The sequence below is a fragment of the Ixodes scapularis genome, unplaced genomic scaffold, assembly GCF_016920785.2.
Source record: "Ixodes scapularis isolate PalLabHiFi unplaced genomic scaffold, ASM1692078v2 PGA_scaffold13__105_contigs__length_92229423, whole genome shotgun sequence".
In the NCBI taxonomy this organism is placed as follows: Eukaryota; Metazoa; Arthropoda; class Arachnida; order Ixodida; family Ixodidae; genus Ixodes; species Ixodes scapularis.
This window is the reverse complement of record NW_024609839.1, coordinates 22,936,629-23,080,807: the sequence shown is the minus strand read 5'-3', so window position 1 is coordinate 23,080,807 and position 144,179 is coordinate 22,936,629. Positions and strand designations below refer to the sequence as shown.

Below are 144,179 nucleotides of genomic sequence, written 5' to 3'. Positions count from 1 at the left end.
AACAATTATTCTAGTTCAAAATTGTCATGAACACACCTAACGTAATTTAAAAGTAGAACGAAAACGGGACGAGGTTCGCTTACCGTTTCAGGGAGACCTTCGGATCATAGGCCTAAAGAACTCGGAAGTCGCCGGCGGTCCGGCGATCGGACGAGGCGAGCCGGCCCCGCTGACCCAGGCCGACCACACCTGGTTGAACTATGAGAGGCGCCGTTGAGTTTAGAACCAGAGACGCAGTAGAAACGGACCGCAAAACATCTGTCCCGTAACCGTAAACGAGCCAACGACCCCCCCACACCGCTCTATCTTCGCCATTGTTCGTCATCTCCGCCAAGGTATATGTATTGATCTCCGGGACGACCGGAAGTGGAAATCGAGAAGTTAGAAAAGGCGCGGCAGCGGAAGCCACTGGGAAAAAGCTTTACGTTTCGGTTTCGCTTTTCTCCAACGCAGGGTACGGTCGCTACGGTTTCGGGCTGGTGGGTTTGTCGGGTTTGTGGCTGGTTGCGACGACGCGAGGGGCCACGAAAAGACGCCAGGTTGGCCGAGTACGAGTCTCGGCCCGCGATACGAGCAACGGGCCGTTTGCCGCTGTCGACCGGCGATGCGGTATCCGCGGCTTGGTGTCACGATCGGTTTGTTGCCGTGCACGTTGACTCAAAGCTCGAAGTTATGCAGTTCCGTTCCGGCACCAGCCGCACCGCGTTTTCCGGTGCATCGCATGTGGAGGCCTTTCGACGCATTCGGTGAAAGTAAAGATCGTGTCCGCTGTCTTCGGTGCTGTGGAAGAAGTTGCGAGACGGAAGAACTATCAAAACCAAGGCGTTTAGGACTCCAGGCTGGGCCGCCGGTTCACTCTGAACGAGAGGCGACGTGTGTGCGCACGCTTTGAGGAAGCCTCCGCGTTTCGCCGCGCCAGACGTCGCCGATCGCGACCGGACCAACCGGACCCCGAGTCCGAGAGGCTCTTGCGCAGCCAGGAACGGCACCGAGGTAGGAGCTGCTCGTTCTGCGCTACCATGCAGTGCTCTACAGTGCTCGGAGCTCTCGGTGTCGTTCGTGCTTGCACCGAAGCCTTTGTGACCCCTTCGGACGCGCAAGTCGTACTTCGCAATGGTTTGGACGGAGCCGCCCTCACCGAGCAGCTCTGCTATATTCCGCTTACTTATGATCGCAATAAAAGCTTGCGTTTGTTCTCAGGAAAAAAATTGCGGGACCGCTCTCTGCGCCGCCTACGAGGTTGGCCGCCGCCATGTTCTCAGCTATTCACTCGCTCCCGCAGCGAGCGCCTTGCGATTATCCTCCCCGTTCCAAAATGCGATGCGCTTTGCGCATTATGCCGTTTACATGACCGCATATTGTATGCGGCAACTGGATTCAATGCGACTAAGTCGCATTCATATAAACGCGGCTTATGTTCTTTTTCGACATGCATTGTGTATGTAACGATACCGGTGGTGAACGATGGACGTTTTCGTTGGAAGATGGCGGTCGTCTTTCTGCATGTATGATTTGGTTATACCGGTGGTCCTGTGGTATAAGCGTTTTGTTGGAAAGATGTCGGTCGCCTATGTCATCGGACGCAAAATCATACCAGCCACACCGAATCATATCGGCAAGCAAACTGGCTGCCAGTATAGACAGACCCGGAGCCATAGCAGTGCCGGTATCTCCAGTTATGCAGAACGCCAAAGCAAACTAGCTGCATACATAATAACAAGAAATTATGGTGGTATCATACCAGAACTGTACAAGCAGCAGGTTTGTTTCTTGTACGTTTTTCCAATAGGGCATACATTAAAGAACGACATTAAACAGATTTGGATTGTTAAAAGAAAATCGGCCAGATTCACATTTGATAAATAAAAGAGACTAGACTACCCTCCAACACTTATTAAATAGAATTACATAGCAATGCTAGAATCACGTAGAAAAAAAGACTCGGATATTATTTCTATATAGCATATTAACGCAGAAAGTAAACATAGAAACACCCACTTACCTAACTCCGCTTAGAACATGAGGGAGAGCAAGAAACACACTCTCCAACTTATTGTCTGCAAGACAAATTCTTTTAAAAACAGTTTTTTCTCTCGTACAGTTCCTGAGTGGAATTCACTTTCGAAGGGTATTTTTCAAACATCTAATTTCCATCAGGCTATAGAATACTATTTACTGAATTACCCTAATCTTTTGCAGCACTGGTATTGTCTAGATTGGTACATATAGTATGTATGCATATGCAGGGTGTTTCACGAAAAGTGGTCAAATTCGATATTGCGAAAACTACTTGTCGCAACAAGAAAAGGCTTGTGTCATTTTGGTCCTGGGCCAGGGGCCTATTTAGGAAAATTATTAAAGTCCGAGATAATTAAATTGTTATTTATTTTTGCGTAACTAAATTTTTTAATGTTATGTTTAAGGGCGCGGTTTCAATTAGAAAATTGATCAGCATTATCGAAAAACACTAAATCAACAAATCGCAGAACGATAGAACGCACGCGAAGCATTTTTAAGGCTTTCCGAAAAACCACACAAATTCGACGGGATTTTAAGTTTCCGTTTGCAATCGGAGAGCCTCTCGGCCTTGACGGCACCTCGCCCCATGGAGAAATAGTGCAACCAACCTCTGCTGCGCTGTCCTCGCGCAACGCAGCAGAGGCTGGTTGCACACTTTGTCCACGGGGCGCGGTGCCTTCGGGGCCGAGATGAGCTCCGATTGCAAACCGAAACTTAAACACCCGTCAAATTTGTGCAGTTTTTCGGAAAGCCTTAAAGGGCAACTGCGCTTCATTTTTGATATCTAGAAAACTATGTAGTCCTCTTCAGTATCACGTAGGAAGACCCCATGTCAAATATTACGATCTGATTCCGTCTATATACTTAATGAACTGGCCAGCAAACCTTCAAGGTGAACCAAGTCACCGAAATCTGCTAACTCTAGTGTGCGACGTGAGGCGCAATCGTCAGCGCAGTCAATGCGACGGAGTTGGAGCGGCCAACGTTGAGCCACTACATCAGAGGCATGATTACGTCATTCTGACGTTTTGTTTGCTTTTGTATCTCAGAGCGAAATTCAACGATGACGTCATGAGTTTCTCGTCCCGGTGTTGGCTGAATGGCGTCCACGTGATTACCGTTACGCGGATGCGCTAGTTTGCGCTACCCTGCGCGCTTATCGGTCTGTTTCTCCGTTCCCCTTCTCCTCTTTCGTCTTCTCCCCGTCCCCCTCTCCCCCGGGCCATCACCGCCCACGCCATGCAAAGCGACCTGCCCGCATAGCCGCATCGCGTGTCCTGTACCTCGCCCACCCGCCCCTTCCCCCGAACGTCACAAGGTGCACGTGGTTCGACCTGACCTGCCATGACTCTGACAACACGAGACCAATGTTGCCTGACGCAACCGAAGTTTCGGTTTCGGTATCAGCTGATGTTTAAATTAGGATTACACAAATAAGATTCCACATTCAGCGAATCCGAAGACGTAGAGCTGTTTAGTAGCGCTTTGTGAAATGGAATCACGAGTAAGCCTATATTTTTCGGAATTGAGCGGAGTTGCTCTTTAAAAATGCTTCGCTTGCGTTCTATCGTTCTACATTTTGTTGATTTAGTGTTTTTCATAGACGCTGAGCAATTTTCTAATTGAAACCATGCCCTTAAGCACAATATTTAAAGGTTGATTACGTAAAAATAATTAACAATCGAATTATCCAGGAGTCTAATCATTTTCCTAAATCGGCCCCTGGCCAGGATCAAAACGACACAATTAAGCCTCTTCTTTCTTTTTTTTTTTTGCGACGCGTAGTTTTTGCAGTATAGAATTTGTCCAGCTTTCGTGAAACACCTTGTATATATTTAATATATTTGTGGGCCCAGATTGTTTTGTTGTGTGGTCTTGTATTTTCTGCTATTGTGTATTTACATGCCCTTTCATGTTTCTATATTTTGCTCCTCCTGCTTGGGCCAGAGAGCTGGCCTGCAGTGTTCTGAAATAAATAAATAGATCCAATAAGGTGGAATAGAGTAAATATATAAAATATATGTGAAAACAGTAATGCATAGTCTTTTTTATATTTCAAGCATATATGTTTTTATGACCAATTGAGTGAACACTACGCCCCCGACCTAAACTTTTGAAAAGGTGGGAGAATAATTGGCGTGATAATTAATTAATTAACTAAAATCAAATAACTGGCGTAGCCTCTAAGAGGAATCACACTCAATACTGTATTTTATCATGATTAATTAAAATAAGTATTCAATGTTAATTAATAAATTTTGGTTAATTATTCTACTGTAGTTTTTTTGTAAACGCTGAATTAAGCTATATAAATGATACCCTCGGAGAATTCCTGAGATATCTTATGCAGGCTTCAAATGCGGGCAGCATCTACATGTTTATGCGACAAATACAGCAGTAACCGCCCAAGTAGAATTGAAAAACAATAAGACTGCTATACAAAGCGATCGGGAGAACTTGCAATTTGAAAAGTAGAATTCGTCATTGGTTTCACTGTTGTGCTGCTGTTGTTTTTGCGTTCTGTTTGTACATGTCAGTCGGCTGTATCGTATACTTCGGCATGTTTGCGTATTTAGAGCTCAAATGGCGAAATACACACGTCAGCGGAAAGGACAAGGACAAGTAAAAGTCGTAGAAAGGGCAAGCCTTGAACTCACAACTGACGTTTAATGGAAAGGTTGTGAGATAGAAGATGAAACTTACGGGCATTTTTAAATTTTAATTAAAGGAATGTCGAACTAACTTCATAATTAGCCTCTGACCTGTGGTTATGCTCTTCGTTTATCGCTTGTCCCACAACCTAAAACGAGTGGCCGCGAGGTTTGAGGTACGAATCCTCATTGCTGTACCTGACAAACTTAGACGACTGCGTGAAAAGATCGACGAGCAGCAAGACTATCATGACTAATGTCAGATCAATCATGCACGTAAGTTAGTTGGCTGTCGCAGCAGCATCATTTACAAAATCCCGTTATCATGTGGAAAAGTGTATGGGGGACAATCAGGGAGGTGTGCCAACGTGAGACTCGAGTGGCATGCCGTATTCCTTAAAGGGCAACTCCACTCAATTTTTGCTACTGAGAAGAGAATGATAATTGTATTCAGTATAATCTAGAAAGGCTACAAGTCAAATATTGGAATTGAATTCCGTCTAAAAAAGTTGTATAAGCGCGAAAGTAACAATATAGGCTAACTATAGCGGGAACGTGCGGCGCAGCCAACACTGCACTTCCGCCGATCTGCTTCCGCCGCTTCCACCGTCAGTGACGTCTATAGCATGCGCAGGTGTTTTCTTCGTTTTTTCGTTTCGAGGTACAGATGATCCCACAGGCGGCGCCACGCTCGCCGCCTCCGGCGGTCACTCTGCCCTCTGACTCTACCAACTATTGTGACTCCACCTACTCTACCTCGGAGGCGGTGTCCACGTGATCTGCGAGCGAACGCGGAGGCTCCGGTTGCATCTTTGCCGTTGTGCTGGTTGTGCCGTGTTCATCTTTCGTTGTTTTGTGTTTTATTTAGGCAAGAGGCGCGTAGATTTGTTCCTGGTGTGCCTTTGCAATGGCTGGCAGAAAGAGCAAAGGCAGAGGCTCACGTTGTTGTGTCGCTGGCTGCCCGAACCACCAGCTAAACAGCCCAGGAGTCCTCTCTTCCACAGGTTTCCTGGCGACATTGAACGGCGGAAACCTTGGACGGACGCCCTGCACCTATGGGACCCCGAGAAGTCCTTGTCGCCAACTGCCAGGATATTTATCTGTTCCGATCACTTCTTGCCCGAATGTTACGAGCGAAATATGCGCGTGTTAGCTGACTGTGGCTTCTCGACGAAGTACGCGAAGCTGAAGCCGGACGCCGTGCCGTCGATCTTCACACGCGGCACAGCTTCCCCGACAGCAGACGGCTCAGCGGTGGCTCCATCATGTTCAGATCTCGACAGCCAGGAAATTGAGTGGCCAACGCGATTTTGCGTCGGCAACATATGCAATCAAATATTACTCCAGCCCATCGCTTTGGCGTAGACAAGTGTTGAGTGATTGCTCATGCAACCAGAACACGTTTTCACCACGCGATCGCGTGCTTTCGAGATGTATCTTTCTCGCGGGGCAATGTTAACACGATGCACGATGCGTACGTTCACTGTCTCCTGACAGACTGGCAGTCGCTCATACGCAACAACGCAGTCGTTTCTATCGGAAGGTTGCATGGGTTCATATACACGGGGGCTATTGGAACTACGTAATCGGAATTTAGAACAACGAACGGTCGCACCACACAAGTTATTAGAACAGCGAACAGAAGCCACACATGCTGACTACGTTGCAACAGTCGTTCCTCAGACCCGTTCAGGTTAGAAATACAGCCCTCCTAGCGTGCAAGCGCGTGCAGCGTGCACGAGAACATAGCGTTGACAAGCTTGTGATTGCACTGGCTTCCCCGCATAAAATAAGATAGTATGACGGCAGCTACAGGCCCGGCTTGCATCTACTACAATTGCGTACAAATTATACCTTGGCAAGAACAAACCTCGTTGTGTGTTTCGGTTCACAACGGAAATGAAGCGGGAGCCGTGCTGAGCAGCCGATGCGATGCAGACGACCTGTGTGCAGCTATGGTGCCTGGAGCGCGTCTCCGACTGGTGTGTTTACCGCGGCCAAAAAAGTGGTCCCTCGATTTCCGCCTGATGGCGTCATAAAAAGGTCATACTGTCGCCGGTCGCGACCCTGGTGGCGTCCCACCAGCTGTGGTGTATGTAGCAGATGCCCGTTCTGCTGCAGGTCGCTTTCCACTGTGACAGTACACGGAAGCAAAAGCAGCCGGAGTTTGGACGCCTAAAGGGACGCCGTGACGACAGCGACACTCGCATTCGCTCGAGCTTTTCGCCAGCATTTCTACGGCCAACCGCCAGGATCGTGACAGGCAACAGCGTGACACTTTTGATGTATGGGTGGGATAGGACGCTAAACACACCAGTCAAAGACCCGATCCAGGCATTATAGTGCAGCGCCTGTCCGTGCGGAAGGCCACGTGACCCTTTGTATCCCACGTGGTGTGTGCATGCTCTCGACGTCGACCGTAGACGCTGACGATAGTGTTGCCCATCCTTGCCGAAGTTTCGGTTTCGTTTTGCGATTTTGCTTCTTTCAAGATTACTCGGAAATTAATTTACTTTTCGGGGAAAAGAGTATGCAGGGTCGTTTATGAGTGCTTTGCAAGGTAACATCATCCACTAACTCCAAATTTTCAAGATTGAGCGGAGTTGCCCTTTAAATCTTCACCAGGGGGCCATCTAGCCGTGCATGTAAGGGACTGTGGTTGCGCCACAATTTTGTCTGCCACGAAAGTACTCAAAAAGTTCTATGACCCAAGGACTAGAGAAGTATATGAGGCACAAGTGATTATGTCAAAAGGACAGGCCTGCGTAAGTTCGGCATCGATAGCCCTGTCGGTGAAGATGTTACATTTTTTATAAATTGGTGTCCCTGTTTTACCTTTTTCTTTCTTTTATGCGTAAACATCGTCCTAGAATTATTGTCATCTCATTCTTTTACGTGTAAACTTTGAATGTCTCCTCTATTTAGTAAAAGCACTATATTTATGAGGATAAGTGATTTAAAATATGTATCAGTTTTAAAATGGACAACACTTCAGAAGCTAATTATAGTAGTTCGACATTCCCTTAATTTTAAATATACCCGTAACATATTTCTTCTCCTTTACAATCCTTTCATTAAACGTCAGCTGTGAATTCAGCGCTTGTCCAGTCTACGTCTTTTACTTTTGCTTGTTCTTTGCGCTGCAGTGTGCATTCTGCATTACCAACTGGCCCATTAGTTATTTTACCTCAAATGGCGAGGTAAATGCAAGCAGCGCAGTTGCGCCTTTTAGAGCGCAGCTCTTAGGGGCCCGTTTCCAGCCTGAGCGGCGTCGGCGTCGCCGTTGGCGTCGCCGTTGGCGTCGCCGTCGGCGTAACCGCGCCCCTCCCTCTCCTCCTCCTCCCCCTCCTCCTCCTCCCCCTGCTTCTCCTCCTCCTCCCCTCATTGTGTAGTATGGACCGGGCGGGTCACGTGACCTCGGGGGGAGGGGGTCACATGACCCGTTTCCAGCCTGCGTGGCGTCGGCGTTGGCGTCGCCCCTCCCCCTCCTCCTCCTCCCCCTCCTCCTCCTCCCCCTCCGCTCCTCCTCCTCCCCCCTCCTCCCCCGCCAAGGTCACGTGACCCCGGGGGGTGACTCCCCTCCCCCCGCCGGTCACGTGACGGCCCGCCCAAGGTCATGTGATCCCGTCCCCTCGAGGTCACGTGACCCCCGGACCTCTGCCCTCCTCCTCCTCCCCCTCCTCCTCCCCTCATTGTCTAGTATGGTCCGGGGGGGTTCACGTGACCTCGGGGGAGGGGTAAAGGAGAGGGAGGGGGAGCAGGAGGGGAGGAGGACTAGCAGGCATGATCACGAGGGAGGAGGAGGAATATACCCTCCTCTCCTCCTCCTCAAGAGCTGCGCTCCAATTCGGCGTTACAGGAAGTTGTAAACGGCTTTCACTTTTTGTTTCCACTTTAAACGCCATTTGGTGGAAGTTGCACCAAACACGCTCTGTGGATCTAGACGAAGAAATACTGCAAGCAAAAACTTTGGTATATCGCGTAAGAGATAAGGTAAAAAAATATTTTTTTTTTGTAGAGTAATATATTGGAAATCTCTGTTCCGCATTTTAGGGAGAAAGGAAAACTATTTTTTTTTAGAGTGTAGGTCTTGCGAGAGTTAGTGGAAGTTACTACCTAAGGTTAGTAGATGTATGGTTAGTAACCGCTACTAGATTTGTCAGTTAATAACGTATACAAATTACAGTTTCGACTTCTAGTTTCTAAAAACTAGTGAACGTTGTGACAAGCAGTTACTAACTCCTAAATAACAGGCTGAAGTTGAGCAAGCTTCTACATAATGTAAAAGAAAACGGTCAGCTGGAACGAAAGGGGTAAAACACAGACAGGGGAAAGCAGAGAAACATCGCTGACTGTCAACTGAGACTTTATACTTCTTCTCCATCACTTTAGCCCAAAGATTCACACCTGAAGTAATGCCAATCAATCATCCTATATACTTACATTGCACTGCTAAATTAAATAAATTATATTAAATTAAATATTTAAATCTGGTCACTTACACCTCCCTGACCCAAACCACAAACCACCACCGACACATATCCCTCTTATTCCCTTTCACGAGGCCGTGCCACATTACTAAAATTTCCTTTTTTTCTTGCTGGCCGTGACGGAAGACATGTTCACGCAGTCATCGGCGCTTTCCTCAATGGCCAGGGCCTAGTGAATTTCGCTTGCCAAGGCATATCTGTGTCTTTTAATAATAGAAACGCTACTAAAGCTTGGCCTGCACCCACACATGCGGCAATGGGCTGCAAGGTGCCCAGCCCCCGTTCCCTGTGGTGACACCGCGTGCTCCCTGACTGTCGTTAATGCTGCGTCCCCTCTGCAAGATGTAGCAGCTCCCGCATGCCATTGGGATCTGGTACACAACACCAGTCTGGTATGTGGCGTATTTAGTCCTGTGCGCAGTGTTGCAGGTTTTCTTGTGGTTCTTGGCCTGATCTACTCTGGGGCACATAAGGTTCCCTTTGTTCGGTGCGCAGCACACGACCCGGATATTTTGTCGTGCAGCGATATTTTTGAGTCGGTGGGTTATGCCGTGGATGTAGGGGACTACCACGAAGTTCTTTCCTTGAGTTTGTCTTTGTGGCTCGGTACTTGGTGATCGACGAGAACATTTCCCGCATATAATATCAGATACGGCTCCAAGAAGGGCATCTGGGTACTTAGACTCACAAAGGCGGGTAATCTGTTTTTAGAAAGCTAGCGTAAGCGTGATGGTGGCATGATTGGCGCAGCGCTGATATAAGTGCCGTGTCGGCAAAAATTCGTTCGACGGTTTTTGAATGGCCATATTTAAATGGAAGAGAACATTTGCTTGAACGAGGTTCCTACCTTCAGCACACATGTCCATACTTAAACTACAGTGCGAGGTCCAGGAAGCCAATAGACTTGCCTACGGTAAGTACCTGAGTGTAGACCAGGTCGGGGCCACACTCATGAATGTTTCCATGATCGTGCTCCTGCATCCGTTTTCTTCACTCCGACTTCTGCGCAGCACAAGATGAGGAAATCGTCCATCTACCTAAAATGGCTATGATTTTGGCATAGTTCAGGATAGACTGGCAGTGCCTACCCCACGCCGCCAAGAACAGATCGCATAAATTTGGCGCCACCCTTTAACCAATGCGTATCCCACTTTTTTGGACTTATTCTATACCTCCTATGAGATCACGGTCGCCACTAGATATACCCCAAGCAGTTCCAAGAAGGCGTCTATGCTAATCACTGCGGCGGTTTGAAAAGGTGTTACGCCGTGTGGCATGAGACTGGTGTGGGGTATTGAACAGAACATATCCTGGGTGTCGATGGAAAATTCAGAAACTACCTCGGACCCATGTTCCTCAAGATAAGCAGTAAGTTGTTATGAGTTGTGAATTTAAAATGAACCACCGCATTGCACCCAGCACAAGGACTTTGCAAGATAGGTTGACACATGAGCTTGGCAGGTTTTCCTCTTCGAGACAATGGCATGAAACGGTACCCCTATCTTATGTGCTTTGGCAAAACGAAAACGTCGAGGTATCCGCCCTTTGTAGCTTTCACTTTGGTGCCCTATCTGGTTAGGTTATGTTCCTCAAGAAGCCTGTTAACGGCAAGCTCCTTTTTTTCGGCTCAGTTTCGCATCAACCTGGATGAAGTTTTTTTGCTACGGCAGCAGTGGCCTTCTCTTTGTGGGTCCCGGCATTAAGGACTACGAAACCTCCTACCTTAGCTGAGACACCTAGCCGGAGATCCTTACTCCGTAGTGCTTCTACCGCGCAGCCCAAGCCTGGAGGTGGCGGGCACCCTTGACTTGCGAAGCAATCAATACCTTTCGAGATGATTTGTGATTTTTGCTCTTCGTGAGGCCCTGAGCATGTGTTTTTTTGAGTAACAGGTTACTTTTGTGAAGGCATATTCTTTTAATGTGCGTGTATCACATTAGAAATCTTTAAATTAACTGCTCGTATAACTTTGCAATGTACCGAAATATTCTCAATATATTATTATATTAATTAAACCTTCCATTTTTCTCGAAACCGCTAGTAAACGCTGGAACATCAGAAGGATAATTCTCGCTTATATAACGGAAATATTGAGTATTACCCAATCCGTGCATTACAATAGCGTTTAGAAAGTGTTTTTCTAAATTGGTGAATTTAAGAAACGTATTTATTTTCTAACTGCGTGGGAATTTGCGCTAATTCCTTTAAGACTGCTGGGAAGCCACTTTCACGATCTTTGATTTGAAGATGCACAGCCGCGGAAGGTAGAGTAAAGGTCATGAAGACCGGTGCCTCTAAACTCCGCGGGCACTGTCGAAATAAACATATTTGACAGTAAACAAGCCTATGACGTACAGCAGCGACATTTCCCGACCACTCAGTTCATCGTCCAATAACCGCTTGGCCTCCCCGCTTATTTGGTCAACGGCTTCTTAATTTACCCGGATGTCTGCGCTGACATTTAGAGACCTGGCAGGCGAAGCAGCAATAACCCGTCAACGCAAAAAATAAAATTATGCTTTATTGAAAAAAAAAATACAGCGTCTGAAAAGAGCAGTATTAAACACGGTTGTTCTGCATTGCTGCACGACCTTTAGACTCAACATCCAGAAAATAAATTCCCATCGATACCTCGTTCCAGCATAAGTTTACAAAGGGCGAAAGCTATACGTCACCCTAGTACCATTCAGGGCCTGTACACATCACAAAACAGTAATTACGTCACGCTGCTGAATATTTTTGTTTAACGTAGTGTGTATTTGTAAAATTGCAGTAGTATTTGACAATATATTACTGCCTAAAGTAAAACTAATTTCTTATTCTTTAGGAACCTTGCCAAATAGAACTGTCATTGATCTCGTATGTTACCGCTCCAAACAAACCGTTGCAAGGGGCGTTGTAATGGACGAATGCATGGGAATAGGTTAGGCACCGAAAGAACGATCGGTCGAAAATCGGATGTGGAATTACACGTCTAAAAATACTAGAAAGAAGAAGCCTAGATCTCACACTTAGCACTACAGTAGTGTTCCGAGAATCGGCTGTTTCGGAAATATTTGCTACGGCAACATCCGGCCCTCGAGCCGTGTAGACGCAGACGACAGACGCATGACGAACGCACATGGAATGACATAAGTATGCTCTCTTCGTTTGCCCTATATATTGCATTTTGCAGACAGTGCACTCGAGCAAATAAACCACATTTGAAGAGTCACACGTCAGGTTCCCTCGAATTTTTAAGCAGAATTGCGATTGTGTGCTGCTAGCGGTGCTAGTATGTTGCATTTGTTTGCAGACCAGACATCCCGGTTTCTCGCACGGCTTGCATTCGTCATTTGACAATGACGAATTCAGTCGAGAGTTTACAAGTGAGTCTCTTAGGTTACGTGATCGTCTGTAGACCACACCTGGGGCGGACGGAAAAGCACGTTTAAGACGTTCGCTTTGTTCTAGAATATTATAGTGCCGTCTCAGTATACCGTTTACATTAGGAAAGTTTGTGCTGTAAGTTAGGCATAGATTCGTGCGTTGTAGGTCGGATTTGGGGGGCCGGTTCGCAATTAAGTCCTCGCGGTTCAATTGTTTAGCTTTTTGAATTGCGTCGTCAATTACACGTAATGGATATTTTTGTTTTCCCAGCATTGTCTTTAGGTTCTTGGCGTTCGCATCAAAATCTTCCTCTTTCGTGCAAATCCGTTTGAAACGGTGGGCTTGGCTGTAGGGGACACTGTTTTTACAATGGCGGGGGTGGTCGCTCTGGTAATGAAGATAATGTTGTCGATCTGTCGGTTTACGGTAGAGATTTGTGGAGAGTTTACCATTTTCAATTTTTACAGTTACATCTAAGAAGTTAATATCCGTTTGAGAGTAGGCGTAAGTGAAGTTAATGTTCGGGTGTACAGAATTGTAACAGCCTATGAAATCCAGCAGTTCCTCCTCGCTGTGTGTCCAAATAAGAAAGATATCGTCTATGTATCTCTTGTAGAAAGTGGCTTTAGGGGGAATTCAGAAAGAAATTTGGGCTCTAGTTTTCCCATAAATAAGTTGGCATAACTGGGGGCCATTTTAGTGCCCATAGCGGTTCCGCTGACTTGCCTAAAATATTCATTATTAAATTCAAATGCATTTAAGTTCTAAGACCAGCCTCGTTAAACAGGAAATGACGTGACAATCCGGGGTATCTGGTTTCTTATGAAGTTCGTACATGTCAATTAAAGCAGCTATTCCGTCATCGCCCACGATGACGGAATAGCTGCTTTAATTGACATGTACGAACAAACGAAGAGAGCATTCAGGGAACGCTTTAATAATCACAAATCTCATTCAACATCGCTCCCAAGCCTACCTCTTTCAAAACACCTTAGCCTCCCACATTATTGGTTCGGGAAACTTTCGGTAACGATCCTTGAAACCGGGTTTAATTCGGACCGCGAACGGGAGCAGCGCGAATCGTATCTCATATACCGATTCAACACGATCGATAAAGGAATAAATGAAAATCCAGGGACACTTGCAGCGATTAAAACGTTGTCTAAGAATTAACAGGGATCACCATTCTCACCCTGACCAAGTGGCACTGTATTAGCTGGTGGAATTGGACTATTATTTTGTTTGTGTGTGTGTGTGTGTACGAAACAGCGAGCCTTCCACACGCGCTTTTGTGCACATTGCGTCCTTTTTCGTTGGTCTACCCCCTCATATGCGAGATCCGCTAATATTCAATTTTTATTTCTTAGCATTGAAAGGCGAAGGAAACTTGCGCCTTCCGCGCTATGCTGTCTTGCTGCACACAATGTTACTCGGTCTTGACCCGAGGCATGCGTATTTATTTGTATTTATTTTAAGGTTTACTTTAATGTTTTATCTTTTAAATTTGTATTTTTAATCCTCTGTCCGGTACGACGACGGCTTTGCAATTATCCGGGGGTATTTGCCCCCCCCCCTCCCCTACGCCCCCCCCCCCCCCCCCCCCCCTGCCCCGCGATCTGCTCCTTGCTCCCCTCTCCGCTCTCTTCCGTGGCGTGCGGCACCCGAGGGGACGAGGGGTGACCGTCGCGGAGACGGACGCCCACATCGGCTTAGCCTTACGGACAATTAGTACCGAAGATGTCGTTCCAGAGCCAGTGCCGTCCGTTTATGACCTATTGTACCCACCGCAGTGTCGGAGATTTCATATACGCCTCTATAGCTTTGAAACCCGCCGCCCTAACGTGGGAACGCGCTCAAATACAACATTTTTTTTTCATATGTTTTTTATTTTTATTTTTTGTGACGTCACGTCCTCCTCGCCCCATTGGCCCCTTACTGCTTTGCACAGTCTGATGCCCTCACATGTATGCCATCTCCTGACGAAGCCGAGCCTCTCGGCGAAACTGTCGAAATACATGCAATAAACTCCTAGTATAGCAACTGCGCAAGTACGGATCTCTGACTTATTACATTTTCCCGGTCCATTGTTCTCAAGCTACTCTGCCTCACTCATATATATATATATATATATATATATGTTACGGGCAGTTCGTTTGATCACACATATTTAGACAAAAGCCGGTGTGCTATCAGAAATACTTGAAACATGTGCTGACTTGCACTTCGATCTCAATAGATTTCACGTCGTCGTCATGGTCCGTTATTCGGATCCACAGTTTTTTTTTCCCTTCTCAAATATTGTGGAAGCGAGCTCCACGGGCAGGCATTCGCGCGCCCGTGCACCACAAACGTCGATCAAATTTGTGCACGGGTATCGTCGCTGCCGAAATCGCACAAAAAGTTGATCCCGAAAAGAGAGGTTTCGTTGATCGTCACTAACTTCACTCAACGCGGTCGTTGTACTCCTTCCCAAAGAACCACTTAAGCCGCGAAGCTATTGCGTCGTCTGCTGGCAAGGCAAAGCCAGTTGGGAAACTTTATTACGGGCTTTTTTCATCTCTTTGTGGCACAGAGATGATAGAAAAGTCTTCATGATTATGTATTGAGGAGCCACAACGCTTATTCCCGAGTTCCAGTAAAACAACAAACAGGAACAAACGACAGCGACAAGCGTCAAATCAGAATCTTTCTCGATTCGACAGGCTTTGTGGACAAAAGGAGGCTATGCTCAAAACAAGTTCATTATGCACGCGAGGGTAGCTTTGGCAGGATTGCAATCATTCGTGCTTACTTCACGAACACCGAACGACTAAACGCCTGCCAAACGTACCATCGCTACCATGCTGCATGTGTTTGAGGCTTGCCGCTGTTGTTTGTTCTTGTTTGTCACTCTAGTGGGACTCGGGCATATAAAAAATATTTACTTTTACAGGGCATCTGTTTATGACTAGGATTCCGTGGATTTCTCATGGGCGTCAAGAGACACTCAGGCGCCGAGTTTGATGCAAAATAGCTTCATTCTACGCAAAAGCTTATACGGCTCATCACTTGGATATGCATTTTCAGCGGATTAGTTATCGATCGGCGCCATTTTCGAGATCAGTAGACTCTCAGGTAGATAATAAAGGTTTCTCAAAGATTTGCCGCGGTGCGACCCGCGTAGGCCATGCCTACGCTCGCACCACAACCTCTTTGCCGTCGTTCCAAGCGCTTGCGTGACTAGTTTCAATTCTTTCCGCTTTCACGGAGTAGCGATCCCGTCGCGCGTGTCTACTTTCCGCCGGGTGGCGGTCTCGTTACAATTTGTGTCGGAATGCTTTAGTTTCATCTGCCACAGAAATTGTGCAAATCTCACCACTCACCACCGGTCGTGTATAGACTTGACTCTAGCTAAGAACGCGTCCAAGGTTGTAGCCGAGACGGTCAATGTCTACCATTGCGACCACAAGGCCATCATCACCACCATCACGACAAAATGATCCATCGGTCAAGACAAATAATGACCCACCGATCAAGGCAAATACTGACCACCAATTAAGACAGGTCAAATAATGTGAGCGCATACGTACCGTCACGATGACCACTGAACAATACGATAAATGTGTTTGTACCTTTGTTCAATATTTTGTGTCAGGCCTGTGCCGTGTGCTAAACAGCTTCTCTGGTCATCCCGCTTTACAGAGTGGAATAGCTCAAGGTTTTTTTTTATATCATACATTTTCTAACTTCGCGTCAAGATTCTTTTTTTTATTTTTTATCAGACAATCTTTAAGTTCACGTCGAGCGCCTATGCATTCGTCCATTGGAACGGTCCTAGCGACGGTATGTTTGGAGCGAAGCGCCATGTTGTGACGTCATCACTTACGGGGTCAATTGTATCTGCATCGCAGCAGAAGTTTTTTTCTTTTTTTTGATGAAAATAATTTCCCTCACCCTTAGAGAGGTAGAGCCTTTCCTGTTTTTTGAAATCGCTCTCAATGAAAGGCTTGTAACTTCTGTCTTCTACATTCATGCTGAACGTTCGCTACGTTCGCTCTTCGAAGTCAACCACACAGTTGGTTGCTCTATTTTGATTTTGGGATGTATTTCGGGAAATGTCATCTATGCTTCGTTCACACTACATTCGAAAGCTGACAACACTACGACGCAATGGAGGTACTCGAGTAGTGAAAAAAAGAAGTGTATTGTGACAGAGCTTGTCACCTTTGTGTGTTTGCTATCACCGGCCAGACCAATCACTCAGAGTAAAAAAAAAAAAAAAAAACTTTCGACGTAACATTTGTGCGCAATTGGTTCAGCCGTCCAGAGCATATCACCGGCCAAGCCCAACACTCAGAGTAAGAAAAAAATACGACGTAATATTTGCGCACAATTGGTTCAGCCGGTCAGAGCAGAGGCACAAACACGACCATTGCCGTGACGACACATTGAGGCACTGCTTCGGCTGCGCCTCGGGACTTGGTGTAAAACATAGTATTGGAACCAACCTGCTTCCCCTGTGTGCCGCCATAGGAGGTGTTCTTCGCTGCTCAAGCGGCGCTGAAAAACGAAGCTAATTTTGGGTAGTAAAATGTGGGCGTCTGAAACTTTCACACGTCTAGAAATGTGCCTGCTCTGGCGCAGAACGCAATCACGAGGGAAATAAAAGGAAACAGCGAAAAGTCGACCGCCGTCGTGTTACAGGTCCAAGACAAGACGATATATGAGCGTTAGCCACAGTGGCGCGAGTCAAAAGACGCTGTTTCAGGCGTCCCATAAAAAAAAAAAAAAGACGCGTCTCGACGCCAGATATTATGACGTAACCACGCAAAGATAAACGACACGTTGTCTATCGCTGGTGGAATTTATATCAGAGTTTCGATTGTTTTACGGCGTCGGACCTAGCCGATTTCAGGTGTCGAAAGGTGTTTTTCCGTCCTTCATCACTACAAAAACGAAAAAAAAAAAAAAAAAAACTCAGCCAGGGCGTTACAAGTAGTGCGAGGTGCAATCAGGTGATTTTGTACTACCCAAAGAGAAGCCGCCACCGTTTGTTCAAAGCTTCAGTGCAGGGGCCCTAATCTGGACACTTGGCGTAAAAGGTCGGCGAGAAATCCCGCGGCTTTGATTGGCCGGCGCCAAGGTCAAGTGCGGCGTTGGCCAATCACGCCCGCCTGATTTCTCGCCGAGTTTCTCGCCAAGTGTCCAGAGTAGGGCCCCAGGAAGCCCATAGCGGTGGTCTGCGAGAGCGGGCTCCCAGTAAACGTTACGTTACCGTGCCTGGGTTCCCTCGCACTATCTGATTGTTATGATCCCACAGGAGCGCGACTGTGGACTGTTGACCCGGACGGTAACGCCGATTGGCTGCTTACATCAAAATCGACTCAAAGAATTGTGACGGAATGAGCTGCCCCTTACTACAGCCTGCCCAGCGCGTCCCTCTTACACTTCGGGCATATGTCAACCACATGGTAAGACGATACAACAGCAAGGTCTTATTGAACCGCTTCGTCCTCACTGGTCACACAACTAGTAACAAAACATTGGCTAATGCAATAAATACATCGTTTAAGGTGCAATCCTCTAAAATTATTTCGACGACATTAAACTGTTGTTTCCGGAAGTGAACAAGAACCTTCATTTTTATCGATTTTCCCGCTACTTTGAGAGGAGAAACTGGGTGTGTAAGTCACGTGGCTTCAATTTCCACGCTTAAATTAACGCCCAAACTAAATTGGTGAATTGGTCGCGTGAGGTAAATTTTTCTGTTAGATTTAGGGGAGAACTTTTATTGGTGTGTCACGTGTCGTCAGCAGACGTGCCGTCAATTTCCCCGCTCAATTTAGCAGGGGAACTAAATCGGTGTATATCGGACGTAAATTCAATTTACCTGCGAGATTCAGCAGCGAAATTTCATTCGTGTGCCACGTGTCGGCAGTGCAGGTGATGGCAACTTTCCCACTTAATTTAGTGGGGAAGCTAAATTTGTGTATGTATCACGTGAAGTCAATTTTTCTGATAGATTTAGCAGGAAAATTTCATTGTTATGCCACATGTCATCAAGACACGTGACGTGAATTTTCCGGCTCAATTTTAGCGAGGAAACCTAATTTGTGTATGAATCACGTGAAGTAAATTTTCATGCCAGATCTAGCAAGGCAAATTCATTAATGCGCCAAGTGTCGCAAGGCCAGGTGACGTTAATTTTTTTTTTCGCTAAATTTCACGAGACATTTGAGGGTGTTTTGGTCGTTGGCATGGATTTTCCGAAAATTTTAGCGGGGAAACTGAATCGGTGTCTGTCGGTCGAGGCTTAATGGTCAAGGATCCTTCCAGTCTGCTCGAGTTTAGTGCAGGATGTATTATATTTCACAAACCCAAAGGTAGAAACATGCTCCGCCCGACAGTCGACGCCTGCAAGGTCGCTTTTCTCATAGAGATTGAATCCAGCTCGGCACACGCGACCGGTTTTCCGCCATTACGGAGTTGGCGGGGAAAAGAAAAGGAACGCAATACTCTGGCTGTGCAAGCAGAGCCAGAGTATACACTCCGTGCGGGAACTGTAGGGGGCGCTTTGAAAAACGCGCGCAGCGCCGCTAGCGGAGGAGCTGGCGTTCGACAGTGAGGCGCGTTCAGCAGCCTGCGGCGCCTTTTCGCATGCCAAGCTGTGGCGGCGGAAGCGCGCACGGACGGAACTTTTGCTTTTTGAGCCGATACGTTGAGGGTGACGTTGCATGATTGCTGGGGCAGAAGGTCATTTAGCTGTTCTCCACTTTTTATATATTGAGTTTGAGTCGTTATAGGGGTAATTTCTCTAGTAGCGGCCGAAAAAAGAGTTGTAGCAATTTTTCGAAAAGCAAGACGGCCGCCACCATAATTGGTGGCGGCCGTCTTAAACTGCTGGAACAGCAGTCTTAGGACTGCTGGAACGGTGATATTGGAGGCGAGTGAGATGTTCACTAAGTTTGTGCATGAGGTGTGCCACGTTTCATTAAGACAGCAGGTGTGAAAGTTATGTTTCTAACGAATAAAGAAATAAAGCTGTACGGGATATCCAATATTGGACCCAAAATGTTGTGTTATAGTGGGCTGTGCAAATTGCGGATTTGGGCACACAGGTGCTTGGACTTGACAGTAACATGACACAGCACTTATTATACAAACAACGGTGGCATGGGGAAACCAGGTGGAAATTTGGTTTGGCGGCGTAACTGAATAGGAAACGGTTTTGACCGTGAAAGGGCTGTCAAGAGAATACCACTCGTCGTGGGAGATGGAGACTTTACAGGTAGGAAGGGACTAGTGCACTGTACTTCCAATTAAACAACTTTACGAAAGGTGGTTACAAAGCCGAGAAAACAATGTTGTCGGCCAACACACGGTTTGGCCGCCAAGGGCTTTTGCGGTCAGCTGTTGTGAAATAACCTGTTGGTGCGTGGTGCTGATTTTCGGCGCACAGGTACTTTGACATGACCGTAACTTGGCACAACACTTATTATAACAAAAACAGTTCGCGTAGCGAAACCAGGTGGACATTTAGTATGGGCGGCATAACTAAATGGGAAATGGCTTTGACCGTCAAAGGCTGTCAGGTAATACTACTCACCGTGGGAGGTGCACACTTTACAGGTAGGAAGGGACCAGTGGGACGGTACTTCCAGTTCGAACCACTTTGCGATAGGTTGCTCTAAAGCCGAGAAAAAAAAATGTCTACAGAACTTGGGGTGTCAGCGTTTCCACATCCAAAAGGAGGCTGATCAAGAAAGAAAGCACACCAAATAAACTTCCATACTCAAACGTCGATCCAGTGATTCCGAGTTTCATTGTTGTTTTCTTTAGATTTATATTTGTCACTTTTTTTTTACCGTTCCAATCTTTCTTCATGAAGTACAGATTGCGCGCCACTTGTCCGGAAATATCATCGACACGTACGATGGGGACGAAACTTCTTTGGAGGGCACTCCTCTAACGAAATCGGCACTGCATACCCGCGAGTGTGGGATGGCATTTCAGTTCGCCCCATCGGCGCTGACACATGTAGGCGTTACTGGTACGAAAACAAACGCAGAGCACAAAGCGGCAGCGTAGAATATGTCCGCCGTGTCGACGCAGTGGCAGACATGATCGGGAGACCAAATTTCTCGCGTCGTACGGCACAGGTCCATCGTTGTCGCTGTCCCACACAACATCGGCGAGGTGAAAAACTGTGAAACTTTGTCCCCGCGAGATACGACGCATAACTATTGAAGCACTTAATGACGCAGCACAGGCAGCACTTCATGCTGTGAACGAAACGCATCCGCACCACTCCAACTTCAATGCGTACCAACGAACGCGGCGTGGTTTCGGTTTCGTTTTCTCTGGGGTTCTCACTGCCTACCTTCGGTACCAGCCGCGCGGCGGCGCGCCAGTCGCGTCGCACGGAGTGTATTGCGTTAGTAGAGTAACTGTGTATACAGTTCCCAAGCAGCACAGATTTTGGCCGAGCAATGGCCAATGTCTGGCGATAGTCTTTTGGCCAGTGGCCAGAGGGTGGCCATTCATTGGCCAATGCTTGGCCGATGGCTGATGGCCAGTGGCCAGATAAAGGCCAGTCACCGGCCAGTCTCTCGCCATTGTCTGGCCACTTTGCCATGGACCATTGCCAGCCATTGGCCGATGACTGGCCAACCATGTCTTGCTTGGGGATTAATCTAGCACGCAGTAGAGTAATTGTATATGCTCCGCTCTCGGAGCAGAGTATCGCAATGGTGCTCCCAGGGTGGCTATGTTGGATCCAAGCTCCAGGATCGGCAGCGAGAACATCAAAACAACACAAAGCAAACTTTATCTGATCATCTAGAATTACACTGCAGAAACTGTGGTTTAGTCCCAATTAAAAAAATGCACTGTGTTGGCGCGCACTAGAAACCCTCTCAATAGATAAATTATAGAGGCCAGAAAGAAGGCGAGCGACTTGACAGGTGTGTCAGCGTACCTTTCTTTTCCTTATCTGCCAAAGAACCATACTACCTGGTGAAGTAGTCAGTGTAATAAGCGAATATTTTCGAATTATTTTCCATACCGATTACAGCCTTCAGCGCACCAGATCTTTGAACGCCAGAAGTATTGCTAACAAGGTCGATTGGTTAGGTGAAGAAATTCAGGATAATAAAATTGTTAAGCCCGGTTATAATGTGTACATACGCGATCGTGACTCACGTGGTGGAGGCGTGTCGGTCTTTGCAAAATCACATATCAATGTATCCGCACTTGATCCAATTGAGGGCCATAAAAGTTTCTTCTTTGTAACACTGTCATTATGGAATTACACTTTTTTTGGTGTGTGCTCTTCATCAAGCTCCAAACGTCACATATTTGTTTCTTGATAGTCTATACGATCACCTGCTGGCCCAGCGTAGGCCAAACGTGATTATAACTGGCGATTTTAATTTACCAATTTTTGATTAGAAGCAGTACGCTACAGATCCTCCAGGCAGCATTTAAGTTATGTTGGGCATGATGCTAGCCTTAAAGGGCTTAGGACACGTAAATTCAACAAATAGATGATTCTTGAAAAAGAATGCTCAAAGGCTACTTAGTATGTGCACCAAGTTACGCAATTTTTAGAGCTCTTGGAATTGCAATAATCAATTTACGAATTTTCATCATTTTCACCTGGCGACCATGCACTGCCCAAGTTAGTCACACCATGGTGTCCACAAACCACGTGATTATGAATGCTCTCTCATTCTAGGCGCCCCGTGATCGCCCAAGCTCTCCTCACCGCGGTACGATCAAAACCACCCACGCAACTCGGCAACCCGAAAGCTATTCTCGCTCTCACCCCCGGCCCGTCAACCTTCCCCCTGCATGCGTCTGCGAGATATTCCCGGACGACGGCGACCACGGCGAGTTCGTCCGTAACTCGCCGTCGCTGGAGCTAGTCGCCACCGCGTCGCAGTCAACAATGAAGAGCTTCCAACATCTCTTGATAGCAATCACTCTCATCGCTGCTGTGATCAATGTCGAACACTTTAACAAGGCATCTGATGCCGTAGACGCAATCGTCACGGACCGCATGCTCGAAATGCGGAAGGTAAACGAGGAAGCTGAAGCTAGAGAGGCCAAGCGAGCCAAGTCTGTGAGTGCGTGCAAGGGGACGCCGCGCGGGAGACTGGCTATCGTAGCCAGCCTCCCGCTCCGCCTGGATCCGCCCCTCCGAGAAACCCGCATATAAAACGATTTCTTAACGAAACTATCGCGCTATTTTGAAAACAAAGTTAGCAGGATTATAGGAACACACAATGGGTCCTAGCAGTAAAGTTATCTCATTTTATTTTTGGCGTGTCATAACCCCTTGAAACCTTGATAAAAGCGTTCGTGAGTGTGCTCGTGAGAGTGCTCCTCCAGATATTTCCTTTTGTTAGTCAAACATTTTCTGATAGTGTGCTTAGTGTTGAGCCCGGTATTTTGGATCATCACTTGTGGTATTTTTGTTCCATTGCTAAAATACTGAAAGCACAAGGAATCGTTTTGTTCTAAATATTAAAGACTTTGAAAGAGGTATTATCGAAAACATTATTAATTACCTGGATGCTGAATTAAATATTACCTCTGAGGATAATATTTCTAGTTTATGGGTGAAGTTTAAGGGTGCTATAAAGTTTTCTATTGAATATATTGTGTCCCTTCGAGGAAAGTACGAAAAAATTGCAAAAAGTCTCGGGTTAGTCGGCGAACTATTCAGATTAAACGCAAAAATAAAGCAACGCAGAAGGCAACATTACACGTGAACAGGGTAATTTCAGGAAATAGAACAGGAATTGTTGGTGACGGTGAGTCTGTTAAAAACAAACTATTTTAATGTAATACTTTATGAATATATTAAAAGTAACCAACCAAAAATGTGGGCGTTACCTATGAAAATAAGTAACGCCAGTATATTATGACCAACTGCTATGGTAGTTGGTCATAATAGGCTGACTTTTATTATTTTGTTACAGACTATGCCTGTGTGTTTTTGTATGTACGCCTGTGTTTTTGTATACGGGCGTGTGCAGTGGCCAGAACATCGGCCACATATGATTTTATTTTGTACCACCCTGTATCGGCCTTCGGGCTAACGGTAGATATAAATAAATAAAAAATAAAAAAGAAGAACCGCAAAAACTAAAACTAGATGGGGATTTGGTACCCGAGGATAGGAAAATAGTACAAGCTTCAATCGGTATTTTCGAAGTGTGTTGAATGCAGAAAAGGAACACTAGGTGCAAAACCAGTAAGTCCGTTGTAACGTGATTTTGTCCATTTCAGTGGAAAGGGTTTTGACTATGCCACGTAAGCTGAAAGTTAAGAAAAGCTCAGGTCCGGATAGTCTCCCCGATGCTTTTTAAAGCACTACACCGAGCAGTTGGTTTAATATTTAGCTAAGATCTTTCAAGTTTGGTTACTCACTGGTGAAGTGCCTTACGAATGGAACAGAGCTTGAGTAATACCGATTTTCAAAAAAAGGAGATAATTGTTTAGTGTAAAATAATCGGCCAGTATCAATGACTTGTAATTGTTGCAAGTTACAAGAACACGTGATGAACGGTTTTATTATAACTTTCTTTTTTGAACTGAGGGGGTATTTTATTGACAACGGAGCATGGTTTTATGATGTGACTGTCCAGCGTCACGCAACTTGTGATGACAGTTCATGAATTTTCCGCGATACTCGATCAATTAGGGCAATTTGATGTATTTTTTAGATTTTTTTGTAAGCCGTTTTACAACGTACCACTTGGGAAACTGATATATAACTTATATAGCTTAGATTTGCCTTCTTATATTATCATTTGGATTGCAGCATATTTAAGAAATATAACTCTGTTGATGTTGACGGTCATATTTCCGAGGTTCTTGCTGTCAGATCTGATGTATCTAAAGGACTGTGTTAGGGCGTTTTCTCTTACTAATATATGTTAATTATCTCGCTGAAATTGTGCCGCAGTCGGTTTCGATAAAGTTGTTCTAGGACGACTTATTATATTTAAAGAGATTCAGACTGGTGACGAACATGTTGCACTTCAAGAATCTATCTTTAGAATTGAAAAATAATAGAAAAATTGGGACTTGAACTTGAAGATCAAGAAAACTGCTTTTGAGAATTACGAGGAAAATAAGTATTAGCTGAGTTGTGTACCGCTTACTTAGCTGTGATATTCCAGACGTTACTAGCTATCCATTATTAGGCTTCATAATTACTAATTCTTTAACATGGTCAAAACATATCTAGAATATTTGGTCCGAGGCATACTCAAAATGTTTTCTAAAGCGTAACCTTAAACACGTCATAAGTAACGTTAAGCGCCTTGCACATGACACATTAATTAGGACGAAACTTGAGTACGCAGCAATAATTTCGAACCCATACATTGAAAATATGACATTAAACAGATTTAGATTATTCAAAGAAAATCGGTCAGATTCACATTCGGTAAATACAGGACACTAGACTACCCCACAAAACTTATGAAATAGAATTGCATATCAACGCTAGAATCACGTAGAACAATGACTCGGATATTATTTCTTTATAACACACTAACACAGGAAGTAAACATGGAAACACCCACTTACGTAGCTCCGCTTAGAACAAGAAGGAGAGCAAGGAACACACTCTCCAATTTATTGTCTGCAAGACGAATGCTTTTAAGAACAGTCTGTCTGAGTGGAATTCATTTTGGAAAGATATTTTTCAAACGTCTAATTTCAATGAGCTATAGAAGACTTTTTACTTAATTACCCTAATTTGTTTGCAGCATTGGTATTGTCGATATGTTTATATATAATATATATTCATATGTATATATTTACTATATTTGTTGGCCAAGATTGTTTTGTTGTGTTATCTTGTATTTTCTGGTATTGTGTATTTACATGCCTTTTCATGTTTCCATACTTTGCTCCTCCTGCTTGGGTCAGAGAGCTGGCCTGCGGTATTGTTAAATAAATAAATCAACATATCTCAGAAAGGTGGCATAGGGTAAATATATAAAATATATGTGTAAACAGTAATACACAGTCATTTTTATGTGTCTAAGATTTATGTTTTTTATGACCAATTGAGTGAACACTACACCCCCGACCTAAACTTTTTGAAAATTTGAGAGAAGAATTGTCGCGGTAATTTATTACTTAACTAAAATGGAATAACTAGCTTAGCCTCTAAAAGGAATTGCAGTAAATACTGTATTTTAACATGATTAATTAAAAAAGTATTAAAGGTCAATTATAGATTTTGGCTAATTAAACTACTGTGGGTTTTTTGTAAACGCTGAATTAAGCTATATAAACGATACCCTCGGAGAATTCCTGAGATATCTTATGCAGGCTTAATATACGGCCAGCATTTACATGTTTTTGCGACAAATCCAGCAGTAACCGCCCAAGTCGTATAGAAAAAATTAAGAGTGCTATACAAAGCGATCAGGTGAGCTTGTAATTTGCAAAGTGGAATGCGTGATAGGTGTCACTGTTGTGCTGCTGTTGTTTTTGTATTCTATTGTCAGTCGGCTGTATCGTATATTTCGGTATGTTTGCATGTTTAAAGCTCAAATGGCGAAATATACACTGCAGCGGAAAGGATAAGGACAAGTAAAAGTCACAGAAAGGGCGATCCCTCAACTCACAACTGACGTTTAATAGAAAGGTTGTGAGGTAGAAGATTAAACTTACGGTCATTTTTAAATTTTAATTAAAGGAATGTCGAACAAACTTCATAATTAGCCTCTGACCTGTGGTAATTCTCTTCGTTCACCGCTTGTCCCACAACCTAAAACGAGTGGCCGCGAGGTTTGAGGTACGAATCCTCCTTACTGCACCTGACAAACTTAGACGACTGCGTGCAAATATCGACAAGCAGCAAGACTATCATGACTAATGTGAGATCAATCATGCACGGAAGTTGATTGGCTGTCGCAGCAGCATCATTTACGAAATCCCGCTATCATGTGGAAAAGTGTACGGGGGACAATCGGGGAGGTGTGCCAACGTGAGACTCGGGTGGCATGCCGTATCCCTTACATCTTCACCACGGGGCCATCTAGCCGTGCATGTGAGGGACTGCGGTTGCGCCACAATCTTGTCTGCCACGAAAGTACTCAAAAAGTTTTATCACCCAAGGACTAGAGAAGTATATGAGGCACAAGCGATTATGTAAAAGGGACAGGCCTGCGTGAGGTCGGCATCGATAGCCCTGTCGGTGAAGAAGTTAGATTTTTTTATAAATTGGTGTCCCTGTTTTACCTTTTTCTTCCTTTTATGCGTAAACATCGTCCTAGAATTACCGTCATCTTCTTCTTTTACGGGTAAACTTTGAATGTCGCCTTTATTTAGTATATTATAATGCAATTGAATGCAAAGATGCAAGCGAGCTGGGCAAGAATGATGAAAATATTCCCTGGAGAAGGGGAACAAGGGGTACAAAGGACAAACATAAATCTCCAAGAACAGCTAGGTGACTGATAAGCGACCGAAAAAAATCCGCCTGGTCCGCGTATCGAACCCGGGACCTCTCCATTACACGTGGAGCGCTCTACCAACTGAGCTAACCAGGGGTTAGACGTCAGTAGAGCAAACGGGTTTTATCAGCTGCCACCAGTCGAACACCAACAAGGGTGAAGCTTGCAAGTTAAGGTTGTAATTATAATGCAATTAATTGCAAAGATGCAAGCGAGCTGGACAAGAGTGATGAAAATAATCCCTGGAGAAGAAGAACAAGGGGGACAAAGGACAAACATAAATCTCCAAACACAGCTAGGTGACTGATGAGCGACCGAAAACATCCGCCTGGTCCGGGTATCGAACCCGGGACCTCTCCATTACAGGTGCTGAGCTAACCGGGACCTCTCCATTACCAACTGAGCTAACCAGGGGTTAGACGTCAGTAGCGCATACAGGATTTTGGAGATTTATGTTTGTCCTTTGTCCCCCTTGTTCCCCTTCTCCAGGGATTATTTTCATCACTATTTAGTATAATCACTATATTTATGAGAATAAGTGATTTAAAATATGTATCAGTTTTAAAATGATCAACACGTCAGAGGCTAATTACTTAGTAGTTCGACATTCCCTTAATTTTAAATATACCCCTAACATATTTCTCCTCCTTTACAATCTTTTCATTAAACGTCAGCTGTGAATTCAGCGCTTGTCCAGTCTACGTCTTTTACTTTTGCTTGCTCTTTGCGCTGCAGTGTGTATTCTGTATAACCTACTGGCCCATTATATCGTTTTAGCTCAAATAGCGAGGTAAATGCCAGCAGCGCAGTTGCGCCTTTTTGTTTTCCGCTTTAAACGTCATTTGGTGGAAGTTACACCAAACACGCTCTGTGGAACTAGACGTCGAAATGCTACACGCAAAAACTTTGGTATTGCGCGTCTGAGATAAGGTGAAAAAAAGATTTTTTTTTGGAGAGTAATATATTCGACATCTCTGTTCCGCTATTTAGGGAAAAAAGAAAACTCTATTTTTCTTAGAGTGTAGGTCTTGCGAGAGTTAGTGCAAGTTACTACCTAAGGTTAGTAGATGTTTGGTTAGTAACCTCTACTAGCTTTGTCGGTTAATAACGTATACAAATGACAATTTCTACCTCTAGTTACTAAAAACTAGTGAACGTTGTGACAAGCAGTTACTAACTTCTAAATAACAGGCTGAAGTTGAGCTAGCTTCTACATAATGCAAAAGAAAACGGTCAGCTGGAACGAAAGGGGCAAAACACAGACAGGGTGAAGCAGAGAAATATCGCTATCAACTGAGACTTAATACTTCTTCTCCATCACTTTAGCCCAAAGATTCACACCTGAAGTAATGCCAATCAATCATTCTAAATACTTACATTGCACTGCTAAATTAAATAAATCATATTAAATTAAATAATTAAATCTGGTCACTTACACCTCCTTGACCCAACCCACAAACCACCACCGACACATATCCCTCTTATTCCCTTTCACGAGGCCGTGCCACATTACTAAAATTTCCTTTTTTTCTTGCTGACCGTGACCGTGGACATGTTCACGCAGTCATCGGCGCTTTCCTCACTGACCAGGGCCTAGTGAATTTCGCTTGCCAAGGCGTATTTGTGTCTTTTAAGAATAGAAACGCTGCTAAAGCTTGGCCTGCACCCACACATGCGGCAATGGGCTCAGATGCCCAGCCCCCGTTCCCTATGGTGACGCTGCATGCTCCCTGACAGTCGTTAATGCTGCGTCTCGTCTGCCGGATGTAGCAGCTCCCGCATGCCATTGGGATCTGGTACACAACACCAGTCTGGCATGTGGCGTATTTAGTCCTGTGCGCAGGGCTGCAGGTTTTCTTGTGGTTCTTGACCTGATCTACTCTGGGGCACATAAGGTTCCCTTTGTTCGGTGCCCAGCACACGACCCGGATATTTTGTCGTGCAGCGATCTTTTTGAGTCGTTGGGTTACACCGTGGATGTAGGGGACTACCACGAAGTTCTTTGCTGGAGTTTGTCTTTGTCGCTCGGTACTTTGGGATCATCGAGAACATTTCCTGTATATAGTATCAGAATCGGCTCCAAGAGGGACATCTGAATTCCCAGAGCCGCATAGGCGGGCACTCTGTTTTTTGGAAAGCTAGCGTGAGCGTGATGATGGCACGATTTTCGCAGCGCTGACATAAGTGCCGTGTTGGCAAAAATTCGTTCGACGGTTCTTGAATGGCCATATTCAAACGGAAGAGAACATTTGCTTGAACGAGGTTTTTACCTCTAGCACAGATGTCCATGCTTAAACACAAGTGCAAGGTCCAGGAGCCAAATAGACTTGCTCACCGACAGTTCGTGAGTGTAGACCAGGCCGGGGCAACATTCATGGATGTTTCCAGATCGTGCTCCTGCATCCGTTTTCTTCACTCCGACGTTTGTGCGGCACAAGATGAGGAAATTGTCCATCTACCTAAAGAGGGCTTCGATTTTGGCATAGTTCAGGATAGATTGGACGTGCGTACCACACGCCGCCAAGAACAGATCGCATAGATATGGCGCCACCCTTAAACCAATGCAGATCTCAATTTTTTGGACGTATTCTATACCTTCCTACGAAATCACGTTTGCCGCTAGATATACCCCAAGCAGTTCCAAGAAGGCGTCTATGCTAATCCCTGCTGCGGTTTGAAAAGGTGTTACGCCGTGTTCCTAGATGGTTTGTCGCAAAAATGGCATGCGACTAGTGTGGGGTATTAAGTAGAACACATCCTGGATGTCGATGGAAAACCCAAAAACTACCTCGGACCCATGTTCCTCAAGATAAGCAGTAAGTTGTTATGATTTGGGAATTTCAAATGAATCATCGCATTGCACCAAGGACAAGTGCTTGCAAGGTAGGTTGACACATGACCTTGGCAGGTTTTCCTCTCCGAGACAATGGCACGAAACGGTACCCCTAGCTTATGTGTTTTGGCCAAGGAGAAAACGTCGAGGTGTCCGCCCTTTGCAGCTTTCATTTTGGTGCCCTATCTGGTTAGGTCGTGTTATTCAAGAAGCCACTTAACGGCAAGCTTGGTTTTCTGCTCCGTTTCACATCAACCTGGATGAAGTTTTTTGCTACGGCAGAAGTGGCCTTCCCTTTGTAGGTCCGGGCATCAAGGACTACGAAACCTCAAACCATATCTGAGACACATAGCCGGAGATCTTTACTCCGTGGTGCTTCTACCGCGCAGCCCAAGCCTGGAGGTGCTGGCCACCCTTGACTTAATTGCGAAGCAATCAGTTCCTTTCGAGATAATTTGTGTTTTTTGCTCTTCGTGAGCTCCTCAGCTCGTGTTTTTCTGAGTAACAGGTTACTTTTGTGAAGGCATATTCTTTAAATGTGCGTGTATCAGATTCGAAATCTGTAAATTAACTGCTCGTATAACTTTGCATTGTACCGAAATATTCTTAAACTATTATTTTATTCCTAAAACCTTCCATTTTCCCCCAATACCGCTAGTAAACGTTCGAACATTAGAAGGATAACTCTCGCTTATATCACTGAAATACTGAGTATTAACCAATCCGTGAATTACAGTAGCGTTTAGAAAGTGTTTGTTGATATTAGTAAAATTAAGAAAATTATTTATTTTCTAACGGTGTGGGAATCACCGCTACTTCCTTTAAGACTGCTGTGAAGCCATTTTCACGATCTTTGATTCGAAGATGCACAGCTGGGGAACGTATAGTAAAGGTCATAAAGACCGGTGCCTCTGAAGTCCGCTAGCACTATCGAGATAAAGATATTTGACCGTAAACAAGCCTATGACGTACAGCAGCGGCATTTACCGACCGCTAAGTTCATCATCAATACCCGCTTGGCCTCCCCGCTTCCTTGGTCAACGGTTTCTTGTTTACCCGGATGTCTGCGCTGACATTTAGAGACCTGGCAGGCGAAGCAACGATAACCCGGCAACACATAAAATCAAACTATGCTTTATTGAAAAAAAAAAAAAAGGTTTTGAAAAGAGCAGAATTAAACACGGTTTTTCTGGATTGCTCGACGACCTTCTGACTCAACATCCAGAAAATGAGTTTCCATCGATACCTTGTTCCAGCATAAGTTGACAAACAGCGAAAGCTCTATGTCCTTTAGCACCATTCGGGGCCTGCACAAATCACAAAACAGTAATTAGGTCTTGCTGCTGAATATTGTTGTTCAACGTAGTGTGTATTTGTAAAATTGCAATAGTATTTGACAATATATTGCTGCCTAAAGTAAAACTAATTTCTTATTCTTTAGAAACCTTGCAAAATAGAACTGTCATTGATCTCGTAAGTATTGTCACGGTCTGGTGACCAATAAACAATAAATAAACAGAAAGAAATAAACGTTTAATGTGGCGAACTTGTGCCAAAAATAAAAGGGTACTAAAGATAATAACGGAGCGTCGCGGGCGTCGAAGTCGGCGTAGCAGCACAGTCCAACGCTGGGCGGAAACTGACTCGACAAGGTTGCGGGCGGCCTCTTATCTAGAGTGAGTCACTATCTCGAAGATTCGGCGGGGAAGGTTTGAGCGTAGCGCGCTTGGGGCGAGAATGAACACGCACTTTCTAGAACCACAAAAACGATAGAAATTATGTTCGCAGCAAGAATAAACGAGAACCTTCTGCAAGTTTGCGCGCGGCATTATCCCCCCTTTAAAAGCGCATCGTCCCGATGCAGGACAAACCGAAAACAAAGTAAACAGAAATAACGGTAAACTAAAGATTCATGGATGAAGAAAGAATAAAACAATTAAAACAATGAGAACACAACCACATCTTTCAACTAGCAACAGACGAGAGTCATTTGGAAGACATAAGGTCCACAGTCCTATCGAGCGTAGTACGGCTTCATGCGCACGACGTGGACGACTTCTGGTCTTGGAGGGCGGCGTGATGAAGTCCGTGTTCTATCGGGCATCACCTCGTAGTTCAGATCCCCGAGTCGACGAAGCACTTTGTAGGGTCCAAAGTAGCGCTTCAGGAGTTTCTCGCTGAGACCACGGCGGCGGATCGGTGTTCCGACCCACACCCTGTCTCCCGGCTGGAAGTGGACGTCCCGGCGACGAAGGTTGTAGCGGCCAGTGTCGATACGTTGTTGAGCTTGAATCCGGAGTCTGGCGAGCTGACGGACTTCTTCTGCCCGCTGGGCAACCACCTGGGCGTCGTCGCTTCCGTCGACAGCCGGTTCGTGGGGTAACATTGCGTCCAGCATTGTCGTCACTTTGCGACCATGAACCAGTTGAAAGGCTGTAACCCCGGTGGTTTCTTGCACTGCCGTATTGTAGGCAAAGGTGACGTACGGCAACACCTCGTCCCACGTCTTGTGCTCAACGTCGGCGTACATGGAAATCATGTCGGCGATGGTCTTGTTCAGTCTTTCCGTCAGCCCGTTGGTCTGAGGGTGGTACGCCGTGGTGCGACGATGGCTGGTGTGGCTGAGACGAAGGACTTCTTGTGTCAGCTGGGCCATGAACGAGGATCCACGGTCTGAGATCAGGACTTCGGGAGCGCCGTGCCGGAGGACGATGGATTCAATGAAAAACTTGGCAACTTCCACCGCAGTTAACCAAAGGAAGGGCTTTTGTTTCGGCGTACCGCGTGAGATAATCAGTGGCGACGATGATCCAGCGATTTCCCGACGTCGTCGGCGGAAAAGGGCCAAGTAGATCCATTCCGATCTGTTGGAAGGGTGCCGTCGGCGGAGGAATTGACTGCAAGAGTCCGGCCGGCCTCGTTGGAGGTTTCTTTCGCGACTGGCATTCATGGCATGATCGTGTGTATAGGTGGACCGTTTTGGGAGCTTGGGCCAGTAATACCTTTCACGAATACGGGCCAGTGCCCGGCTGTAACCGAGGTGTCCGGACGTCGGGTCGTCGTGGCAGGCTTGGAAGATCTCCTCTCGAAGGTCGGTCGGGATTAACAGCAGCCACGTCGAGTTGTTGTTGCCAAAGTTCTCTTGGTAGAGAACTCCTTGTCTAATGGCGAAGGTCGGCAGGGCTCGTGAAAAAACACGTGGTATGGCACTCCCACGCCCTTCCAGGTGCTCTATTAGTGCGCGCAGCTCAGGATCGTCTCGTCCGCAGCCGCCGGCCAGCCGGAAGTCGAAAAGGAAGCCACCGCCCGGAACTGGTTCGAGAACCGCGAAGCTTCGATCACTTCCTGGAAGCAACTCAAGGCTGAGTTGCGAAGAACGTTCACGAACCAACAACGAAGAGAACGCGCGGAAGAGCTTCTTCAAGCGAGAGTTCAAGGCTCTAACGAGAGCGTCGTTAGCTTTGTGGAAGATGTCCTGCGACTGAGCAACCGCGCCGATCCCGAAGCATCCGAAGAAAAGAAGCTCAGAGTCTTGATGCGTGGCGTCAAGGAAAACATTTTCGGTGGTCTTGTGCGGAGCCCGCCTACCACCGTCGAAGGCTTCATGACGGAGGCCACCAACATCGAACGTGCCCTTCAAGCACGAGCCACCCACTATCACCGAGTTCCCGGCGTCGGTTCCTTTTCGCCTTCCGGCTGCAACACCACGGACATCCGCGAGATGATCCGAGACGTCGTCCGGGAAGAGATCAAGAAACTTCTACCTGCCGCCGCAAGCCCAGCTTCGCCCTCAATCGCCGAGATTGTCACCGAAAAAGTCCAGCAAGCGCTGCAGCCTGAGGTTCTCGTCAACACCGCTCCGGAGCCACCGCCGTTGAGTTACGCCGCAGTGGCCCGACGGCCACCGCCTCCTCGTCGCACCTATGTCATGCCGCCCCGACGCCAGTCTCCTGCGCCGCAGCACGACCGACGCCACGACGACCAGGTCCAGTACGCCTGCCCGGAGCCTCGCGTACCCCGCACCTCCACCAAAATGTCACGGGTGGTGACCAATAAACAATAAATAAACAGAAAGAAATAAACGTTTAATGTGGCGAACTTGTGAAAAAAAATAAAAGGGTACCAAAGATAATAACGGAGCGTCGCGGGCGTCGAAGTCGGTGTAGCAGCACAGTCCAACGCTGGGCGAAAACTGACTCGACAAGGTTGCGGGCGGCCTCTTATCTAGAGTGAGTCACTATCTCGAAGATTCGGCGGGGAAGGTTCGAGCGTAGCGCGCTTGGGGCGAGAATGAACACGCACTTTCTAGAACAACAAAAACGATAGAAGTTATGTTCGCAGCAAGAATAAACGAGAACCTTCTGCAAGTCTGCGCGCGGCAGTATGTTACCGCTCCAAACAAACCGTTGCTAGGGGCGTTGTAATGGACGAATACATGGGACTAGATTAGGCACCGAAAGAACGATGGGTAAAAAATCAGATGTGGAATTCAAACGTCTAAAAATAATAGAAATAAGAAGCCTAGATTTCACACCTAGCTCTACAGTATTTTTTCGAGAGCCGGCTGTTTTTGAAATGTTTGCTACGGTAACATCCGGTCCTCGAGACGTCTCGAGATGCCTGCTCCAGACGACAGACGCATGACGAACGCACATGGAATGACATAGGTGTGCCGTCTGCAACACTTCGAATCGCTTGCACAATAATTTGATTTTGATTTTCTATTTATTTGGAACATGGCAGGCCTAAGAAAACTCATCGATTTTATTAAAAAAACGAATTATATTTTGCAGTGCGATACGGGATACTGTCTGGCGAAAATGATAAAACCTAAGGAGATCTGCTAAGAGTACAGTGATAAAATCATCTGTTTAGGACACGATATTAAAGTAGCTTCGGTCCCCTTTTTATGATTCTGCGGTTCATGTGCATTCTAATGAAAGCGCCATTATAACTCTACTATTAGCGGTTGGAGACCCCAAACATCGTTTTCCAGGCTCATAATATGGGCGCGTGTCTCGTACCTGCCTCGTAATCATCAAATTGAGAAAAAATATCCTTCTGATTCTTTAGTTTGAGGTCATGCATGGTTGGGGTCTAGAAGATTCTAGATCTCTAGAAGATTCGAGTTCTAGAAGAACTCTAGTAGATTCGAGTTTACACTTACCCCGAGTTTAAAAAATAAAGGGGACAGAATGCCTTGCCTACTCAGTTTCCTCAGCTTACTAACACGAATTTTAGGTCGAATTCTCCAGATGCTTAGTGCAGTATATAGATAAGGAGCCAAGCGCGGCTTTGTCGATTCACAGCCAGTTGTCACGCCGACGCATCGTCGCTCGCTGCCGCCGCCGTCGACGCTGATCTTTTTTTTTTGTTCTAGGCACGAGTTTGCCGAATAAGTTTTTATTTTCCGTTTTACGCTTATCGATTCACTTCCACCTGCGACACAATGTATATATATGTTACGCACAGTTCGTTGGATCACACATATTTACACTAAAGCAGCTGTGCTTTAAGAAATACTTGAAACTTGTGCTGACTTGCACTTCGAACTCAATAGATTTCACGTCGTCGTCACGGTTCGTTATTCGGCTCCACAGTTTTTTTTCCCTTCTCAAAAATTGCGGAAGCGAGCTCCACGGGCAGGCATTCGCGCGCTCGCCCACCACAAGCGTCGATCAAATGTGTGCACGGGTGTCGTTCGCTTCCGAAATCGCACAAAAAGTTGACCCCGAAAATAAAAGCTTCCTTGAACGTCACTAACTTCATTCATCGCGGTCGTGTACTCCTCCCCAAAGACCACTTAAGCCGCGAAGCTATTGCGTCGTCTGCTAGCAAGGCGAAGCCTGTTAGGAAACTTTGTTACGGGCTTTTTTCATCGCCTTATGGCACAGAGATGATAGAAAAGTCTTCATGATTAGATATTCAGAAGCCAAAAGGCTTATTACCGAGTTTCACTACAGTAACAAACAGAAACAACCGACAGCGAAACGCGTCAAACCAGAATCTTTCGCAATTCAACAGGCTTTGTGGACAAAAGGAGGCTATGCTCAAACAAGAGCATCATGCACGCGACGGTAGCTTTGGCAGGCTTGCAATCACTCGTGCTTACTTCACGAACACCGAACGACTAAACGCCTGCCAAACGTAGCATCGCTAGCATGCTGCATGTGTTTGAGGCTTGCCGCTGCTGTTTGTTCTTGTTTGCCACTCTAGTGGGACTCGGGCATAACAAAAATATTTACTCTTTATGCGAGGCTGTTTATGACTAGGATTCCAAGGATACTTCGTGGGCGTCAACAGAAACTCAGACCCCGAGTTTGAGGCAAAATAGCTTCATTCTACGCAAAAGCTTATACGTCTCATCACTTAGATATGCATTTTCAGTAGATTAGTTATCAATCGGCACCACTTTCAAGATCAGTAGACTCTCAGGTAGATAATAATAGTTTCTCAAAGATTAGCCGCGGTGCGACCCACGTAGGCCATGCCTACGCTCGCACCGCAGTCTCTTTGTCGTCGTTCCAAGCGCTTGCGTGCCTAGTTTCCTTTCCTTCCGCTTTAATGGGGTAGCGGTCCCGTCGCGCGTGTCTACTTTCCGCCGGGTGGCGTTCTTGTTAGAATTTGTGTTGGAATGCTTTAGTTTCATGAGCCACACAAATTGCGCAAATCCCACCACTCACCACCGGTCGTGTGTAGACTTGACTCTAGCTAAGAACGTGTCCAAGGTTGTAGCCGAGACGATCAATGTCTACCATTGCGACCACAAGGCCATCGTCAGACTCCCTTTCCGTTTTCCAGAGATTTTGGACTGTTTAAGAAAACAATACGGGGAAAGAGGGCGTGGTCGAGCTTATTTTTATAGCTACTGTCACTCTTCACTGCATAACAGATCGACTAGATGGTCATTCTCGAAAACTCGTTGTCAGAAGGCACTACTTGTCACATGCTTAGAGGTTTGGAAGTTCACAGCTATGTCTTTTTGACCTAAATAACTGTGCCATTGATAAACAAAATTAAAAATAAACATTACAATAAATACCGGGATAAAAAGCTGGAGAAAAAAAAAACTATCGAGAATTCGCCGGAAGTGTTGTATTCTTGCATATTCAGAGGCTCAGAACTTCGAAAGAAGTTTCTCTTACCAAAATGTGTACAGGCTAAAAGAAACACGCTCCAGGAACATGAATCGAAAAAACAAATGTTTATTTTTTAATGACGTGCTGAGCTTGAACAATATTAGATATCTTCTCGCATGAGTAAATTTATTCCTTAACGTGAAAAAACAATAAATAAATTATTTTGTATTCTGCAGATGGCAATGTTAGGTACTGTCTGTAGTGTTAATTTAAATGCAATACCTCAAACAACTTAGACGAAAAAAATACCACGTTCAGGGCATGACTACCCGTAGATACATGTTTGGGCATTTCTTCGAAACTTATCTTGAATAACAATAATCACATAATAAGACAACACTTACCTAAGCTGTACATAAATAATTCTTAAAAAGTTTAAAATCTCTACCATAATAAGCTTCGACTAAAGCGCGCTTCAAATATGGCACAAACGACAATTGCCAAAAACCCGTCGTTTTTCCTTGCTCCTTCGAGAATCTATTTCTTTAAAACCAAGCATGACTGATGATTGAAATGAATGGTATTGTTTTTCGCAAGGAATGCAACACCCCATGTAAAAATGCGAGAAAAAAAAGACGAATTTACCTCACTGTTTGAATACAAATCAAACCGCTCGCCGGTCTTTCAAAGTTCGTCGCACTTTTGACTTTTCAGGAATCGAAAGTTCGACAATTTGCGAATTCTTTAGACTAATAAGTTCAAAAATTCGAAAATTATCGAATGTTTTAAGGTAGGAAGTTCGAAAGTTCGAAAAGCTTCGAATTTTTTACTGCAAGAAGTTTGAAAGTTCGAAAATCATCGAATTTTTTGGGCTATCAAGGTCGAAAAGGTTAAAAGGCGCGAACACACAGGACTAAAAAAGAGACACGTGCAAGGTCGAAAGTTCGACAAGCATCGAATTGTGCAGCGTAATAAGGTCGAACGTTCAAAAAGGGATCGAATTTTTTAGCGTTATAAGGTCGACGGTTCGAAAAGCGTCGAACTTCTTAGTTTAACAAGTTCGAAACTTTGACTTGCGTCGATTTTACAATACGGAAAGTTCAAAAATCGAAGTATTTCGAACCTTTCGAACCGCTTGATTCGAATGTCTAAACTTCGGTTCGAAAAAAATTCGCGGCATCCCTTGTCCTCACCAGTCCAACTACTAGTAACAAAACATTGGCTGGCACCTTAATCTCCAGAGTTCAATAATGCAATAAATACATCGTTTAAGTTGCAATCCTCTAAAATTATTTCGAAGACAATAAACTGTTGTTTCCGGAAGTGAACAAGAACCTTTATTTTTATCGATTTCTCCGCTACTTTGAGCGGGGAAACTGGGTGTATAAGTCACGTGGCTTCAATTTCCACGCTGAAATTAACGGCGAAACTAAATTGGTGAATTGGTCACGTGAGCCTCAATTTTTCTGCTAGATCCAATGGGGAACTTTTATTGGTGTGTCAGGAGACGTGCCGTCAATTTCCCCGCTCAATTTAGCAGGGAAACTAAACCGTTGTATGTCGCACGTGAATTCAATTTACCTGCTAGATTCAGCGGGGAAATTTCATTGGTGTGCCACGTGTCAACAGTGCACGTGATTGCGACTTTCCCACTTAATTTAGTGGGGAAGCTAAATTTGTGTATGTCACGTGAAGTCAATTTTTCTGATACATTTAGCAGAAAATTTTATTCTTGTGCCACATGTCATCAAGACACGTGACGTGAATTTTCCTTCTTAATTTTAGCGAGGAAACCTAATTTGTGTATGGATCACGTGAAGTCAATTTTCATGCCAGATTTAGCATGGCAAATTCATTAATACGCCAAGTGTCGCAGGGGTCACGTGAGGTTAGTTTTTTCCGCTAAATTTCACGAGACATTTGAGGGTGTTTTGGTCGTTTGTCGTTTGGCATGGATTTTCCGCAAATTTTACCGGAGAACCTGAATTGGTGTATATCGGTAAAGGCAATGGTCAAGGATCCTTCCTGTCTGTTCGAGTTTAGTGCAAGATGCATTATATTTCGCAAACCCAAAGTAAGAAACATGCTCCGCCCGACTGTCGGCGCCTGCAAGGTCACTTTTCTCATGAAGATTGAATCCAGTTCGGCAGACGTGACCGCTTTTCCGCCATTACGTAGTTGGCAGGGTAAAGAAAAGGAACGTAATACTCTGGCTCTGCAAGCAGAGTCTATATAGTTACTAAAAAACGCAGTAGAGTAACTGCATATACAGTTACTCTAGCACGCAGTAGAGTAATTGTACATGCTCCGCACTCGGAGCAGAATATCGCAATGGTGCTCCCTGGCTGGCCATGTTGGATCCAAGCTCCACGATCGGCAGCGAGAACAGCAAAAACACACAAAGCAGACTATCTGATCATGTAGAAATACACTGCGGAAACTGCGGTTTAGTCCCCAATTAAAAAAAATTGCACTGTGTTGGCGCTCAATGGCGACCCTCTCTTTAGATAAATTAGAGGCAAAAATGCGAGCGACTTGACAAGTGTGTCAGCGTACCTTTCTTTTCTTTATCTGCCAAAGAACTAGACTACCTGGCGAAGTAATCAGTGCAATAAGCGATCATTTCCTGAGTATTTTTTTTATTTGTTTATACCTTTGTCTTGCTTCATAGAAACAAGTAAAATAAACTTGAGTTGATAGTAAGCTCTGTGTTTGCCTTTCTATGTGCCTTCTTTCGCACGTGTGTATGACGCGCCGTTGCTACTAATATGAACTCTGACCGACTCGCCCAAGCTTGCTTCTGAACAATGCATTAAGAAATCATCTTCATTTTATTATAATATTATTTTTCATCAGCAACAAGTTGAAATGTCATGCGACATTTTGTTAAAGGTCCCATCTTTCTACACATGTGAACACTGAGGCACACTTCGCTATAAATGTACGGATGTAAGATAGACAGAACACATTTCTTTGCTGTTTTGGTTAGTATCAATACTTCAGAATTTCCGTTAACTTTTAGTAACTTAATAACTTATAGGAACATTGCACATTTCTTATTTGGATGCATTTATTTAAATGAAGCACGTTACCTTTGACAAACGCATGAACTTAAGTTAGTTAAAATATTATTTATTTTCTTAGCGAAATGTTTTTACTGCATATAGGTGATCGATGCAATGTCTTTCTTTTATATTTCTTGAATTGTTCTAAATATCTCATTTGTATTTTCAGTCGTCTTTGCTACTGCGAACATACACGCAGTTGTGGAAGCCAAGATGCAAGCGAATCAACTATGGTGGCTGTTTGCAGCGCTGCAAGTCGGGTGGAGCGTTGTCGTACCTCCGAAGGGTAAGAAAACAAAGGGTTTGCGTGGCAGTGGCTTTTGATCCCCGGTAAACTAGAGAAAACGTATTATAAAATATTTTACTTGTGAGCATGTAAAGTGCTTGATGCACTTATGATGCAATCGATAATATCTAAAAAAAAGAATCTCTTTAACACGTACTTACATACAAAAAGGAACCATGTTAACCTTGGGAAACTATGGAAATGAACCCTAGAACAAAACTCGTAGAAATCCTGAGATATCCCTGTAGGCAATAAAGTTCGAATCGTAGGCTTTTTTGTTTTGTGGAAACTTTATAAATGCTATAATTTGAGATGGACATGTGCTTATCATGAAATATGTAGGCAATGTCCTCGCTCAGGCCTGAGAAACAGCTCACTTTATGACCTCCTACCTAGCTGCACTCAGTTTTCTTTAAAATACCGATATTGCTATAAATTTAGAGGAAGTCATTATATAAGTCAGATGAAGTTGGTTTATTCGGATTTATTTAGGTTAGATTTATTTCTTTACGTCAGCATTATGTGTTTCAGGTGAGATCAATTTATTTTAACCACTGCAGTGTATGTCCAGACAAGGAAAATCAGAGGGGTGTCAGACCTATTTTCAATTAGTTTTGTATGAGGTTGCAAAACATGTGCACAAACAAAACAAACCTTACTGTTCAAAAATACTGCTTTGTTTTTGTAAAAAAACGCGTGTTAAAATAGGTGGAACAATGATTTTGTTCTCAATTGCGCGTAGACAAAACTTCGATGCCCCCACGGGAATAAGAAATAAAACCTTTCAGCGACGTAAACATTTTCATATGTAAAGCACGCCAACTGGCATAATATGTGTAGATAAAAACCTGTTATTTTTTTTTATATTGAAAGTGTGAAAATCGTGAAAATTTTGTTTAGTTATAAAACAAACGTCTTTAATTTTTCTGAAATTCCCTCGATAAACCCTTGAAAACCGGTAATTCATAATCCAAAAGAAAATGTTGAATTGAATTGTTTTATTGAGAGTAGAGAGTAAGTATAAGGATTATTTAAATCGTAATTTCAATCAGGATTTTTGCGTGATTTTACTCAGATAAGATTTTAGATTTTGGATTTTAGAATCAGATTTTTTTTAACTTAAAAATTAATGAGCGCATTTTTACATATCAACAATTTAGAATTTGCAGCACACGACTGCCCAGCCACGACCCGGGCCGGCCCGGGCTCGAGAAAATGCGTGCTACCCGGCCGGAACCCGGCCCGAACCCGGCCCGCAGGCCCGGCCGGGCTTGGGCCTTCGGGTTGGCCTGGGCCCGCGCAGTGCTCTACTCTGGGCATCACTACACTCTGTTTCCTCTTACGATGGACTGTAGCGGATGTCACGAGCCGCCTTAACCAATAAAGCGTATCAAGTGGCGTCACTGCGGCCTCTCGAAAGCCATGTGACACTTACACGGCATTGTGTTGCTTTCATTGGTTGTAGGGTCCTCCGTGGTTCATCGTAAGGAAAGACGGAGCATTAAACTACAGTACACATAAGTCTGCTTGCGTGTAGGAATGAAAAAGCGTCCCTACACGCAGGGCATTCCTACAAGCAGTGTGCTCGCTCTTCCGCGGGCAGCGCGCCCCGCTCTTACACGGCGCAACATGGCTGAAAGCAGAGCGTAACATGCGCGTCCAAATTGTCCGATCCGACGTGCGAACTGCCGGAACGACGTTCCGAGGTGAAGGTTTTTGACGCTCTTCGGTGCTATGAGAACCCTAGCCCCCGAACGTCGTTCCGGCAGTTCGCATGTTGGATCGGACAGTTTGGTCGCGCATGTGTCTCGCGCTTAAAACATGTGAGGAAAACGAGTTCTCCCCCCCCCCCCCCCCCCCGCACCTCGCCCCCTCCGGCCAAAGCCACTTAGAGTGGAAGGCCGGGGGGCTCCGCATGTGACGTCAAGCTAGTCGGCTTTGGCAAAGCCAAACGCGCGCCGCGGAGCAGCGCTGAAGGGTAGCAATTACTCCAGTTTTTCGGCGCAAACGCGCGTTTATTGACTCGTTCGTTAAATGTCCCGAACAAAACGGTGATCACTTGTGCATGCTAAGATATTCGCGTCACTTTTCGTTCACGTGGCCACTTTTTTTTTTCTTAGATTTGTTGTTTGTTTCTACAACTTTGTCGTTGAGCTTGTGGCAAAAGTTTCTTTAGTAGAATGATTGTAGACAACTACAACACTTGCGTCAGCACGACCTCACTCTTGTGTCCTTGTTCACACACATTGAAGTAGGAGCAATCCTTGTCGACCAGCAAGTGCAGTGTGAGGTCCGCGACCAGCTGGCCTTGGTTACTCCTCGTTAAGAAGCCCGCCCGCTTGGAAATTTCCTCATCAACAACGCAGTTGTGTGCGACAGCAATGACTGTGGTCATTGCAGAGTACAGAAGGCCTCCTCTGTCAATGTCTTTAATGAGATGGTAGTACTCATGGCGGGGGGAGCTGAAATCGTGCAGTCTGTTGTAAAGGCATTTTTGCAGTTCTCGCACTTTCGCTTCTTCACCATGCGATCCCTCTTCCTAGAAGCAACTGGACGCTTCCTTCGAGCAGAACGTCGCCGCAGAAAGTCTCATCGACCCCGACGGATACGAAAAGACTTGACCGCGGCGGTAGGTTCACGTGGTTTGCGAGGACTCGTACCGCGGATGACGTCGCTTTGGGTTCCTCCGCTGGCGGAGCAGGTTTTCGTAGCTTCAGCTGATTTGCTCCGAGGTCGATGACGGCACCATACTTGCAGAGAAAGTCCATTCCGAGGATAACGTCCCTCGAACAGTCTTGCAGAACGACGAACTTGACAGGGCACGTCTCACCGTGGATCTCGACGCGAGCAGTGCATCTCCCGACCGGTCTGAGAAGGTGCCCTCCGGCGGTTCGTATTTGAGGTCCATCCCACGGCGTCGTGACTTTTCGAAAGCGGCGGGAGAGCCTCCCACTGAAGACTGAGTAGTCTGCTCTGGTGTCCACGAGTGCTGATGCGTTGTGGCCGTCGATGACGACGTTTAGGTTATTGGACACCGTTGCAGGGGCGTCGTTTCGATCTCTGGTAGCGTTCGAGTGGGGGCCCTCCGACGTTCGTAGAGGATCTTGGCGTCTGTCGTCTTCGGCAACTCAACCTTCAGGGGTTGCCGCGCCTAGCTTCCCCGGCGAGAAGCGAGGTGTGACAGGCTTTCACGTCGGGGTCGGTGCATCGGCGAAGCTGGACTCCGTGGCGACGGCGATCGGAACTCTCGGCGGGAAGCAGGCTCGGGGGACCGAGGTTGTCGCAGCTACTCGTCGATCTCCCGAGGGCGTTTACCATAACTGGGGCGCGGGTCGTTAGGGTGGAACGCGCGCAGCCCGGGTCCTCGGTAGGGGCATCGGCGGTGCGCATGGTCAGCTTCCCCACAGTGGTAATACAGCGGTCGTCGGTCGGCCGTCCTCCAGACCTCTGTCTTCCTCGGCGCCGGTTGCTCTGGGGAACGTGCGCCTGCTCTTCCTGTCGTCAGTGGTTCTGCGGCGCTGGGGCGTCAAATCCGGGTGGCGCCGTGGCTTGGCGGGGAGTATGCGGCGGGCGTCGGGCTATGGCGGCGTGGCTCAACGTCGGTTCGTCCGGTGCCATCATGGTGACGGGAACCTCTGGTCGGAGCACCCAATGCACTTCTTCTCGGACAGCCTCGGCGATGGAAAGGGTTGACGGACGACTGGCGGTTGGCAGCAACCTTCGCAGTTCCTCTCGGAGGACCTCCCGAATAATTTCCCGGGTGTCCGGCGTGCCCGGACCGTTTTCACCGTTAAGTAGCGTGGGTGCAGCGCCGCCTGATGTCGCTGGCAGTGGGAAGCGCGCGCTTGGAGGGCGCGCTCGATGTTGGTTGCCTCCATGACGAAGGCTTCGACGGTGGTTGGCGGGTTGCGAACGAAGCCTCCGAAGATGTCATCCTTCACGCCACGCGTCAAAATACGTAGCTTCTTTTTCTCGGTGACCTGAGGGTCGGCGCGGGAGCTCATACGAAACCCGTCTTCCACAAAGCTCGTAACACTTTCATTGGGGCCCTGGGTCCTTGATTTCAGCAGGTCGTCAGCCCTCTCTCTTCGGTGTTAAGTAGGCAGCGCGGCAATATTACAGCAAAAGCTCCAAGAAATGGTACCGCGAGAAGATACGGACGAGGAGTGTCGTCTACTCTCGTCGCCTGCTTTCGACGTCTGCTTCTGCACTGCCGCTAAACTGACCCCGGAGCTGGTGCAAGGTTTCGAGGAACTGGGTCTGAACTCGTTCAGAGCTGTAATGAATCGAATGCACCAGTGCAGCGGGCGTGCCACTTCCGGTTGAATTGAGTGCCCCAGTTCCTGGACTGCTGAACATCTTCAGCCAGTTGAGGCGAATCGAAGAGACCTAATATATTAACTGTTGTCCCTTCGTCAGTTTCGTCATCACATTAATAACATAAAAAGCACTTGCAACGATTCACAGTCAATCCTGTCGTAAGCTGGCTGCGAGATACGCGACACGGAGGTATCTTGGGGCACTAATGTCAACATTTGGCAAAAATGTCGCCGAAAAATCGGGCGGCCATGATTGGCCGGCGCCAAGGGCAAGTGTGGCGCCGGCCAATCAGGATCCAGATTTCTCGCCGACTCTTTCGCCAAGTGTCCAGAGTAGAGCTCCTGCTTTGCACTGCGTGCTCGCTACACTCACAGAACAAGCCGATGTTCGCCGTCTTTCTGTGCGTGCTCCTCCACCGGCTTGTCCTGTCGAGCGCAAAGAGCACGCCATGACATTTTGTCTTTTGCGCTGTTTGATACGCCCTTCGGCTCATAAAATTTACCGCGCTCGGACCAAAAGGAAATTGCGCGGTTGCTTGGGACACAGACAGCCTGTTCACACGCCGAAGACAGAAGCCGGGATTGTTTTTAAACAATGAGACAAAAACAAAAATATGGCACGGACGGATACTGCGCTGTTAAGCCTAGCAGAGATGAAGACATTAAAAAATTACTTTGCTCGCAAAGGCGAGACATAGGTGCCAGTGCCAGAGCCATTTCCTCTTTGGTGCGTCCCACGTCAAGATAGGTTATTTTCGCTCTAGGAGACAAACTATGGCTTTTTTAATGAAAATAAATCAGTCGTGGTCGACGCCCTTGGGGCTGCGGACAGAAAGAGAAGGCAACCCACAAAGATCTTTCACAGCTGGCACCCTGGAACTTGACGCAGGCCAATGGCGATATTGAATAATTATGGGGCATTGAGGCAGACCGGTACGTTCACAATGTGGCTGTGAAGCAATATTTAGGTATTCTCGTTGACTAACCTGCGTGCTAGCATCCGTGACGTGAGCGCAGAGACCGGAGCGCCTACGTCATCAACGCAGAGAGTATTGAAATGTCGCAACCTTCCCTCCTCCGAGGTCCAGTTGCACCAGAACTTTATGACCGGGGATCTCAAGTGCAGACTCGACTGTTGAAACTGCATATTGATCAAAGCAGCGGAAGATTCCTACTTTTTGAACAAAATGCTGTGTACTGACGAATCGAACTCATCCGCAACGGACATTAATGAAGTGACACCAATCCCCATTGGCTTGCGAAGGTTCGCCTCCAGTACTAGTGTCATATGTTTGGTGCGGCAAATACTACGGCACACTCATGGGCCCAGTATTTTGGACACGACTTTGACTGGGCAAAGATGCGTGAGTAAAAACCTAAAAGGGCCAGTCGATGACTTCAACTGTGATGTTCCATTGACATGCCGATACCACGTATCAGCATGCCAATGGGACATTACAGCTGCAGGGGTTCCCGCCAGCAGCTGCAGTCAAGCACAATCACGGCTAGGCCGTGCCTTTCCAGGACAATGAATTGAGCGCAACGGGCCGTGTCCTGGCCAGCAGGGTCAGCCGATCTTACCCCTCGATTTATTTATGTGGGGCTACATTAAAACCTGATCGCACTAGCGGCAACGGCGTTGCCGGTGGCCACATTGGCCTTCGTTTTCCTCGCGTTATTGTCCCGTGACAGCACAGATCCTCGCGTTCTTAAGATCGCGCGCGCGTATCCGCCGGATCTCCTGCGCTTTCGTCGTCTGCTCTTAGTTTCTTCCGTTTCAGCTCCAATCTTTAGCATATATCAGCATCGAAACCGCACTCGCTGCTTACATGGCAGGTGTCGATGATGACGTGTTTATCAGCGTGAATATGATCATCTTAGCCTGCTTGTTAATCTTAAAACTTTGCCACGCTCTCAAGGGTAGGAGATGCAGGTTCTGAGTCCGGCCGTGTTGATGCTACCAAAACACCGAAAGACAGGTCAGTGCTTTGCTGCGCCGGCTGCGCGCCGGAGATGAAGGCTACTTTCGAGAGTGTCACCAAATCAACACGACATCCGTCACAACGCGGCGACATGCGACAAGTGCCACGAAGAAACTCATCGGTTATTCCGAATTCGTCTTCGGTCATTTTCAAGCAGCTGTCCTTAGCGTCCTTATCTAGGTATCCTGGGAACGTCTTGTCATAAAAAAGGGAAGCGTCGCACAATTTCGAGGAACCGCTCCGTTGGGAAAAACATTGGGGAAAATAAGGATTGCAGACGAAACGAAATTACACTACGCTCCGCGGTTTGTCACGGATTGTCAGATCAACCGCCTCCGCCGCGGCGCACCGGCGGAGGCGGTTGATCTGACAAACCGCGTTCGGCTTTGGCTAGCAGACGGCGTTCGTAAAATTGCGTCAGCTGTTGCTGGCTTGACGCGGCGGTACCGTGCGTGCTTCTATTCATTCGGCGTTCGTTGCCATGGTAACGGCGAGGAAAGCAAACGAACTTTATGTTGCGGAAGAACGCTGCTGCGCAGTGATACCAGGTGCGTTCTAAGGCCCTTCCCGCATGCTTTTCAATGGGCGGAAGGCGAACATAAAGAGTTCAATATAAGGACTTAACGCAGAATGCTGCATTTCTCCAGCGCCCCATAATTTGACGAACCTTGCACGAAAAACATACCATTTTCTTCTTAGCCCGAGACTGAGGCAGGAAAACAAGAAAGTTTCAAAGTAGAAGAAAAATGAACAGTCGAGGACACGTCTCTAACACAGCTAACACAGCTAAGAACAAAATGGTTAACATCCACCAGCTCGCCTGCGCAATCACTACATTATCACGAAAAACATGTTTTTTTTTACCATCCCGCGTCCTGTTTTTTTCATCCGTAACATGGGTCTAAAGTATGAAACCGCCCCTCGTACTGCTGTTCTATGACGATCATCCAGATGACAGCCATTCTGATAGGCACCAGTGCGCCCTCTATTGGTCGTGAAAGTTGCGAGTACAAGGCGCGTGAGAGCGCAGTAGCGTGTTTTCCCGTAATTTGCGGGATGTACACGAAGTCTGGAAAAACAAATCACGTTAGGGGTTTCTTGACAAAAACCACTGAATGGGATATTTCTGAAAACGCTGCACAACTTTGTCATGGGAACGTTTGCTTTGATTTGAATATTTTAAAATGACATTAATTCATCTTAATTAAGTATTTTATTGGGAAAAACAACGAATAGGCTAGCTAGCGCCAAAGAGCCAAAAACCTTAATTTTTTTAGTTTTGTCATTCTCAAATGCAACAAAATATTTCTAAAACTTAGCTAAAGTTACGTGGAACACTCTACCCTGCATATCTCTTAGCACGATACATCAATAATGCATTCACTTTAACTGCAACACACTGAAGCCGGAGTTAATATTGCGAATTGTGATACGTCCCCACTCTTGCATGCCCATGTAGAGTCAAATGAATAGGAGGGCCGCCTGTTGGTGCGTCCTTGTATCTTTCAGCATTGTGGCGAGTACCCCTGAAACAAATTATTCTGTGACCACTTGCTTTTTTCACACTTGGTCTGCTACTGATGCAAGCTTGACGACCACACCTACCCTCTTAAATAATTTTGTGGCTGGTGTTTGTATTTTCATCTGCAACTGGATTAACATCGACAAAGCTATAGAGCGGTGTTAAGAAGACAAACCATTACAGCTCCTCTCTAGCTGCAAGTTTAAAGGCTTCTTTGATCACACTATTTACATGCGATGTTATAAAGAGCTGTAGTTTACGTCCCTCGTTGCAAGATTGCTCTTGTATCCGTTGTGCTTCACATTTTAATTTTTTTCAAAGATTTGTCGCGAATGTTTTTATTTGATTAAATATAAAAATCCTCCTGTTTCGGCTCCTGTGTTTTCCGCCATCGTGTTTGAAAAAATAACACTTATGATTCTAAGCATGGATGACATATTTTGACTTTCCGTTTTTTCTTTCTCTCACAGATCGTAACAATGTTTGCACTACCAATGAGTGCAAAGAAACTGGTAAAGACTTTTTTTCTAAATCGTAGTATTTTTATGTAACAATTCATTTACGCTGCATTAAGGAAAGAACGCATTTGTTCTAATTTTGAGACCTTAGAGGTTACGCTTCTGACAAGAGTAAATAAACACACCAATCGTCCATCGGGCTCGAGCAGACCTAATTGTCTACAAAGAAATATATAAATATTAGCTCCAACTTTAATCTTCAAAATCCTATAAAGACTGAAATGCATAAGATAAAAATACTTAAAATTAATTAGGCAATATCGAAAAGTCGTTTCAAGAAGCGAAAAAGCCCACCGTGGTTGTATTTTTATACAAACCGATTTTATACAAGACGTATTTTTACATAACGTATTTCGTACGTATTTCTTAAGCCTACATGCCCCTTCTAAATAACGTTGCACACTGCAACAGGGGGAGTATCAGCATGTGTTAATTGTAGCGCAATGAAATCGTTAACTTCTAAAGATTGATTGAAACTGCAAGATATTACAAGACAGTGAGAAAGTTCGAGAGATTGAGTCTCGACTTGTGATAGGAATGGATGCGATGCGTTTTTTTAAAACAGGGGAAATCACTATCAGGAGAACAGAAATACGTACCATTACTATCAATATCACATGAATTACCCAATTTGGCACTTTGCTGTCTCTTCGGTTCCAACAAGTTTTATTACTTCTAAATGTCTTAAATCTTTCGAAGTATGCGATCTTACCATCACATTCCACTCCTAGTTCAGACCATAGCTATCTTCGAATCTCTGATGTAGATAAATGACCACCAAGGAATGTTTCAGCTTATAGTACATGCGATAAAGAAGTTGGCATGTGTGTGATAGTTTTGAAAATATATATCCTGACGGGCAGGATTTCGAATCTGTTATATTCGAAAAGTGAAAGGTAAGGGATGAAAACGCATTACCTACATGCTTTCTAGAACTGTCCGAGCTATGTATACATATTGTGTCTGACGTCTCAAATAAGTTTTTAATATTATATGTCAATGCAGTTGTGAGAATGAAAAAAAAGCAGGTGCTTGAATATCTCTTTTTTACGTCTTTCAGCAACACGAATTTTGAATGGCATGAAATCTGACATCAACCCATGCGATGACTTTTATGAATTCACTTGTGGTAGTTACATCTCAAAAACTGCGATTCCACCGCAGAGGACTGCAGTCAACAGATTTGTTCAAACCATGATGAAGGTGGAAACGGAAATGGAAAGTAAGCAGAACAAAGAGTATTATCATATATTATCTAATTGTATTTCTGCTTCAAGCATTCTCAGAAATAATGCTTTCACGCTCGCTCCAATGCCTACGTTTGATTTCTTTACGTTGTAACATCCCTGTATATTATGCCTTTATGTTCTTCTGAGACAAGTAATGATAGCGTGGATATCCAAATCCTTAGGATAAATGGTAGAGCGGGAACAATGAGGTAAATAGCAATTATTTTGCTATATAACGTAACCTTTGATAATACTAATTATAAAAAAATGACCAATCAGGCTTATGCAAGTATGATTGATGCGGCACACCTTTGACACGGCCCCCATGATACACGGGAACCTTAAGAACAAGCGATTCGGGTACTCAGACCTATTCTATATTCGCTGTGTCTAAACGTACATCGGATGTACCCGGAACGTCTAAAAGTACGTCGGACGTATCTGAACCCCGGAGCCTTAAGATATATGTCGGACGTGCGCGGTACCGAGAGATGCGTCGGACGTAGCCGCAATGGGGAAGGGTGTTATCGCAGCGGGTCATAGCGTGCCTTGCTGATACCCCACTGGCAATTTTCATTCCATCTTTATTCTCATTGCTACCGTAATTAGTTCATTGTAAGCATTCCTTTCTTTACTCACCCGCGATGTTCAAGAAAAAGGGGGGAGGTTTACATTCAAGAAATGCTCCGATCTCTTGAAATTTGTGCAAGAAATATTAATTTAATATAAAAAATTCATAAGCTAAATGTCACAGAAGAAATTAAACTAACCCCGGAAAGAATCAGCCCGCTTGCCGTCAATTCTCACCTCGTAGCACGGTCAACAAGTTGCTTTTACTACGACTCGACGAGTCCTTGGTGGCTCCGTCCATTTAGCTGTATACAAACTCACGGATTTTCCCATCGAGTTTCGAATGTCGATTTTCGCATTATTGCGCGTTCCCGTACACGTTTTACGGGTCGCGGCGCCCTTGGATACAAACTCCCGCTGTCTTCTTTACCATATCACACGGTATCGCAGATGCTCTGCAGTGCCGTAGTTTCTGTTGCCTTTTGCGTACGTGTTCACTGTTCGCTTTAACTTCACTGTGTACAAAGTCCTCTTCGCACTCTGGGGGTACAGTAAAGTTCTGAACGCCTGAACAAATGGTCTGAACCACGTAAAGAAAATAGAGGCGCGCTTGCAAGTCAGACGACGGAGTTGAACGAACGGCGACGAAACAGAAACAGAACCCAGAACGCCTTACTTGTGCCTATATTCTAAACGCCTACGCGGTAGCGCAAGTGCCGTTGTGTGCCGCCATCTACCAACTGATGACGAAGCCGAGTGCTTGGGACCAAAGGGGGTGTGCTGCCGGCACGTTAAGTTGGGCATAAAACTAAAAGCGTGGATAAGACGTGCAAAGAGAAGCGGAAAGAAAACAAGCGACGTTTTGGACGCTCAGCCTTAATGGAGAGCAGACATTGCATATCCCCGATTCCTAATTTCTGGAACAGAATTGGGGTGCTTACAATATGTCCAACGTTCCTTTAGACTTCTCGTTCCGGATACGTCCAACGCACCTTTAGACTGCTCGTTCCGCGTAAGCCCGACGCACCTTTCGACGTTCCGGGTACATCCGACGTATTTTTAGACTCCGCGTTCCGGATCGGATACATCCGATGTACCTTTGGGCACAGCGTTCTTTATTAGCTCCAAGTACGTATATTTTCAAATGAATCGACCCAGGGCATGGCAGTAACAAGTTTGTGTCAGATTATGTGGCAAAAACAAAACAAAAACATTCCCTCCCGAAAATATATGTCGGCAACAGTGTCTGCTTGATGCGCGGTATACGTAAAAGGTCACGCATACATATAAGACACACTTGGTATTGGTCCCTAATGTAATTTCTAAACGCAAAGAAGGTAACACCCAAGCAAGATAGGGGATGTGATGACGGTGGTTTTTGCTGATTTCGTTTTTTGTGTGTGTTAAACATACGATAGTAGGGGAGAATAGATTATACCGTTGACAAAACACACGAAGAGTCTGGGTCCGTCCAAGGGTAGATCAGAATAACCCGGCCATTCCTGTTTCCCCGAAGAGCATTATGGGATAACCAAGACGTCTCCTGGAATTTTTCTAAAAGGAATATTATTAGACTATCAAGCATAGAACTTGCACTGCAGAAGGTCCACACGTTTAAGCTTGAGATCGTGTATTAAACAAAATAACAAAAATTGTAAATCAATGAATAATGACCATGCCAATGTTTCACACGTTACGTCTAAAAACGAGTGCCACGGACCCTACTGGCGTTGTTCGGCTAAGATTGTGGAAGCTCCAATGGGATAGGAGGGCGTCTGGTAAAGGGCGTCCGGTGGCCTCCCCCCCCCCCCCCTCCGCCCCCCCCCCCCCCCCCCCCCCCCCCCGAGCAGATAGCATTAACAGCTACGGAGGATTTAAATGCTCACTGCAGCCGCAACTCTCGAAAATTAGAAAACATACCTCGTAGCAACGGCGGGACACCCGGGGTTTTTACTTATACTATAACGTGCAGTTAGCGCGAAATACTTACCAACTTTCCCGAGAGCCTGGTTGACGGTAGGGTGGCATAAACACTGGGCGACACGTCCCAGCAGTTTCAGGTTTGAACGAAGAGCACCCACAAACGGCCTGCTCCGCCCGTCTTTCTATGTCGGTGGCCACAGCGTAATCAGGTCGGCACTAGAGTCACCGGATCTTGGAAAAGCACCACCAAGATCCCGTATGTTGGCCATTCTTTGTGAGCCGTCGCAAATTTCCGGTCACAGGTTGCTTTATAAAGACATTTCATCTATACGAATATCTGTCTATTCAAACCCCGGCAAATCAAGAGGACATCTTCCCTGCACCCCATCATGGGGCGTCGGTGCTTGTTGGCATTAAAAAATAATTTTCCTGCAATAAATTACGTTGTAAGAGATTTCTCAAAAAAGGATAATTGGTAAGTGGATTGGATACACAGTGCCAAGTACGCTTATACTGGCGAGGAGCGCTTTTAGTACGAAGAAGCTCCGGAGCGATTTTGGTGCGCTGGTTAGTACGACTTTTTTCACGCTCCGAAGATATCAAGAGGTCGAAATGTCTGTCGCCATGTCTATAAAAACCGATCAGCCAATCAGACTGTGACGTTCGGGTCTTCCGAATGTTAGTATATGTTTATGTCCGGCTAGGAGGTAGGGAAAACAATGACAGTACTTTTCCAGAATCGAGTGATTTTAAGCAGCACTATTGTGTTCAAACATGAGAACAGTTTGATCAATTCGAAGAAATTTGCTTAACAAGAGGTAGACAAGGTACCATAAGCCACAGAAAAAATGTATCTAGATCGGCTATTTATGAACGGAATGATATAAGGCCGGCGTGTATAAGGTAGTCAGAAATAATATTAAAATGTATTTACACCATCCTCCTTTCTTCAGCATTGGAGTGCTGAATTTCTTCCACTCGCAGGCCACGTGGCATTTGGCAGCGCGATGTACACCGTACTAACTAGAAGGCCGAGCTAGGCTTTTTCCAGCCTTTGAGACGTTTTTTGGCCTGCGTCCTTGAAGATTCTGAAGAATTTAGATATTTCATTTCACCCAGTGTAAATGAATATCATCACGTTTTCTTAGTAAGTGCCAGCGTGAGTTGGCGTAGAGGTATTGGGCAAAGCCTCAGCCATCGAAAAAATTTGCGTTATTTTGGCTGACTGCGAGAGCGCACAACGCGAATATGACATGAAGGTTCCTCCAGTTTTCTGATATATAATGCCAGTTTAGCATTCATACCGACAAAAGAGAAGAGCATTTGTATTCAAGAAGTAAACAATTTACATCGCTTTCTGTTTATCTAAGGTGTGTTCTTTATTAGATAACTCATGGCGCAATTATCTCTACGCCTCACCCTGTCAAGCGGTTTTGAGAAGGTGCTTTGTATTCTGCAACAATTAACTCAATGACATATCTCGTGCAACTGCTAACCTACAGCTTTGTTTTATTGCGTTTAGGTGTTATCAATACCTACAGACCACCAGGCGGGGCGCAATCGCCTCGGACAAAAATGCATTACATGTTCAAATCTTGCAAAAAACCGGGTACGTGATTATTCATTAATTTCTCTAAGTAGGGTGCACAAAACGTGTTGTAAAATATTCGTTTAGTTATAAAAACAAACTGAAAAAATCCGTGTTCGATTTGTACGAGAAACGTTTTCAGCTGTTCAACTTTCAGATTGTATCATTCAATGCCGAGATTAAGGGCTGTTGGGCTGATCCTACTTTTAATTTTTGGTTAGCGTACTTTTATTCTTAATTTAACAGGCTTGAATGTAAAGGCTCGGCAGCTCTCTACCTGTTTAAGCATTGACGAAGAACAATAAATGCGAACTCTAATCACATTTTATAAGCTGAATTTCAACGTTCAGGAACCAGTTCGGTCCCTTTTTGCAAAAATGGCCAGTTGAACTTGATAGGACAAAATACGGACACAAAAAGTGATACATTCAAATTGCTGGTAAATGTACCCTGTCCAGCTGAACACTTTCAAACAAAATTAGCCAAAATTGTTTAGCTTAAGCCTGTAACACGGTCCGTTTTTTATGGGTGGGTCCTTTGCAAGGACAGGCGCCGCATCTGCACATACATAAATGTATAAATCTTTGATGACGCCACGTAGTTACTGGGCAGAATGCCTGAAGAATTGTTCACGTTTCTTCTTTTTCTTTGATTGAACTGTGATCCAAAGAAGAAGCGCTTTCTCCAAATACTTTGACTGGATAGCGTTAATGAGCTTATGTCGCACAAAAGCCAGCATCGGTGGCTTAAGATCCGAGATTGATTGATAGGCTCATGACGTCACAGACACGTGACCTCGCGTAGAAACATAAGACAACCGAAAACGCTCACGTGAATCGTGACGTCACGCGTAGGATGAAGGTGATTAAAAACATGACATGTAATGCAAATTAAAGGTCGTCACATATCTCAAATGATTTCACTTTCTAAACCAATTGTTTTGCCTTAAAAAAACGCCTTGAAGAATTTTAGGCTGGATTCGAAACCATTCTACTCGGTTAAGCGCCAGACACACCACAGTCTAGGCCAGCACGTTGCTGTTGCTATTGTGTGTCCAGATTTTAGAGGGTTTGCTGTGCTATCGCACTTGCTTCTACACCCCTTTTCGGGTCATCGTGCTCGTATTGGAGAAGCGAGGTCGCTGGAAAGTTTTTACTCCCGTCAACGTAGAAAGCCGAACAATTCAATAATGATATGCGGTAGACGTCACCTTGAGTGATTTCTTATGGGGTTCGATCTGTATTAAAGTTCCAAAAACGAAGATACCAGCTTCGTTTTTGGAACACAAATTCATTAGCTTCAAGGGATTTACCAGACAATTTGTAACTGTAAGGCTCCTTAATGTTAGATTATGTAAGCACCAGATATATGTTGGTGTATAATACACCGACCAAATATTATTAACTTTACGTAGTGAATGATTTACACCTGTATATCAGAAATTACATCCATTTGAATATTGTTATTTGTAGCAAAAAATTCCAAATACTTTACAGGGTAGCGTCAGCCACGCTCCTTGTAAGGGAGATTAGGTAGTATAGTATTTGTATGTCATGTGAAATGCGTAACTAGCCTAATCTATTTATTTCAAAATTATTGTTAAAGTATGTACGATTTCCCTTGCGGTTACTCGCCTCGGAGTATGACAGAACGCAGCGGTTCAATAACACGCAGTCATTTATTGACGGTCATTGCCCGCGCTGCAGGCCCAAATTTTGCCCCGCCCTTTTATCAGCGGCGGAGCGCCCCTCGCATGGACGATTGCGGTTGGCTACCGCGCGGTGTAAATGGGCAGAGACAATTTAACATCCGGGAAACCTAGTAAAACGCTTTGGTCCAACGGCTTGCTCGGGAGTATTCCATTCAAAACTTCGGGCAACCTCGGTACAATGATGCCTCTATAGCACATAATTGTAGTTGCGAAAACCTAGATTACTAATGACATTTTGTTTTCGTTTGTTGACAACCAACAAACTTGCCTGCGTTTCATCCTCTGGGTGCACTATAGATTTATTTCTTACTCGGTTGCACTGGCATTCACATTACAGAATTTGATTTAAATGCCCCAGATACAGACACGTGGCCTAACAATATGAAACAAGCAATATTCAAAAGCTAACCTGTAACTTTGGTGTCCCATGGATGTTTCTTGCAGATACAACGGAAGCGATTGAGATCAAGAACCTTAAAGCGGTTCTTAAAGACAGTGGTTTCGCATCGTGGCCCAAGGTTGTTTCGACCGCCTCCCCACCTAGAAATCAATATAATGTGATTAATGAACAAGGTTGGAATGGACTGTTTGGAATTTTTGTGGAAGAAAATTATTTCAACCCTGGTACCCATACAATATTTGTAAGTAACTGTGCCCTCTTAAATTTCCCTTCAGCCGCCTCGGTGGCTCCGAGGCGAGAGCGCCGGCCTACGGTGGCGGGTTCGAATCCCGACCAAGGTGCCCGCAATATGACGGAGGCTTATTACGGAGAAGGCGCCGTGTAACCGAGCTTTCGGTTGCACGTTGAAAGATCCCCAGGTGGTCGAAATTAATCCTCAGTCCTCTGCTGGGGCAAGCCAGATGCCCGTCGTAGGTTTGGCACGTAAAACCCCCAAATTTGATTTTTTTACTTTGAATTTTCCTTGAATGAAAAATTATATTGTTACGCCAAAACAGCAGCTTGGTCGAGTTGGTTGGGCATATTGCTGACTTCAAAGCGCACAAATGTCACTCATACACTCTAGTGTTTTTACAAACACACAGCATACCCACTCCATTGAACTCACACCTCTATTTCTTTTATTTTATCTTTTGTTGTCTTTTTCGTTTGTTAATCCAGTGCACACAAATTGTCCGCAAATATCTCATTGTGGTCAATATACAAAACCCACCACACAGCGTTTTCGCAACTACGTGTCGCCAGGTAAACTAACTCTTTTTTTTTTGACAACATGGACAGAGTACTGACGTATTTATTGTCAAGCCTAGCAATATCTTCGGCATCAATGAATTTTCTTGTTATTTGATTACTCTGCTTGCTTAGGATGGTGCAACTTGCAGAATGGCCGCACACACGCGATTCTAGCATTGTATGCCTACTGATCCGATAAAACAAAAAACAAAAAAAAACTTTTACGATTTTTGAGGTATGTAAACATTAAGTCAACAACAAGCATTTCTTCTTCAATGGAATGACAAATCTGCCGAAGGTATCGTGGGTGCAGCTTTACGACTACCTATTAGAGCCGTACATTCGTATACCTGAACACGACTTAAAACTTTCAAGTCTTTAAAGGCTTTAAACTTCATCGTGAACAGCAAAGCATCCGCGGTATACATCTACCTTTCCCAAGCACAGAAGGTACACGCCGAGCTTCGCCGCGGGGGTGCCGAGTCGGACCTGAGCTTAGCTGACAATCTCCCGAATGCTTTTGGTATACTTCCTTCAGTACGAACGCGGGTCTCTGTAATGTACACTTTTCTGTATTGCTCCGAGAATTGCTCGCCCCTATATTCAAGGTTTCTTTCCCAGAACTTCGCGTCGCCTTGCATTTGAACGTGAAGTAATGGCCTGGTTTCCAATTAGTGCTGTACGGAGATGGTCGATAGAGTTACCGCCTCGCCACATCCTTTGCTTTCTGATGTTACGCCATCTGTCGGCAGCACATCGAAGAAGGCGAGCACCGTCGTTGCCGTCCTGGCCGTCCTGCGATCACCCAAACTCGGCGGCGTCGGCGGCGTCTCTCCTCTTATCTGTCGAGAAACTTCACTTGTGACCATTTGTTAGAGCTGGCGCGCACTACCAACTTAAAAGCACGATACTGGGGAATTTCTAGAAGCGCATGACTCTCACGCAATTGCTCGCCAGAGCACCACGTGTCGTCGCGCACTCACCCAAACACAAGGTAAACTTAGGAGAACCAGAAGTATTTTTATGCACTGTCATGGCGGCCGGAAATGGTGCCCACACAATGCAAATCAAGGGTTTAGCAAAGAATATCAAACATCTCTCTTTCCGGGAACAAGACTGCCAGCCACAGGGAGGTCAAGGGTTAGATAAAATATACGAATCAGGTGAAAATTAACTCAAATATTCGAATCTACTTTTTAAATACTGAAAATAAACACATTGGTCCAATTATAATTCTTTCAATTATTATCGAGAGCCACCAAATCGACTCGTTTTATGAAGATTTAATGCAGTTATAGTCTTTTACTGCTTAAACAATGCTCCAATTGGAAGCGTTTCTAGGTTTCGGCTCCTTAATGGAGCGCATTTTTGCGCCAGCGGTCCTGTTCCAACGTGAACGAAGCGCAAAAGTACAACCTCTCAAAAGTGCACTAAGGGCACTTTCTTCTCTTATAAGGAAACAGGAAGGAATTTTGTTCCTCTATAAGTAAACTGCAGAAGCTACCGCAGTTAGTCCTTGCCGGTAAGTCTTAAAATATGCGGTACTCGCTGTGTCATCAAAAGCAAGGAAAACGTTCGAAGGCCAATCTTCTAAGCAAGAAAGTGTAGCCATTATTTCTATAATTATCTTTTAGTTCCGTACACTCTGTAAAGTGGTAAATATCAAGTTTTGAAATTTCTTTTACAAAGGATGTATACAAGTATGCCTGGACAATAGAATTACATATAAGGATTGTCTGAAATTACGAGGCTCTATCTAAAACGGGCTGTATAAATACCCGCCTTTACGCAGCAATCTAAACATTTGGTCAAATGTGGATTTCGCAGGTCGGTTTTACTTGGTAAGATTAAAAGGTGTAGCTCTTTTTCTCTAAAAATAGGGTCACCAAATTGCCAGGGTCAACGGCGGACAAAGACGCAGACAGCCGAGTCGAATTACGGGGCGCGTTCGGCGCGCGTATTGATAGATGACATCGGTAGCAGCTACGGACGGTGTAGCCGACGAGCGAAAGGTGTGGCCTACCGTCGGCATTCGCATTTATTCTTAAATTAAAGCTACATTATGAAAAGTCGTGTTCATTTTAATAGACCACGGTCGATATGGGCAGTTACAATGAGGAGGCAGCTCCATCTACCAATACGTGCGGCAAATGTGCCCCACAACTCGACTCAGTCATCTGCATCGCCGTCCGCCGTTGACGCTGGCAAGTTTTTTCACTCTATTTTTTTACGGAGTGAGAGGTATTGTTTGTAGTTTTACAAGATGAAAACGACCTGCCTATACAGCTTTCACGAAAAGTTTAAATTGCTATGTGAAGGCACCGATTTTCACGGCCTTTTTAGATCGGGGCCTCGTGATTTCAAACCCAATCTATATATATATATGTCACGAATGACAGACTAATCAGGAGGAAAGGAAATGAAATAAAGATTCAGTGGGGGCGAACGTGTACCAGAAACGGGAAAGAGAAGAAAAGAAGACGCCGAGAAAGCAGTAGCGAGCGTCGAAGGCGGCAGAGGCAAGCGACAGTACGTCGGCGTAACAGCTGGCTATCGCGACAAAGACTCAGTCAATCCATCGGCGATACGACGCTGGGCTCTTCATCTATTATGCTTTGTCATCTCGAATATTCTACCTAGAATGTTCGGTAAAGAGCTGGGGTGAGACTGACTAGACAAGGTAACTCTGGCCTCCTTATCGTTTACGCTCGGTGTATCAGTGTACGCGAATCGTCTAGGCGAATGGAGAAGCGTATCTTCTCGATCATGCACGCAGCAATTACCCCCCCCCCCCCTTTTTTTAAGCGCGTCGCATTGATGCAACAGAAAACAAAACAAAATGGTAAGCAAAAAAGTCTAACGATCTGAACCACTTCGGGTCGGGGCCGGCGTAGCGATAATGTTTGCATTCCGTCGGGCCCCACCTCCTAGTTGAGCTCCCCGAGGTGACGAAGTACCTTGCACAGTCCGAAGCACCGTTTGAACAGTTTTTCGCTGAGGCCATGGCGGCAAATGGGTGTCGACATTCACCTTGTCCCCGGGGTGGAAGTGAACGTCCCGACGACCAAGATTTTAGCGGCCAGCGTCGACACGCTGCTGGTTTTGAATTCGGAGTCGGGCGAGCTGGCGGACATGTTCGGCCCGACGAGCAACCACCTGAGTGTCGTCGCTTCAACCATCCCTTTTTCGTGCGGCGGCATCGCGTCTATACTCCGCGACAACTTTTCTTGGCGATGCAGTGGAAGGTACAGGCCCGCGTTCCCTCTCCCATTTTGAGTGTACGCAGGCTCTCCTCCTCTCCCCATTTCCGGGGAGAGGAGGAGAGCCCGCGCACACTCAAAATGGGAGAGGGGACGCGGGCCTGTGCCTTCCACTTCATTGCCAAGAAAAGTTGTCGCGGAGTATAGTATGTACGTTATTTTCCGACCATGTACCAGCTGGAGAGGCTTAACTCCAGTGGTCTCTTGAACAGCTGTGTTGTAGGCAAACGTGTCGTAGGGTAAGACCACGTCCCACGTCTTGTCCTCTATGTCGACGTATATAGGATCATGTCGGCGACGGTCTTGTTTAGCCGTTCCGTCAGCCCGTTCGTCTGTGGATGGTACACCGTCGTTCGATGATTACTGGGGTGGATGAGCCAAAGGTTCTCCTGACTTAGATGTGCCGAAAATGACGACCCTCGCTCCGTAATCAGTACTTCGGAAGCACCGTGCCTGAGAACGGTGGCCTCGACGAAGAACTTGGCTACTTCCCCAGCGGTTCCCGACGGGAGCGCTTTTGTCTCGGCGTACATTGTGAGGTAATCGGTCACGACGATGATCCACAGGCTTCCTTTCGTGGATGGCGGAAACTTGTCCAAGCAAGTTTATTCCGACCTGGTAGAACGAAGTAGTCGGGAGAGTGATCGACTGCAACTGTCCTGCCGGCTTCGTCGGTGTTTTTTTTTTTTTTTTTTGCATCGTTCGCATTTGCGGCACGATCGGACATAGAGGTAGCAAGCTTTCGGGAGCTTCGGTCAGTATAATTATTCCCGAATCCATGCAACTGTTCCAATGCAGCCCAAGTTCCCCGCCGCCGGATAATCGTGGCATGCTTGGAAGACTTCCGCTCCAAGACTCGCAGATATAACCAGCAGCGACGTCGAGTTGGTGCCGCTGACCTTGTCTTTGTACAGCATACTTTCTCGAAGGGCAAAGGTTGTCAGGGGTCCTGCGAAGACGCGTGAAACTGTACTCCCTCGTCCCTCCAGATGCTCGATGAGTGCACGAAGCTCAAGATCGTCTTTATGAAGTGCTGCGATGTTGCTCATGGTCACCGCGCCGACAAAAACGTCGTCGTCATCGTTGTCGCCGGTACGCTCAGAGTCGAACTCGACTGGTGCTCTCGACCAACAATCGGCACACTGTGCTTGCGGATGAACTTGTAGATCACACTCACGTGGAATTCATAAAGTCAAAGACAACCGTGCGAGACGTCCTGAAGGATTCTTGAGATTTGCGAGCTAACAAAGCGAGTGGTGATCTCTCTGACCAAACGAAACGGGCTTCTGTGCAGGTACAGGCGAAATGTTGTGATGACCATGAGGACGGCAAGACATTCTTTCTAGGTCATCGAGTAATTTGTTCAGCGTTCGAAAACGTCCGACTAGCGTAAGCGATCATACGCTCTCTTTCCTCCTGTCGTTAGGCCAGTACCGCGCCGAGTCCTGTATTGCTGATGTCTGCCTGAACTTCTGTTTCGGCTCACTGGTCGAACTGGTCACGAATAGGTGGCGACTGGAGTCGTCGCTTTAGCTCGTCATATGTCCTTTGTTCTTCTCCCCATTCGAAGGTCACAGCGTCTATCGTGAGGTACGTGCGCAGCGAAAAAAGGTTCGCGAAATCCAAAAACGAACCGCCTCTAATACACGCAAAACCTCAGGAATATTTCATACGGCCTTATTTTCGGGGGGCCATGGAACTGTCACTACGACGTGAGTCTTCTCAGGGTCAGGACGAACACTTTCGTTGCTCAGAAGGTGACCTAAGAACCTAAGTTTGCCGTAGGCGAACGGCACCTCGTCAGCTTGAGGGTGAGTGGGGTGGTCTTGATTGCTTGGAGATCGACCCGAAGGCGTCGCATGCAAGTGCTCGTCAAAGTTGGCCGTCGTGAAGGTAAACAAGACAGGTCTGCCATTTGAGGCCTGCCAGTACTGTGTCCATGACACGCTGGAAAGTGGCTGGCACCGTGCACAGTCCCAATGGCATCACCTTGAACTCGTACAGCCCATCGGGCGTAACGAAGGCGCTGTTCTCTCGGTCCCGTTCGTCAATTTGAATCTGTCAGTGTGCGCTCTTTATGTCAATCGACGAAACATATCGGGAGTAGCGCAGCCGGTAGACCGTATCGTCGATGCGAGGAAGCGTATGCACGTTTTTTTTCGTCACCGCGTTGAGCCTCCGGTAATCCACGCAGAATCGAAGCGTTCCATTCCTCTTTTTCACCAGTATGACTGGAGAGGCCCACTGGCTTCTTAACGGCTGGATGTTGTCTTCGCTGAGTATTTCTTAGACTTGCTTATGAATGGACTCTTTTTCCTTTGGGGATACCCGGTACGGCAGCCGATGCACAGGGAGCGCATCCTCGTTGGTAACGATGCAATGTTTGGCAACTGTTTTCTGGCGCGCGTTTGAGGTCGTCACAAAACAGTGGCTGAAATCAGCGAGAAGCTCACAAAACTTTCGTCGTTCTGTGGCACTGAACGTGGAGTTAACGTCAAGCTGCGTTGGCGGTGTACTGTATGGCAGCGATAGTGATGGTTCATCGGAGATCTCGGGGATCTCGGCGGCGTTCCGCAGTTCCTTGATGTGGCCTACAACGGTACCTTTCCTGAGGTGCTGCGCCTCCTGTCAAAATTTCGTCACGAGGACCACAGTGCATCCATCCTGCAGCTATGCCAGTCCCCTTGCGAATGCTTACTCCTGTGGGATTTCCCTTCCTGCTACCCGTCTCGGAGAATGACACAGCACACCGGTTCAACAACACGTAAACATTTAATGACCGCTATCGCCTGCGCCGCGATCCCAACAGCCCCCGCGCATCCGCTGCGACGGCCTTTTATCAGCGGCGGAGCGCCGCTCGCGTGGCCAGTTGCCCTTGGCCCCCTCGTGGCCAAGATGACCACTTATGATTGTCGGAGGGGCAGCCTGGGCCAACCGCTTGGAATCGCCAGGTTGCCCACACATCTCCCCCCTTCCAAAAACGAAAACAGAGGACGTCTTTGATGGTCTTCGGGGGGGCCTTCCTTCTTGGTCAGCAAGGGTCTTCTCAGATGAGCGAGCACGGGTCCGACGTCAGTACTTCCGGACAGTACTGATGCAGCCATGGGGGGTGGTCTGATGATGGGAGCTGCGTCGCCGCTGTCTGGCACGAGGAACTAGAAATTAAAAACAACATGAGGCCATGGCGCGGTAGGAAAAAGTAGCCGCGCACACGAAAGATGCCTGTCCCACTGTGCATGCGGGAGCGCGGACCATTTCTCTTCTCCTCCCCCAAAACACCGAAGAGGGCATGAAGATAATACGCTTAGAACTCGTGCTACTCCCGGTCGTCTTCACCGCCGTCTCAAGTTGTACCGCGGTAGAGACGGTGTGGAATCTTCCGAGAGGTGGTCCGGATAGTCGTCATCTGGAACCTGCGACACATCTACCTCCTCGGGTTCATAGAAAGCTTTTAGGTCGGCGACATGAATAGACCCGCACACTTCACCAGATTCACAATGCACCAGCTCATAAGACAGGTTGGAGAGCTTGCTACTAACACGGTAGGGGCCATCCCACCTCTTTGCTAAAGAGGCCGTGAAGCCTCTAGCAGCATCACTCAGCGGATGAGTTCGCCTCAGTACCAGATCTCCTACCTTGAACTGCAGATTTCGCCTACCCTTGTTGTACTGGTTTGCCTGCTGCAGTCTCGAGACGTCGAGGCTCTCTCGAGCTTCACGCAGGTTCTCCGTGAAACGCTTCCGGAGATCTTCTGCGAACTGCGTGGTTGTGCGCTGCGTGCTTGCAGGATCTGTGCAAAGGAGGCCGTTTCCCAGGGGAAACACGAGCTCTTTTCCAAAGTTAAGTTGGGCCGGAGTAAAACCCGTGGACCGGTTGATTGTTGTGCGGGTAGCGAATGCCATTTCTGCTAATTTCGCGTCCCAGTCTTTGTGTCGCTCTGTATGCGATACAAGCATCTGCTTCAGGTTACGGTTCACTCTTTCCGTGATATTCGCCTGTGGATGGTAGGGCGAAGTCCGTTTGTGCCGTATGCCTAGCGCCTTACACGCATCCACGAACACCTTGCTAACAAAATAAGAAGCGTTGTCTGTAATAAGCGTTGCGGCAAAGCCAAAGCGCGCGAACGTCTCGAGAAGACAGTCCCAGATTTTCTTAGAGTCTAGTTTGCGCAAAGGAAACATTTCGACCCATTTTGTGAAATGGTCGGTCACTACTAGCAAATACTGATTGCCGCGTGGACTACGGGGAAAGGGACCGACAACGTCGCAGGCAACACACTCCCAGGGGTACTTGCTTTTGACCGACTGCATTAAACCTGGTGGTTGGCCACCTCGGGGTTTTGCCTTCTGACAAACCGGGCAGCTACGAGCGTACCTCATCACATCCTGCCTCATACCTGGCCACGTTGCAATTTGGGACAACTTTTCGTACGTTTTGCTCCCACTGCTGTGGCCTGCCAAGGCGGGATCATGCATATATCTTATAAATGACTTACGCAGTTTACGTGGTATTACAGACCGGAATGGCGGGCCGCTGGATCCATCGTCCGCCTGGGGGATGTATCGCAGCAGGATGCCGTCGCTGCTGAGCAGGTATGAGTCCAAGTCTCTGGGATTCCCAGCGTCGGCTGAGTTTTCTTCTGCCAGCTGGTGCATCACCTTCTGACAAAGTCCATCGGACAGCTGGGCCGCTCGGAGCTCCTCTCTGCTCACCAGGGTTCCCCACCGCGACTCTGGTGTGATGGGCGCCGCATTGGCCAGTGCCACCAAGTCGGGATCCACCTGCATTTCCTGCCCGAGAAGTGGAGCACGGGACAACGCATCTGCAACGTGGTTAGCCACTCCACGCTTGTACTCGATTGTGTATTTGTAGCGCTGGAGCGAAAGGGCCCATCGAGCGAGTCGTCCTGCAGGGTTTTGAAGCCCTTTGAGCCACGAGAGAGCCATGTGGTCAGTTTGAATGCTAAACGAAGCGCCGTCAAGGTACATGTCAAACTTCTTAAGCGCAAAAATAATTGCCAGGCACTCTTTTTCGGTTGTTGAGTAGTTTCGCTCCGCTCCGGTTAACGTATGACTGGCGAAAGCTACGGGACGAAGAACGCTGTCATGTTCCTGCAGAAGGACTGCTCCTAATCCGTAATCGCTTGCGTCGGTCTGCAAGACGAACGGACGATTCAAGTCGGGCAGGTTTAAACACGCGTTTTCAGTCACAGCCCTTGAAAGACACGCGAATGCGGTTTGCTGCTCTTGCCCCCAGCACCATTTCGTTTTTTTGCGGAGCAATCGGTTCAGGGGTTCAGTTATCTCAGCGCATTGCGGAATAAAATCTCTATAAAACGCAATCATCCCGAGATATCTCTGTAGGCTTTTGACGTCATAAGGGGGTGGGTACTCCGTTATTGCGCGCAGCTTATCTTCATTCGGCCGCAGCGTTCCGTTATCCACAACAAATCCGAGAAGGTTGATTACAGGCGATGCCAACTGGACTTTATCTGGATGAATCGTAAGGCCGGCTTGACGCATTCGTTCGAGTATGATCTGAAGGTGCACGAGATGCTCCTCGAATGTTCGTGAAAAGACCACTACGTCATCCATGTACGCCATCGCAAACTCGTACTTCGCGTCACCGAGGACAACGTCCATTAGGCGTTGAAAGCTGGCGGGAGAGTTGGACAAACCAAAGGGAAGGCGAGTGAATTCGAACAACCCCCTATGGCAAATGAATGCGGTCTTCTTTACATCAGCCGGATGAACTTCGATTTGAAGAAATCCGCGGCTGCAATCGAGGGTTGTGAAAACAGTCGCGTTTCCAAGGGCATACATTACTGAGGAAATACTAGGAAACGGGTAACTGTCTCTGACTGACACTTCATTTAGGCGCCTGTAATCAACACAAAGCCTTGCTGTGCCGTCCTTCTTTGGAGCAAGGACTACCGGGGAAGCCCACGGGCTTTTTGACTGACGTACTGCGCCTGTGTCGATCATTTCCAATAGCGCCGCATCAAGAAGTTCGCGCTTGTGGGCACTTATGGGTCTCGGATTGCACCTCCGGGGAGGTGCATCCTTGGTTTCGATGCGGTGCTGTAGGAGATCGGTTTTCCCAGGTCTTTCCGTGAACATCGGCGAGAAGGGTTCCAGCAGTTTCTGGAGCTGCTTCTGTTTGTCTTCACCGGAACACTTTTGCACGGCTTTGAGCACGCTGTCTGGAAGTAAAGGCATCTGCCCGGCAAAGTTTAACGGGAACGCTTGGCCGCGAATACAATCCTGCCGTCTGGTAAACGGCGTTAATTTCGTTTCGCCACCCAACCAATATCCAGCCTGGGCAAAGTCGAGCAAAACCCGCTCCGCTGCAATAAAATCTCTACCAAGGATCATGGGCACCGGCAGTTCTGGGAGGTATACGAACCGTTGTCTTCGTTTTCTACCATGAAAGGAAATTCGTAACCTGACTGCGCCGGCAGCAGGCAGTACGGACCCCGATGCTACTTGCAATTTCACGTTTGCTGACCGAAGATGTATCTTTCTCTTGTTACATTCCGCAAATACTGCATCCCCAATAAGCGATATGTTTGCTCCAGTATCTAAAAGAGCGGCTACTGGCATACCTAGTACATTCACAGTCATACGAGGTTCAAGAGACTTGGGTGTAGATTCGATTCTACTCACAGCTGGGATGAGCAATGTCGGTTCCTCGTTTAGTGAGGTTGTTCCTACCCCCGTCGGCTGGTGCGAGTCCATTAGCGGCCGGCCATCCAGAGCGACCATCCTTGGTGTTGAGAACTTCAAAGCGGCTCTGACGCTGGGGATCGTGCCGGCCTTTGGCTGAAAGGGAATCGCATTAGGGTCCAACTCAAATGCAGTTGCTTCGGGTAGCGTAGGACCGGGAACAGTGGAAGCTGTACGCCCGGGGATCAGTGCAAAGGCAGACGCGCCGGGAGTCTCATGACCGAGAATTTTGTGAGCTGGCCGCCCGGGTGTCACTGCAACAGCAGGCACGCCGGGAGTCTCAAGACCGCGAACGGTGTGAGCTGGGCGCCCGGGTGTCGGTGTGAAAGCCGACACGCCGGGAGTCTCACGGCGAAGAGTGTTATGAGCTAGCCGCCCGGATGTCTGTGCAAAAGGAGACACGCCGGGAGTCTCAAGACCGCGAACGGTGTGAGCTGGGCGCCCGGGTGTCGGTGTGAAAGCCGACACGCCGGGAGTCTCATGACTGAGAATGTTGTGAGCTGGCCGCCCGGGTGTCACTGCAACAGCAGGCACGCCGGGAGTCTCAAGACCGCGAACGGTGTGAGCTGGGCGCCCGGGTGTCGGTGTGAAAGCCGACACGCCGGGAGTCTCACGGCGAGGAATGTTATGAGCTAGCCGCCCGGGTGTCTGTGCAAAAGTAGACACGCCGGGAGTCTCAAGACCGCGAACGGTGTGAGCTGGGCGCCCGGGTGTCGGTGTGAAAGCCGACACGCCGGGAGTCTCATGACGGAGAGTGTTGTGAGCTGGCCGCCCGGGTGTCACTGCAACAGCAGGCACGCCGGGAGTCTCAAGACCGCGAACGGTGTGAGCTGGGCGCCCGGGTGTCGGTGTGAAAGCCGACACGCCAGGAGTCTCACGACGAAGAGTGGAAGTGTTATGAGCTGGCCGCCCGGTTGTCGATGCGAGAGCAGACACGCCGGGAGTCTCAAGACCGCGAACGGTGTGAGCTGGGCGCCCGGGTGTCGGTGTGAAAGCCGACACGCCGGGAGTCTCATGACGGGGAGTGAAAGTGTTATGAGCTGGCCGCCCGGTTGTCGATGCGAGAGCAGACACGCCGGGAGTCTCAAGACCGCGAGCGGTGTGAGCTGGGCGCCCGGTTGTCGACGCGAACGCGGACACGCCGGGAGTCTCATGACGGAAAGTGTTGTGAGCTGGCCGCCCGGTTGTCGATGCACGTGCAGACACGCCGGGAGTCTCAACACCGCGAACGGTGTGAGCTGGGCGCCCGGGTGTCCATGGAAAATCGGACACGCCGGGAGTCTCACAACGAGGAGTGTTATGAGGAAGAAAAAGTGATAGAGGGCCACCGAGGGTCGATAGAAAAGCGTCAGTCCCCGGAGCCCGTGTGAGCCTCCGGGAGGCCCGGAGGCGGCTGCGGCGACTCGATCTCGTGGATTGTGTTTTTGACGCGGCCGGCGGAGAGTAGAAATTTCTTACCACCGCCGGCCGTAGCCGTTTCCCTGTGTCTGAGGCGGCCGCTGCCGTTCGCTGCAGTCCCGGTGTATGTGTCCTGGCTGGTCGCATCGAAAACAACGGGGCGTGACCCGCCCGTCGGCTTCGTGCGGTGTCCCGCTCTCTTTTGCCTCTCCCGAGCTCCGCGTTACCGGTCCAGAGGACAAGAACTCATCTTGACCAATGGAGGGGCTGTAGCGTTGTGATTGCGTGCCTTCGTAACCGCTGCACCTCCGTGATTCGTATGCACGAGGATCTAGGGTTCGTGATTCGTATGCACGAGGATCTGCGGTTCGGGGGACGGGCGCCTGATTGGAATCGTCTTGTTCTCTCTCGACTCTATGTGCACGTGCGTTTCCAGACCACGCAAATGATGGTTCCAGAGTCATGTTCTGCGGTGGAGGGGGTCGGTATCTTAGTTCCGCGAGGATGTCGGCCTGGATGGTGATTGCCTCCCGTGCCATCTCGTCTAAATTCGTAAAGGTACGTCCCCTGAGATGGGGATGGAAACGCGGGTGGCTTTGGCGGATGGCGCGTTGTACTTTCTCCGCGTCCGGTGCCGCGGCGTCGGCGATATCATACAGGCCCTGGAGAGCCCTTACAAACTCAATAAGTGACTCTTCCGGGTGCTGTGTGCGCGCGCGCAGCTCGTCTTTAATCCGCACGCTGTAATCCGGAGGCAGGAACTCCGTCCTAAATCGTGCCTCAAAATCTGACATACTTGTGAATTTAGTTTGTCTTTGCCTCCACAGTGCTGCACTGTCTGTCAGTGCAACCGGCAAAAGGCGGGTGAGGATGGTTTCGTCGTCAATTCCCGACGCAGCTTGGTAGTCCCGCAGTTCCGAGACAAACATCGCAACTGACTTTCTATCTGCGTACCCCGAAAAAACCGGAACGCTAAGCGAGAGCCTTAGGAAGTCCCTGGGGGGCGTACTTCCAGCAGGAGTGGGTCTTGAGCGCATCATCTGCTCTCGTTGTATGTTAAGAAGCATGGTCATGGCCACTCTTAGTTCTGCTAGACCACCCTCTAATGATGCGTCTACCGGGACTGAGACTGCAGGCTTAGCGTCTGGTTTTATGTCACTGGCGGCGTTATCCGCGAGTGCACCGAGCGTCAAAAGGTCGTCCTCACTCACGTTTCTGTCGGCGTCCTCTGTAGACGACATCGTGTTGTAGTGGAGACTTGCGCAGGTCGTTGAACGTGGGCTTCCGAAGAAACGCCCCCTCAACTTTGGGCAAACTCAGGAACGCAAAATTGACTATGTAAAACGTAAGAACGAACCCAGTTTGCTGCCATCCTCCCAGACGAGCAGCATATCACGTCTGGGCGCCAGTGTGGGATTTCCCTTCCTGCTACCCGTCTCGGAGAATGACACAGCACACCGGTTCAACAACACGTAAACATTTAATGACCGCTATCGCCTGCGCCGCGATCCCAACAGCCCCCGCGCATCCGCTGCGACGGCCTTTTATCAGCGGCGGAGCGCCGCTCGCGTGGCCAGTTGCCCTTGGCCCCCTCGTGGCCAAGATGACCACTTATGATTGTCGGAGGGGCAGCCTGGGCCAACCGCTTGGAATCGCCAGGTTGCCCACACTCCTTATCCTAAAGCATGTTGGACGTTCCCTTCCAGAAGAACCTCCCCTCAGGCGACTTCATCGATCACAACGGGCAGAAGAATACTTGACCGCGGCGGCAGGTTCAGATTATCAGCAAAAACTCGGACGGCTGCTCGCGTCGTTTTGGATTCCTCCGGGGAGAGCACGGTCCTTCGAAGCGAGAACCTGTTTTCTCCAAGATCGGTCACGGCACCGTATTTACACAGGAAGCTCATGCCAAGTACGACGTTTCTCGCACATTCCTGAAGAACGACGAACGTGACTGGACAAGTCTCTCCGTGAATTTTGACGTGATCAGTTCCTGTCCCAACAGGCGTGAGTAGGTGTCCCCTGGCTGTGCGTATTTGCGGGCCGTCCCAGAGTATTCAGATTTTCTGAAGGCGGCAAGAGAGCTTGCTCTTAAATCTGAGTAATCTTCTCAGGTGTCCACAAGTGCCGACACGTCGCGGCCGTCGATGACAACGTTCAGGTTGTTGGGCACCGTCGCAGAATCGTTTCCGATGCTTGGTCGTCGCTGGAGTGAGGGCCCTCTGACGCTCTTGGAGATTGTTTCTGGCAGTCGTACTCAACTTTCCGAGGGGAAAAGGGGGCCGGTCAGTCAGGATGGTGACGACCGATGATGGTGTTCGCCCGATGGATGTCCCCCGGGAAGTCAAATAAGAAAAAAAAACACTAAAAGTTGTTCGATTTCGCTGGACACATTACGACGTTGGTTGGTTTACGATGGCCAGTGTGGCCACGCTTTTTTCAAAACAAAACGACAACAAGTCAACAATAATTTACAGAACTCCCAAAATTAAAACCCATACTTTAGTCCCCCAGTCTCAAGAGCCGAATCTGCCTGATCTCAAAAGCCGAATCCCTGAGAATCCTCTCGGGAGCCCTTTTCTAAACTCGTAGGGGCCTCTTTTCCCTCCAGAAACGGTCCAGTCACTTCAAATTTGCCCATTGTCACGTGGTACACCCTTACCCAATGATCAGCGAGCTGTCAACTTGACCCCCCTCCGACAATTCAACGGTCAAACCCACATTCTTTGTAGAGTCACCACATGCTTTCCTTACCGTCTGGCTGGCGCCACCAAGTTAAGTTATTGCGTTGACTAAAGCGAAGTTCCTACACTAAGCGGGAAAATACGCTGGACACAAGCACACCCGCTTAAAAGTCACAAGTGCGGACAGAAGCCCAAGACAGGGGTGTTCCGGCGCCCCAAGCTCAAATCCAATCCGTTTGTTAACGACCGGGGTCCGACTCTTTCCACCGAGCCCCCTCGGCTGCCCAAAGCCCCCCGCGCTTGAGAGAACAAGACGACTCCCCGTTCACGCTCTCACCCCCTGCCGCGGGTCTGCGAGCAAACGCCAAAAATGTGGACACAAACTTAGGAGATAAAAAAAAACGATGCCGACGCAACTGTAGAAAGATAGACTTTTGCAAAACAAATCTTACTTATTTCTAACAAAATCCTTCGTTACTTAACAGTCGTCTTCAGCAATTCTACCTCCAGGGGTTGCTACGCTTAGTTTCCCCGACAAGGTTGGGAAGACAAGCTCTCTCGACGTGACCTTTGAAGTTGCGACGCCGACGACGCCGACGACGGCAAATTGGATCCCCGGGGGGAAACCGGTGCCGGTGACGGCGGACGGTGCAGGTATACTCCTTGATGTTTCGCTGTCGTTCTCCGCGCCTCGGGCGGGGTACGTTCGGTGCGAACCCACGAAGCCCAGGCTACCGATAGGGGCATCGCCGGTACACGTGATCGGCTTCCCTGCAGTGGTAGCACAGCGGGCGTCGGTGAACCGTGCGCCACACATCCGTCCTCCTTGGCGCCGGGGGTTTGGCTCGGACGTACGGAGCTTGTTCCTCAGTGAGCCGAGCGTAATGAGGCGTATGGGTTTCTCGTCGAGGGGGCGCCGTGTGCTGGTACTGGCGGGTTGCTGGCGGCGGTCGTCGGGCCGTAGCGGTGCAGCTCAGAGTCATTTCCTCAAGCGGCGTAGGGTTGACAGGAGCCCGCGGTTCGATGGCTTTCTGTAACTCTTTTCACACGATTCGGCGAAGGACAATCATTCTGGCGGATCGGCACCAGGCAGCAGCTTCTTGAGTTCTTCGCGAACAACGTTGCGGATGATTTCGCGGAGTTCGTCGGTGCTGCTGCTGAGCTCGGATCGGACTGATGCCACAGTTTAGACGTCGTTGAGTCGATGATAGTGGCGAGCTCGGGCCGCTAGCGCCCGCTTGATCTTTGTTGCTTCTGCTAGAATCCCGTCGACGGTCGTTGGGGGGTTGTGGACGAGGCCGCCGAAGATGTAGCTCTTCACACCTCCCATGAGAAAGCGCAACTTTTTTTCGTCAGTGGCTTGTGGACCGGCGCGTGCACTTAAGCGTGGCACATCGTGAACACAGCTGGTTATGCTTTCGTTGGGGGTCTGAATCCGTGTTTGAAGCAGATTCTCCGCCCGCCGCCTTCGGTGTTGGCTCGTAAAGGTCCGCTTCAACTCAGCCACGGAGATGTCCCACGACGCGAGTGAAGCCTCGTGGTTTTTAAACAAGTGACTCGCAGTGCACTCCAGCGAAAAGTAGAGGTTCTGCAGGTTCTACTTGGCAGTCCATCTGCCGTGCCGTGCCACGCGCTCGAAGTGTTGGATCCACTCCTCAACGTCCTCGTGGATCTCGCCGTGGAAGGGCTTCAGCGTACGAAGGGCAACAGGCAGGTAAACGACGGGGGAGGCAGCTACAGGAGTTTCAGTTCGCAGGGCCGGGTGGTCATAGTTGGTTTCGTCGACTTCCTCTGGGGGTCCCGTAGAAGTCCGAATTCCAGTGCTGGATCTTTTGTACGGTGGCTTCCTCGGGTCTCGGTTGTCTCCACAAACGGTCTTCTTGAGCCCAGAGGTGGGCTTGCGCTGCGAGGCCTTGGAGGGGTACGTTTCATGGGCTGCGGTACCCCGCACCATCCCCAGAAATGACATGAATGACAAAAGAGGGCGGAGAAAACGAAATGAATCAAAGACTGAATGGGGTAAACTTGTGCCAGAAACGAAAAAGAGTAGAACAGACGTCGAGAAAGCAGCATTGAGCGTCGACGGCGGCAGAGGCAAGCGACGGTACGTCCGCGCAGCAGCTAGCTATCCCGAGAGAGAATCAGTGAATAAATCGGCGACACGGCGCTTGGCTCTTTATCAACTATGCTTTTCACTATTCTACCTAGAATGTTAAGAAAAGAGCTAGGGTGAGAGTGCGTAGACAAGAACATTGTGCCCTCCTTATCATTTCCGTTGGGTTTAACAGCCTACGAGGATCTTCTAGATGAACGGAGAAGCGTATCTTCTAGAACATGCACGTGCAATATATATATATATATATATATATATATATATATAGAGAGAGAGAGAGAGAGAGAGAAAGAGAGGGTGGTTTTATCTCAACTCAAATACGGATTTGGGGACGAATTTTTAATTTTGACGAAAAAAATCTGCCTTTTGGGGAAAACCCTCTTGTGACATGGAGTGTAAAGGCCCGTTCACACTCTTGCAACCGACTACGACCGAGAGAGACCAGACCGGTTTTTAAGCCTCTTGCGATCTCTTAGGACCAGCTCCACTGCCGCGCATCCGGTCTTAAGAAGTCGCAAAAGGCTTAAAAACCGGTCTGGTCTCACTCGGTCGTACTGGGTTGCAAGAGTGTGAACGGGCCTTTAACCGTATGTTCGGGCGATTTTTTGTTCTCGAGTTATGAACATTTTAAGCAGCCGAGGCTCAAACTGACCTTTCTCTCGCCTGTCCGAGGTGTCATGTTTCACTCCTTACAACCTTTTTGCCTTTTTTTGGTACTGCAATGTAACTTTTTTCGGCCACGCTCAGAACAGGAATTATTTATGGCCAATACTTTTATTAGGATTATTTATCTTCACTTTTGTCTTAAATATTGTCAAACTGTTTGCCTTTGACAATATTCGTCAATGTTTGACCAGCTCTTCCGTGTGACCTATTTGAGATATTGTAACATATTTAGTATTTTCAGAAAGCGGAAAGTATATTATTTCTATCGATATCGAATTTAATGTTGTGTGTAAAATAGAAAAGGCACTGTATTCTCGTAATGCAAGGATTATTTCAAACGTTTTGCCAATTGGAGTTTCATTTTCTACAAAAGCCTACCTTTTATTCGACAGCTTTTTTTCTGTAACTGTCTATTGTAGTGCTTTATAAGGTAATAAAATAGAAACTGTAATATTTTGTTTGCATGGCACCTGTGAAAGCTTGAAGTCTAATTTTGTTTCACTCTTTTGTTCGTAAATCAACTTACTCGCAAAAATACACAAACCCAAAATTGGCGCCTCTTATTTTTTTTAATAGATACCTGTGAACACACTTGTTCTCTGATAAGTACTTTTAACGCGATTCTTTATACCAAATATGTTTTAGAAAATTGGCCAATATGACGTTTTTGGACAATATTTATGAAAGGTTACCAGCTCTTTCGTGTGACCTATATGAGGTGTCTTAACATAATTAGTATTTTCAGAGAGCTTAGAGTATACTCCGTCTAATGATAACACATATGATGCTGTGTGTAATAAAGAAAAGGCAGTATTTTTTCGTAAAGCAAGGACTTTTTGAAAAACTTTGCGAACTGGAGGTCGATTTTTTAAAAAGCCTACCTTTTATTTGGCTAATTCTTTTTGTCTAGCCATCCATTGCAGTGCTTCACAAAGTAAAGTAAACAAGAAATGTAATATTTTGTTTGTATGGCGGCTATAAATCTTAGATTTATCCTTTTGTTCACTTGTCGCCCAGTAATACAAGCGACTCACAAAAATACACGAAATCATAATTAACTCGTCTGAGGTTTCTAGTACCTACCTGTAGATTCTTTTAATAAAAAAGGATACAAACAGCGAGTTATGCTAATAGAGCACCTAGGTCATAATATCTTTAATGTTAGGTTTTTAATTGTGAAACCGCTTTTCTGAAACAATATTTGACAAAGTTCAGCAAGCTGGGCTGTGTGACCTAATCAATAAATTTTTATGGTCGTTACATCGCCGTAAAGCTCCCATTAAGTTCTCTCTTTTGAATATAATTTAAATGGTGTTTTTGCACAACGATCAAAAGGGAACGAAAGGAACCATATCGTATTCTCATGTTCAACACTTTGAACGAGGGCGCAAATAAAAGCCCCGGGAGATGATGTAGTGTAGCCCCGTTCTGATTGCAGAACATTCTCTCCCTCTGTGTCCTTCGAACTCTTTCGAAACACGACCTTTACCTCGAAGCGTTAAAAAGTGTTGCTAACCCATTCGACAAAACCTAGAATACAAAGGATCCTTTTGGGAACGCCCTGAATGGCTCCGTTAAGCAGGAATAGACGGAGATTTCCTAAAACTTCTTGTTTCGCACAAACAGTGCAATCTTCTGATAGCGAACCCTGAGAGATACGGGATTTATGTGTTTTGGGGGTCACGGTAATAAGCATCTCCTCCAGGACCTCCACAAAAGACCCGACAAAAGAACTGCCCCCCCCCTCCCCCCCCCCCCCCCCCCCCCCCCCGCGGCCCTGAACAACTTTATCTGCCTGCGTTTGCGCTGTGCAACTATTTTCAAATGACGATCTGTGTTGTATTCTTGCTTTAACAAGTTCTTTCTCTCCTCGTCCTTATTTTTTCTTGGGGATGGAGGAGAGAGTGGGCTATTTGGTATATAAACCCTCTCAAACTGTGCCTGTTTCACCTGATGAAGAGTGGTCCGCGCTCGAAACGTTGTAATATACATTGTTGCAGTAGTTTCCCCTCAAAACACTTCTTTTACTTTACCTATCTATCTATCTATCTATCTATCTATCTATCTATCTATCTATCTATCTATCTATCTATCTATCTATCTATCTATCTATCTATCTATCTATCTATCTATCTATCTATCTATCTATCTATCTATCTATCTATCTATCTATCTATCTATCTATCTATCTATCTATCTATCTATCTATCTATCTATCTATCTATCTATCTATCTATCTCTCTCTCTCTCTCTCTCTCTCTCTCTCTCTCTCTCTCTCTCTCTCTATATATATATATATATATATATATATATATATATATATGACGTTTTTATTACAAGATGTAAAATAAACTTATAACTCTCCGCGAATGCATGTCTTGCTTTTCAGATGGATGTTCCCAACTTCGAACCTTTGACGGAGCGAGCATTTCGTGACCTTCCAAGGCCAAAGATGGAATTGTACAAACAGTTCATTGTAGATATAATTAAAATTTTATATCCGGAATTAACAAAACATATAGGCGCTATCGCAGAATCAATATATGATTTTGAACTTGAACTTATGAAGGTAAGAATGCTTCTATACATAAACGATTGGTGCTGATTCGCAAAGTAACTACTTAAATTCGTAACACAAACCTGAGAGAACCAAGAAAACAGGAAGCACTAAAAACAATTGATCTTCCCTGAGTACCGAAAGTCCACGGTTTTATACGAAAATGGCGTTGCTTTGTTGCATTGTGGCGTCCCAGCGTCATGAAATCCTTTCCTGTTCCGCCTGTTTTGTCGCCGCGTAATTTCAAGGAGAACAGCGGAAGTTATTTTTAACCAGCTTTCTCTGCAAAACTTGATGCCAAAATTTTTCTGTTGCGCTTTCGCTGCGCACACAAAAGCCTTAAGTTTTACGCTTATTTCCTACGAGCTGTTGAGTTTTTAATCGCTCTGGCTCACTCTTGCTTTCCGGGCTCGAATCAAGTTTACCGCAGAATTAACATGACATATATTAGGAAGCAGTAAGAGACGCAAGCGAAGTTTTCACCGTGGTTTGAGCGCGGTTGGTTCTCGGTATTTGCTACCTTTCTGAGACAAAATTTCAGGTACATCAGTTTTGTGTCCTTCCAAACTACCTTAAGAAGTCAGTGATTTTGTCCAGTCCGGGAGCCTTTTTCAGCAGTAAGCTTACAACGTAACGGTAAAATGAAGTTCGATGGAGTCGTTATTCTTTTTTGTTAATTGGGCGCGCCGCAAGAGCTTTCAACTTCTGAAATTTATTTAAATAGTTGAACACTTGAAACGAAGATAAATATTTCTCAACTCCTGGATGAGTCGTGTCGCCTGCTAGTTCACGACTACTTAGAATCTGCGCTCGGGCTAAGAAAGTAATGCGAGCACACATATATGTATGGCGCAAACATTGTATGAAGGTTTACGAATATTCCTGCTCGTGACACTTCAGCGTAGAATAAAAATTTCGCGAACGCTGAGCGAATAGCATGCTGACCGTGAAGGGCAATTGGCAGAAACTGTGATGGCTACATTCAAAATCGCCGACGCCCGGGAGAACAGCCGGCTCTCAAACACATGACTATGCGGACATTCGCGAGGTTGAAATTCCCATCCTTCGCTCAGTGGGAACCCCTTCGCGAAATTCGAACGGATCTCGTCAAGAATCAACGTAACGACAGCAGCCGATTCGGAATAATTTCTCTTTGGGTGTTTTATAGAAAATAAGAAGTATGTAGTGATTTTTGGGTTTGTCCAGATGAGATAATCCACGCGTAACCGGTCGAGATTTTTTTTTTCTTTATGTGTTTAGATGCTCCTTCTCCGTCTATGGATAAAATGTAATGACAAATATTTCGAGAAAAAAAATCATTTCTTGAAAAACTGAATACCGGAGTGGGTACCTTCCGAGCAATGTTGAGTTGTGCTCGTTAGAATTGAGACGTGATTCGTAACAGCGCATAAAGGAGAGGACAAGAAAAAGACACAGATGGAGCACGCAAGCGCTGGCTCGCAACTGATATTTATGGGAGGAAGACCAGAAGAACGTTAACACATAGAAAATACAAAAAAGGACAAAGCACACGAGATTTACACCATAAATATTTACAAAAATTATTAACAAACTAAGTACACTATAAAACTATAAGGGCACACATGCAGGACAAATCACTGGCTTAGGTGACACTTATTAGTTAAAAGGACTAGCTAGAACGAGCACTTCCTTCTCATGCAGCGTTATGAACGGCTATCTTACACAACACTCGTTGCATTTGGCTGTATGGCACGCTTCCAGTGGACCGACCTGAAAAGTTTCCTAAAATCGTGCTTTGTTCAAACTTTGGTGGGAATCGGCACGCCTGACAGTGCAGTGGAAGGTATCCTACACGATACGTCATCCCATTCCAAAGTTGTAAGAAGGGGGATAAGCTTTGTCCATTTTAGTGTGGGCGCAGGTGAAGTCATGTTTCCACAAAGTAAAATATAGTTTTAAAGCTCAATTGCAACGCGTATACTCTTCAGCGGTTTTGTTTGTTTGGGAAGTTTGTTTGGGAATGTAGGGCCATAAAAACCCCGAAGAAGCCAATGTGAAGCCAAACTTGTCTTTCTTTGGTCTGAGATTGCGTTTCTTGGCCCTAATTCCCGAAGCAAGGGCAAAAGTTAGGCTTTATTGCATCTAGTGTGGCTATCATCCGATATCTTTGGCCCAAATTGCCGAACTGCCGTGGTTTGTCTCAACTTTCGGTTCTTTGGTTATCATGCGGCAATTTTGGGCCAAAATTGGCTAACAAGTGATTGATGGTTGTACGGTTAATACGTGGCATTTTCGGCTTACGTCTGGCACTTCGGCAATTATGTGCCAAGCCAAGATTAACAAGTTTGGTGTGTGTCTGCTGTGCCAACTCGGCATTGCGCCGCCATCTTGCTGCTGGTGTGTGTAGATGGCCTGGTAGTCAAGCCTTGCTGAGACGTGCACATGACTATTAGACTAGGGTTCATAGAAATCAATATCTACCCAAGATGGCGACTCAAGCTTTTAAAGAGGAACGGATTGCAATTATCGATAGCGTGTTTTTTATGTAATGCTTGTCTTTTCAAGTCGACTTTTGTTTTAATACTGCCTTTAAACCTTCAGGCTACAACTGAAGACAGCAGAATTGATCCAAAGGACAACAGAAAATTGACGACACTTAAGGACGTAGAGAAATTGATTGGGGTGAGCTACCTAGAAAACCCGCCGTTAGATAATTTTCGAGTCTGGCCGACCGTGTAAGCTATTTACAAAGTATATTGCGTGAGTGCAGGCCTCCCTAGAAATTTAACCCAGGCATCCTTAGCTCAATCCGCACACTTGAAGTTTTCAATCACGATAAAAACAGAACTTGGCTTTGCGGTCGCTACTCTCAAAGCGCGTTGAGGATTTCAGGTTAGCTGTCGTTTACTGAATTTACCAAATCGCCAGTTTGCCAGCAGGGTCGAATTAGTGGCCAAATTTATTTTCAAATGAAACTATAATTTTGTAAACAAACAATAACTTACGATATTTGTTTTCACTTTTTTTTTAAATTCTTGTAGCATACCAGCTCGCTCCAATTACACGAATTGATGCTCTTTTTCTTTCCACGGGGAAAAGTGTTTTGTGGTAACCCAAAGCTTAAGTCAACACACCCAGTTAAACGACAAATACATATATATTTCTTACATGTGACTGTCTAGGGGTTTTCGTTTGGAGGTTGTTGTTACTGAGAAGATGTGAAAATATTTGTGCGAGAAATATTGTGATAATTGTAAAACGAACATAATTGTTGCTGCTCCTGAATAGATCATAATGAATATGCTATTGCGTTGTATGTTTTCAAGTTCTTTCTGAATACAATTAAAAGTCTTGGAGTAAGTGATTCGTAGGAGAATCAACCGATTCGCTCTTGATTCAATTGATTCCGCAAGAGAATCTGTTGAGCTCTAAAGTTGTTTAAATTGTGAACAGTGACCTTCTTTTTACTGCATTGCGAAATGTATTCGTTTGCTTTCAAGTGTCCGTATTTACTGCATTTAATAATGTTTCCATATGTCCTTCCTGAGATTTTATATTATAGCGCTTGTGTGTATACTTGATGTATATATCCCAGCAACTGAAATGCCATCCGGCGATGCGCTAAGAAAATAAAAAAGGATAAGTAAATAAATAAGAATGAACAAAGTAACATCTCTGACGAGGTTGCAATTTAATTGTGGATATTTTAATGTGTTCGTTATTTTTATCCGCTTTAATTTGTTTGAATAGGGACTGCCTTGGAAAAGAATTCTCAAACACCCATTCGAAGCCATTAAAACGTCTTTAAGAGACTCACAGAGCGTCATCATATGGAGATTAGAGTACTACAAAATTGTTTCTAGACTAATTAGTCAAAAATCGCCGTAAGTATCTGCGTTCACTATTTTCTATGAGGTGGCGTCACCATTTAAATATGGCCTAAAATATGTTAGAGATATAGGCTCTGCGCGCAGCGAGCTCAAATTTTAATATAAAATGTTCAATAAAGATCGGTGCTCCCCAGCAAAAACAAAAGAGAAAAAATTGTTTGAGCGAACTAAAAGCCGCTATCTTTAGGATGTCTAGAGCCTGCTGCTTGGCACATCAGCGCAAGCTCCTCCTGCAAAGCTCCTCAAACTTCCCATTTTAATGGAGTGAATGCAAAAGGGGAAGCGAGCCTTCCCACGCCTCCTCTTCAGCGTTCGTTCTGCTTGAAAGAAGAGTGAAGGGCTTTCTGGGAACAGCTTGTCCCTCTTTTTTAACCTAAAACAGCCAGTAGTAGAGTGTACACAACATGCCATCTATTCATTAATCCACCCCTAGTGTCATGGGCGTTGAAAGAGGACATAGGTCACTTAAAAAAGAGAAATACAACAGAGTGTGAATCAAGCAATAACACACAATTATGTTTGCAATTTTGGTACCGAAGGATAATCATGTCATTACAAAAATAATGTTTTACTGGAAATTGGACTCTGGTTTTGGGAGGATAATTAAACATTACGAATCTAGTTGGAGTAATATAGTTATGGAAACAAGTCGCGTGAGAGTAACAAAGGTCAAAGTAACTACATTTGTTATTCATTTCTAAAAGAATAGTTGTTTTACATACAAATTAAATTGTTTTGAGTTGCAACTCGAATCAAGCACACAGAGAATACTTCTTCCTTCTAAAAGGAGGGCATTGATAGGCTTGTTTTGATTGTTGTTACGCTTCAATCCCGGTGATGAGTGGAAAGTCCGAGAGTGATGCGCAGAATTATGCAGCCTCCCATACTGAGTGGAACGATTTATTTTGCAAGATGATGCGGAAGCTGCATCTTGGAGGAACTAAGATATCAAATAGCAATGATATTATGAAACTGGAGTCAAGAATATCTGTTCGAAGCATGGCTAGGTGGAGATACACCACAAAGTACTCCGGGATACAAATACTGAGAGATATATATTTTAAGGCTAAAATGCAAATACCCAGATACATGAGTTTTAAGGCAAAAATTAAACACCGAGAAACATTTGCTCTACTATGCAACGAATTATTCCTAACTTCTAGCAAAACACCAAAAAAAGTGTTCTGGAGTAGGAATATATACACATGGAGGAAATGTATTTATTCCCGAAAAGTGGTAGGTGGTGAAGGAGCAGGTCGTGGCGTATGTAAATGGTAGTGTTTGTATTCTTTTTTTATCTATGAGTTTATTCACCCTCCCTTACGATCCCAAAAGGCTGCTAAAAAAGCATAATTGCCCCCAGCGAAGGACTGGACACCAACGACTGCTTGATAAGGGCCATCTGCCTGAATTGATACCTTTTTTTTCGTGAGAGTACCTCTTAAAACGCAAAAAAATATCAAACAACGAAGCCAGATGTAGTCTGCACGGGACCTTAACAGGCTCCGTGCAGGAAGATAAGCCGCTTTTAAAGTTATCTACATTTAATGACTGATTCCTTCCTCCTCTAAACTCGTCTCGTTAACAGCGTTCGTTTTGCTAAAGCGAAAACAGTAGGGGGATTTTTTTTTTGGGAGGAGCTTATCCTGCAATTCTTCCAAGTAATCGCTCAGCCAACGCCCTTTGTTCGTGTTGTTTCTGATTTCTCGTTTTATTTACTTGTGTGACTGTTTGATGTACCAAAGCGCTAGGCTCCTCCATTTCCACCTTCCCCTTTCTAGGGGGGGGGGGGGGTTATTTGCCAATTTATAATCACAAACTCTCGAACCCTTGCACAAAAAGGTCGGTTTTTGACGTGACAAAAATCCTGAGACTGCGCGTAAAAGATGGACATACAGTAAAAAGTCTCTATTTGAGACTTCTTTCCTCTGTATCGTTTTTATCCGCTGTCTCGGTGTTTCTCTCATGCTAAATATTCACCAGCTCATTTGCACTCTTACATTCGGTTCAGTGTTTTCGTGTGTGTGTTTCTTTTGTTTATAGTAAATAACAGTTCATTTTCGTACACAAAGGTAACAAGACACCGAAGTCTGGCAGAGCGCGAGGATACAAGAGATACATTGATAATGTATATCACTACTCGTATAGATTTCCCTTTATTATAAGTATCTCAATTTGAGATACACGTAGTCGTAAGTATATATCTAAGATAATATAGCAATACATTCATGTCTCGAACAACTGTATCTCCCTGGTCTGAAGATAGCCTGTGGTTAGCGTTAATCACTATGTAATAAATGTGAGACTTCTATAATATTTTTGAAGTTATATTCGCACCCAGTTAATCGTACATAGCTTGCAAACAAGTAGAAAATTAAACAAGAAACAAGCTTATACTTCGAGTGGTTAGTATTCCTTAATTGTTCCTAAAACTATACCACTCTGAAGTCCCGCTAGTATTGACACAACGAAGAGAGTGCTCAAAGTTCCTGAGTGGATATTTCTTTTATGTAAAGACCGTAAAGACACAAATGAACGAAAAAGTTTCTTGTAGCAAGTGTCAAACGATTTTTTTCTTGCTGCCGGTGCTCGTTCTCACGAATTGCTGATCTCAGCGCTTGTTTGAACATGCTTTTGAAAATACCACTCTATATTTGAGCGAGTGTCAATAGGTCACATCAAAACACATATATAAATTGTAGCGAACTATCAATATCCTAAGATATGAAGATGAGAATTAAGTTACTGTGAGTTAAATATTATAGTCCCTGATAAATCAAATATGTAAGTCATATATAAACATGGTTTCAGAAACAATCAGTTTGCGTTTACTGAGTTGACAGAATTATTTTAAGTGTAGGCCGGAGTTCTAACTGTTGTGCTGTAAAGAAAAAAATGTACCGATGTGGCTTTTACCAAATGAGAATATTGCAAATTTTATTGCATAAGTAAAGAACCAAATTCCTTTTAATATTCCTAGTGTACATTTGTAAACCGGCAAGATATGCGGTGTGGATCGTATATTCGGAAGTGAGCACTCCGCGTCAAAACCTTCTGTGAGCATGAAACGAAGTTGAACTATGTCCACAGGAAGATGTTTGCCATTGCTGATACATCGATACATTTTCGATAGTATAAAGCAGGAATTCGAGATCATTTCAGTATTTGTTTTATATAAAGTTCACTTTTGTTGCAGGGAAGTGCTTTTTAATTATCTTGGGTGGAAGCGAATTGTTCAGCTTTTATCCTACACAAGATCGAGACTCTACACTACATACTCCCAGTTTATGGGATCAGTTGACGCCTCCTTTAATAAACTTTCTGCTCAAGCTAACTGCATCCGTCAACTGATGAAGAATATGAAATACGTGTTTGGAGATTCATACACATCTGCATACTTCAAGTTAGATGTGACGGCTGATGTGAGTTACCTATCTATATTTTTATACACTATATTTTGGAATAGTTTTGTTGTAATTTGTTTGTCTGGGAAAGAGAATAACTTGTCGAGGAGTCGTTTCTTCAGCGCTGCTAATGTTTGCTTGCTTTCGCTGGAACCATGTTGCACCTGACTAATGCATATTTTTGCCCTTACGGTACGCACCGGGCTAAAAACGTGAGCCTAAGAGCGCAGTGCGGCCTATATGCTCGCACACCTCTGCCCTCTGCGACGTGCGCCTATCTGCGCGTAGGCCATCACGAGCGCCATCTGTGTAGTGTAAGCACGGAAGAGAGATCCCTCTTGCGTCTACAAAGTGAGCAGCTGGAGAAAGGGTTGGAGATATTGCTTCGAGGTGGAAACCTAAAAGTTAAAAAAAGAAAAACAAAAGTTTATTTAAAAAAAAAAAAAGAACGATAAACAACTATTCCGGCAACATCGTGGGAATTACTAATGCGGTTTGGGTCCTGGCTTGACACCTTCTAGTCGTCCCCGAGAATTTCCTCAACGTGGTCGGCCAATGTCGCTCAGTAGGCTTCTTCCAGACGCTGTGGGAAGCGAGCAACTCCATTTAGGATTCAGGTTGAAGGGGCACGGGGCTGGAGAGAGGGCGGAACGGGGTTGGGAGATTCGTCTTAGGAATAGGAACCATAATAGTGAGGCCTTATCATTCGTGTTTCTTTAGCTAATTGTTTTTCAGTACATATTAAACAACAGTAAAATAAACTAATGAGTCGGCCTTAAGAATAAATAATGCTAATTCAGAACGCAGGCAAGCAATCACGTTAGGGCCGTTAAACTTAGAATTGGGCTTTTTTGACCTCAAGTTTCATGTCTTACAAGTTGTGGAGTCTCATGTTGATGAGTCGTAACTAACGAGTCTCATGCTGATGGGTCGTAACTAATACATTTTCATGAGCCGTAACCAAGGCTCATGTCGATGAGTCGTACCTATAATTACATAAAACAGTTTTTTCGACCCCAATATTTCAGTAAAATGACGTATAAATAGACCGAAAGGAGCAGCTAGCAAAGTCATTGTTAAATATTCAGAACAGTATTGAAATTATTTTATTATTAGAGTTTCAATCAAATATATTCTGAAGCAGAGTTATTCACACAGGGGTTGTGCATAAATGGTTGCATAAAGCGTTCTAAAGCTCAGAACGATTTAGATGATCATTGACCATGCTTTTTGTTTTGGAAACACAATTAGCTTGTTCAAAAACCACCGGATGATGTGGCGAAATTTTCGCATTTAACGTTCTAGTAAACTATGAGACTCCGTCTAACTATCATGTTCAGTATACGTCAGATTGCCCGCACTTGAACATTTTATATTTGGTGGATGCCGGAAGAATGAGGCTTTAAAACACCGACATGCCGGAAGTGTAAAAAAAAAAGTTGAAGAAGCAATATAAACCATTTGTTATTGAAAGTAGATAATTAGATATGTCATTGCGGATCAAAAAAATCGACAAACGTAAAACTGAAGATATTTTTTTAATTAACGAACGTGTGCCAGAAACCTTATAAGAGAACAAGCATCGAAAAAACAAAACGAAGCGTGGAGGTGCCGGCTTGACAACTGGGTAGCGCGAGACGGACTCGGCAAGGCCACGCTTGGCTCGTTATCTTTTACACTTGGTATTTCGATCATTCAGCCAAGAATGTTCGAGCGTGGAACACTCGGGAGACTGAAAATCATCCTCGGCTTCCTATCTACAACATTCGGTATCTCGAACATTCGTCCCAGAATGTTCGAGCATCGATCACTTGGGGTAGGAGCAAATACGAAGCTTCTAGAAGTAAGGAAAAAAAGGAATGAATAAAAGTAATTTTGGGTGCCGGGCATTGAGCCCCGGGCGCTTGCGTGAGATTCATGTGCGTTCTCTCTCGGCCATGCACGCGGCATTACTCACGCCCTTAAAAACGCATCGTCCTAATGCGACTTCAAATAAAATACCACAGAGCTAAGCCACATGGCCGTGCGTAGTAAGCTGTGGGGTCATCTAAACCATGACGAGGTCTCTGTTCTGTCGAGCATAATATGGATTGAGACGAACGAAGTGCAACAGGTTGGGTAGCGGCTGACGGCATCCAGATGGCCGGGTTCTGTTCGGGGGACACCTTGTAATTCAAATCCCCAAGTTGGCACGAATAACCTTGTACAGTCCAAAGTACCGTTTGGAAATTCCCGCTGAAGCAACGACAGCAAATGGGCGTGCACACCAACACCCTGTCTCCGGGCTCGATGTGGAGGTAACGACGGCGAAGGTAGTAGCGGCCAACGTCGAGACGTTGTTGGGCCGGGATCCGAAGGCGAGATAACTGGTGTACCTCTTTTGTCTGCTGGGTGACCAACTGGGCGTTGTCGGTGCTGTCGTCTGCGGGGCTGCGGGGCTGTATCACGTCAAGCATCGTCGTCGCCTTTTTGCCGTTCAGCAGTTGAAATTGTGTCACTCCGGTGGTTGTATGCGAACGTTTCGAAGGGTAACAGCTCGACCCGCGAGGTGTGTTCTACGTCAACGTACATTAAGATCCTGTCGGCAATGCTCTTGTTTAGTCGTTCTGTCAGTCCGTTGGGCAGCAGTACTACGCAGTGGTTTAACGATGGCTAGTGTGGCTTAGCCTGAAAAAATTTCTTGAGTTAGCTGGGCCATGAATGCTAACCCTCGGTCTGTTATCAGGACTTCAGGGCGCTGTTCGGAGAAGGATGGATTCCACGAAAAGCTAGGCAACCCCTGCAGCACATTTAAAGCAAGGACATTTGTCTTAGCTTACCGGGTTAGGTAGTCTCTGGCGACGATTATCCAGCGGTTCTCCGACACTGACGCTGGGAAAGGTCATAGTAGTAGATCCATTCCGACTGCTGAAGCGGAGCAGTAGGCGGCACAACCGGTAACAGTAGTTCCCATGACTTAGTTGGAGGTTTCTCCCGGCGTTGGCACTCATGGCACAATCTAGCGTACTGGTGAACTGTCATTAAAAGCTTAGGCCAGCAGTACGTCTCACTAACTAGGGCCAGAGGCTTGCTGTAAGCGAGATGTCCGGACGTCTGGTCATCATGCCAGGCTTGGAAGATCTTCTCTCGAAGGCCGGAAGAAATTACCGAAAGCCGCGTCAAGTTGTTGTCCCCGAAGTTAGTTTTGTAGAGGACAGGTTGTCAAATGGCGAAGGATGACAACGCTCTTGAGAAAATACTGGAAACTGCGCTTCCTCATCCTTTGAAGTCTCCGATCAGAGCACGCAGCTAAGGATCATCTCGCTGGAGGTTTACTATGTCATTGACGTTCAGTGCTCCTAGAAATCTCTCGCCATCGTCGTCGTTGGTGCCGGTGGGATCTTAATTGACGAGGACTCTGAACAGGCAGTCCGCGTCGCTGTGATTTCTGCCTGACTTGTACACAACGTCACGCCAAACTCTAACAGCCGTACGCTTTATCAAGCGAGGCGTACTGACGGATATTATTTGTTGGCGAGAAAAGAGTGCGAGTGGTGGTATGGGACCAGTAGAAACGTGTTCCCGTACAAATATGGGTGGAATTTTTTCATCGCCCATTCAACGGCAAGATCTTCCTTCTCAGTAGTCCAGTAATATTGCTTTGCGTTCAACAGCGTGCGGGTATCATGCCGTATGTCACTCGCTCGGCTTCCTTTTTCCGTGTACCTATACCGCGACGAGTCATACGTTGCTGGTATCCTTGTGAACGTCTATTTCCGCTGAGTGACCGAAGTGGCTGATTATCGGGGGTGACAGTAGCCTTCGCTTCAACTCGTCTAATGCCTCTTGTTTTTCCCTCAATTCGAAGTTCACGGCGTCCTTTGTGAGGTCAGTGGGGAAAACGTTTCCACAAGATACTAAACAAAGCGTCTGTACTAAGAGCAGTGTTCAAGAAATCTTACTGCCTTTCTATCTGATGGTGGTGGAAAGGCTGCTACGACGCGACTCGTCTTGGGTCAGGACGAACTCCCTTTCTGCTCAAACATGACCTAGGAACTTCAGTTCGCGATAGGCGATGCTACACATCGTTCGCTTGAGGGAAAGTCCGATGGTCCTGTTTGCGTGGAGCACGGCTCGAAGTCTTTTTAACTGCTTGTCAAAGTCGCTCAAGAATATCACAACGTTGTCAGGGAAAACTAGACTGCTCTGCCATTTGAGGCCTGCCAGAACGGTATTCCTGACACGCCAAAATTTTGCCTCTGTTGTTCAAAATCCAAAGTGCATTACCTTAAACTCGTGCGGTTCATCTGGCGTAACGAAGGCAGCCTTTTCTCGGTTATCTTCGACGACTTTGATAAGGCAGGAGTCACTCTTCAGATCCATCGACGAAAAGTATCATGACTGGCATAGCCGGTCGAGTATGTCGTCAATGCTTTCATGTGGTAGACGTCCTTCGTCACTGCGTTGAGCTGCCACTAGTCCACGCAGAACTTGGATGTTCCGTCCTTCTTGACGAGTACGACGGGAGAGGACCACAGGCTTCTTGAAGGCTGGATAGTATTGTCAATGAGCATTTTCTTAACTTTCTTCTGCATGGCCTTGGTTTTTTTAATGAAGATCCGGTACTGCAGCCGACGCACAGGAAGCCCGTGGTCGTTGGCAACGATGCAATGCTTCGCAACCACTGTTTCCGCACCTTAGACGACGTCGCAAAGCAGTCGTTGAATTTGGCGAGGAGTTCTGTCAGCCGTCGTTGTTGCAAGATGGGTACCTCTGGGTCAATGTCGAGTTGCGATGAAAGCGTAGTGTCTTGGCGAGATAGCGACGTTTCTTTAGAAATCGTGGTCACCTGACTTGTGTAGCAAAGTTCTTTGAAATAACCCACTGCGCTACCTTTTCTGAGGCGTTGCGTCTCCTGTTGGAAGTTCGTCACGAGGATCACAGTGCGTTCATCCTATAGTTATATTACCCTCCTGGTGACGCCTATTCCTATTCCTTGAAGCAGGGGAACGTTGCCTTCGAGAAGAACTTCGCCGCAGGTGGCTGCGTCGGTCACGACGGGTACAAATACACTTGATCGCGGCGGCAGGTTCACGTGGACGGCGATGATTTGGACAGCAGTTGGCGTCGTTGTGGCTTCCTCCGGAGCAAGAACAGGTTTTCGCAGTATGAAACGGTTCAATCCGAGGTCGATGACTGAGCCGTAGTCTCACAAAAAGTCCATACCGAGAATGACGTCTCTTACACAGTCTTGTAGTACGACGGATTTCACGGGGCAGATTTCACCATGGTTCTCGACTCGCGCAGGGCGCATATCAGGTGTCTCCGACGGTTTGAATATCTGGGCCAACGCAGGGCGTCATAACTTTTCGAAGGTGGCGTGAGAGCTTTCCGCTCATAACCGACTAGTCTGCGCCGGTGTCCACGAGTGCCGATGTGTCCTGAGCGTCGATGATGACGTTGAAGTTGTCCCGCACCTTTATAGAAGCGTTGTTCCGATGCATGGCGTCGTTTGAGTGGGAGCCTTTCAACGTTCGCGAAGGGTCTTTGCATGTTGGTATTTGGCAACTCCATGTTCGTGGGCAGCCGCGCTTAGTTTCCCCGACTGGGGGCGAAGAGCGAGAGGCTGTCAGGACGAGTCCTGTGCATCGCCGAAGCTGGACGTCATGGTGACGGCCACCAGGAACCACGGCGAGGTGCAGGTGGGGAAACGGAGGTTGCCGAAGGTACTCCGTAGCGTGGGCGCGGGTCGTTCGGGTGGAAGTCGCGCAGCCCTAGGTGCCAGCAGGAGCAACGGTGGTAAATGGGGTCGGCTTCTCCGCAGTGGTCACAAAGTGGGCGACGGTGGGCCGTTCGCCACACGTCGATCTTCCTTGGCGCAGCTGGTCCGGGCGGGTGTGCTAGGTCCGGTCGTCTTGGCGTCACACCTATTCTGGCGTCGTGACGTGCCGTTGAGGCTGCGCCGAATACTAGGCGGGACATTACTGCTGGCCTCCTGGCAATCGCGGCGTACGTTAGCGACTGGGCTTCCTCAATTGCAATTAATGCGCTGATGGGAGCATCCAGTTAAATGTCTTGCTGAACTTCCTCTGGTACCGCTTCGGCGATGGAAAAAAGTCGGGTGATCGGCAACCAGCAGAAATTCCCCGGGTTCCTCCCTGATGACGTTGCGGATCATTTCCCAAATGCCTGGAATAAAGGCAGTTCCCGAGTGCCTGGAATAAGGTCAGTTAGAGTATTGAGGCCAACTAACGCAGGGCGGCAACGTTGGCCAGTCGCTTGTTCTGTGTGACTCGCACTTGGAGGATTCCCTCACGATGTGGTTGTTTTTTTGCCTCCGTCACGAGTGCCACGACGGTCGCAGGCGGCTTTCACACGAGAGCCCCGAATATGCTTTTCTTTACTTTTCGCATGAGAATTTTGAGATTCTTTTGCTCCTCCGGTTCGGGCTCCAAGCGCTTGTGTAGTCAGAGGACGTCTTTGATGAAGCCGACAACGCTTTCATTCGGTTGTTGAATTCTCGCGTAGCTGCTCTTTACACGTTTCTCAGGAGGTGATGACGCTTTGTTGTTTTTTAATTGGAAACGGGCTGTTGAATGCAATGAGAAGCTCATGTTCTGGACGCTCTGCCCTGGTGCCCCTCCGGATTCGTCGACTTCTCTCTTTGTTATTAGAGCGCAGCTCTTAGGGGCCCGTTTCCGGCTTGAGCGGCGTCGCCGTCGGCGTCGGCGTCGGCGTAACCGCGCGGTGCATCATGGGAAATGTCCCATAATGCACCGCGCGAGCCCCCCACCAAGGTCACGTGACCTCGTGGGGGGTCACGTGACCCCCCGAAGTCACGTGACTCCCCTGAGGTCACGTGGCCCCCTCCTCGAGGTCACGTGACCCCCGATGACGTCATCGTCACTGATGACGTCACCGGCATCCACATCGTCATCGTCATCATCACTGATGACGTCACCGGCATCCACATCGTCATCGTCATCATCACTGATGACGTCACCGGCATCCACATCGTCATCGTCATCATCACTGATGACGTCACCGGCATCCACATCGTCATCGTCATCACTGATGACGTCACCGGCATCCGCATCGTCATCGTCATCATCACTGATGACGTCACCGGCATCCACATCGTCATCATCACTGATGACGTCACCGGCATCCACATCGTCATCGTCATCATCACTGATGACGTCACCGGCATCCGCATCGTCATCGTCATCATCACTGATGACGTCACCGGCATCCGCATCGTCATCGTCATCATCACTGATGACGTCACCGGCATCCACATCGTCATCGTCATCATCACTGATGACGTCACCGGCATCCACATCGTCATCGTCATCATCACTGATGACGTCACCGACATCCGCATTGTCATCGTCATCATCACTGATGACGTCATCAGTGACGTCACTGATGTCGTCACCGGAACCCGCATCGTCATCGTCATCATCACTGATGACGTCATCAGCGACGTCACTGATGACGTCACCGACATTCGCATCGTCATCGTCATCATCACTGGTGAAGTCATCAGTGACGTCACTAATGACGTCATCGGTACCCGCATCGTCATCGTCACTGATGACGTCATCAGTGACGTCAGTGATGACATCGTCGGCATTGGGGGTCACGTGACCCCCAAGGTAACGTGACCCCCCCTGGTTAGTTTAACCCCGCCCCCCCCCCAGTGCCCTTCCCTCCCCCTCCTCAAGAGCTGCGCTCTAATTCGGCGTTACAGGGAGTTGTAAGCGGCTTTCATTTTTTCACCAATGGACCGAATCCGGCGGCTGGGCTTGAGTTGCTCAGGCTTCGTCTGGCTCAAGAGGAGAAATGTTTCCAGGACTTGAAATCTATCTAGTTCGATGGCTCCATGGGGGTTTATAAGGAAGAAACATAGAAAGTTACCTCGCTCCATCACCAGAAATATTGCGATAGAAAACGATTGATAAAAAACGTAAAACTGAAAATAAAGGTTTAATCTGTCCACATGTTTCAGAAAGAAATGGAAGAATGAGCGTCTAAACAACAAAAGCGAGTGACGAGATATCGGCGTGGCAGGCGACTAGCGCGAGACTGCCTCGCCAAGGTCACTCTGGGCTTCTTATCAATCGCGGATAAATCCGCGATATTGCGTATATCGCGGTTTGCCACACCCCGTTGAGTGGTAGTCTTAAAAGGTTGCTTTCAAACGCGTTTAATGAGCGGTAGGATGAAGAAGAAAAGGCCTAGTCTGGGATGAGGAAAAAGGGAAAGTCAGTTGCTAGTCAGCGGTGTAAATGTCCAGTCCTTTCCTTCGTGTTCTTGTTTTTTCCGTCTTCAGGTGACCTGATTGCCAACAGTATGTACCAACTAGCTCAACTAAATCCCGTAACTCAGTTTCTTATCTACTTCACCCGGTATCTCGAACATTCATCCTAGAATGTTCCAGCGTCGATTACTTGGGGTAACAGTAAACACGAATCTTCTGGAAGTACTGAGAAGAAAGAATAAAATTCACAAGTTCTATTATGTTATTCTTAAGACGACTTGAAGGTGAAAGCCCAAGCGTCCAAAGCATTAAAAACAGACAACCCTCTTAATGTTTTGAGTCATACTTCCTATTATGCTGAGTCATCCTTCTCAATGTGCTGAGTCATCCTTCTTAATGTGCTCAATCATCATCTTAATTCGTTTACTCATTCACTTCATTCGCTCAGTCAACAACTTAATTCGCTTTAATTCCTTTTAATTCACTTTCATTCCTCTTAAATCACTTTAATTCCTCTTAATTAGATTTGTTGTCATTGATTAGCATTGATTATTTTTACTTCTTTTTAATTCATTCTAATTCACTCCAATTCATCTTAAGTCACTTTGATTCCTTTAATGCGCTTTATAGTCCTTCTTAATTCCCATTGATTACTTTTAATTAACTTTAATTACTTTTAATTTACTTTAATTCCTCTTAATTCATTTTGATGGCTCTTAATTCGCTTTGTCATTCTTTTTAATTTTATTGCCTCCATTTCGCCTGAGTGGTAACGTAAACGTTTTTGGTACATTTGGTGTCGCCGACGAGTTTTCGCTCAAGGACTTTGAAGATCAACTGAACGATGAGACATATAAAGCATTCGCCTTGATAAAAGCAGTGTCTGGCACCGGGCATTGAACTCCGAAAAAGTTCGTGAGAGCAAATGCGTTCCCACTCGACCATGCACACGGCAATATTTGGTTTCTTAACTTTAAGATCACGTGAGGGTTCTATGCTCAGCACATTATTTGAAACGCCAATCGCCAGACTAGCTATTTGAAATGCATCTTATATCAAGTTTTGTTAGGACTGAATAGTTCTAATAACTTATTTTCCCTAATCTCGGAAATCTATTGTTCTTTCGGATCTTCGGTGCGATGCATTTGAAGCATCAGAAGTCAAGTACAACATGATTAAATGATTGATTAATATTGTCTCAGTTCTCTTTAAAAATCAAATACATACGTGCCAATAATAAGCGATAACAAAACGTATCCGTTTTATCATCAGACGTGACACACTTTATTCCTGTTGATTTCCAGACTATTTTTCAAGTAGACTCCGAGAACCTGGCTTAGAGTGCATAGATTTTCTGCTTTCATTTGCTCTCCATAACACCCTGTAATGTCATTGGGATATCAATGTATAAAAATGGGAGAAAAGCATCCAATCAACATTGTGCGCAATGAGCTAATGGTTTGCTGTTGCAGAACCTTAGAGCGCGTGCACCAGTAGTCAGATTATTTTCTTCTGAATCTTACTTACTTTGTATATTAAAGGGAAGTTGAACATGTTCTTGAAAAACAAGTTAGAGGTTCCTTCTTGCGTATTTTTGTCCCGTGAATTCAAATATGACAAGCATTTTGTGCAGAAAGTATCACTAGAAGTGAGAAAAACCAAATAAATTTGCAACTGGATACGACTTTCTACCCAGATGTTTCAACTGCCTTACGCGTGCCCCTAAGGCTTGGGCACGTTGAGATCTCTGGATAACGTCACGAATCTTTCCTTCCACCGAACGCGCCTCAAAACAGGTGGGTCTTCAGCGCTATATTCAAAGCGCTATGGTGGTTGCACCGGGCATTAATCTAAAATATAATTTTGATCTTCGTGATCCCGGAGACAAAATGAAGATGGTATAAATGTATCTGCTCAAATATAAAACTGCTTCAGTTTTTCTTTAAAGATTGCCTAGATGCCTAAACTCAATTATTGCCTTTCGAATGAAAAATAGTTTGGGCCTAAGTTTGAAGATTTTAAAATACTATATATTTTGCGGAGTGCTTCGTTGTTTCAAAACACACACGCCAAACAAGTTATTATTATGCAGGATAATGCTCGCCTGATTTGAGTAACAACATGCAAAGGCGGATTGAAAGTGATTTATTTATTGTCACTATGATTCAGGGAGGCGGTATCCCAATAAATCCCAGCAAAAGTATAAACAATTGCCATCTGAAAATTGTTCACGAATACATGCATGTTCTATACGAGGCGGAAGAAACGTCGTAATGGTATTTATGTGATTTGCGCCATAGTCCCGCAGGAGGGAGTTCCTCTCCCACACGGCAGGTGCCGAATTGTCAGGTAAACCTGACACCTAGGACGGCTTCAAACAAATGAGAGCTATTTTTATGCAGGCATCGAAAGCGGAGAACACGTGATTGATGAAAACTGGTGCCGCGCGAAGGTATCCATAGCAACCGGTGCTGGCGCCTCTAAGTCACTTCCTCGCTGCACCGCGTCGCTCAGATTTGGTTGATATAAATGATGCAGCCCAGTTAAGGGACCTCAACTGAACCGCGCGACATTCGCACAGCGAATGTCGCGCGGCACTCACTTTCACCGCTCATGGGTTGCATGCTTAAGTCTTGTGTTATAAAATGTTGTTGATTTACACCTTAGATGGTACGATTAGTTGATATATCTGTAGAAAGCCCAGCGTTTTCCCTTCTATCCGGGCTCTTTTTTGCAAGAAAATATATTCCCGTCAATGGGATAGCATGTCAGAAAACAAACTGTAAGCATAACAATTTTGATAGATGAAGAAAGAATAACCAATTAACACTGGGCCAAGGCAACCAGATCTTTCAACTAGCAACGGACGATCATTTGTTCGTCCATCACCTGAACCGACACGCTCTTCTCCTAAGCATTTCAATTTTGTTCCAAAAACACGTCTGAAAGTCGAACTTTCTTTTCAGATATCCGAAATAATCACATATTTGAAGGAATCACTCATAAATCTTCTTGAAGAAAGGGAAAAGAATTGGCTTGACACAAAAACAAGATCGGCTGCGATTAAGAAGGTACAACAGCACTATTCAAATACTTATTTTGCCAAAATTCTTAAGTGCAATGTTGTTGTTTTCTATAGGTCAGGGATATGTACCAGATCATTGGTTACCCTAACTGGATCAAGGAACCTCTCGAACTCCAATCTTTATACCAATTCGTAAGCCTGCTTTGTTACATTTTTATGTGCAACTGATCGTTTTTTGAGGACATTATTAAACTAAGGCCACGCTACCTCTAAAACTGCGTATAAACTAAATCGCCAATCTCAGGAGAGCAGTTCCGTTCAATGACTTGCTCGAAGGACAAGCGTAGAAAGCAGGGAAAACTTGTTACTGTATCCTCCCAAAGAGTATTCTGTTTTGTTATTTTTTGCATGTCTTCGAAGAAAACCCGCCCTATAGCTGAAGCGAAACTTTTTCAACGTAGTATTGAATTTGAGAATAGAGATGGGTGGCTTCTCTCAGAGGATATATATTTTTAAAAACACGCTTTTTTTTTACTTTTATGGTGTCTTTTAAAATGAAAACAAAAATGCTGAAATCGTCTGCATTTATCCATTTATAGTGCCATAATTTTGTAAAACCGCAAAAGCTGTTGGTACCAGTGAGATTATTTCATAGCATCAATTATTCTGAATATTATGATTCTCTATAAATTGCTGCCATATACATATTAGGACACAATAATATTGAGTGTTTTATAATACGACAATTAAGATTAACATAAAAAATTTTTGAAAATTTTGGTTTTCGTTATTTCTTTAGCTTTTAAAATGTGTAGCATCATTTTGGAACAGCGTGAAAATGAGGCTGTTTTAATGAACATTTAAATCAACTATGCCTTGATATAATTTTTATATACCCGTCGCGAGAGTGCAAATCACCCAGTTGACTTCATTAACAGGCAGACACTTATCTGAACAAATTTATAAATTATAACGCGAAGAGAAAATTTCAACAGGATTATTCAAAGCAGCAAATTATCTAACTTGTTTGTAATGCTCTTCATTGGTTAGTATATAGAGTATGTGTTTTGTACATTTTAAAATTATATATTCCATCTACAGGGTGTTTTGTAGTGGAGGCTGCAGTAGTTATATTCACCTACGTATACCAACATACCTCTCTCAATAAAAATTCTATAAGTACTTGCAGTTGCAAATTGAAACAAAAGTAGAAGATATTTAGTTATGCAAGCGAGTCACCGGTGATGAGGCAGTAGTAGAGTACACCACCTACAAATTATTTGAAAATGATATCCAACCCATGTGTTTGATATTTGGCAGTCGCAAGTCACGTGTCAACAATATTAATCGAATGCCTGTCTTTCTAACAGTAGCATCATTTCTACACGTTGAGCACAATTATTGTGGCACATAAGAGCGACGATTAACTAGCAAACCGCCCTCCACGTTTGCAATTATATTTAACACTTTCCTTAAAAATAAGAAACAATCGTTATACACACCTTGGCATTCATTAGTGAGCTGTTTGTCAATGAAACACAAAAAGCCATAATAATACTTTTATTCCAGATATTGGCTACAAGGCTACCTATTGTGTTAGTTGTTCATCAACTAAGTTAAGACAACAAGTAGTTGTTCACCGACTTAGACAATAGACTATTCTTTTCTTGGTGCTAAAAGGGCTATTTTGCTTCCTTTTTGGTTTAACTAGTAACATCTAAAACCTCTCGCTGTGTAATTTTATGAGACGAAACTGTTTGCCTCAGAAGTGTTCTGGAAAGTGAGTTACAATGGAAACACATATTTCCTAGGAGGGGTGGCATTTACGTGGATTCCGTCTTCATTGTGAGTTGATAGGGCTTGGCGGATATTTTATGCGAAGAAATGTAAAAGGGCAATTATGTTGTGAGTATGTTTATGCAGCCGGAAGTTAGTCAATTCTAATGACTGCCTGGTGTCTTAGCTGTTAGAATGTGTAGATGAGCAATTTAGCCAGTACAATACAAGCGCGAGCCTGGGCTTTTTAACGTGAATTACCGCCTTAGTGTTGCACAACCAAACACCTGTACGGTGCTCATCCAGATCGAAACAGGCAGGGGTGGGGATTAAGCCCATGATCCCTGGATTCTGTAGCGCGAGCTTTGGCTCCTCTGCTCCGAGGTGTTGTGCGCTAGCCCACTCGGCCACCAATCATCGTGATGGAAAGATAACCGTGGCAATTCATAATGTAATTACTAAAATATTGTAACTACTTTTAGTGCGGAGCTCTTAGGCGCCCGTTTCTGGCTTGAGCGGCGTCGCCGTCGCCGTCGCCTTCGGCGTAACCGCGCGTTGCATTATGGGGCGTTTCCCATATTGACGTCACACGTGACGTGATGAGGGTAACGAGTGAAGTGACGAGGGTCCCGAGTGACGTCACGAAAGTCCCGAGTGATGCCACGAGGGTCACGTATGCCATGACGAGGGTCACGAGTGACGTCACGAGGAAGGAGAAGGAGGAGGAGAGGAGAAGGAGTAGCATGGAGGGGGAGAAGTGAGGAGAAGGTGGAGGAGGAGGAAGGTGGAGGAAGTAGGAGGAGGAGAGGATGAGGAGAAGCAGTAGGGGAAGAGGAGGAGAAGAGGAGGAGGGAGGACTAGCAGAGAAGGAAGAAGGGGAGGAAGAGAGGGGGAGGAGGGAGGAGAGAGAAGGAGGAGGGGAGGAGGAGGAACGGAGGAAGACGAGAGGAGGAGGAGGTGTCAGCTACTAGTGGCCAACTGCATGTGCTGTACCCATCTATCTGTGCGGCACGTCAGATGAAGTTGGCAAATTGTGCTCCGCCAAGGTCGACAACGGCTTGCTCGTGGTAGCTGTGTATCTCTCGCCTACAGCACTCACTAAATATTTCATGTAAGACGAAACATACCTTCATAGCAGTCATACAGGAAAACATCCCATTGGCCCCGAGGGACGTGCCCTCGCTGTTCTGCATTGCCATCTCGGGGGAGCACGCTCAAGACTAATGTTGAAGAAATCAAAAACGCCCAGCCGTCTTCCACAGAGCCGAGAGCAAGTAGGACGACATCGAAACAATCACCTGCTTCGTCATAGTGTTTACTCTAACGCTGGCTCGTTCTCAGGCCTTGCTCCTGCTGTCCTGTTTCCTTGCACCGGTTGAACTTAGACAGAGTGGAGCTCCCAGATGTGAGAACTATATTTCCTTTGTCCAGACAAGTGGTAAGAGAACACCACAATTAATATATTGTTAGAGTGATACTGTCGGCAGCATAGAGGACAGGACAGGTGATGACAGAGAAAAGAGAGAATGATTGATGGAAACCGAGCAGGCCCGTAAGGCTTGGCGCGAGATGGTCGTGCGCGCCACTGCCCCGTCGTCCTCTTCAACTTCCCAACAGTACTCCCTCCGACAAAAACGGCTGACCGGGCCGCTGAATAAGATGAAAGAGCACACTCACAATGACACACAGAGAAGAACAAAGAACAGCTGCCGATAGTGGGGGTGGCGATGGCGATGAAGATGGGAACGTCACTGGAGTTCGGCCACTAGGCCGCAGCCTCGGAGACCTTTGCACCAGCCACAGCTGCAAGACGGTATGGTTCGGGCTGGGGGGCACTCACTTCAAAAAGCGTCGTAACGTCGGGGTCTGGGTATAGGGGCGGGGATCGTCGGTCGGCTTCGTCTGTTCTGGCTTTGATTGATTCGGCTTCTCATGGCGTCTGGGCGGGGGCTGGGCGACGGAGCTATGGGCTGGTGACTGGTCTGCTGCGGCGGATGACTACCACAACGATGCGAAGGCTGGGTGATAAAGGCGATGATGCTCAATGCAGGGGATGACGATGGCTCCGCACCTCCCTCATATTGTTAGGGCGATACTGTCGGCAGCACGGAAGACAGGACAGGTGATGACAAAGAGAAGATATAATGATTTATGGAGGCCCAGCCGGCCTATGGGGCCTGGTGCGAGATGGTCGTGCGCGTCACTGCCACGTCGTCGTCTTCAACTTCCCAACATTATGTATGTGTATATATATGTATTCGCGACTCCAGCAAAACGAACGGAACATAGCGGGAAAACACTGAACTGGCCGGAAAGGGTCAGCTCGCGATTTCTGCTCGTCTCTTCTGGCTTCCGTGTTTCCATGTTGTCGGTGGTTTGCGCGACAGAACAGTTCTACCGGTGACTGTGTCGGAACCGTAGTATCGCCTTGTGACCCAGGTTGCTCTGCACGCGACTTATGTAGCCACGTGAGCCAGACATTCTCCGTTTCTCAACGTTCATCAGCATCATGGAAGGACAGTGGGCAGCTCTTTCCTCGTTTCCTCAAAGAAAGTCTCAAAGAAAGTCAAGCCTCTGAAAGTTCGCTTACCCCAACACATCGCCGCGGGTTCGAAACGTGGAAGATAAAGCGCGGGGGAACGCATTTCGAGCCCAATGCTCACTTGCTGATGCCCCATCGTTGTGCGTTGAGCTGGCGCATGGCACGGCACGACCTGGATTTGACCGCTATATTTGCCCGGTAGTGGCGTCCCCTGAAGGTCGCTGGAGTCGCGAATAAGGTTTAAAAGCGCAAACAGACAGGGACGATAGAAAATCACACAAAAGACAGGGACAAGGCGCTACTCTCAGGTTGTTTAGCACGGTACATCTCAATATCAAAATACCTCAAGAGAGGAGGAGGAGGAGAAGAGGAGGAGGGAATGAGGGAAGGGTATGGAGGAAGAGGAGGGGCATACCCTCCGCTTCATAATTTACCGAAAACTGGAACGTTTTTGGTAAATTTACTGCTCTTGTGGAGAACAAGGGAAGGGTATGGAGGGGAGGCTATGTCCCTACTACTCTTCCTCCATACCCTCCCCTTCTTCTCCACAAGAGCAGGAAATTTACCGAAAACTTTCCACTAAATGACAGGGGAGCAGGAGAGGAGGGTACGGAGAGGAGGGTATCACCTCCTGCTCCTCCTCAAGAGCTGCGCTTAAATTCGGCATTAGAGGAAATTGTATACGTTTTTTATTTTTTTAATTGATAGATGATGGGTCATACCAACACCACCTAGACAAGTGGTGTCTAGGTGGTGCTGGTCATACCCAGGGTAGCTCGGAAAAAGAATCGTCTAACCTGACCTAACATTGCGGATTGTCTACTTTTGGCCTAATGCGGGTTTGCTCCAAGAGTTTAGTGGTAAAGGTTTTTTTTTTCGTTTATATTACTGCTTTGTGGCTCGCCATATAACTGCCTACATGCCAGACTTAAGCCAGAGTCACGCATACAAGAAGATATATATTTCAGCCACTAGCTGGTACTGAATTTCTGAAAGGGTTCATTAGACCCTTTCAAACATTTAGTGCCATCTAGGGGCTCAACTATTTGTCTTACTCTCGTACATTAATGGCGGTTGGTATGTCAAACGACAGACGTACTAACGTGAGGGTGTTCCTGGCTGTACAGTTTTTTTCTTTATTCGTTTCAGTTTTGATCGCAAACAAAAATACTACTCTGTACTAGGCATTTACCTCAATAAACGCCTTTAGCACATCAAGAGGCTTGTTGGCCAAGTGCAGTAATGTCCCTACACACACACCCTTGTTTTTCTAAATGCACCCCCTTAATTCACAACGACTTCTCTATTCTCAATGCCCCCCTCCCCCTACCCCCGCCCTAAAATTTTGACAGCCCTCCCCCATAATTTTAATTCCTGGGAAAACCGCTGGCGGAGTTTGAGCAACCCTTTTATTATACTCAAGTTTGTATAAAATTTGTCCACTATTTTGTTTTTATGAGCTGTCTGGTTCGCGCCGAAGGCAAGGAACACAAGGATTCGCATGATACCTTGAATTGTGCGGCGTACAAAGACTTGTAATTGTCATCACGTAGACATCTAACAATAGAATAGAGGACTAGCGCCTTGACTGCCCTTATTGGCGAACTTTTTCAACCTACTCCTTCATCAGCAACCAAATGGCCCCCATTAGCGTGGATAAATAACATACGCTTTGATGATAATAGTATCCAAAGTTGCGTAACAGAAATTGTAAAGGGATCTATTTAAACCCAAATTTTCCCCATGAAACTGAACGCCCAAAATTGAAGCCGAAGTTTAAGTCTTGCATATGGCGTATTAAAACCAAGATACACAAAATCCGGACAAAGAAGGCCACTTTTTACTGTTGTTTGACTTCAAGGTCTTTAAGACCCAAAACACCCAGTAAAAATTTATAATGGCCCCGATACATGCTTACTGAGATGCAATTCTAGTATTTACAGCATTTACTATGAGAGATCAAACTAATTTAAATGTTTGCGAAAAGGCAGTGGTTTTCGCGATATCAGTCGATAAGTGACCGGGTTTTTCCCCCAGATCTTAAAGTTGTGCATCAAAAGAGCGCGATAAGTTGAACTTCCAACTTTATTAAAAGAAAATTTTGCCGAGGACACTGAAAATAAAAGCTTCCACCAGGAAGCTTGACTAGGTCTGGTGTTACCTCAAATGAAAAACGCAATACAGTAATAAAACAAAAAAAAAACAGTATTGCCTACACAAAATAAACGCACGCTGTATTTTTGGTTAGACAATAAACACCGGTGTGGTTGAAGACGAAGTTATTATGCAATGTGTTCAAGTTATGAACAAGAAAGTGTAAATAGTACGGCTATGGGGAGCGATCCAGACTTCCTTTCGTTTGATACTGATTACAAATTCACGTTTAGTCAAGTATGAAAGACAAAAATTGAAAGAAGCTTAAAAATCTCTGAAATCTGAAATTAGAGCGCAGCTTTTGAGGAAGAGCAGGGGACGGTACGGACGGAGGGGAGGGGTGCCCCTCCGTACCCTTCCCTCCTCTTCCTAATCCGCTAAACGTCGCGGGAAAATATTTGCGCTAAATGTACTGGGACATTTTTACCGCTAAGTTTAGCGGGTTAAGAGCGGGAACATTTCCCGGCTAAATTCAGCGGGTTGAGTAGCCCCGATAAATTTAGCGGGAAAATTGCCGTCACGTGACCTCAACACCAATTCAGTTTCCCCGCTAAATTTAGAGGGAAAATTGACGTCACGTGGCCTCAACGCCAATTTAATTTCCCGCTAAATTTAACGGGCGGTTACGCCGACACCCACGCCGACGCCGAAACCGACGCCGCGAAACGCGGAAACCGGCGCCTAAGAGCTGCGCTCTAAGATTACAGGAGGACACTTAAGATTGATTACGTGTAGGAATTCTTTCGCATTCGTACACGCTGCGCGCCCCGCTGTCCTCCGCAGAGGCCGGCCGGGAGGAGCGACATGGCTAAAAGTGGAACGTAGAAAACGTGATACAGTAGTGCACAGAAAGAGGGAGGGGAAAATTCTCGCTCCCCCCTCTAGCCACTCCTGGCACGTGGCCCAAAAAAGGTCACGTGCCAGGCGTGGCACGTGACCTCTTTACAAGGCACAGAGAACTTCGTAGCAGACGCACTCTCTCGAATCAGTGTGAACCCCTGCTCTGCCCAGTGAAACGCTGTCGACTACGAAGAACTAGCAACAGCGCGGAGCACGGATACTACACTACCGCATCTATGAAAGCGACGTCACTGAACCTCCGAGACATAATGATTCCGGAATGCAAAGCTACATTGGTGTGGGATGTGTCGACAAGTAAACCGAAGACATATGTTTCCGAAAAGTTCTGAAAACCTATTTTGGAAGCAAATCACTCACTTTCACACCCAGGAATTTTAGCCACAAAACATCTCATAACTGCTCAATTCATCTGACCTAAGGTCAACACCGACATTCGCAATTGGACACGCGTACGTGCAATGCCAGCGCGCGAAAGTTGGTCAGCTCACCGCACGCAACTACACCGCTCTGCAAGTGTTCACCTCTCGATGGACGTTCAGCAACATTCACCTCGAGATATTGGGACTACTCCCGCCAGCCGACGATTGTCGGTACATTTTTATCTGCATCGATCGCTTCACGAGGTGGCTTGAAGCAACACCGATCAAGGCACTAACAGCTGAAGCCGTAGCGCGCGCCTTCGTCAGCATGTGGGTTAGCCGTTTTCGAATCCCAACCACCATCACGACAGACTGAGGAAGACCATTCGAGTCCACACTCTTCCAGAACCCCTCGCGGGTCCTAGGTACAAAGCATAGCCACACTACATCCTATCACCCCTTCTCCAACGGAATTGCGGAACGGTTTCACAGACAGCTAAAGGCCAGTTTGAAGACGAAAGGTACCGCCGCGCCTTGGACGGAAACTCCACCACTCATCATACTCGGAATGTGGACGTTGCTAAAAAGTGACCTGGGATTCAGTGCAGGAGAAATGGTGTACGGCACGCCTCTGCGCATCCCTGATGAGTTTCTAACACCTGTCACCAGCATCGAAACCAAAACAGCAGAGCACTACGCAAGCCGTCCGCGTTCCTCATTCGAGAAACTACGACCTACGCCCACACGAAAGCGGAACTCTCGCAAGGAGTTCCTCAGCCCGGAACTATCACGCTGCATTCAGGTGTTCATTCGCACAGACGCTGTGAAACGCTTGCTGCAAAGCCCGCATCAAGGACCATTTAAAGTTTTAAAACCCGGCGACAAGTACTTCACTGCGCTCGTGAAAGGACGTGACGATACAATTTCACTCGACAGGATAAAACCAGCATACCTCGAGCAACCCCAAGCACACACAACTCCAACAATAGTTCGACGTGTACACTTCAAAGAAACGCCTGGTCACTCGTCTCCTACACTTCCACGTTAGGGGGTAGGAGTACCTGTAGCGTCATGCTGCAGCGAGGAAGGAAGACGAAGATCACCACTACGAGAAAACATCCTCACTTGCACGCGAGGGCTCGAGATGACAAGGTGGAGGGCTACGCAGTCCGCATTCCACGGTCTTTGGATTTTGGCTCTTTTGTAAATAATGTAAATATACATTTTGTTAGCAAATGAGAATATCGTTCATTCTAATGGTTTTCTGGCGCTCTTGTTGACCCGTGAGTATTAAAATATAAGAAATAGGTAAATTATCGCAGATATCACAACTTATTGTACCCGCACTGTTAACAATAGTGCTTATGATGGTAAGGAAAACATAGAAAGCGCTTCATCTAGGTAGTGTAATTCCAGTGGGAGACGTAATGGACGTCAAATGAAAAGAGCACTACTACTGTAGGATGGGGGCGAACAGATCGCCGCTCTCGTCAGTGAAGGGTCGACAAAGCTACAAAGCTTCGGGGAAACGTCAAAAGTTTGGGAATTCGACACCTACGTGGAAGGCGGTGACGAGGACTTCAACTCGTATATTGAGCGGTTCGAGCACTACTGGAAGGTGACCCAGATCAAAGACAGCAACGTCAAGAAGTCCGCCTTTATCACCGCCCGCGGTAGACGCCCGTACAAAACCGTGAAGGACCTGCTGCTGTCTGCAACCCCGGAGGACAAGTCGTTCGAGGACCTGGTACAAGTCTTGAAAGAACACTACGCTGCAGGAAGCCAAGTAATAGCAGAAAGGTTCAAGTTTAACCGTCGATACCAGCTGGAAACCGAGTCAGTTTCGACGTTTGCCGTGGAACTACGACACTTGGCAGCCAAGTGCGCGTTCGGAAACTTCCTTGACGACGCTTTGCGCGACAGGTTTGTCGCAGGTCTCAGGAATCCAGCGATTCAAGCAGCGCTACTTAAGAAGAGAGAGTTGAACTTCGAGACTACCTGCGAGCTTGCAAGAGCCACCGAACTCGCCGAGAAAGAGTCCAAGGGCTTTAGACCGTCAGAGAGTGTCGTCCCAGGAGAAGGGAGCGTAAATTCAGTCAGCCAAAAGGGCCGGCCACAGCACAAGAATAAGGTGAGCGCACCTTCAAGTTTCTGTTCAAACGGCAGCTTCTATAGATGCGGAGAAAAGCATGACGCCAGCAGCTGCAAGTTTCGCAGAGCAAAATGTCACTGGTGCAAGAACGTCGGGCACTTAGCCAAAGCATGCATGAAGCGGAAAGGGAAGCCCATTAACGCGTTAGAGGCGGAGCGCGAGCATGACCAGTTGCAACTCTTCCACATTCGAGATAGCATGCAGCTGCAGCAACCTTATCTGGTGGAAGTCAAGATCGCAGGGCGGCCGGTCAGCATGCACATAAATACCGGAGCAGCCGTATCTATTATGAACGAAGAAGTCTACGCCCAACTGCCACGACAACGTGGGCTGGGACCATGTACGCTAGAGCTAAAAACGTACGGCGGCACACAGCTAGAGACAAGGGGGCAGGCGACTGTCGTTGTAGAGTACGAAGGACAAAAAAAGTCTCTGCCAGTAATTGTCGTGCCAGGAACGCAACCGTACCTTTTGGGTCGGGATTGGCTTGCCGAACTGAAGTTGAACTGGAGCCAAGTGCTCAGTGTAAAAGTGGAACAGAAAGTCAGCGGTCTACTAGAGAAGTACAAAGACGTGTTCTCTTCAGAAGTAGGATTGATAAAAGTACCGCAAGCGCAAGTCGTCTTGAAAGACGGATCCCATCCTCGTCGCCAGATGATGTGGCATGAAACATGCAGCCGGCCAGGTGCCAGGGAACGAAATAATCTTTATTCTCTCGAGTGCCGCGCTTATCTATATTTTCCAGGGCGCACGATAGCGGCGCGTTGCGGCGCCATGACGCAAGAAAGTGCTTTTTTTCAAAAAAAAGTAAAAAAAGAAAAACGGGAGAGTTTTTTTTTTTAATATGCAAATTTAAATTTATGCCTAGAACAAGCGAGTAGTTATTTATAGATGCAGACTCTAGATATTACTTAAGAAATGACAAACAATTGATAGATTTGCCGGCTGGTGTTTATCATGTAGAGAACAATCGCTGCCGTCCACGGCTTACAATTTTATTTGCCTTTGTAGTTTCGTTAAATCTGTGCAGAATTTCAAAGTGAATACTTTGTCTAAGATAAGTAGAAATCCCACCTCTCATTTACCGCTTCGGTTAAAAAAATGATTGTAAACAGTGAGATATGAATACCGTCTTTAATTTCATACCATGTTAAAAAAGCCATTATTTAAAAAAGAAAAGAAAACTGGTCTAAGAGCAAAACAATGGTATAAGTTGTACTTTTTTAAAGAGCCTACACGTAGATATAGGATTGCAGTCATTCTTCCTATTCTTGCGTGTTCATCTATCAATTCGGGCAACAAAGGTTACGGCACTCTGTCATAAGGTTGGATTGAAAACAAATTGGCGAGGAATGCGGCTATCGTAGGCAGACAACAACACTGTTGTTGTCTGTCTACAATGACGCTTAGCAGAGTCACGCATTTTTCTGTCGTACCGTCACTATCTGGGAAGCGTGTCGTCGGCGCATCCACCAAGGACGAGCTGCTTGGAATTGATGATGTGGTGGGAACCAACACTTGACTCTTTTAGGTGTCAAGGAAGGCACAGCTTCCTGGGTTTGTTCTGCGCACCAATGAAAAGTCAAGCGAAAATCGAAAAGTCCTTATTTAATATTTAGACATTCTGCCCTTTTGCAAATTCTTTACATTTGTATAGCCTCTAAATGTAATTGCCATCAATACTGATATTCATTATAGTCCATAAACCATATATTTCAAGGTCATTAACTATTCTGTTTAATTTGTTAATTAACAATCAAATATCAGCCAAGTAGTATACGCACAATGAAGACATCAATCGTGTAACTGTCATCCTTTCTTATCAAGTTTGTTTCCGTAAATTGTCATCATGTATATTACAGGTTTCATATAGTGTCACGAATAAAACTAGGACTTTAATGCGATGTCGCAAACAGAATATGGGAATTGAATGTGAAACTGAAAGTTAGCTTTAATGAGGCGAACTTTTGCCTATCAACTTCGAGGAAGTGGTAGAAGCATTTTGAGACAGAGTCGGAAGGGGACTGCCCCTAAGCACTGTGTTACTGCTGCGTCATACACGCGAAACGTTCGGGAGTGTTCCGAACCAGAACACTCATTGGCAGCCAAGAAATGGGATGGAGCTTTCCAGAAGCGTTCTGGAAGTATTAAAGAAACATCTGTGTTCAAACGATGTTTACATGGAGTTCGAATCCCGTTCCTCCACACTGCCAACTTCGCAACGCACGTGGCATTACATACATAAGCTATTTTCTTATCATCTAGAAATTTATTTTTTTAAATTTTACTCCTTGTCTCTGTTTCACGGTTAAGGCCCGTTCTCACTCTTGCGACCGACTTCGACCGAGAGAGACCAAATCGGTTTTTAAGCCTTTTGCGACTTCTTAGGACCGGAAGCGATGCAGCGGAGCTGGTCCTAAGAAGTCGCAAGAGGCTTAAAAACCGGTCTGGTCTCTCTCGGTCTAACTCGGTCGCAGGAGTGTGAACGGGCCTTTACGTTAACTTCAATAAAAAAAAAATCGATGTATAATTTCTTTTTTAATGTGTCTATTCGCTTACCTATATATTTAATTAACTCATACGAAGGTATTCTAAAGTAAATATTTAAAGAAATGTATTCCAACAAGATTTTTTAATTGTTTTATTAAAGCCTACAAAAAAGTACTAATATCTTTCTGTTCCGCTTTTAGCTACCAACAGTTTCAGATACCATGAGCTACGTGTCACTAATGAACATGACGTTACGCAACAATTTTTACGCAAATCTTAAGCAATTGCCTGCCACCGTTGTCAGGAACAAAGTGTAAGTATCCACTGACTAGATTACGCAAAGGGACTTTGTTTGTCAATACATATTAAAAAAAAGTAATGATCATTTTATGAATAATGTTCTTACTCTGTGTTGGTTGAACTTGGCGATATTAGACTCAACCAGGACCGTCATAACCAGTTGTACAAGTTTCAAAACAGTATAATAAAACTATTTCCCTTATATTTTAACTGCCACGTTGCAAATGCAGTCTGAAGAAGGCAATTAGGCTGCGGCAGCTCAATTTAGAAATTTTGCGACAATCAAACCGGAATTTATATATTTGACTTTATTTCGCTTAAATGCTACTTATTTCATCAGCTCATTTAAGAACGCCCCTAGCCCGGACCTAAAATGATGCACAAAACAAAGGCGTAGTTGTGATAGCAGCACTCCGTAACATTAAAATCGTGCCGTAATTGGCTGCGACGGCATGGTCGTCATGAGTGAGGCACTTTTTAATGCACCACTGTGGGATGCGTAGCACCTGCGGAGCACGTAAATTTGAAGTTCGGATACAGTAAATAAGGAGCGTTTTCGTTAACTATTAGCCTCTTGAGATCGGAAAATATGATACCTTTACTGTATCATTTTTTCGAACTGTATAAATCTTTCGAGCGTAGAAACCAAAATTGTTTGATGTCGCGGCATGTCGAACTACACAAAAGTGAACGTTTAATACCGAGGACATAGGAATCATTTTGAAATTTGCTAATGCGTGGAAACGGTAAAAGAAGTTTCTGTTGACTATAACGAAGAATTACTAGGAACACATAGAGCGCATGTGCGTCGTTATTATCACAATTACAGGACGGCTCCACCTAACATAGCTCGGAAGGGCATCGTTACAAACGTCATTCAATTGTACACAGCTGGCTCACTTTGAGATCACATGACATGATGATTTATACGTATGTGGGTGATTGACATCGCGGCAAAAGGAATGATAGATGTAATTTTATGTGTGAGAGTGATCCGAATAGCAGAGAACGTTTTTGTCAGCTTCCCTGACGACCGAATTTCAGCTGTAAGTTCAACTACCGAAAAGCACAATACAATAGGGTTCATAAAAATATTGATGCATTTTGTTTATGTGACTGATTTAAGTTAACAACTCATCGTGACCGTTAAGCCCCTATTTTATGCATACCAATCCCCCCCCCCCCCACCAAAAAAAAAAAAAAAAAAAAAAAAATATATATATATATATATATATACGTGCAGTTGTCTCATTCTTGAAAACGCTGTGCTGACTGCACACTAGCTTAGTTATTATATATATAAACGTATTTAATCACAAACGCACCTATATTGACTGTCTATAAAAACGTGTCGTATTTTCGTTGTGCAAAAACTAGCAAAATACTACAAAACAATGCATTAATGCGTATTAAGTAAAAAAACAACCAAATTCGAATTGCCCGAACGTTGAGTCAAATGCTGTAATACTATTTTTATAGAAGGGCACAGCATTATATTTCGTAATTCGGTTCAATATCAGCAAAGTGCTCATAAAACACGGGAACATGGGCCGTTAATATTCTGAGGGGCGAAATATCTGTGGGCGCCACTTTGGTGTTTACGTTTTATTGACTGGTCGTACATCAGGCCTCGGCAGCAATTGTGCACGATGTCACTAAGTAGTCTGTTCAGTGTGTATGCGTCTGGGCGAAGTGGGGTACAAGTGGTTAAAAAATACCTTCATTAATGTTCTTAGAGTACACCAGTACTTCAAACAATGCCTTTATGTTGATAGACATCTGCTTTAACCAAATACATCTACCACGGCGAATAGGGTGCACTTTTGTACTCAAATTCAAACCAAATAAAATTAAGACAAAAAATGTCTCATGAAGTTGAAAATAGGAAAGCGAAATTTGAAAAGCCTCTCGCGTGTGTACTAAACACTCTAGTGAAAGCGACTCCGCGTATCCTGTTATTTCCAATGTGTTTTGTGTGTTCTGGTCTCTTATTATTTCCAAGTTCATTCTTTTTCTTATTTGTTCTGTACACCGGTAAACAAACATTTCCTCAAAATACCTGGGGGAATACGAGGTGGCTGGCTTCCGGAGTCGTTTGATTTAAATTCGTGCGTATTCACTGGGCAACGGGTTGGATTCGAAAGCCCTGAGAATAAATCAATTGATCTACGAAACTAATGCGACATATACAAGAGAAATTTAGTAAAAGTATCGTGATATCCCATAGGTCTCAGGCAGTATGGTTATCTCATATTTCAGTCCTTGCCTCGTCTTAATCACTTTAACATTCCGTTTCAACAGAGCATAAAGCTGTGTACTTGTCCTTTCGCTTCCAGTATTCTACAGGATCCAGCCATAATCAATGCAGAGTACATTCCTCAAACAAATGCTCTAGGTAAGGTTCCATAAAACTTTAACTATTAATTAAAGACAAAAGCGCCTGAGCCCAAGCCAAACCCAGCGTGTAAGGACAAGCGTGAAAAGATTGAATGAAATAACCGAAGAAGGTTGAAGACTGAAGTGCATTCACAGAAAGCCATGATGGCTCAAAAGGGGCCCTTATAAGGGAAAACTTAGTCTGGAATTGCAGAGTATTTGGCAAGGATTCGCTTGAATTTGTTGCGTCCTTCCGCACCCTGCATTTTTTATTGCGATAAATATTGGCTCCAAATAGATCGCGATCTTCGGTCGCTCTCTAGTTTGTGTATCTATGAATCATTTTATCGTTTAATTCAAATGTTCTTTCTTATTGCAGAATGTACAGGGTGACTCAAGGAGAGGCCAGGCTCTTTAGATCGACCACAAATTCGGTTCCTTAACCTATCGCGCCACGACTTTGTGCAGCGTTGCCCACAGATGGTGCATTTTGTTTTTCGTAAAATCTGCAGAGAGCGAACTTCCCTGAGGAAAAAGTAAAGAAAAAAGGCTTAGTTCTCACGGAAACGCAGCGACGCCACCGGTCTTCAAACAACTTGCGCCGTTTCGCACGGGACACAAGAGATGGTGCAACGAACGCTGCCAACGAACGAGTATACGGCGCCGAGAACCGGCGTGTTTAGCAGGCGTTCTTTTCGACTCAAAAGGGGCGCGCTTTCCGCAGGTGGCGACAGTTGCAGGAACAAAAATAGGCGCGGTAACAACAAGGAACTGCAGTTGCTTGTCTGCGAATGACGCCGGCTCTCGGCGTCGTATGCTCGTTCGGTGGCGGCAGTGGGCGTCGCGACCCCTTGCACCATCCCTTGTCTCCTGTGCGAAACGGCGCCGTGTTGTTCGAAGGCCGGTGGCTTCGCTGCGTTTCCATAGGAGCTAAACCTTTTTTTCTTTACTTTTCCTCAGGTAAGTTCGCTCTTGCAAATTTTGCAAACAAATGCACCATTTGTGGGCAACGCTGCATAAAGTCGCAGCGCGATAGGTTAAGAAACCGAATTTTGCGGTTTATTTAAAGAGCCTGGCCTGTCCTTGAATCACCCAGTATAATAAGATTAGGCTTTAAAAACAGTACGGGCAAAATATTCCAAAAAGAGAACAACAGCAACAAGCAAACAAGAATAGATCAACCGAATCAAGTTACCATGTTTACACCGTATAAAATATTTGTCCAAACAAAAATAGCTAAAGAGCAAATATATATATATATATAAAAACCACACGCAACCGAAAGATAAAAAAGAAAACAAGAAAAAACTGTGCAATGCTACAAAATATTAGCCATAAAAATATTATTTATTTTAACCAATTAAAATTAGATGCTTTGGATAATTGTGGGGATGCGGTGTTAAATGTGAAATTCAGAATGCTCCACGACAGACGTTTCTGTTAAAGTGAAAATGTTGATGCTAATTTGAGCAACATTTTGCAGGATCCGAGGGGATGGTAGCTTTATATACTATATATGGTATTTGAAAAGGCATAGACTTGCTATAAATCCTAGGATAGCCAAATTTTAAAGTAACAAAAGCTACTTTGTTTGTTTTTGTTAATGTATTCTAGCCGAAACATGGACGCAAGTTTGCTGCTTATGAGCACAGAAAATATACAAATAATGAAAATATAACATTCAAAATCGGTTGTTTGTGTTTTGTAAATTACATTGCATGCACTTTTTTATATTTGAATTGCGTTAAAGATCCCAAAAAGATTTCGCAAATCAATAAAAACCAAATTGATTAAAAAATGTGAGCCTCATAGTTCTTTTGCGGAAAATAAGGATTTCGCATACGTCTGTCGTGCTTTTTGTGATTTGCTCGTATACATCTTTAAATAGTATGCGTCTCATCGGTGACAAAGCGTTCTGGTGGTTTTGTGGCGGTAGCGACAGCATTTCGCCCAAACACACGAACGGTAGAAAACATTTAGGAAATGTGTGAAATGTCTTGTGCATGCGCGTATTTACAAAACAAACTTATGTGAACACAACCTCACAAATTTAAAAATTTGACATGAAACCGAATTTTTAAGGTTTAATATGCTGGCGGTTATACTCGCTCCAATGCGTTTTCTTACAAGGTTCCATGATATCTAGATTGCATATACTTAAATGTTAAAAGACCTTGTGGCGTGCCCTCTCGTGATATAAAATTACTATTTAGCTGATAAATTCCTTGCCTTCTTTATTGTTCACTGATATTGAAAAAACCTCAATGTACTACCTTTATTCCTCACGTTATAATGCGCTATGTTATTCATTTATTCTTAATTTCTTGTGTATTTATATTTTATTATATATTAATTTTACTTTGGTTACATCTTTATTTGCATAGTCATTTATTCACTTATTGCTGAATCATTACTGCACATACTGTGGATGCAGGGAGCCCCTAGCCATAAAATTGCTGAATTCGCTAGAAAATATAGAAAATTCAAATATAAACCAATTTTTCCAACAGTTCTATACGCAGGACTACTGCAGAGTCCATTTTATCAGAAGGATATTCCAATGTAAGTGATTATACTTTCTTAATGATACAGCTAGCAGGTAGCTATAGACCTTTGAAGGCGAAATGGCACATAGATGATTTTTAGGATATTGAGTGTCACGAATTATAAGAATATGTTATTCTAAAATATCTGCTGTTCACAAAATAGTCACGTATACTATTTTCTGAAGAGAAATAGCGCAGATGCCGAAATAGGACGCCACTAAAGAGGTTATTTAAAAGTAGCTGTTTACTATATATCAATTCAGATAAACTTGTTCTTTTGGGCGACTTAATCTGGATTCTAATACATCTTTACAATATTTCAAAACCCGTGTCAGACGGGCAACTCGAATGCCGTTTACAATGAACGACATTTGAGCGGACGGCCAATCAGCGTGCTACACTCCGGGTGTAGCGCATTCTACGCGCGACAGATTGCGAGCTGATTCGCCGATCACAAAAATGTCATTCGTCGTAAACGGCATTCAAGTTGCCCTTGTGGCACGGGTATAATTCTACGCTCTTGTAAACTCAGATGCGTCCCTACCTATTCTATCACATTTCACAGTGCTGTAAAAATGGGAGCGACTGGTTGGACTTCGGCACATGAACTAACTCATGGCCTCGATACGCTTGGTAAGCCGCACTTTATTGGAATGTTGTTGTTCCTTGCTCTTCAATGGCTGCTCGAAGAATCAACAAAATGCCTGTGTGTTCGAATATGACATGTCTTGGGACAAGCAGAAGACTCATATATGTAGCGTGCTAAGGAAAGATGTATGTATGTTGTACAATGTAACGTGTTTGTTCTATTTATTTATTTATTTTGTTTATTTAATATACCTCAAAGCGACATTTCCGGTATTGTATGAGGGGAGAATACACGTTTTTGACAAATGTAAGAAAAATTATTTTGCACAGGCTTGGGTACAGTGCATTACGATATGGCGTGACACTGCTTGTACACTGCACAACTTCATGGCACACTAAACTAGATCATATTTTAAAAGAAAGTTTGTGGAGTTTCGCGTATATATCTGTTTTCTTGTCCAAGGATGATTTTTTACGGGTTGGCAGATGCCGAAACTACGTGCCTTCTGTAGTGATACTGTTATGCTCCACCAATTTTACGGTGAGAACTTTAAGGCACTTTATACACCCTTGCGCCACCTGAGAGTGTCACCTCGATTTGTAGCGCAGATATGTATTACAAAATACGGAAAATAATTTGATTGTTTTCTGTTTTAGTGGTATTCAGTCCTTTTCCTAAAGAGATTTACAGTATTACTGACTAAGGACATTTGAAGATCTAGCTTCATTGTAATATACTTGAAGGCTATTTTTTGCGTGTATATGTGCGGAAAGGGGGGGAGGGGGTGTCAGGCTGGCAAGCCAACTCTTCTGTTAGCGCGTTTATATGTCTATATTGTTACTTTTTCACCTATGCTGATTTACTGAGTGCTGTCATTGAAGCCAATATAGGCTTTGACGAACCAATCATTTGATACACATCAATTGTTCTCTGGACAAACGATTATTATTATTATTATTTTTTATTATTTATATTATTTAAGTTTTTTATTTTATTTAATAGCGATTATTATTACTAAACATATTTTTTATTTATATTTATATCTAAAGTCTGAATATATTGAACGTATTAATATTAAAATGAAATTATTAATAGTAATTAATAATAATTATTATATCTTATTAGTTACTAAATATCAATCACTAATAATAATATTATTATCGAAGTTTCCTTTAAATTCCGGAGGTTCTCAGGACCCTATTCTGTCGCCGTTACATTTTTATGTATTTATGAATGACGTGTCTAATTTAATATCGAGCTTCCAATAAACAAGCAAAAAATTATGTATCTCGAGCAAGGACTCAAGCTCAAACTAGGCAGCGCCCGGATGTCGCTTTTAAAGGCGCCTCGAATCCTTAACCGGTGCACCAGTCCCGTGTACCAGTCCCGTGCCCCAGCCCCGTGCTGAGAAAAGCGCCGGCGTCAGGCCCCGCTATCGGTTGGACACGAGCCGATACATATCACTTTCCCCTCACCTTGCTGAGTTTCCAAATCTTTCAGGCGGTTTTCGAACACAGGTGGTGGTGCGTCTGGCCGGTTCCGTACGAGCAGGCTTTTGCCTCTGAGGCGTGGACTGCATCTCGCCATACTCGATGAGCAAGCCCCACGCTGGAGCAGGCGTACTGCACATTGTCGGCTGTTACGTGGAACTTCAAGGAACTATGTATTTCACGTGTGTACGTGTCTGCCCCTGATCGGTACCGATCATCCACTACCAGAAACTCAGGCGCCGAGTGATGGTGCGTGCCTCCCACTGGATGTGAGCGCTTGGGAACTTACGAATCCCTACGGTTCGTCCCACCGAAAAATGACGTGGGTCTGTCGAACTTGCTGAAGGTCCAAAGCTTGGCCCATGAAGAGGTCCTTCCAGTGGAAACGGAAACTCCCGAGGAAGTATCATCCACGCTGGTGTCTTGCCGTCGCTGCGTGTACCGTAGCGTTTTGCTTGTAAAGCAACCGAGCTAGCGTACATCATATTCCGTCTTTGTTTCCCTTCGCCAAGGCCTTATTAACGGCGGCACCATTTACTCTGCCTGACCGTTTGTTGCGGGGTGTTAAGGCTGGCTGGTTATCGCCGTAATGTCGTTGGAGATATAAAAAGTATTAACCTCTTGAGATACCAACCGATCTATGTTGTTTCATAGTGCTTTGCCAAGTGTCGCAAACACGCTGCGCAGTTCGCAAACAGCCGTACATGGCGTCATAATCTGAACTGTGCGAACTTAGAGGGAGCATCTACAAAGATTGACTTGTCGCTCGATTGGTCCTGTAAAATTTAAATAGAGGGTGTCCCAAGGTTCTGCAGGCCTTTCCCAGGCCGGACTTCCGGCCTTAGGGTGCGTTCTTTTAGTGGAGTTGGCACATGTCACACTGGGCTACGTACCGCTCGATCTCTTTGTCGATTCCGGGCCACCACAAGCAGCTCCGGGCGTAGGGTTTCATGACTGCCATGACGGGTTGTCCTGCATAAAGAAGTGTCACTACCCGAGATCTCATTGACGTGGGAATTACCGAGCGCGTACCCCAGATAAGTCAATCCTCATGAGTCGATAATTCAGTTGCCTCGAGTCTCTATACGTAGAACTCACCCCCATGCAGCTTCTTGGCCCCCCCTTGTTTGACTGCACGAAAAACATCAAACAGCGAGGTATCCACTGCTGTTTCGTCTGCAAACTCATTTGCAGTCATGGGAGGCTTCTTCAGTGGTTTCAACATCAGGATATCCTCAGGAGGACATTCTTCGACTTGCGTTTCTGGCAACGGCAGTCGGCTTAACGCGGGAGCGTTATGGTTTTGTTTTCCTGCTCTGTAGATTAGGTTGTAGTCGTTGACCGCCAGCTTAGCACACCAGCGAGTCATGGGCGGTGAGAGCACAGTTGGCACTGGATGTGTTGGACCATTATCCCCAACAGTGGTTCGTGGTCTGCCGTTATCGTCACCTGACGTACCACGACATGGCGGTGAAAAACGGTCCATGGCGAAAACAACAACCAGTTCCTAGCGATTCAGTTGAGAGTGATTCTTTACAGCCTTGCCGAGGGTTGTTGAGGTGAACACGATCGTAGCTTCGTTTCCGTCTGAATATTTCTGTGCTAGTACTACTCCAACGCCATATGGGTTTACGTCGCATGACAAGATCAAGTTTTTTTTTTTTCTGGTCACACTGCGCAAGAACCGTGCGCCGCGCAGTAATATGTTTTAGGTGCCGAAAAACACGGCAACGCTTTTCCTGTCAACGCCCTGGGACGTCTTTATCCAGCACTGAGTACAGAAATTTTTTTTAACTGTTGCCTTGTTTGCCACCAAGCGGCCATAAAGCGCTAAATGTTCAAACAACGACTCCAGCTTGTCTCGATATGTTGGTTCTGGCATTTCTTTGATAGCTTTCAATTCTTCATCAGTTGGGTGTATCCCAGCAGCATCTATGTTGTGTCCAAGGTATTGACTGGCCTTATTCAACCGAAAAACGACAATTGCATTTTTTGAGTCGAAATCCAGCTTCTGCTAGTCGTGTCAGTACCGTCTCCAGTTGAGTCAACTGTTCTGTTGCGGTTTCCCCGCTGACGTCGTCAAGATACACCCCGATTCCCGGGATTCCCGCCAGCACTTTTTTCTTGAATCGCTGGAAGATCGCTGGAGCAGCTTCGATTTTAAAAGTTATTATCGTTATCTTGTTAAGACCTTTTATCATGTATTGTTAACACGTTCGCTCTCACCGTTGTCATCTGTAGTTGCTGATACGCTTGAGTAGGGTCCCTGGTAGAAAGCAGCGTTCCTCCTTGCAGATTTGTTATGATTTCTGAGATTGTTGGCGTAGGGTATAATCTCCTTGTAGTTTTTATAGAATTTCTGAAACTTTTGGCATAGTGTATACTGCAACATTCGCTTCTTTTTTTACCTTGTTCCGGTAATCTCAATATAACCGGATGGTTCCGTCTTTTTGTCCGTTCAACTATTATGGATGAGGCCTTTTGGAGTGCTTCATCGGTTTCAAGATACCTTTACTCTGGAGACTTCTCTGTTCGGCTTTCACCGCGGCGCGCACTTCAAAAAACACGGGTCGTGCTTTGAAAAAAAAAAAAAAGTGGAGTGGCGCTTTCTTTTAGTTCCAAACTCACTGGTGGACCCTTGCGCCCCGTGATCTTGGCGTCCAGTACCTCCTCCTGTCTCGTGAAAACGCTTTCAATGCTGCCACCGCTGCCCAGATGATGAATCCCACTAACCCATGTCATCAACTTTTTAAACCAGTCTCTGTTTAGGAGGCTGCAGCCTGTGCATTGTGTCACGACTAAAGGCAAAATTTAGTATTTAGATTTCTGTCTGACGTGCACACTCGCTGTTCGAAACACCAGCAAGTCTCTTCTTGAACATGTGCGGAGGGTAAGAGTTTTCTTGCTGAGAGCTATGGGCTCCCTCGGCCACAAACGACAATAGCTAGCTTCGCTTACTATGGAGCACGCCGCTCCAGGGTCGACTTCAAAATTCAGCTTTTTACCTTCAATCTTTAAGCTGACTATGAACTTTGGCAGTGTACTGGATGCTCGTACCATGTTCAACTCGTGGGGACCCCAAGACTCTTCAGACCATTCATCGTCAGAATCGGGCTGCTCATCCTTCTGATCCCCACTGTGTGTTGTCAACATCAACATTTAAAAATATCGTAAACAGCTCAGATGCCGACATCGAAGAGGAACCAATATCTACATTGAATTTTCCCTTATGTCAAGCTCTGTTTACGGAAACTGTTGTTTTAAAATATTTCTGCAGTGACAATTTTAAAGTTCATCACATTGCATCTCGATCACTAAGACGTACAGCTGGCTTTGAAGTACCTAGGTGTCAATAAATTTTGGTAGAAGACAGATACGATTTTATGTGCTGGAACCTTAAACGTCCCCTACGATATCTACTTTGTCTTTGTTTTGGTAACTCCACCTGCATAGACTTTAACTTCTGTACATTTTAAACCATACTTCCTACTTTATTATTTATGTGTGTCACCACCGGCTTTTGTTTTTGTTGCTGAATCCCTGGACATTTTTAAACATTACTTCATCCTTTTTTTTCAATGTGCATAAAGAGTTTTTTCCCCCTTTTTTATGGTGACGGTGAATCACATCGAAGTAACTGTTAGGTTGTGAAATCACTGCTATGACATGAAGTAGTTCCGACGCTCCAACCTTCGCTGGGGGCTGGGTTTCGGCCACAAAAGCCATACAATGTTTGATTGTAGTTAAGTGTCGCATACTGTGAGGAATTCTATTAAATTAACTTTTTGTACTAAAGTGTATCTGAAAAAAAAAATTATGTTAACAATTGTGATTTTCTCTTTGACTTCACGAGCAGGATGCTAATCAAGGTGGTGTTAATCATGCAAGCCCTAAATGGCTTTGTTGAACCCGTGTCTGTACCAGGTTTTATGTGTCCGTACAATAAACATGTAATATTATTATTTCTTATTATAATTATAATTATTTTTTTATTTATATTAATTACGTTTCAGTACTAGTTCCATACGACGTAGGAGGCTCTGTCTGGAAATGTGAAGAAATGATGGCTTTCCATGCGACATCGTAATGGCAGTTTTGAATCCAGTGGGTTTCTCGCTTAACTTGTTTCAAGAACTTGAAAAAAGTTGGTGCACGCTGCGTTTTTCGAAATCGCACTGTATTGCGGCAGTGATATTGAGAAAGTCAAAAGATTTTGGGGGATCTGCCAAACGCAAGACAAAGACGCAGTCACTCTTATGAGTTGATAATAATCTGTAAAATTCATGAAATGTATAGACGGTGAAATAACACACGCTTAAACTGGGTGTGTTTGCATTCTCCGGGTTCAGCACAACCGCTTGAATGAAGAAAAATTACCATATTTGTCGGAATGCATAAAATTTATATTCAACAAAAATAAAAAGGGACAGCGCCCAAGTATATATTTTTTTGTAATTCTCAAGAATTGCACAGTGTTTTTGATGGGACTACAAGACTATTCTGTGATGTTCATCGCAGTTATGCTTCTAGAGATCATATGTCGGGCATCCGTAGCTTAATCGTCGCTGCGCCAAGGGTCTTGGACGAAGTCGCGTCTTCCAGTCGCCTTCATTGGCGATGGCCGAGCATGGGTCCAGAAGTGAACTATAATTTTGAGGCTTTTCTGGTGTCTGCCGAAAGTCGCCTACGTCGCTTCAACTACATCCCATCGAGCTTCGCAGTTTATTTTGTTAATTATTTATTTAGAATATGCTACGGACCGTTTAAGGTGTCTGTATAAGAAGCTACGAATATATCCAAGAACGAAACCTTTTAACACAATAAGAAATTACGCGGCTACACTGTTCAAGTTTACCGAAGAAAATCAATAAACAGGCATTTAAATAATACAATATACACAAAACTAATTTACACCCCAATGAGCATAATACTACGTCAACTATATGAAAGTAAACTACTGAAAATTGACAAACTGTCTCCACTTTCTAAATTTTAAAATCAGAGGTAGTGTGAACACGCAAAATGAATGAACCAAACTACGACGCTCGGCAGCAAGACGCTCGAGACGTTCAATATATTTAGTGTCAGAAAAATGTTTCAAAGGTTTCTCTCCCTTCCCCCTTCGCCTTCCTTTCTGAGGTTTTCCGTTCCAGGCTACCTCTCATTCTGCGGGCTCACCATTGGGCTCTTGTTGACCGTCATCTTATAAGCTGTAGAATCTCCGCGACATTTTCGGGCCATCTCCAAGTCCGTTCACATCTTTAGGTCGACGCCGTAATCTTCTTCCTCGTTCACTTCCTTTTCCTTCTTTTCTATCGCGGAATGGGACAACATTATCTTAGCATTGAGTGCGTACCAGTGTCCATTGAAAGAAACATACATCTCTTCCTAGGAATGCTATGTGATTAGATACAATGTTCATTTTTACAGGCAGCCAGTTTGACGCTACTGGAAAGCTTCACGACTGGTGGAGCCCCGAGGTGCGGAAGAGATTCACATCTCTGACCCATTGTTTCACCAATCAATACAGTGCTATTACAGACACAGAAGCTGGCATGCCGGTACGTAGTCTCCAATGATACTAGAAATTGCCTAGATTTCAGTTCAGTCTACTGTTAGATAAATGCGCACATTCTTCTCTCTTTAAAAATGTTTTAAAACCGGAAATATACAGTGTTTGTCTTTTATTCGAAGAAATTTTTTTTAAGGGGGGTTACGCGTCACGACCCTTGTCTTCACCATATACTTAGGAAGCTCGGTGGATACTACATGAGGGAATAATTGCCCTGCAAGTTGATTATTTAACTAAGATCTCTCAGTAAACTTTTTTTATTATTGGCTCTAGGGGTTATGTCGGAATTGCAGTATTAAAGCCAATTACAATTAGAGGTAACACCAAACTAAAGAATTTGTGAAAATGCAATGTTTTTTAGACTTTTGTGAGCTAACTTGCGCGTTTTTTAAGGACTGAAAAAAATTACGCAAAAGAAATAGTGCATCAATCCCCGTCCATATTGGCGCGAAGAGTGACGTGGTCGTTTCCATAATATTGTTACTACCTCGGCAGCGTGAGCTTGGAGGGTGCGCCGACAGCACAAGTGACGACGTGACCTAAACAACTACGTCACTCTTCCAAGCATAGTGTGGGCAGGGCTTGATGCGCTCTTTTTAAGCGCAATTTTTAAATCCGGCAAAATAACGCAAACATTGATCCATTAACATCTCAAAAACCTTTGCTTCCGTAGATTCCTCAAATGGTCTTACCCTATTAATAATTTCCGTCAATACTTCAATGGCAACATGACCCCGAGACTAATGATTCTAAAGCTAACTAACACATCTATAGTTAATTATTCAACCTAGCATGACGGTAATTTTTTTTCATTTCTTTTCCACGAAACCTTATAAATGCAAGGTAAAGACTGCACTAATCTAACACCCAACACCATGTAAGAAACAATCTGTTGGATTTAGAAATTCACACCATTCATCGGGTAATAGATCTACCTTCTTAAGCGGATTTCAAACTGCATTATTTTTAAAGAAAATTTGAATCAATAGTGGGATTAATGAAGGTAAAAGAAAGGTCGGAAACGCGCAATTCATAACAGCAAATTAGGCGTGAAGTCAAAAGCGCAATCCCGCCATGACGCCACGGTCTTGACTATTCTTAAGTAAATGTACCGTGAGTCCCATTCAATGTGACGCTAATTGAGCCTTGCATGTATTTGTAGTGCGATTTTACACGACGGTTTTCTAAACACACTTTCTGTGTTTATATACAGGGTGTTATTCTAGCTGCACCAAAATATTTAATTAAAGGTTAAGAAGTTATGTAAATCTGATTTGCACTCTGTTAATATGGCTTGGCGGATATTAGTAATATAACCATCACTATTATCAAGCTAATTAACTAAAATTTGCGAATAAGCTTTTTTAATTACTTTAATAAGGATATAACTTTATATTACAAACTTTTAGGCGTTCGTGTACCAAGATTTTTGCTTTGTCGAATTCCCGTAATCAGCTCGTGTTCTGCGATATTCGTCCCCGAATTCAGCACTTTTTTCAGGCCAATGTAATGAAGTTTGGCTATAGCACCCACTTTCGCGGGGCTTGTAGGATTGAATGAAAATATATTTGGTTAAGTATTAAATTTGAGAACAGATATTAGAACACGGGCTGGTTAAGCGAATTCTAGAAAATGGATCCGTCTAGGCATACATCCACCTTAAAGTTTGTAACATAAACATATATCCTAGTTAAAGTAATAAAAAATTAAAAAGAAAACTTTTTACTTACTTAGTTTGATAATAGTGATGGTTATATTTCTATCTAATGACCGCCGAGCAATATAAACACGCGGTTAAAACCGCATTCATATTACTTTTATTACTTTATTTAAAAAAATGGTGAGGCTAAAAATAAATACACTGTATGTTATTAACAAGGAATAGGCACTCCCGCACCAAGTACGGGAAATTTAGGTCTCTCTGGGGCGACTGTAATGCCAAAGGAGACCAATGATGAGATCTAGATTATAACTTAGAAGAAAGCCAGCGAAAGACGCTGATACTTTAGTACCAGGTGGGCGACGAAAGGTAGCCTTTAGTTTCTGATTATCATTGTGGTATTGCTCGAGTGACGTTATTTCAATAAAAAAAACCTTTCAGAAATATTGGTTGAAATAATGTTCGTATTTACTTGGCGTCCAAGCCTCATGCTCTGGGTCGACTGTGTAAGAGAGACTGACTTAAGACAGAGATTGATGACGTGTCTGCTTTTTATTGGTTTGTGATTCAGTTATATTTGTTTATTTTAAACCGCTTGTCCACAGTGGATGCTTTCCCCCTGAACGTATTCTGTGTACAATATCAATTTCGCGAATTTCGGAGAGAAATAGCAAATACTACACCAATAATGCGAATTAGAAGAAGGCAATATAATTTCTTTGCATTTATTATTACAGCTGTACGGGTTGCGGAATTTGCGAGAAAATATTGCGGACAACGGCGGCATGAGGATCGCATACAAGGTAGTTTTTTTGTTTTCTTTCTTCGTGCACTTAACGCCCACAAAATTGTAGGCAAGCGCCAATTTTGGCAAATTTTCTTTCTCATGCCATGTCGAAGTACTGAACAAAGAGACAATATTATCGAGCAAATAAATAAAGAAATCGGAATTTATTTACTTGCTAAAATAAATAAATAAACAAACAAAATAATGAACGACACGAGTTCCCTCTTTTATAAAACGTTGGCCTCCTGTGGTGGTTTGCTTCTTTTTTTTATTACTTACGCCTATTGTAAGTTCCACCGATACGCGGTTCAATTGATTTAGACTGTGTTGTAATTGATTGAGTAATTGATCAAACTATGTCATTGTTTAAAGAATGAATTCATGCTGCATTTGCGTTTTATTTATTATATTCGCTTTCGGGGCACTCCACTCTAAGCACAAAGAAGCTCGCGCTTTATCCCTGGGCATGCTTGGGTGTGCTTTCCTCATACCCTGACCACCAGCAAAAACGCTTTTCTCCTAAACCTTCAACTGGCTAGATAAGAACGAACGCGTCAATAATTTGTGTAAATGGTTTATTTCTTTTCTGCAACACAAAGATGCATACACTAAAAGTTACCGCAATATTTTTCTTTTTTTGATTTGAACTATATACAAATGGTTAATACTTATTTTTCATCTGCCAGTTAAGGATATATACATATGCCTATGTCAGAGGTATTGAACAATTGAAAACAAAATTTTGGATCCAATGTGCACGTTCTACAGGGTTACAAAATGTTGATCTTCTACTGAATTTTTTTTTCGCTACTGCAGCCAGAACGCGGTCAACACGAAGGACTCCAAAGAATGGCGAAGAACGCGTTTTTCGCTATTCTAGCATCAGCTTGCAACATTTTTAAATATATTTATCACATTTAATAAAGAACTTGTGTCTCAAGAATACTAAATTTAGAGTTGCAGATTTGCATTTTGAAGGGTTCTCGTTTTGTAAATTGTTTTAGGTCTACAATACTGTTGATCTGCCAGTAGAGGGTTAACAATGCCAATTCTGCTTGTGGAATATAGGGGTGGTTCGACGGTCAGCCCAGTATCTTGAAGAAGACTAATGTTGCAGATTAAATGCTACTCCGCGTCAATAGCGTTTACGCTAGCATGTTATTATCCTCTAAGAATACATGACCACGGACAAACGTTAATTATGTTCATTTCACTCTAGACCACCTGTGTATGATCGCACTCGTTTTCAGAGGGTGATCTTTCGCGTTCCCTGATTTGGTCAAATTTTAATATGTTCACAGCTCGAGTCTACAAATAATTAAAATAAAGGTGTGAAGAAGGACACGCTTTGATTATTATTGTAGTGTGCAGACTGCACGGCCCGCTAGGAGATGGCGTCACCGTCTCATTGCCTATCGCGTCACCACCGTGCCCAAGCCGTGCGCGGCACGACCAACGGACGGTAGACGAACGGCAGCCATGATGACCGACGCCTCGCCGGCCGCTTATCTTGTTATTAAATAAATCTATCTTCGAATACAAAACATAACAATTATAAATGGTTGATTTAATTCAAAGGAAACGAGAAAAGGTGATGATTAAAAAATATTTTTGATAGTATCTGTTCCGGTCCAGATCGTGACTAGAACGATAGTGAAATCACTTTTGAGGCATAATTTAGTTCTTGAATTTTTGACTGATTAAATATAAATTTTGAGATTCGGGCGACTATTTTTTGTTACACCAGACTTGTTTACATTTCGCAGAACAGCAAAACTTGCTACGTATTTTACAGCGCAGCTCTTAGGGGCCCGTTTCCGGCTTGAGCGGCGTCGCCGTCGGCGTCGGCGTAACCGCAAGGTCACGTGACCCCCACAGGTCACGTGACCCCTTAAGTCACGTGACCCCCTGAGGTCACGTGACCCCCCTCAGGTCACGTGACCCCCCTCAGGTCACGTGTCCCCCCTCAAGTCACGTGTCCCCCCCTCAGGTCACTTGACCCGCCTCAGATCACGTAACTCCCTGAGGCCACGTGACCCCCTCAGGCTACGTGACCCCACTGAGGCCACGTGACCCCCATAGGTCACGTGACTCCCCTCAGGTCACGTGACCCCCTCAGGTCAAGTGACCCCCTCAGGTCATGTGACCCCCCTCAGGTCACGTGACCCCCCTCAGGTCACGTGACCCCCCTCAGGTCACGTGACCCCCCTCAGGTCACGTGACCCCCCTCAGGTCACTTGACCCGCCTCAGATCACGTAACCCCCTGAGGCCACGTGACCCCCTCAGGCCACGTGAACCCACTGAGGCCACGTGACCTCACTGAGGCCATGTGACCCCCCTGAGGTCACGTGACCCCCTGAAGTCACGCGACCCCCGAGGTCACGTGACCCCCCTGACGTCACGCGGGCCCCCTTAGGTCACGTGACCTCAAGGAGTCACCTATCCCTCAGTACGCTTCCATCTTCCTCCTCAAGAGCTGCGCTCTAACCGGCGTTACAGGGAATTGTAAACGGCTTCCATTTTTTTAACTACAATAAGTTAGGAAAACAAATATACAAACTTCATATGAACGCGATAGGATTAAGGAGCTTGTGTCGCGCCGGCTTCGGTGGCTTGACGCCAAAATCCTTATTGGTCGATAGGGTCATGACGTCACAGCCCCATGACCTGGCGCGGGAATTTCATACAACCCACAACGCTCACATGACGTCACGCGTGAAATGAAAGTGGTTAAAATTTGACATGTAATGGGAATTAAAGGCCGCCGCATGTCTCAAATTATTTCACTTTATAAAGTAAATAATTTCCCTTAAAAATGTAATATAAGAAATTTAGCCGGGATTCGAACCCACGACCCTTCGGCTGCGGGCCAGACACGCCGTGCAACGCACGGTTGCACGGCGAATGGGAAGGCTATGCAAACAGGGCCTGATAATGCCATCGCGTTCCACTCTTTAAAGGAGAAGCTTAAACGTCGCCCAAGTTTTTTTTTAATTATTAAAAAAAAATGGTACAGACCTGACAATAGTTAAACTAGTTTAAAGGATAATGCCATTTGTAACCTTCAAAGTTATGGCATAAATTATATTGCAAATGAAATCTTAAATATGTTCAATGGAACAAGCGCTCAGGATTTGTAGTTTGAGTTGAAATTATTTTAACAGGAAAAACAAATTTGTATACAAGACTAAACTCTAACTGCACGACTTTTAAGATTTTTTTGAACAGTTTATTTTTTATTTATTTTGTTTTGTTCAATATGAAGATATCTTAGCTAGCATCGTCTAAAATAGCGGCAATCTCAGATGTCATATATGGTTTTGAGATATATAGGCTTTTGTTTGACTATATATTTTTAAAGTTTTGACGGAGATGTAAATCTATGGGTCGTCGCCATTTATTTTGGCTTAATATTATTCTTCGACACTTTCTCACAGCATTTATTGGCAAAGACTTACTAAACAGTTAAATTATGTAGAAGTGATAAGGACACGATATGTTTTTTTATTATATGTCGATTTTCTTACACTGGTTTGTCTTTTATCTAAGCTCCTATGTCAGAGAATAAATGATATCACATAAAATAGAACAACCTTCTGGACAACAATTCTGATCGCCTTATAAGCTTCAAGATATGCATGAAATTTTAGATTAGCCTATGAGATATCTATGGTGCATGCACAGTGAAAAGACTAAATAATTGTACAGTCAAAAATTATTTTGAGCATAGCAAAACCAAACAGTTACGTTGGTGTATCATCGACAGCCAAGGGAGCAAGACAATGCTCAATTAAATTAGTTTTCCGCTTGACCCGATATTTTTTTTCTAAATTGTTCCATTTCGCGACGGAACTCCCGCTCCTGTCTAAACGAACACGTGATTATCAATTAGCAACGCTCACGATCTATCATGCCTCGACTGCAGCACGTTGTACGGCGAACGTTTGATCGATATTGGCATGGTAAATATTCAAAAGCAACCATGAACTTCAGCGAGCCGTCGTCTTGCTGCCACCAGAAAACTCTAAATGGCAAAATAGTTCAAGATTATTGTGTGCAGGCCTATTGTATTTCTGGCGATTCATATGAAGGTAAACCTGTGATCTTCGGCAGCTCTAATGGGAGCGTATCAAGTGGCGCCAGTGAAGGCGTTCGCACTTTCCGAATCAAGAGTAGCGAAGTACGAGATGATGCACACGGGCCACTAGGGATGCCAGTTTATGACGCTGACACTACTGAGAGGTCGACAACGCGGCGCGACACTATGGGCCCAAACACGACTTCGGAGTTTCGGTGGACACCAAATTTACCGCTTAGTTTCTTGCGACTCATGAGTTCTTTTTACTACGCCATTATTTTAGATGACATCACGTTTTTTTGTTTTTTTTAAAGCAAAAGCATTTAATTTTTTTTCGTGAATCTACCTCCGCGCAAAACACGAGTTGAAACCACTGAACCCGCAATTCTGTGTACGTCTGCGGTCCCCAAAGTAAATCTTATATCTCCATTTATTAAATAGTCACAGGTAAAGTACCTGTACGTCACATACTATTCCCAGTTACGACCACAGCTCAGTAAAACAAAAACAGCTTGCAGGTAAGCCAGATGAGTATGAAAAACTGTTCGAGCTCATTTTGTCTGCGATAGTACAGTGCTTATCAAAGGTACAGCCACCACTAAACAACCAGAAATAGTTCTTTATTGCCGGCTATTCAAAAGCTAAAGTGGTCACTGCAAAAGCTGGAATGTTTTCCCCGGGCTGGGTTGTGAATGGAGAGCCAAACCTTCACCACGTTGTTACGTAGTTTGGCTGTTAGACGCAGAAATAGAACAATGTTCCAAAACCGGATAACCCCGTGGCGGCATTGAGTTTGGGGATCTCTGTACTAATGTAATTTTTTATACACCCATCTTGCAAATTGCTTAAATTTAAAACGAAATAGAATACCTTTTACTTCAAATAAACTTCTTACTATCGAACTAATTAAAGCTGAAAATTTGTAAGGCACTAAGTTTTGTTCATCATAATTGTGTTAACATTTTTTTTTATTAGAAGTGCATGAAGGGCAAGTGTAAGTTTGGTGATAGTTTATTACTGACACTGCAAAAAAATATAAGATAATAATGAATCATGAGCTCCGAATGCTTTGTATATTCTAGCTCAATTACCTGTTTGTAAAATCTTTCTTTTTCATGTATAGCTATTTTTATGCGCAAGTTCTAGCAACGTAGGCTCGGGTTAGAAAAAAAAGGGATTGTTGCGCTACACTTTGTGTGTTCCTGAAACTAATATACATTTTAAGCATGTTTCAGTTGGGATTGCAGGCAACAATTGATTTTTTTGATTCAAGTAATACGCTAGAACCTGCTTATATCGCTGTTTAACCGCTAGCACCTCTTTAAATCATTTATATGGCTAATTAACATAATACTTCACCTCTGTGAGAGAACATGATCTGCAAACGCGCTACACAATGCTTCGGAAAATAGCGATAACTGCTCACTTTAATGAATATTATGGATGACGTTACAGGCTCTGCAAACGGCCCTAACGCGGACTCCTGCAAGCCGAGTGAAGCTACCTGGACTTGAGAAATACACTGCAGAGCAGCTCTTTTTTATTTCATTTGGAAGTGTAAGCCAAAATATTCGACTTTGACTTTAAAACTACCGGGTGTGTCAGCTATTTCGCGAAGGCTTTAAAATATTGTGACTCTCTGGCGTGTCAAGCAAACACAGTATTGTTCCCAGTTCTATAGAGCAAGTCAAGATATTTTTGTTATGCTTCAAATTGGCTAATTAACACAAATTAATCAGCTAAATGTTTAAATTATGTTATTTGCAAAATATTTTTAAGAAAAGTGTTCCAGGGTGCCATGAGAAACATTCCACCATATAATAAGAGCAATAATAATCTCTGAGAAGGGGAGCGAGTGGGACAAAGGACAAACACAAACCTCCAAACACAGCTATGTGTGATTCGTGTGCGACTGAAAAAATCCGCCTGGTCCTGGTATCGAACAAGGAGCCTTTCCATTTCCAGTGGAGCGCTCTACTCAATGATCTAACCAGGAGTTAGACACCTGTAGAACAAACGGATTTTATCAGCTACCACCAGTCTAACACCAACATGGGGGAACGGTCCGGCCTGCCTTTCAAGGTTATGATGTTAATGCAAATAATGCAAAGCTGCAAGCGAGCTGGCCAAGAATAAAGATAATACTTCTCGGAGAAGGGGAAGATGGAAGATGAACGAGAAACACAATTTTCAAACACGGCTAGGTGACTGATGTGCGACCGAATCGTTTTCATCAAGGTAGACTTGTGTTTGATGCTATCGAACTTTAGGAAAATTGGACGAGATTTAAAGGAAAGGTTATATTTTACCATACTAACGCGGAAAGTTGAGTTAGTTGGTAGGTAGACCCCATATTAAAACAGCGCACAAGCAGAGAAGAAATAAAGGGAACACGAAGGACAGGTCGCTTACTCCCAACTGATGTATTGCTAAAGAAAGATGAAGACGAGGCATTATAAATAAAACACAAATGCTTGATAAAAAGAAAAAAAATTGTAAGACACGATTGAGTTATGCTAAACAAAAGAGAAAGAAAAACAACAAAGTTGGAAATCCAATGAAATAAAAAAAAAATTCCAGGCCGGCCAAAATCACTAATTGTATGTGTTGGCTAGGAATGATACTGGTTTCTTACTCAATGATAGCAAGGAATGGCAATGGCTGTCACATTGATGGGCTATTTTTTAAATATATACTTTCCATATCTTTCTTGTTTGTCAATCTCGACATTCCCTAGTATAGTTGTATCCCTCACAATAAATCTGTGAGGTGTTTGCGCACTTTCCTTCGTATCCTCTCCGCTTTCTCTCTGCTTGTCCGTTCTTTCAATAAGTTTCCTACTTGGCTACCCGGTAGAGAAATTGTGATGCTAGTGATCTTATTCACGTGAGCTTTCTTTTTTTTTATCGAGCGCATTTTCTTATGTTTTAAACTACTAGGGACACTAAGGCTTCTTTCACGGCAACGACACAATGGTATGTTTTAACATGCACAGCAACTTTGTATTGGTGGTTTTGTGCACATGCTATTCTTTTACAAAAAAACAGCTAGTCAATCAATGTTAATTTGTCAATTTAACGTATTGTAAAACATATATTAGCTTGCCCAATTGCGCCGAGAAACTTAGGAAGATGAGGAGGCGAGAGCGCTAAGGGCACGTGAGAATGCCGAGCTCTGGTTGGATTGGTTAGCGGGTACACCTAAAGCCAGCCGCCTTTGTCTCCACTCTGCTCGTCGAACGCATTCGAAAGCAAGAACCAAACGCCGGAGGCCGGCCTTTGGCTTTCTAAGGTGCTCGACGAGTGCGGTAGAGACAGGCAGCCTTTGTCTGCTTAGAACGCGGAACGCCAGGGTCCGGCGATTTTCTCTCGCAATGGAACCCGTGCAGTGTGGTCATTTCATGCCAAAGGAGACACGGTAAATTTTTCCTGTCTGTAATATGTACGAAAAACATTAATTCGGATAAAGATGCCTCCAAACTTCTGTCGCTTTCGGTACAAATTCTCGTGTGCCTTTTGTGCTGCAGTGCTGTGGGAGAACTGCCGACGTTGCTGACTTTTTTTCTTATTCATCTGAGCATGGGCTTTGAGTTTATGTTTTACCCCTCCTACTGAAGCGTTAAAAAGGGAGAGCGGTATGAATAAGTGAAAGAGCGCAGTGTACATTTCCAAATTTGGAAAGTAGACGATGGCGGCCTGCGTTCGTCGGCAGTTACCTGAGCAGCGGTAGAGTAGAAGTAAGACGCTAATATCATTAGGTAACGTAAAGAGGACACGGACGCATGGGAGTGAGAATAACGTCCACTTCAATTGAATAAATCCTGTGTTGATGAGAGCGTTAAAGACCTCGCTGCGGCGTCGCGTACCGTTGATGCCTCGCTGGCGAACGCCGGCGTGTGCCGCCTACGAGGCGGGCACGCCTCAGCAACAACAAACTGCTTTTATATATGTTGGACACTAGCCTCCTCTATACTCAGAAAGCCTGGCACTTCGATGACGGAGCCATAGAGTGCTCGGTCGCAGATTTGGAGCGCGAGGATCTGGTAGCACAAAGCATCAAAGGGCATTTTCTCGGGAAACCTGGACGTCAGCACACAGCTTTTGTAGCGGCCGAGGACCCGAAACACACTTCTTACCTCGGGAGAAGCGGGTTTCGGCGTCTTGCCGCAGCGAGGCGCCAGTCACGTGGCTCTCCTTTCATCCGTTATCCGGCATTTAGCCGGCCGCTTCTCGTGCCGGACTTTGTCAGTGTATAGGAGTCTGTGGTTGAACATATGAGAAGGAATTAATATTTTGGCTATTTCAAAAGTTGTGGGTATCACTGCCAAAAGTGCTTTTTTCTGGCTCTCAAATATGGCTGTTTCGGCGCAAACTGGAGATTTTGCCATTTATTTAAAACGCAACAAAACAAGGGTTTAAAAATTTAATACACGCAATTCATTTATCAGTTTTAAAAGAATAAAGACAAAGAATGTCTTAACAAACACCCAACTTCAGATTAACTAAAATAATTTAAAAAAGAAAAAAAAGGTTCTGTTCCATTTCGACTAAAAATGGCGTATTTCCATGTTTGGATTTTGGTCTAAAATAGGAAATATTATTAAGTAATTAGGCGGCCGCCTAAATTTGTGTGGCACTAAACTGTTTTAGGCAATGTTTTTCTTGACCACATGGGTTTTAATAAAATTCCAAAAAATATAAAGCGTGACATCAGCAAAAAAAAAACATTTTTTTTTACAAATTTTTTTAGATTTTAGGTTTTTTAAGAAAAAAACATATGAACTCTTTGTACACATCCCAGACATAAAAATTGCCCTGTCTTTTTTGGCATGGAATGACTCAGTGGAGAGACAGGCAGCTAGCTTTAGCTGTACAAAACTAATCATTCCAATCAGAGCTCGACGTTCTGACGTCCCCGCACCCTCGCATCTCCTCCTCTCCCTCACTTTGTCGGCACGTAGGACTTCGCAAAATACTGCGTTAGTTTAACACGTATGGCGTGCACCAGCTTTGTTTTTTTATTCTTGTCCCCAAGTTAGTTGAAACACCATGTATGGCTTAGGAACGGAGGAACATTTCGCGAATATGAGTGCTTTTTTTACGTTGTTAAATTGGTTTCAGCCACTTTCTCTACAGTTCAGACTTTGCATGCTGCTGAAAAGAATTGTGGTCATATGCGGGCGAAAGAATGCCTAGTTATTCTTTATTGCACTTAACCAGGGGTTACCGAACCCTGCCCGCGGGCCAGGTTCGTCCCGTGGAGGCGTTCCGGGCAGCCCAGGGATGGTTGCGGTCTTTGCCACGACGCCCAGCCCGCGGCCCGCTGAACCAACGCAAAAAACAACGGCTCGTAAAATAAATCGGTGGCGCGACACGCACGGAAAGCGCAAACGAAGATATCAAAAACGATTAGAAAAAACATTGGTGTCGTGTGAATATTCAATATTGTCGATTAATACTGTATTCGATATTCGCTTCGAGATGAACTCAGATATTCGTATTTCTCGAAGTGTTGATGGCGGCGAGTGAGCCCCGTTGGGCGCGATTCTTACCGAGCACCGATGCACTGCGGAGAAGTAACATCCGGGGAGCTCGCTTCCGCGGGTGTTGCTTCTCCGCAGTTATCCGGTGCTCGGTAAGAAGCGGGCCCAACGGGGCTAACTCGCCACGATGAACATTTCCAAAAGTACTATTATTGCAGTTTAAGAGGAAAGCCCACTTTCAAAACGAGATGGTGCACGCGCTCGCGTGGTGTATGGAAAAAGAAACGGAAAATTCGTGAATGTTGATAATTGCAATACAGTAAAATTTTCAGAATTTAACGGTGGCTATTATGATAGAGTATATGTAAGGCAAAGATGTCCAGAACACTTACGAGCATCATTCGGAATTCTTTGTTTTTTGTTTTTGTCTCGAAATTCTAGATTTATTTAAAAATATTCGCATCGCTAAAAAAAAAAAAAAAACATTTATAAGTTTTCGAATATGTATAGCTGGGCATCATTATAGCTTTGATTTTATGTGAAATACATCGTTTACTTGCCAGTCCCATTTAAGCAACAAATTTTCCGAAGTCACACTTAATAAATATAGTTATAATAAAATTAGCTTAGCTTAGATATGAACAAGGGGTCGCTTCGGAATAACCTTTTGCGAGTTCAGATGGGTTTTTCTTTAGGCATGGCCGACTTGAAATACTTAGAGAAACTATTTTATATTCGATTAAAAAATATTTGGGCAAAACCTCTCTTCGCTTCAAATTCCATTAAAACTCTAAATACACTATCTCCACATGCCTAGGAAATTGTGTCCGAACGCCAGTTTATGGGTATATTATTTAGTGTACACTGTCATTACCAGAGTTACTATTCGTAGTATCCTAATTCATATTTGCGTAGCTAAAAAAAAAAAAAAAAAAAAAGAAACTTTTTTGCGTTTTCGTGCGTCTCACGCTTACTGTTCTTTCCTGATCTACCGTTTTCATTAGTATTCTGTCCTGTGTGAATATGCCGTAGTTTCTATGCAATTTGATTTATGTTTGGTGAGATCTCATGGTCACAATTATTTTGTAATCTAGTTAGTGAATGTCAAAATATTTCATTTAAAAAAACAAAGTATATGAATTACATTTCTTTTTGAATTTATTGTCTAGTTTAAATTTTTGCAGTTAAATGAGTGCTTATTCAGTTGTTTTTTTGGTTTACTTTCTTAAATTTAATATTGAGTCTGCAACAGGTCCCCAATCCGGAACCCTTGCCAAAACGTTTGTTGACGCTACTAATTTAATAATGCGTCTGAGCCCAATGCTTGAAAATTATGAAGTTCTTAACTCTGAAACTTGTTTTGAGCTCCTATTAAAAGTTTAAACATTCTAAAATTGAGGTCCAGGAACGAACATGCGAACTAAATTTACCCCTATAATGTATATTATTTTCTGGTCAATCTGTATTACCTCTATAAACACACGTTATTCCAACTTCTTTTGTCACAGATGTTCTGCAACAAAATGACCACGGACGCAAGGATACAGTTTATTCGTGCAGACCCCCACACGGTCCCGAGACATAGGTTAGCAAATTTCTACTAGCTAAAAGCTAGTTTCTCTTCAAACGAACCATTGCTAATAGATTTCATTATTACACTCTTAAAAGGGTAACCTTTAGTAGAGGGTACGTGTTTGGAAATTTGTACCTTTTAATATGGGAGTTACAGTGTAACCACAAACACTACTACCCTCAACGCAGTAGTCCGCCCAGCCCCACAAAAATGCGGTAAAGACTGCGTGCACTTATCAATGCACCCTTTTCTTGAAAAAACACCAGAAAAAATGCAAAGTACGCTTTTTATATACTATCTACTTATGTATACTTCTCAGAAAGTCATTTTCGCCAATTTAAGACCCTCCTTGAATATAGGTTTTAGCAGCAAAATTAAACACGAAGCACGTCCCTCGCCCTATAATCGGCCCTCATTTAAAGTTGACTGTGACCCTTGTCATTTTTACGCTTACATAGGCTCGCTGATTGCTGAATATGAACATCCCACATAAAAGTATGAGCTTGGGTAGCATAAATAATGCAACAAATGTTGAAAACTACTCTCTTTATTGTCAAAGCCTTAAAATAATTACAAAAAAATGAAACGCCCCGTTCACAATGATGTTCCAAAATGAATGATCTTTTAATGCATGAAAATGCTCGACATAGGTCACAGAAGTCTTCATTGCCCCAGCTTAACCAGCAATGCTTTCAGTTTTCCGTTTATAACCGTCGGGGTGCAGTGCTCTTGTGCAAAAGCAGTTTTTGGAGCAGTATCAACAGCTGCGCAAGTGCGATCACGAGGGCTTTCAACAGTGTGCACGAATAACTCGGTGGAACGTTGTCCTTGTTTTGTGCCGTAAATCACAATCTTTTCAACTGTTGCGTATATGTGATGGACAGACAAAGGAGGTTTGTCTGGCACCTCTGCCTGCGGTATGAACAGACAAAAATGAAATTACCTCGCCGAGCTTGTGGATTTTTTCAAATCATTGGTGTGCTGATCGTTTATCAATATTGGTCTGACAGTATGTGGATTTTGTCTCTCGTTAAAAGTAGAACAAGGCGACATAGTCTGCCTGCATGTAATAAATGTTCCAGTCTTCACTATTTTGCTAACCTAAGGCGTTATATTGTTACTTACATAAATCATATACATCAGAAGTATTCAACTTGATAATGGAAATATCGGGCAAGACAAAGCACAAAATGAGTATTGAAACCTACCGTACATGGTTGATCAAGAGGTACTTCGCTCCAGCTAGCTTCAGGTGTCGCTCAACGTCAGAGAAAAAACAGCGCTTTCCGTGCATTTCCGGAAACATGTTGACTGCATTGATCCCGACGTCCACGAGGGCCGACTCTTGCCTTTGGCATATCAACTCGGATTCAAAGCCAAGCTGCATAAAATAACATTCGGTATAGGAACGTGAACCGAAGCTGTGATGTAGATTCAATACTGCGTCGAGTATTAACATTTTTCTCACTAGCCAAACGTCAAGCATACCTCGTGAAGATTTGTCGTCTTAGAGTAGTCCAGATGAAACAGCAGCGACGACGAGTTCCGATCCGAAAGCATGCATAACAGCCGCGCGCGGCCACAATTGCAATCCCTCCGAAATTGAAGTGTCAGTGGCGATGGTAGTGAAGGGGTGAAGGCGCCAAAGTGTCTGGTCACGTGAGGTTACGTCTCTATAGTTTCGGAATTCGTTGAGCTAAAACGGTTGTGTTCACTCTCCCTCCTATTCTGTCTCCTTCTTGCACGTGTTGGCCCTTCCCTCACCCTTTTCCTTTCTAATATCCCTGTCAGACGGGCACGTTAAATGAATTTTAAGCAAAATGACATTACAAGTAGGCCAATCCGCGTGTATTACACGCCACGCGGCGCGTGCACGCGCCACGCGGCGCGTGCACGCGCCACGCGCAGAACCAGGATCACCAGCTGATTCGCCGAGCGGTGAATGACACTCGATCAAAATGACACTTACTTTCCCGTCTGACAGGGGTATTGTTATCTTTTCGGGAGGAAACAAAAAGAAACAATCGTGTCAATCGTGTATATGTTTCCCGTTCTTGTCCAATGTTACACAAGAGTCGCAGCATAACGGGTCCCTATCATTTCGTTGAAACTCGTTTCGTGGAATTACGTTTCATGGACAACTTTTCCTGGACAGACGTTTCATGGGCACACGTTTCGTCGACACTGTGACGTTTCGTCGAAAATGATAGAATAGCTGTGTGCACCGCGAACAGGCCTCGTTTTTTCTTTCAAACTTTTTTTTTTAGGAGCTTTAGTGTTTTGACGTGGGAACTTTCTATATTTTGACGTGGGGAGTATTCAGGACGCTCTTGAAGATTCTACCAAAAGACGCGACGCGCGGAAAGATACACTTTCTCTGGAAACGACCCTGCCACTTCGTCAAAACAGTCGCAGTGCGGGCGGCCAGCCCGCGAAGGGTTGCATTTGATGACGTACAGGCGCGTCGATCAGGCATGTTGGGGAAAGCGTAGCCCTCATGAGCAGCGCAGAATGTTGAATGTTTTAAGAATCTAATTTGATAAAGGACAATGTTCGCGAACAAAACTTTCCGGCTTCGGCAACGCTTCCCCAAAGGTTCGGGCGAAGACGCGAGCGAAACCATACAAATCGTTAGTTCCGATATCAGTGTAATCGGTAAAAAAAAAATATATACATAGTTTAAGTTGGTGGGCCAAGATGGCTACGCACTGGTTCGCCCTTCTTGGCCCAGTCGGCCGTCTTTCATCCATCCATCCATCCAGCGGAAGACTGCGCGCCGCGCAGGCGCAGGGGCCACGCGGAGGCGCAGCTGGCGGAGCTGCATAGCGAGCTGTCGACGAAACGTCGCAACGTCTGTCGATGAAACGAGCGGGCGCTCGTTTCCACGAAATGATCTGTCGATGAAACATCGCACTGTCGACGAAACGATTGGTCCACGAAACGTCGTTCGACGAACTGATTGCCACCGCAGCGTAACCACTAAATCTGATACTAGACCCCCCCCCCCCCCCCTCAAAAAAAAAGGATAAATAAATAATCGCGGTTTTAATCTTTAAGGCAACGGAAAATGGTATGAAACATTTAAGAACGACTTTGTAACTTCTAAAATAGAAGCTTAATTCGTCTATAGGTAGCCATAGAGGGTACGCCGTTAAGAGTGTAGTTAATACTTACCAGAAACCACAAGACTCAGAATTATAACTAGGCTAAAAACTTGTATTTTTCTATAAAGTCCGGATTTTCTTTTCGAAAAGCCGTAGGACGCATTGGTTTTACAATACTTTTAAACACGAGAAGAAGAAAAAAAACGGGATTGATACAGAACAAGGCAGCCACCAACCGCGCCAGTCTATTACCGGAGCTGTTAAGGGCAGGTTCCTGAGGATCATGTCCGGTACAAAACACTTGTCGACAAAAACACCTCTGAACAGCTACCGCCATCTATAAGCGACGGCGGCAAGCACACAACCAGTATGGCTGCCGCCGTCGCTCGTAGATGGCGGCAACCTTTCCAGCTATCATAGGAGAATGGATAGTTGAGCGGCACGTTGGTGGGAATTCATCGTAGGAACCAGCGAGAAAAAACAGACAAGGACGAAGAAGAAACACACATGACGACCGCAGCGCTCGCCACGTGTGTTTCTTGGTCCTCGTCTGTTTTGCGGGCTGTTCCCTACGCTCTTATCAGTTTCGGTTTGGACTCACGATGGGTCGGTCGCGTACCCTTTCGTGGAAAGCGCGGCAGGAGCGGTGACGTTCGCAGCAGCGCGAATCGGGCCGCAACCGACGTTAAGCATTAAAACAAGACAAGAATAATTCGATCAGCATGAATTTTAAAATAAAGCCAAAACTTGTTTCTGGTAAAAAAAGAAGTTCCTTTTATTACTTAGGATTTTTGAATAGCCAGGCCCCTGGAGTTGCTGACTACTTAAAAATAATTTGTAAGAAGGAACCACTAACATTTATATATTATCACAATTGTTCAAATCAAAATACCAACGTACTCTACCAATTTAAGCTAACAGCGTTGATGGTTGGTGATAATATTTTGCACCTTTCTGTGACATGGTTCACTAGACTAATAGTAGCAAACTATTTTCAACGCGTGTCCTGGTGTATACGCTTTCTAATACTAATTCGCGCAAAACATTGTTCTTTTATTTACAGGGTAAATGTGGCTTTGATGAACTCTGTCGAATTTTCAAGCGCTTTCAGCTGCAGAAACGATCGAAAGATGAACCCAAGACAAAAATGCGTGCTCTGGTAATAAACATGTTCATTGAGAATTGAAAAATAAAGACACGAAAGAACACAGCGGAGTGTTCAGCGTTTTATTTAAACATAACTACATTACAATTGATTATTCAGCATGTTCTAGCTTACTGAAAACAGTCGGCGTTTGTTAAACGTTAAAAATTATTATAAGAATATTTCGACGCACTAGCATTTGCTTAGTTATTCTGATAATGGACCTCTACCTAGGAGCGCACATACCCCATTAGTGCAAAGTGGGCTCTCCTCGGGAGACCCACAGGAGCCCTACATGGGCAGCCCACATTGGGCGCAGCTTGCGGCCCAAAGAAGATGTCGGCAGCTAACAACCCTGCTGACAAAAAAGAAAAAAAAAACATTTGAAGTTCAAACGGGTGGGAAACTGATCGACCAGTTTGAATCAAATGGGTGGCAAACCTGTGTATCCGTTTGGATCAAACATGATTATGGGATACGGGTACCCGTTTGATGCCCGTGCCCGTTTGATACGGGTGCCCGCTCAACCAGGCACGTGACCACATATGTGAACGCGCCATTCGGATTCGCAAATTATTCGCTAGCCCTAAATCGGTATCGTCTGGAATGTTGGTCATCTTAAACTCATAGACCTATTTCTAACTTGGAGGAAACATGTGGAAAAAATCGTGCTCGCGCAGGTGCTTGCAAATGGGCAGGAAAACAGACACAAGAGATGATTTTCAATTCACCTAGAAGTTTATTACAACTTATTCCGTAAGCAAGTACAAACGTGCAAGCGATCTGTGAAATGTGAAGAGGCACTCTAAGCTTTTATACAGCCGAGATAATTTCAGACTATAATGGCAGACTCTGGGGGAAATTATTTTCCCGGCTGCCGCAAGATTAGACGCTGCATAATTCTATAGATAATCTGGAAGAGTACGCGTAGAACGATCAATCGTTGCCAACAAGTAAGTTGCAGTGCACTTACCCTAATAAAGCGGACTTGAAAGATGTAATGCAAAATATCTGTCGACACAGTCAATGCAGGACAACCGCACACACATAAAAACAAGAAGGAAGGCTCCTTGAAGTTTCAGCACGGTGTGGCGCAAAAGCTGTCATTTGCCGAACCAAACCAAATCGCAAGAATTCCTGACTTCTTCGCAGAATCGCTTGTTGCCGATATAAGCGTAGGACTTTTCGAACACTGATAGCTTTGGTGCTCATCCAATAAGTTGTCGAGAGACATCCTAATAAGACCGCAAGAAAAGGCGACGGATCGAAGCAGGTAGGACGAACGAATTTCGAACTGCACAGGACAATAAGCAGACAAAAAACAAAAGCGGCTGCCGCCCCCCTCTCCCGGGTCACGTGACAGGGCTGACCAGAGAGGAGGGAGGGGGCGAGATGAAGGCCCAGGACACCGGGACACCCCCCAGCTTTTTACAAAAAGAAAAGATAAAAAAAACTAAAAAACTCGCGGTTAGTTTCTTTTTTGCAGTCAATGCGAGGCGAGACGTGCACCAATCGCTGTACACGCGCTTTCCTGCTGTCTTGGGATTTCCACAGAAAGCTGACCGCGCCGCGTTTGCAGCCTCGGAAAGCAGGCGAATTTTTTCAGCGCGCACAAACGGTGGAAATGGCGCGCGCCGGCCAGAAGCTCGGCTTGGGCCCGAGCGAAAAAAGCACCCAGCGCGAGCTTGTAATTTGACTGCTGCAACAGCGGGCCTGCTTTCGCAATGCTCGATGCTCGTGCAACCACGTGTTCACGCGCTACTTTCGCTGCGTCTTGAATTGACGCGAAACGGTGTCCAGAGCCCTCTGCGAGAGAAATTCGAACTGAATAAGTAAATTGATGCAACGAAGAACGCCAGAGTTTTAAAGTTCTGTCAAAAATATCGGCTGAGCAACGTCGCATGTTTACGTAAAAAAAAAAAATTGTTGATTGTTGTTGCAGCATAAGCGAACATCATCGCAATCAAAATATAAATGTAATTACTTGCATTACGCGGACGATTGTAGATCGATGAACTGGCGCTTCCGGCTTACCCGAAATAGCCTGCCACAGCTGAAACTGGCGTGCCCATATCCCCTGATCTGTACGTTCAGTATTAAATGGGCTCCGGAGAGCCGTTTGATTAAACCGGTACAGCTTGCCGGTCATTGGTCACCCGTCTGTGCAACATGCATGGTCACTGGTTTGAGCAAACGTGCGAAAACTTTGCCGAAACGAGTCACCCATTTGCCCAGACAACTGACCCGTTTGCCCAAGAAGTGACCTGTTTGCCCAAATGCGCGACCGTTATGGCTCATACGGAAAAGCCCTTTGAGCCATACGAGCGACCCCTTTGACAAACTGGTGGCCGGTATGGTTAAACTGTTACCGGTATGGAACCGTTTACTTTCATATAGCTGCAAAATGTTTTTTTTTTTTCAGTAGGGAAGGGTTTTCTTTATAGGGCCCACAGTTTTTTTTTTTTTTTATGCACAGCCCATATAAGGTACCCCCGTGAACCTCGTTTCGTTCTCGGTCATTTCATAATTTCCCTCCGATGTGGGGTATTGCAGCCTAAATTAGGATGGTCTTACTTTCCCCGTCTGCTTATAAAAAAAATTGTCGGTATTTTGATATTTATATAAATCTGCATTCTTTGAGAATTTTGTAAAACGTCTTAAACTAGAACATAAATAATTGGGCAGTCCCATGGTACGAAGTGGAATAAAAACAGTGCACATTTCCGTACAATTCTTATTTAATAATAATCGGGATACATTGAACGTTCGAGCTAGGGTGACCACCTTCTTGCTAGCGAAATGCGGGAAACGGGCGGGGGGTTGAGGAAATTCATTAACACACACACCACGAACCGAGGCTTTGTTAATACATTTAACATCATGTGGTGTTTATACACCTGCTAATTGTATTGCAGCAATTAAGCTCAATTAATTTTTACTAAAAGTAATATATCTCTTATGGTGAATGTGTTATTAAATGTGTCGAAGTTGAAAACATAAATATCGACTGCAGCCGAACTCAATGCATCAGATAAGAATAAGAAACATTAAATCTCTTTCGGGTTATTGTTTCCTGTTAACGCTTACCTTTATCAGCATAGTCAAACACAACGTTTTAACATTATGTTCTTTTTCGACCGTTCCCAGTTGCAGGCTCTGCCTTGTGTGGACGTGTTCACTAAAACATTGATCCACAGTAACCCTTTTGCATTGACAGAGCAATTTGAAAATAATTACAATATTTTATATTAAAACGTTTGGCAAGCTATCTTTCTTAAAATAATTTGCCACCAGGGGGACAGGCACAACGGAGCATGCGCGTCGGTTCTCCTTCAAGAACGACTGTCGCTTTCCGGAATGCTTGAATAGAAAATGGTGTATCATTGCGATTCACACGATTACCAGTAACCTCCGGGCTTCCCCGTGCCCCATTGTTCGGCAGCGCCATAAGTTGCAGAGTGAATTTTACTACAGTATGAATGCGGGACATTTTGAAGGTTTGGGAATTCGCTCGTGGGACGCGGGACACAAGCCCTCAATGCCGGACAGTCCCGCGAGTCGCGGGACGGGTGGTCACCCTAGTTCGAGCCGGCTACAGACACCAAGCTTTAAAACAGATGATGACATTCCAACAAGCTTGTTTGCTATTCACCAACAAGGTTCATACTCAGAGTAGACATTTTCAACCACATAAAACGGCCACCCATACATTCACAAAGAATAGTAAGTTATTAATGATTAAGGATGCCGCAAACCTGCTGAAGTTCTAGGTATAAAAAGTTTGAAAATGTCAAAACTTGCTACAGTCAGATTCGATAAGTACGCATGTTTCGAAAGCCGCTGCCGTTCGAAATAAAAAAATTGGAAGTTGTAAAGGTTTCTGTACAATAGAGTTCGAGGATTTTAAATTTCTTGACCAACCAACTTCGGAAAATTAATAAATTTCAAATTTACCTAAATATTGAAGTTTCAAAAATTTTAAGATTTCAAAATTTTTTTTTATGAACAAGCTTCAAAAGTTTGATTGCTTCGAACATAAGTTTGAAGTATCGAATAGCACGGCCGGAGATTGATTATCGGAGTTTCGAATAAAGATTTCACAGATTCACCGAAAACAATCTCGAAATGGGCTACAGGTTTTACTGAAAACATGTCCTTCGTGTCTTTTCGATCTTTGGTAAAAATGTGTCCTTTGGTAAGACCTGGCGGTTTTGTAACTTTGTATATTATATACAAAGTTACAAACTTTGTATATAATATAGAATATATAATATAAATAAATAATATTTGTACTATATTAAAATATATAGAGAAGTGACGTCTATTACGCTCCAGGCGTAACTTCTTCATTTCGTTTAAGGTTTGGTAGATTTGATAGGATGTCAGCTGGTCTTTATATTTTATTAAATCCTGTTAAAGTATTTGTGCGTTTATAATTATACCGCGTGCGCTCTCTCTCAAAGTTATTTTCTTAGGTTCCTGAGACCGATTCCTCAAATAAGGTGGATTCGTTCTCGTCTATACGCTTGCGGCCACTTCCAGTATTCTGCTACAGGCACCAATAAACTAGCAAAAAAAGAACAAATGTTTGAAATTGGGATAATCTAAAATAAAATTTAAGGAAAAAGTATTCAGAATATTGTTTCCAATTAATAAAGCAATGTGATTATAACAATTTGATGTTTGTTGTAAGGAGGGGGAGCACTGAGAAGAGTACTCAATTTATGATTTGATTCATCTTGTGGATTTAGCTAGCAAATGTCACAAGTAATGTTTCTTAACGCACTAAATATTTACAATAAATTAATTATCTTAACCGAACTGCACAAAGAAAGTAAAAGAAAAAGAAAAAATTCGGCAGAAGAGCCTATTGAAATATCCGACTTTATATCACATTCCTCGAAAAGGCCGGAAGCTTAAGATTTTGATATAGTACTGCCGTGTAGTGTACTTTCATATTGTGTACTTGTACCGTGTACTTTTATATTTCGTCGGCGGTTAAGAACTCGCTGGTAGGTGGTACAAACTTATTCAGCTATTTTAGGAAATCGCTAAGGTCGGTGTGGAGCCCTCAGTCCAGCGCTCCAGTACTTTCTGCTGCAGCTATTAACTACCGGATCAGGGCGAGCGGGTCGTTTGGAGAAGGGCTGCGCAGCGAAACTTCGCAGGCATCGCGTTCTGAGGGAGGGATGGAGGGGGAAAGGGAAGGGTTAATGGGACAGACCCACGCAACATGATAGAGTCATTGGTGATCTCCACAGAAAGGACATTCGGCCGGGTATTGTTGAGGAAACAGCTTGTGCAATAAAGCTAAGTGTGTGCGTGTGTATGATTGTCTGGAGTTGTAGCCAAGCTGTGGCCTCTTCTCGGGTCAGCGTCTTGTATGGCGGTGGATGCTCTAATCTGTAGAATGCTAGGTCCGTATGGCGCACGTGAAGGGCAAAGAGCTGTGCCTCCTCTTCTTGTGGGTCGACAGCTCGACTCGTTGAACGGCGGCCGCTGCCGTTCAACGACAGCTCGAGCCGCAGCTCGAGCCGCAGCCTGCGCACGCCGATTTTCCTGGACGTTTGCATGACCGGGCGTCCAGATGAGGGTAACCCTTAGGAGTTTGGGTCCAACAGTTGCAAGAACGTGGAGCGCTTGAGCTGAGATTCTTCCGGCGAGGTAGCGTCATAGAGCTGCCTGAGGGTCTGTCAGGATAGTGGGTGACGGTGAGTCTGGGGTGGCTTAATGAGAGCTAGCGCGATGGCCAGTTCCTCCGCCACGACCGGGAGATTTGTCCGTAGTGAGGCCGTGACCAGGGATCCGCCAGACGGTTCGAGGACACATGCCGCCAGTATGGTTTCGGTGTGGTGCATTGCCACGTCCGTGTATCTGACGTAGTGGTTCACGCTGTATTCTTTTGCGAGGAATTTGGCTCTCGCCGCCCTCTTATTGGTATTCAGTGTCAGGTTCATGTTGCGTGGGATGGGGTTGGCCTGAATCTTCTCAGAGATTTCTTCCGGGATCTGCGTTGTTTCCTGTTTTTCTCTTGAGATGGTGAAGCCGAGGGTTCTCAGCACGTGTCTCCCGGTTGACGTGGTGGAGTGTCGTATCCTGTGGTTTCTGGTTTGCGTTTCTGCGAGTTACATGTACATGTTGTGGACCCCTAGACTAAGAAGCTTCTTAGTCGACGTGTTCATGGGAAGTTCCAGCGCCAGCTTGTAGGCTGTCCTGATGATGGTACCTAGTTGCATCGCGTTTTTCATCGCGAGCTTTGAACTTTGAACTTTGAACTTTGAACTTTGAACTTTATTTCAGCAACATTATGCCGAGGACACCGGACAAAAAGCTAACAGAAGCTAGCTTGACTGGGCCCGGTGCCCTTGCTTGTACAGGGAACACAA

At 45.0% G+C, this 144,179-nt stretch overlaps 1 protein-coding gene across 1 annotated transcript; it reads left to right on the top strand.

Moving 5' to 3' along the window:
• Positions 1 to 40,164: 40,164 nt before the first annotated feature.
• LOC115332169 (neprilysin-11-like) lies at positions 40,165 to 137,812 on the top strand. Its single transcript, XM_040216233.1, has 20 exons — positions 40,165 to 40,257; positions 48,551 to 48,592; positions 49,659 to 49,820; positions 53,843 to 53,929; positions 56,064 to 56,260; positions 76,047 to 76,226; positions 78,798 to 78,878; positions 79,947 to 80,080; positions 83,283 to 83,508; positions 94,699 to 94,803; positions 94,872 to 94,949; positions 107,292 to 107,404; positions 109,728 to 109,786; positions 112,278 to 112,329; positions 112,879 to 112,946; positions 119,823 to 119,953; positions 122,362 to 122,427; positions 127,946 to 128,047; positions 133,481 to 133,557; positions 137,713 to 137,812. Exons 1-20 carry the CDS (start codon positions 40,185 to 40,187, stop codon positions 137,810 to 137,812), a joined length of 2,133 nt encoding a protein of 710 aa, XP_040072167.1. The 5' UTR covers positions 40,165 to 40,184.
• Positions 137,813 to 144,179: the final 6,367 nt, after the last annotated feature.

Bases quoted from the DNA above. Each gene is read 5' to 3' on its own strand.
- LOC115332169 (XM_040216233.1), top strand. From the start codon at position 40,185: ATGCAAGCGAATCAACTATGGTGGCTGTTTGCAGCGCTGCAAGTCGGG. The intron at 56,261-76,046 runs GTAAGTAACTGT...CTTGCTTTTCAG, and splicing joins CTGGTACCCATACAATATTT to ATGGATGTTCCCAACTTCGA. The intron at 133,558-137,712 runs GTTAGCAAATTT...TTTTATTTACAG, and splicing joins CACACGGTCCCGAGACATAG to GGTAAATGTGGCTTTGATGA.